At 42.0% G+C, this 139,211-nt stretch overlaps 17 protein-coding genes, 1 non-coding gene and 1 pseudogene across 32 annotated transcripts in view; 12 read left to right on the plus strand and 7 right to left on the minus strand.

The window, feature by feature from the left end:
- The window catches only part of LOC102721009 (C2 and GRAM domain-containing protein At1g03370-like), a 6,639-nt gene extending 2,565 nt beyond the window's left edge, over positions 1–4,074 (plus strand). The window contains exons 2-9 of one of the 3 annotated variants that reach the window (XM_015840653.2): positions 1–176; positions 542–724; positions 885–1,168; positions 1,254–1,370; positions 1,748–2,004; positions 2,415–2,595; positions 2,710–2,982; positions 3,408–3,921. The exon at positions 1–176 is cut by the window's left edge and continues 1,201 nt beyond it. In XM_015840653.2, the coding sequence (XP_015696139.1) occupies positions 1–176; positions 542–724; positions 885–1,168; positions 1,254–1,370; positions 1,748–2,004; positions 2,415–2,595; positions 2,710–2,982; positions 3,408–3,602 (1,666 nt within the window). In that variant the 3' untranslated portion in view covers positions 3,603–3,921. Of the gene's footprint in view, positions 177–541; positions 725–884; positions 1,169–1,253; positions 1,371–1,747; positions 2,005–2,414; positions 2,596–2,670; positions 2,983–3,407 lie in introns of those variants that run through there. The other 2 variants (XM_006659467.1, XM_015840654.2) reach the window with 2 other exon arrangements.
- Positions 4,075–6,056: 1,982 nt separating this feature from the next.
- Positions 6,057–7,673, minus strand: LOC102709107 (probable E3 ubiquitin-protein ligase XERICO). The gene has a single exon (XM_040526905.1). The coding sequence runs from the start codon at positions 7,472–7,474 to the stop codon at positions 6,980–6,982; it is 495 nt and encodes a 164-aa protein (XP_040382839.1). The 5' UTR covers positions 7,475–7,673; the 3' UTR covers positions 6,057–6,979.
- Positions 7,674–24,159: 16,486 nt separating this feature from the next.
- On the plus strand, positions 24,160–27,640 carry LOC102709395 (LRR receptor-like serine/threonine-protein kinase RGI3). The gene is made up of 2 exons (XM_040527176.1): positions 24,160–27,051; positions 27,159–27,640. The coding sequence occupies exons 1-2, from the start codon at positions 24,219–24,221 to the stop codon at positions 27,638–27,640; spliced, it is 3,315 nt and encodes a 1,104-aa protein (XP_040383110.1). The 5' UTR covers positions 24,160–24,218.
- Positions 27,641–28,681: 1,041 nt separating this feature from the next.
- Positions 28,682–33,138, plus strand: LOC102709674 (elongator complex protein 2). 2 transcript variants are annotated; one of them, XM_006660183.3, is made up of 10 exons: positions 28,682–28,992; positions 29,108–29,195; positions 29,602–29,687; positions 29,875–30,028; positions 30,239–30,399; positions 30,480–31,145; positions 31,251–31,569; positions 31,712–31,929; positions 32,074–32,251; positions 32,393–33,138. In XM_006660183.3, the coding sequence occupies exons 1-10, from the start codon at positions 28,810–28,812 to the stop codon at positions 32,890–32,892; spliced, it is 2,553 nt and encodes an 850-aa protein (XP_006660246.1). In that variant the 5' UTR covers positions 28,682–28,809; the 3' UTR covers positions 32,893–33,138. The 2 variants fall into 2 exon arrangements, with proteins under 2 accessions (XP_006660246.1, XP_040382608.1); XM_040526674.1 differs by having other exon boundaries at positions 28,742–28,992; positions 29,105–29,195.
- Positions 33,139–33,204: 66 nt separating this feature from the next.
- LOC102721296 (NDR1/HIN1-like protein 6) lies at positions 33,205–34,858 on the minus strand. The gene has a single exon (XM_040526679.1). The coding sequence runs from the start codon at positions 34,322–34,324 to the stop codon at positions 33,635–33,637; it is 690 nt and encodes a 229-aa protein (XP_040382613.1). The 5' UTR covers positions 34,325–34,858; the 3' UTR covers positions 33,205–33,634.
- A 79-nt stretch (positions 34,859–34,937) lies between these two features.
- Positions 34,938–39,000, minus strand: LOC102721572 (agamous-like MADS-box protein AGL104). 4 transcript variants are annotated; one of them, XM_040526676.1, is made up of 11 exons: positions 38,696–39,000; positions 38,516–38,569; positions 38,368–38,386; positions 38,227–38,288; positions 38,072–38,099; positions 37,921–37,982; positions 36,741–36,840; positions 36,534–36,590; positions 36,317–36,459; positions 36,034–36,268; positions 34,938–35,928 (listed from the first exon to the last, which is right to left on the minus strand). In XM_040526676.1, exons 1-11 carry the CDS (start codon positions 38,878–38,880, stop codon positions 35,761–35,763), a joined length of 1,113 nt encoding a protein of 370 aa, XP_040382610.1. In that variant the 5' UTR covers positions 38,881–39,000; the 3' UTR covers positions 34,938–35,760. The 4 variants fall into 4 exon arrangements, with proteins under 4 accessions (XP_040382610.1, XP_040382611.1, XP_040382609.1 ...); XM_040526677.1 differs by having other exon boundaries at positions 36,034–36,247; positions 38,215–38,288; XM_040526675.1 differs by having other exon boundaries at positions 38,215–38,288.
- A 7,585-nt stretch (positions 39,001–46,585) lies between these two features.
- LOC102721856 lies at positions 46,586–49,342 on the minus strand (annotated as a pseudogene).
- A 10,320-nt stretch (positions 49,343–59,662) lies between these two features.
- LOC102722138 (BTB/POZ domain-containing protein At1g55760) lies at positions 59,663–63,635 on the plus strand. The gene is made up of 4 exons (XM_006659470.3): positions 59,663–60,339; positions 61,220–61,377; positions 61,812–61,927; positions 62,816–63,635. The coding sequence occupies exons 1-4, from the start codon at positions 60,224–60,226 to the stop codon at positions 63,416–63,418; spliced, it is 993 nt and encodes a 330-aa protein (XP_006659533.1). The 5' UTR covers positions 59,663–60,223; the 3' UTR covers positions 63,419–63,635.
- Positions 63,636–63,888: 253 nt separating this feature from the next.
- On the plus strand, positions 63,889–63,962 carry TRNAI-AAU. Its single transcript has one exon. It is a non-coding gene; the product is annotated as a tRNA-Ile (tRNA).
- A 5,721-nt stretch (positions 63,963–69,683) lies between these two features.
- On the plus strand, positions 69,684–73,861 carry LOC102722414 (probable galactinol--sucrose galactosyltransferase 1). Its single transcript, XM_006659471.1, has 13 exons — positions 69,684–70,043; positions 70,391–70,638; positions 70,729–70,819; positions 71,012–71,060; positions 71,159–71,250; positions 71,334–71,441; positions 71,536–71,670; positions 71,776–72,186; positions 72,279–72,420; positions 72,509–72,576; positions 72,684–72,818; positions 72,919–73,136; positions 73,253–73,861. Exons 1-13 carry the CDS (start codon positions 69,853–69,855, stop codon positions 73,621–73,623), a joined length of 2,259 nt encoding a protein of 752 aa, XP_006659534.1. The 5' UTR covers positions 69,684–69,852; the 3' UTR covers positions 73,624–73,861.
- Positions 73,862–74,468: 607 nt separating this feature from the next.
- Positions 74,469–79,771, plus strand: LOC102722695 (cytochrome c oxidase assembly protein COX15). 2 transcript variants are annotated; one of them, XR_005812380.1, is made up of 8 exons: positions 74,469–74,797; positions 75,258–75,574; positions 76,272–76,497; positions 76,581–76,826; positions 76,913–77,023; positions 77,351–77,482; positions 77,600–78,375; positions 79,248–79,771. XR_005812380.1 is itself a non-coding variant. In XM_040527222.1 (7 exons), the coding sequence occupies exons 1-7, from the start codon at positions 74,555–74,557 to the stop codon at positions 77,768–77,770; spliced, it is 1,446 nt and encodes a 481-aa protein (XP_040383156.1). In that variant the 5' UTR covers positions 74,469–74,554; the 3' UTR covers positions 77,771–78,414. The 2 variants fall into 2 exon arrangements, 1 of the variants encoding a protein (XP_040383156.1); XM_040527222.1 differs by lacking the exon at positions 79,248–79,771 and having other exon boundaries at positions 77,600–78,414.
- A 2,734-nt stretch (positions 79,772–82,505) lies between these two features.
- On the plus strand, positions 82,506–83,620 carry LOC121055199. The gene has a single exon (XM_040527131.1). The coding sequence runs from the start codon at positions 82,816–82,818 to the stop codon at positions 83,263–83,265; it is 450 nt and encodes a 149-aa protein (XP_040383065.1). The 5' UTR covers positions 82,506–82,815; the 3' UTR covers positions 83,266–83,620.
- Positions 83,621–87,337: 3,717 nt separating this feature from the next.
- On the plus strand, positions 87,338–88,309 carry LOC102722976 (nuclear transcription factor Y subunit C-6). Its single transcript, XM_006659473.3, has one exon. The coding sequence runs from the start codon at positions 87,443–87,445 to the stop codon at positions 88,043–88,045; it is 603 nt and encodes a 200-aa protein (XP_006659536.2). The 5' UTR covers positions 87,338–87,442; the 3' UTR covers positions 88,046–88,309.
- A 1,493-nt stretch (positions 88,310–89,802) lies between these two features.
- Positions 89,803–92,008, minus strand: LOC121055226. The gene is made up of 2 exons (XM_040527216.1): positions 90,939–92,008; positions 89,803–90,316 (listed from the first exon to the last, which is right to left on the minus strand). The coding sequence occupies exon 1, from the start codon at positions 91,670–91,672 to the stop codon at positions 90,965–90,967; it is 708 nt and encodes a 235-aa protein (XP_040383150.1). The 5' UTR covers positions 91,673–92,008; the 3' UTR covers positions 89,803–90,316; positions 90,939–90,964.
- A 1,505-nt stretch (positions 92,009–93,513) lies between these two features.
- On the plus strand, positions 93,514–95,163 carry LOC102709955 (BURP domain-containing protein 13-like). 3 transcript variants are annotated; one of them, XM_040527213.1, is made up of 3 exons: positions 93,514–93,673; positions 93,758–93,863; positions 93,937–95,163. In XM_040527213.1, exons 1-3 carry the CDS (start codon positions 93,620–93,622, stop codon positions 94,995–94,997), a joined length of 1,221 nt encoding a protein of 406 aa, XP_040383147.1. In that variant the 5' UTR covers positions 93,514–93,619; the 3' UTR covers positions 94,998–95,163. The 3 variants fall into 3 exon arrangements, with proteins under 3 accessions (XP_040383147.1, XP_040383149.1, XP_040383148.1); XM_040527215.1 differs by having other exon boundaries at positions 93,958–95,163; XM_040527214.1 differs by having other exon boundaries at positions 93,761–93,863.
- Positions 95,164–95,585: 422 nt separating this feature from the next.
- Positions 95,586–99,047, minus strand: LOC102699424 (transmembrane 9 superfamily member 12-like). The gene is made up of 2 exons (XM_006659474.3): positions 98,947–99,047; positions 95,586–98,103 (listed from the first exon to the last, which is right to left on the minus strand). The coding sequence occupies exon 2, from the start codon at positions 98,056–98,058 to the stop codon at positions 96,073–96,075; it is 1,986 nt and encodes a 661-aa protein (XP_006659537.1). The 5' UTR covers positions 98,059–98,103; positions 98,947–99,047; the 3' UTR covers positions 95,586–96,072.
- Positions 99,048–116,911: 17,864 nt separating this feature from the next.
- On the plus strand, positions 116,912–122,442 carry LOC102699706 (phosphatidylinositol/phosphatidylcholine transfer protein SFH6). 5 transcript variants are annotated; one of them, XM_040526895.1, is made up of 15 exons: positions 116,912–117,080; positions 117,364–117,630; positions 117,724–117,994; positions 118,077–118,176; positions 118,277–118,543; positions 118,642–118,719; positions 118,802–118,903; positions 118,987–119,036; positions 119,143–119,242; positions 119,350–119,448; positions 119,548–119,664; positions 119,826–119,985; positions 121,123–121,487; positions 121,783–121,860; positions 121,942–122,442. In XM_040526895.1, the coding sequence occupies exons 2-15, from the start codon at positions 117,624–117,626 to the stop codon at positions 121,960–121,962; spliced, it is 1,815 nt and encodes a 604-aa protein (XP_040382829.1). In that variant the 5' UTR covers positions 116,912–117,080; positions 117,364–117,623; the 3' UTR covers positions 121,963–122,442. The 5 variants fall into 5 exon arrangements, with proteins under 5 accessions (XP_040382829.1, XP_040382828.1, XP_006659539.1 ...); XM_040526894.1 differs by having other exon boundaries at positions 117,376–117,630; XM_006659476.3 differs by having other exon boundaries at positions 117,490–117,630.
- Positions 122,443–130,132: 7,690 nt separating this feature from the next.
- LOC102710234 (uncharacterized WD repeat-containing protein C2A9.03) lies at positions 130,133–132,978 on the plus strand. Of its 2 annotated transcripts, none has more exons than XM_006660185.2 (10): positions 130,133–130,221; positions 130,303–130,537; positions 130,891–131,061; positions 131,146–131,232; positions 131,321–131,455; positions 131,568–131,678; positions 131,774–131,865; positions 131,957–132,062; positions 132,252–132,338; positions 132,431–132,978. In XM_006660185.2, exons 2-10 carry the CDS (start codon positions 130,427–130,429, stop codon positions 132,842–132,844), a joined length of 1,314 nt encoding a protein of 437 aa, XP_006660248.1. In that variant the 5' UTR covers positions 130,133–130,221; positions 130,303–130,426; the 3' UTR covers positions 132,845–132,978. The 2 variants fall into 2 exon arrangements, with proteins under 2 accessions (XP_006660248.1, XP_040382831.1); XM_040526897.1 differs by having other exon boundaries at positions 131,577–131,678.
- A 2,917-nt stretch (positions 132,979–135,895) lies between these two features.
- LOC102710522 (WPP domain-interacting protein 2) lies at positions 135,896–138,377 on the minus strand. Its single transcript, XM_040526959.1, has 2 exons — positions 137,303–138,377; positions 135,896–136,619 (listed from the first exon to the last, which is right to left on the minus strand). Exons 1-2 carry the CDS (start codon positions 138,255–138,257, stop codon positions 136,084–136,086), a joined length of 1,491 nt encoding a protein of 496 aa, XP_040382893.1. The 5' UTR covers positions 138,258–138,377; the 3' UTR covers positions 135,896–136,083.
- Positions 138,378–139,211: the final 834 nt, after the last annotated feature.

Genomic DNA, 139,211 nt, shown 5'->3' on the forward strand with positions numbered 1-139,211 from the left:
ATACATTACTGTGCATGTTCAACTAAGAAGTTCTGGTTCACATAAGGGGCTCGAGTTTCCTGGATTAGATCTGCCAGATTCTCTCAGTGAAATTGTCATGGGTGGACTTTTGTTTCTTCAATTACAACACATATTCAAAAAAATCTCGTGCTTTATTCAGGCAAGAGAACAAAAAGGTACATTTTCCCTCTCATCTTCAGTTTCATCATATTTCATCTCTAAAGTGTTGTAATTAAACAAATCTCTCTGGAAATGCAAGATTTCATGATTAAAGCCCATGCCTATACTTTTCATACTGAATTTCAGATGCAATTGATGTTTAGCACTAAATTTGTAAAAAGAAAAATAATGAATAAACTCCACTTCCCTGGCATCAACAAGTGATGCTTTTATTCTTTCTTCCTTCTGACACGTGAAGCTTCGGTCCTGACAGTATTTTATTTTCTTCAGAAACATATGACCGGAAACCATAATAATGTGATTTGAATTTCTTGATATAGTGCTTGGCCTTATTGAATCTTATACTCACAAATGTGTGCAGTTGGTGATCATGGTGTCAAGGCACAAGGTGATGGATGGTTGTTAACTGTTGCCTTAATTGAGGGAACCAAACTGGCTCCAGTCGACGCTACTGGTTTTTCTGATCCTTATGTGGTGTTTACTTGCAACGGTAAAACTAAAACAAGTTCAATCAAGTTCCAAACACTGGAACCTCAGTGGAATGGTATGTGTACGACATTACAGTTTCAGTTTGTTTTTTCCCATTTTTTATGTTTCTTTATTGAACTACGTGTTACCAAATAAAATGACTGGGTTTCCCTCGTTTTATTATAGAACAGAGGGCCATGTCACACACAGCTAAAATTTATCCCTATATCTTGCAGACATCTTTGAATTTGATGCCATGGATGATCCACCATCAGTGATGAATGTTCATGTATATGATTTTGATGGACCGTTTGATGAAGTTACCTCACTTGGACATGCTGAAATTAACTTTGTCAAATCAAACTTGTCAGAGCTAGCTGATGTATGGATTCCTCTTCAAGGTAACTTGGCTCAGTCCTGGCAATCAAAGTTGCACCTAAGAATTTTTTTGAGCAACTCAAAAGGAACAAGTATGGTTACCGAGTATCTGAGCAAAATGGAGAAAGAAGTTGGTAAGAAGGTGAGCTAACTTCCATCCTATTTCTAAGGAAGTATACTGGTACAGTGCAAATTTCCTATAGTCTGATTCAGTTAACTTCTGGCAGATGACATTGCGGTCTCCTCGAACTAATACTGCATTCCAGGAGCTCTTCTCTCTTCCAGCAGAAGAATTTCTCATTAGCAGTTTTACCTGCTGCTTGAAGCGAAAATTGCACACGCAGGTACTTCTCAAATTGCATATTACATGTATGATCGCTGTTATTTCACACTCCTTACTCTTTAGGAATGAATGGTAAATCTGGTACCAGTAATTTGGGACTTTGGGTGGATAACTTTTATCTTCTGTGAACATCTGCATTGAAATATAAGCTAAATTGAGGATTCTTTTGTGCAACTACTGCATATGTGATTCCAAATAGTAAATGAACAGTAGATGAAGCCAGCATCTCTTCTCTAATTTAGATAATCAGGTTCCAGTACCAAGTCAGTGCCATTGCCATATAGGAGTGGTATCAGTTAGATTTGTTTGTGATCAAATTCTTAGATAGATTCCTGTGCTCTCTTATGAAGGATTCATTTTTTGTGCTTCTGATTTCAGGGCCACCTGTTCTTATCTCCAAGAACAATTGGATTTTATTCAAGCATGTTTGGCCGTAAAACAAAGTTTTTCTTTCTATGGGAAGATATTGAACAGATACATGCAGTACCACAATCAATATCATCATGGAGTCCATCCCTTGTAATAACTCTTCACAAAGGTAGAGGCATGGATGCAAAGCACGGTGCAAAGAGCATGGACAATGGAAAGCTAAAGTTTTGTCTGCAGTCTTTTGCATCATTTAATGTGGCCAATAGGTAAGTGTCTATTTTCTTCGAGAGCAATTTTATCATCCTTGAGGAGGTACCAAAAGATACGACTGTTTTCTATGTAAAATTTGATACTATTCTTAGGTACTAGAAGATACTAAATTTTACATAGAAAAAAGTGGTACCTCATGTTATCTCCTCAAGGATGGAAAAAAAAAAACTCTTTCTTTAAATATCATGGAGTACTAAATATTTCCTTTAGCAAACTTAAAACAAACCCGCCTAAAGAGTTTTTCTGTTAAAACTGCATGTATAAACAATCAAATCATCTGCATTGATCCATATAGTACCTTGAAATCTCCTTTGAATGGAACAACCTTGAAATCTCCTTTGAATGGAACATGTGGCTCTTGACAGTTTACACTAGTCATACTAGATAATTATTTGGTTCTTTACAGGACAATCATGGCCTTATGGAAAGCAAGATCTTTGAGTACTGAGTACAAAATGCAGATTGCTGAAGAACAATCCCGAGGTAATGATACTCTTCAAAGTGAGGACAGTGGAATATTTGTTGGTGTCGAGGATGCAAAGAGCCTTCAGATGAATGAGGTTTTCTCCTCATCGATTTCTGCCAATGTAAGTTACTTAACTATTACAGGCCATGACGATTTGAGATTACACATATAATTTTGCCAGCTATTTATAATGCAGTTTCATTAGAAGATCTGAACTGACATAGATTCTTGCCAGATGGCCTCGCTAATGGAAGTGTTTGGAGGTGGTTCTTTCGAGATGAAAGTCATGAATAAAGTTGGATGCCTAAATTATTCTGCCACACAGTGGGAATCAGATAAACCTGATGAATATCAAAGGCAAATTCATTACAAATTTAGCAAGAAGTTGTCTCCCATTGGAGGCGAAGTGACTGGAACCCAGCAGAAATGTCCTATGCCCAACAAGGCAGGGTGGATTATTGAAGAGGTGATGGAACTGCAAGGAATCCTTTTTGGTGATTTTTTCACGGTATGTACATATACTTGAGACTTCTCTTAGTGTTTCCCTACTCAGCTTGAATGTTTTTTTATTTTTATGGTTTGACTTTGCTGAAGCTAACCCCTCCACCATTGCTCCTCTGGTGCTTCAGAGGTTAGCTGTTGTCGACTTGTCACCAGGGAAATTTAGTTGACCCTGACTGAGCAAAATAGTCCACTGTGCACGGTTATACTAATTGGCAGGTTGACTAAGACTAGCACAATCTTACAAAAAAGTTCCGTTGAAAAATAAAAACTGATCCTATTATTTACTTTCACGATTTTTGTTTACACCAATTGAAAAGGTATTTGTTGAATAGATGATTTTTTGTGATTCAACTAGTCATCGTGCTTACTTTCTGCATTGAACCAGAACAAACACTGTAAATGATCTGTTCACCTGACTTGTGCATGCAGATTCATATACGGTATCAGATCGAAGATCTTGCACCTAAGCAGAGGGCGTGTAGTGTTCAAGTCTTTCTTGGGATTGAATGGTCGAAGACCACTAGGCACCGAAAGAGAATCGAGAAGAGTGTTCTTTCCGGTTCATCAACTCGCTTGAAGGAGATGTTCGTGCTAGCATCAAAGCAGCTACCACACGCCAGATAAGAATTCTCACCTGTTTCAGTCCTGTGGATAATACTGAACGACTGAACATTTGTTGGACACCCTGTGTATACATTGTTTGATTGAAGATAGACAAGATTCATTTGTTGGACAAATTTAGACTTCAGAGTTAGTTTTGTAGATTCTTCAATAGCTTAGGCATTGTGATGGATTTTTTGCTTTAGATCACAATGCCAACTCAGAGTTTGTTGTCATAGATCATATACAGCTGCAGTTTGCGTGGACATTTAGATACCACACTAAGTCTACAAGCCTAATTGCATGGACATGACGTGATGAGCTATAATCTGGCTGGACCCTGCAGTTTTTCTATGTATTTTACACCTTTTCCATTGATGTATATAGGATAATAGTGTTTTGTCATTTGTTTCTTTTGTACCATTGAGCTGTACAAAAGCAGAAATAAGTGGTGATGCAATAAAGTTGTGAAATACACAAAAAGGAGATATCTCCAACCGCATTTGCTTGTGTTCATCTGTCATAGATCTTGTCTGTTCTCCTCTTCAGTATGGCCTTTATAAAAAAAACATCAGGATGGCGAAGGCTCAGATATTTTCTCAAGCCAAAACAATGAGTCGAACAGGCCTCCTGTTTTTAATCTGAAAAGGACCAGCACTATTCTTATCCAATCTGAGGCCCTGTTTAGTTCCTAAAAATTTCGGTGCTCATCCGTCACATCGAAGAACATATGTATAGATCATTAAATATAGTTAAAAATAACTAATTATCTTAGTTTGGAAGGAATTTACGAGATGAACCTTTTGAGCCTAATTAGTCAATGATGGATTAATTAGGCTTAAGAAATTGGTCATGTGGTTTCCCGACACCCTATGTAATTAGTTTTTTAATTAGTCGTTAAAATATCTTTCAATGTTCCATCAAAATCTGATGTGACACCCAATCTAAACTTTTCACGAACTAAACAAATCCTGAGCAAAGCAAAACTGGACTCAAGTCTCCAACAGCATTTTTCAGTCAAGATTCAAACGGTGCTGACGCGACATTGCAACCTGTGATCTCCAAGAATCCGGCTGCATCAGATATTTTATGAAGATAATGGGAATATCTGGCTTATCCTAAGAGAAGTTGAAACTTGAAACTACTGGAGCAGCCTCAAGTACTCAACGTGAAAAGAGTAAAACAGGAAGGGTTGCAGATCAGATAGCGGCTGAAAGAAGCATCTACCGCAGTAATTTCTGGGTTCGAATTTTTCACTACCTATTACTCCTATAAATGTTTTGCAGGCTATTTATATGTGTTTGTCCATTACAATTTAATTTGTGAGCATCAACATTCAGGTCGATTCTACCCTAAACAGCAATTACCAATCAGATTGGCTGCCGGCTGATTTAGGATCCATTCAAAACACACCTGATTTAAAATCCAAATAAAATACCCATCTGATTACTCCACCAGGTAAGCACCGTAAGAGCGAGTTTTATAATAGAGATAAATAGCATCTCTAATTTTATTAATATAAATAACTCATTAATTAAGAGGTGATATATATCACTCTATAGTACATTAATTTCAACCGTTAATTGGCTATTTACTTTTTCTATCTTTTCTTTTTCTTTTAGAGATTGTGTTGACCCTACCCCTTGCATGAGAGCAGGGGTGGACCTAACCCAAAAATCGAGCGAAAGCACCTTATTAGAATGGTTAATATACTAAATTTTTTTACTTAATTATACATTACTCATACACTAGTATTAAAGTGGGGTCATAAGACCCCACTCTCGGCCCTGCACGAGAGGCAGCTCATTTTGGGCCTTTTCGTTTTACACGAATTTTATAGGAATTTCAGAGGAAACAGTTCAATTTCTCTAATTTTCCTATAAAAATCTTTTAAAACGAAGAGGCCCTTCCTCTTTTCTCCTTGTTCCCCCACTTTACCATTTAATCTTTAGTATCTTAGGGTCTGCGTTAAGAAACTTATACTTGCTCTAATATAATCAACTAAATTCTTGGCCCTATTATAGGTCTATTTGAGACACATTTACTATTTGTGTTTGCTCAAAAAAAAAACAGTAGTATTTGTGAACTACAGGTCAATTGGTTAGGTTTACTGTGGTTAGATAAAAGTTCTAGATTTAATGTGAGTCCTATACTTTATACGGATACTTATATTTATATTTATAAGTAATTATTTTTTAAATGCTAGGCAACATATCCGTTGAAAACGATATGTTCATTGTGAATTTATCGATATCAAGATATGCCAACCCTTTTTTCAAATATGCTCAGAGCTGTAGGGAGTGCAACTACATTTGTACTACTTTTACACCTCAGAAGCATTCAAAATTTTAGAATAGGACTCTTATACTTCTATTTCACAATTATTTATATGGTCATGGTGAAAAATGAAACTAGACGCGGCTTTACTCAAAGAAGCAGCCCACGACGGCAGTAGTAGTAGTGCTAGTGCTCAAGTCTTTCCTGCCTTTGTGTGTGTCGTGCTGCCACTGGACCGGCCGGCCTCACCTGGGCCATCCGGCCAGCCACTCCAGCCGAAGATGAGATGAACACACAACCAGCCGAGCCCTGATCGTCCCATCCAACCATGGCGATCGACAGGCAGACACACGCATTTGCAACGAGCCACGCACGGAGTTAATGGCGAGGTTGGCCGCCGCTCCCACCACCTCCACCACCCCGGCGATGCGGACAACGCCGTGTGGGCGCCCACCGGTGACAAGCACGTCGCCGTCGCCGTCGTCCCCCCATGTGACTCGCCACGTAAAACAACAAACAACGGAGCCGCTTCCTCCTCACAAAAGTTCTCTTTTTATTTTGGCTCATGAGGCTCTCTAGAGATACCCTCCCCCAAAATATCGTCCATCCCTTCACGCCACTAGAACATTCCTCCCTCTTCCTCTTCTTCAGAAATTCAATAAACAAAATTGTGCTGTTTTTGTGTATTACTTGTTATTGTTTCATGTTTTTTTTGTTTGTATTTGTTTTGGTGTAAGAAGGTATTTAAAGAGGAAGAAAAGGCAAAAGGAGAGGAGCTTTTTTTGGGCAATGATTTTTCTTTTTTTTTTTCGTTCTCATAATCATCTCTTCTTCGCTTTCCAAAAGCCTGTACACAGAAGTGCTACACCTCCATCGATCGGAGCACTCTGCAAATATTTACACGGTACAACAACACGAGAAAGAAGGAAAAAAAAAAGGCCACTCGGAAATGGTAAAAACATGAGAAAGATGTGAAAAAAAATTAGGAAATGAAGGGAAAAAAAGAGCACTAAATGGAGCTAGCACTAGAGCTAAATGAGCCTCTCTTAATTTCCTACGCGCACACGGCAAGGCCACCCCAAGCTGGCCCAGTGGCGGAAGCGGTGAAGAGAAGGGAGATCTCTCTAAATCCGGGCGAAATGGAGGGTGGCCGGAGACGGCGACGGCGAGGGTGCTTCGTTGGCGGCGGGGAGGAGGCGGTGGCGGCAGAGCGGGCAGGTGGCGTGGTCGTAGTCGAGCCACTTCTCGAGGCAGGCGCGGTGGAAGAGGTGGCCGCAGGGGAGGCGGTTCACCACCGACTCCGGCTCGAACCGCGCCAGGCAGACGCGGCAGTCGGGCGCCGACCCAGCCCGCCGCCGCCCGAACCTCGCTGGCCTGAACCTGCTCCGGAACCTGTCCGCCAGGCTCGGGCCCCCCGCCGCCGCCGCGGCCGCGGCGGCCGCGGCCGCGATCGCCGCGAGCTGGTCGTCGCCGTCCTCCCACGCCGGCGGCACGGGGAGGCCGAGGAACACCAGCGCGGCCCGCACCATGTCGGCCAGGATGGCGATCGACACCGCCGTGTTGTACAGCAGGTACGCCACGAGGCTGTCCTTGGGCGCCGGCATGCTCGAGATGCCCATCTCGGCGGCGGCACAGACCCCCTCCTCTTCGCCGATCCGATCCGATCCGTGGGGGGGAATGGTTAGATCGATCGATTGGAGCGCGAAATTGCGGAACCGCGACGAGGGTTTCAGATTTGGGGGGTGGCTGCCGCCGCGGAGGACTGGATTGTAATTTCTGGTTTTTACGGGGGGCGAAGCGGAGTGGTGGAGACGGAGATGGTAGTGGACACAGTGGGAGGAGTCGAGGTATTTATAGACGCTTCTAGAGTTTGGGCGCGGGTGGTCTCCTCCCGCTCTATCACTACGGTTAGAGAAAACCTGAAAGGCCACGGTTTTTTTATTTGTTACTGCGGGCAGTGACACGTTGTACTGCGTCCGCAGATGGCGTTTTTTACTGCAAAGATTTTTTTTTCCACCTTTGCAGTGAGCTGGCGAAAGCGTGGAATTCTATCAAATTTTGTAAGAGCAGGTGAGCGTAAGTCAGTTATAAATATATTTTAAAGAGATAAGATAGAAGAGAGAAAAGAGGTGGACTACTAATTTATAACCAGCTGCACACAGACTTCAAGACAAAGTGTGTATATGATATATGAGACCATGTACTAATGTTTTGTAGATAAATATTGTATAAATTGACCATTAGATTGACTATAGATAAATTGGATCAAGTAGTTGGCTATAATATTGAACTTGCTCTAACCAGCGGGTATATGGAGTACAAGTAAGGTTAAAAATAAATGGTTCGGAATTTTTTTTTTTTGGCTCTTGACTTGTTTTGGAAATAGAATAGCATATGCGTATGACATTTTTATGACATTTGAAATTTTTATATGCTCCACAAATAGCATATGCATTGACGAAACGATATGATTTATAGGTGTATTTATCTGTAAACTGATTCATTGACAAATGATAGCCTTTAATTGTTCAAACTGGGGTAGTAGTTAGTAGTAACCGACACGCATATTTTTCGGTGATTTATTTCTTTGTACTACTACCTTCCAGTTTTTGGTGCAGGATTTATTGTATTGCTCCTATGCAAGTTGGTGTACGGGTTGTCTAACTGTTGTTTGGGGTTGAAATGGTCTACGACCTACACTGAATTTACTGGTAATACTGGATAAGTCCTATTTAGTTTCTAAAAACTTTTTCAAAAAACTTTCCATCAAATCTTTGGACACCTAAATAGAATATCAAATATACAGAAACACGAGGAAAATTATGAGACAAATATTTCAGAGTGTGCTTCTAGGTGTTGCCACGCAGACCATTAACTGTATTACGACGGCTCAAATGGGCGTCCCTTATTTGATCGGTGTACAACTTACAGTTCACATCATGTTACCACCAAAAATCAGACCACTTTTCACAAAATCTGAACTTTTATGAACCAGTTTGGTAATACAAGCCTATCTTTTTTTAAGTTTTTAAAAAATAAAGTAAATTTTAGATTGTGTGATAAGATTTGTCTAGATTTTTATCAGGTTTTGCTGGTTTATAAATAGTTTTTGCGAAATCCGAAGACACCGCATTTTGGTGGTTTTTAATGTGTTATTAGGATTGTAAACCCTGCTCGCATCAGCTTATAAATAAGCAGGTATCATAGATTAAGGAAAATTGAGATTGATTTCAGTTATATTGTTTATTAAATGGTTAAACGGGGATTTCCAAATGTAATCGACCATATGGAGAGAGTTCATGTCGCACGTTGCTCGCATGGTACTATGCAACAATATTACAGTGACGGTCCATTCTCTGCAACGTTATGATCCAAATTGATCAAATGTATTCTTATTTGTACATACTTATGAAGGTATGAGAATTGAGAAAGTATCTCCATGTGAAACAGGGGTGTTGAAACATAAGTCAACATCATATTTTTCGTTTTTCTTATATTTATAAGCTAAAATTTTAATTTTTAACCTTCAATTTATAGTGATTTTATAGATTTTTTACTAAAGTTTCAGTCTTGGGTTTTAGATTGCTAAGAATACATATATAAAAGTTTCTTATAAGTTTTTTTTAAATATGACATTTGTCTTTTTTCATAAAAAATCAAACCACCACCCAAAGTAACTTTCCACTTTTTTTAAAAAAAGGTAAAAACCACCTCAGTAAAATACAATTATTTGTGCATTTTTTAAAATATACCTACACAAATGGGTGGCTAGATGTATTTGAAAAACTTAAAAGAATACTTATATTTGAATAAATGGAATCATCCTAGCCTTGCTTCAAGTCTTCCAAGTTCCAACGCACTCTTTCTGTCCCTAAATAATCGATACCGTTGATTTTTTATACATGTTTTACTATTCGTCGTATTCAGATTCTTTTGTAAAATATGTAAAGTTATATATATGCATAAAAGCATATTTAACAATAAATAAAATGATATAAAAATAATTAATAATTATGTAATTTTTTAATACTAGCGAATGCCCCATGCATTGCTATGGGTGAAATAAAATATGTTAGCATCACTTGTTTGCTTATTCGGAAAAATAATAGATATTCACTTGTTTAAATCAAATATTGGGATGTTTTATAATATCAGCATGTATCAGGGATCAATTTGTAAATTCTGTTAAATCTTTAGTGTGCTGCCAGATTCACTGTTATCATCACTAGTAAAAATAAGATAAATAGTCATGCGTGTATAAAAAGTTAATGACGTCAAATATTTGAAGAATGGGGAGCATGAATCAAAAACATACACGAGCAGTGAAATTCAGTTTCCAGATACGAATCATAGCAATTATTGTGACCCTCAGCTGAAGAGGTACGGTGCATGTCCCAAACAATTTTCCAGAGAAACGACCGAGTACCCGGGCATGGCCGTCACGCTGGATCATGACAATGGAAGCTTCTCCTGCTGCCTAGCACGCACGCACGCACGCACGCACGCACGCGCACACCAACCAACCAACCAACCAGGCGTACGTTTTTCCACTCGGGTAGTGTATTTGTTGTGTTGATGAGACGCGGACGGCGGACGGCGATTGATGGTTACATGTTGCGCACGGCGACCGTCAATGGATCGGAGGGCGCGCGGTGGCCTTGTCACGCGACGACGCACGTACGCGACCAGCCGTGCGCCCGCGCGCGCGGCGGGGGCCGGATGCTCGCCACGTCGCGCGCCGTGCCGCATGTCCCTTGTGCCGGGATTGCGCCACCTGTCCGCTCCTCTCGACCAGAGGCTCGTTCAAACCCCGAGTCCTGGTTGAACATGACGACTGGAAAAGGAGGAAGAAAATAACAGCATTTGTTGTTGTGGGCTTGATGTGATATGGAGCCGTAGAGATTAAAAAAAAATCTGTGCAACGCGGCGTCCCAATCGATTTTCTTTCTAACGTTGACATGTATAACTGTGTTTTCTTTTAATTTTTATATTACTAACATTAGAATTACTGGTTAAAAATCTATTTTAGAAGATAAAATGATAAATGTATATATAGATTTTTTTATAAGAGAATCGTTTAACAGTTTATAAAGTGTGCAATCAGAAATCGAGAAAAAAAATGCAATGTTAGTTTAGGCTTAATTTAAAAAAAAATATTTAGGTGATCGAGTATGCGATACGTGCGGGGCATCTCCGGTTAAGTTGCGCCGAGGAAGGTTATCTAACAACCAATCAAGGTGGGCAAGGTTTGCATGTGGACATAGGGATTGGAAATTGCCACTTGACGATTTAAATTCCGTGAAACTTTGCTTGGCGACGAGGGGGACGGCCGTTCTTGCGGTTGAAACCTCCGACACTGCGAATATGTTCGCATGATTTGGATGTACAAACCTGATAAATTAAGATTGGTGCTTGTGCTCGGCGTTAAGCAGATAATAATTAAAACATGAACTAGCCGGATCTGGTGTTGTTGTTGTATAGTCACATGCAAAGGGAGCGCAAAGTATTCCCTAAGCGACTCTAAGGAAAAGAGAGCTCGCGTAAATTTAGTAATTGCTTTCAAATGTAGGGATTTCAGGTCAGTTGGTGCATGGAATTTCTTTTAGACAACGAAAATCCATCTTTGTTTCAACGGAAGCAACACCAGGGAATTGTTTGGTTTATTCAAGAAAAAGTTAAACTACATATTAAAAATAAAAAAATAATGTATAAATAAAAAGCGGAACTATGGGCTGAACAAAAGGACACGTGATTTTTCCACCTCTAGTGATTAGGCCAAATTTCATGCACACATCTCATAACTTAGCACTAGCCAGGGCCATGTTCGTTTCTAGGGGAGAGTAACTTACCTGGCATAAAAAACGTAGTTATAAATTAGTACATGATTAGTTGATTATTAAAAAATATAAAATATAAAATATGATTTTTTTAAAACAACTTTTATATAGAAATTTTTTATAAAAAATACGTCGTTTAACAATTTGAGAAACGTATGCGCGGAAAACAAGTCGTAAGTTAACTTACCGGGCAATGAACGTGACCCTAGTAGAGTATCATAGTGTGAACGTTTAGAGGGACTCCTTTGATATTATTTTAGCATAATAATAATAATAATAATAATAATAATAATAATAATAATAATAATAATAATAATAATAACAATAACAATAAGAGGGTGTAAAAAAATGAATATCATAATACATGATTGGTATATATTCTTAAAGTTCCAAACGGTTGGGCAAGCAAATCCAGCTCAGTGCGATAAATCATAAATGGCCGCCGCGGCTGATTATTTATTCCTTAAGCGGGATTTTGTTCAGAGATTTGCTGGTATGGGCACATGTGGAGGCGCTAATCGATAATGCATGGGCGGAGGGTCAATTCATTGTATCAAAATTAGGTGCCCCTAGTGGACGTTATATTATCCTTGTTCTATGCTAATTTATTTGTGTTTTCTTATGAAAGACGCCAAATAAAATAACGTGCTTCGTCCAGAACAACATAGGATAATCTACTAATCATTACATAAAGCGCATCATTTATCCACCTCCACGAGATATTTTGTTAGGTTGATCAAGTTTTTTAGCGGTAGTTCTATACTTCTATATCCGTTTCCACTCTACTGATTGGTATCTTGGTCTGCAACATATCAATATACGCGCCTGCTACTCTAGGGTACACCGGTGCTGTTGGTAAAAAGAAAAACTTCGGCTGTGTTATTCCGACGATGAAAGATGAAAAATCATCTGATTTTTATAGCTATTTAATAATATTGACGATGAAATTAACTGATATAAAGTTAAAAATATTCTCTAAAAAGATAAGATGACGTATATGAAAACTTTTCGCCAAAAACACATCATTTATTACTTCAGAAAGGGTGCAGTCAAGAGCCGAGGAATAGCCTGCTAGAAGAACGTGACCTTTATAGTACTATTCTTGTCCCAAAATAATTTTATTTTTAGCACCTACCATTTTTCTCAAAATAAATTTAACCTCCTATTCTTACATTTATCCGTAAATCAATAAGTGTTATTTCTTTGAACTCCCTTACCAACCCAGAGTAAGTTTAATAAATGTCTAATCCCTCCATTTTATATCGTATGATTTTTTAGCTATGGTTCTATTCATCTATTAATCCACACATATATAGATTTATCATAATCCATATAAATTAAGATAATATTGAAAATTCTTACACCGTAAAATGAAAGCAGTATAAGTTTACTCTAGAGCTAATATATAGAATATATTAGCAGCATTAGCTATAAGTTTAGCTCCACTGTTATTTCTTCACCTATGCATTTAGTGCATATATCTTGGAGTACGGGTAGAATTAGCTTTTTCTTGAAAGCGAATGTTCCTTATGTTTTATTTTTCCTCTAACTTTTTTAAATATATTTATAGTTGACTTATTTTTCCTCTAGCTTTTTTAAATATATTTATAATTGACTTATAGTGTATTATTATACTCGCTTTCCTCTATGTCTTGTTTCCAACTTGACATGATTACATATTCACATTGTACCACTTGTTGATAACTAAATCAGGTCGTGCAAATTCTATAGCGTATACGCCTCTGTTCCAAATACGAGTATTTTTGGGATTTTAACATTATATTAAAATATAAGCATTTTAGCATGATTAATAGTACAACCTGTTTCATTAATTACTTCTTATTTGAGAATTTTCTCATTTCATTAATTACTTCTCATTTAAATGTTTTTCATTTAATCCTCAACTCTCCTCGTACTCTTATTTATTTATTATATATTAAGGGATATCAGGATCTTTTCTTCTTACCATTAACCTTTACAAAACAACGTACAAAAAGATTGTAATTTTTTTTGTTAGATGAAAGATTGTTTTATAATATAAATAATAGAATTAACTGCTATAAAGTTAAAAATATATTTTTTAAAATATAAGATAATCCATTTCAATATAAATATTAGTAAACATGTGCGTACAATTCGAGCAACGTAGGCAAAAAGTACTCAGCCAAATATTTATACTTTGGATGAATCTGATACAGGGGAACTCGGCCAACAACGTGCGTACGGCCTCACGGCGCCCGACGGTGCACGGGTGCATGCACCGATCGATCGGGTGGGCCGACGGCACCCGGACAACTCGGCGGCAAACCACCAAACCGGCCGTGTGCGCGCGCTACGGCGCACGCGGTGTTGCTTGCGACGGTGCGGTGCGGGAGCCCACGCGGGTGGCCGATGGATGGGACGGGGGCGAGGTGGCGCTGGCGCCTCACGAGCTTGGCTCGGTGCGCGGCCCGCGTCGGCAACCGGGCGGGCGGGCGGGGGGCCAATGCGGCGCCCAGCGCGCGCGACACTTGGGAGCCGTGACACGCTACACGTACGGACGTACCCCCCATCCCGCGGGTGCTTTCGTCGCAACCACGCTTCCACCCTTTCTTTTTGGTCGCTCGCAGACGTACGCTTCCGCGGGGGCCTGGGGGGTGGTGGCCTGGTGGGAGTGGGAGTGGGACACGTACGGGTGGAGTCAAGACTCCGTTGCGGATGTGCGCTCGCGTGGTGGCGTGTTTTTTCCGCGTTGGTGGCGCTCAGGAACCTGGTGACTCGTGTGTACGCGAACTGCAAAAGCCAGCAACCCTGTCGTGCGTGGGTTGTGTTGGAATAAACTGGTTGGTTCGACAAGGTGAAACTCGTGGTAAGATCAACCCTTTAGGTCTTTATGGGAGGCCTTTATCACCGACGATGTTTGCATCTGCATGTAGGTTGTTACGGCCCACGGGCAAAGCGTGCATCCATCGCTGCATCAGATAAGCATAAAGCATTTCAACACGAGGACATTCCAGCAACGCCCCACACATATACACTCATCATACACCACAACGACGATAAGGCGTGGGCACGGAAACATGGGATCCCCAAATTCTTAGAAGGAGCTAGAAACCATAGAACTTTCGTGCGACCGTCTGAGAGCTGCAGAATGAGCCAAGACGAGGGGAAGCGCCGCATTTTTTCACTTATATTTATGATTTAAAGTTAAATTTAAATTGTAAATTTAGATTCAAAGTTGATTTTTGATTTTTTTAAAGGTGATTTTATTTTTAACTTTTTTAATTACCAATAATACATATAAAAACACATATGTAAAAGTAAAAATCTATAAATTATTGTTTATTTGAAAATATGTTATGTAGTTTTTTTCTTAAAAAAACTAAAAGATGACCCTCCATGAGAGCCATGCATTCCAGAGCGCGCGGCAGACCGGCCAACCGAGAAACAGACGCTGTGCAAGTAGTGCCTACTCGTGCTCCACAAGTGCACCCCGTCGACCTCTCGAGCATACGGACGAAAGTCACGTGAAGCCGGCGTGGGCGCGGGCGTGCGTGACGGCGATACCGCCAGGCGCCTACAGCGATATGCGCGTCGTGTACCACACTACAGTATACTACATGCTACTAATACTAGCACATAGGTGGATCCCGCTGCGCTCGCTCCCGCGACGGCGCGGCTGTCTCAAATTTGCGTGCGATGAGCGGCGGGCGGGCGGGAGGGACGTCGGCCGCGTCCCGGCGGGCGGATCAGACGGCGGGTGGACTGCAGGGCGCAGGTAGCTTGCGGATAGTGCGAGCGACGAGCTGTCCCGGCCGGCGCGTGCGGGCGCGGCGGGGGGGTGCCACGGCGCGCCGCGTGGCGAGGTACGTGTGGGCTGCCGGGCGCGTAGATGGCTGCGGGCGCCTCTGGGGCGGACAGCTCGGCGTCATCCCGTGCCCGGTGTCACCGATGGCACTGTAGCGCGAGGAACCAGAAGGACAAACACGTGGAATGGTGGGGGCACGGCGCTCTGTATTATTTTTGGGGACAGTCTAGGCTTCAGAACGAAAGGATGTTTCTTCCGGTCTGTAGGCTGTAGCCAAAGTGGCACACTGCACGCGAATACGGCAATACGCGATCGCTAAACAAAGCCTTTAAATCTGTAATACATAAGTTACCGTAAAAAATGCCCACCCTCGTTGAGTGGATTTTTTTTTTTGTCATTAAAGCCTGACGGAGCCACGGAAGAAAAATTTTGCCAAAGCTTGAAGGGAAACAAACAGACAAATAATTTCCCCCGAATATTGATGGATGAAGCAAAGGAATTGGATCAAAGAAAAACTTCCTATAACGGTCATTTAGTTCGCAGGATTAATCATAGGAATTTCATATGATAAGAAAGTTTCCTCCATATTTTAGGCTCTCTTTGATTTCGTAGGAATTTTTCCTACAAAACCTTTTGAATCAAAGGAATAAACCTTATAAAATCCTATGAAATTCCCATAAAATGTCTCTTCCCATATAAGTTGCGGAGAAAATTTAACAAGAGGCAGAACCTCATAGAAAAAATCTATATGAGTCTTTATTTCTTCTCAAATTCATGTATTGTTCCTGTGATTCAATCAAACGGTTATTCCTACGTTTTTCCTGTGCTTAGCAATCCTCTGTTTTATACTTACATTTCTATCAGAATTTTATATTTTTTTATTTCTTCGTTTTTTTCATTTCTGTGATTCAAAGGGTCTTAGAGGATTTGTAGCATGATATCTAGACATTTCTCTCTTTTCTTCTTTCACAAATCACATCACATGGTCTTAATCTTCCATTTTTAATCCATTCACCTATTATTTAAGGCAATTTCTATGGTTTTTATTATGATTTTTATTTCTTGTAAAATTCAACCAGTAACAACCATATTTTACTTAATTTTTACATACTTGTCTCCACTGGCCACAACCATCTTCTATTTTATTGTACATATATTTTCTCATCTCAACTTGATACCCATGTCCAAGCCTAATATTCCTTATATTTTTCGAATTGAGTGGGCTAACATACTCCCTTTATTTTATAATACAAGTTATTTTAGATTTTGTCCTAGGTCAATGGTTGGAAAACGTTTATGAAAAACACTTACATTCATAATAACAAATTAGTTATATTAAATACAACATTCTATATATGTTATAATATATATTTTCAGTTGAATGTTACTATATTTCTTATGTAAACTTGATCATATTTAAAGATGTTCAACTTACGATAAACCCAGAATGACTTACTAAATGGAGGGAGTATAATTCTAGCCATGTTGTACCATTTTAGACATGTTTTCATTTAATGTCTGCACACGTTCATGTACCAAACATGCATTTTTTTAAAGTTATATACTCTAAAATATAACTATTTTCTGATCCGAACACAATATTCAAGATAATATTTTATAAAAATATGTTATTTTGAATAAAATAGTTGCATATTAAAATAAATTTGTTCATGATAAATCTAGTTAGATCAAACGTATGAAAAAAATTCCACCGTCATCACAAATTAATTTTCAACAAAAGCATGAAAAACATCTTTCCAACAAAATTGTAACACAAAGATCATTTTCACTGGTTCTAACAAAATTTTGTTCACTCAAAGAGTATTTAAAATAAATTTATTGTGAATTTTTGAAGATTACATATTTTTTTAGTTGGGAGGCATATGAGTCATTTACGGAAAAGAAAAACTAAAATTTGACTAACAGTGAACAAACGGTACGGTGATCGAAATGACATAAAAGAGTGGAAAATTTAAACCAATGGTATAAAAGAGAAGCCAATTTCGAATAGCATATAAGATAAACTGACCAATTTCAAACAAGGAATTCTATATAGTAGATTACACTCACCTTACAACTCTATATACAACTAGAAGGACAGCACTGTATAACTGTATTCCGGATCCTTCGATACCTTCCCTATTACTCATATAGGCCCACCTTCTTTGTTCGAAAAACACGTGATACTGGATACACACTTTGCAACAGTACATCACAGCAACCCAACAGTACTACCGGTGGGTTGGGTTCTTCCGTCCAACTTATTTTTAATTTTTTCTTAGCTTTACGTGTACGTTTTATGAAATGCTAAACAATATGTCTTTTCTAGAAATAACATAAAAATTTATCATCTTATATTTCTTAAATAAATTTTTAACTTTACAGTAGTTATCCCATTTTTGTACGATAAAATAGCTATAAAAAACCAGAAAATCTTTCGTTTTTCATCTAGAAAGAACACAGCCTATTTGCTTCACATTATCACATATTAAGAATAACAGTACTATTTGCTTCGAAAAAGTTTTTCATTATTTGGAAATTCCAGTTCCAAAACAAAGAGTTCTTTTTTAGTGGATGATACTGTATCTAGCTCCTTTTGGAGCATCTGCCAAGAGGAAGAGTGGAAGGCTGTCTAGGACGCTGTACGCCTCATGCTTGCAGTAATAAACTGCAAAGGAAAACCGGCAAATTGCTCTCCCAGCCGGCGAGCCTTCCACGAAGAAAGCCTGCTTGCTTCCACACGCCCGAGCCCACTTCCGCGTCCGGTTCCAGCAACCCAGTGGACCTGCTATTTTATGCCTCGAGGTTAATTGCAAAATTCGTCGCCAACCAGCCTAGAAGTTTTTTTTTTCATTCGGGTCGTTTCCAAGGCCCAAATTCACATGATCCGATTCGAATATTTACAAAAACAAAAGGTATAAGTTTATTTGAGGCCCTTTAACTTAATAGCGAGTTCGATTTTCGTTCCTGAACCGCAATACCTCAACTGTCAAAACCGGTGTAAAATAAGTCACAAGGTGGCTTGGAGATGTAACTATACTTCAAGTTCATTCGTATACTGAGAAAATTTGGCCAAGTATTTTGACAGGCCTTCACACAACTAATTTGTATTACGTGCATTTGCATATTGTGCATTCAGTCGGCTCATGTAAACCTAAGGAATTGATTATAGATTAACAAGAGTAAATTTCACAAAAAATAGTTTGACTAAATTATCCCAAAAATACAGATTTAATGATGCGTATAACAAAACTACATATTTAATAACAAACTTATCACGGAATTACATATCTAAGGCATAATATCATAAAAATACATATTATAGTTTTGCGGTAGTTTAGTTGAACAATATGTAGTTTTTCATTTAACTCAGGCTCATGTAAACCTAAGGAATTGGTTACAGATTCAATAGTAGGCAAGAAATTGATTATCAGTTTTCTGCACCTCGCTCACTGTCCAGATTTTGCCGGCCAATTCTGCAGTTCTGCACCGTACCGTTGTGTGATGAGCACCGGGCTGCAGGCCTTTTCAGGTAACCGTGGGAGTTCCCAGGAGCAGAGGTCAGAACGGCGTGCATCATCCTGCATTTCTGAAGCAGTTCACCATTTCAAGAATTACTGATCAGTATTAGCCAGTGGTTGCTCAGAGCCTGGGACCTCATCTGCTCATGCGTTTCTTCTAAAGGCAAGAGAAGGGGGATTCTCTGAAATTTGTGTTTGTTTTTGCTAAGCATAATTTGATGATGTTCTATTCAAGCCTGAAGACCTGTCTTGCTCTGAAGAATTGGTATCTTCAGGTTTCAGAGTAAGGAATGGGAACTTATCTTTGAAAAACAACAAAAAGCTTTTGCATTATTTGTGAAGAATCTAATAATTATGGAAAGAGCATACCTAAAAGTTAATGACACATCATACAAGAACAAGTTTTGCACGGGTGCTGGCCGGCCGGCATGCAAATCAAAACACGCCTGCAGAAAATGAATTTTTATGCAGATGCAACTGCAGGCGCGGCAACTATATATCCTTCGATTTATGGATGATAGATGACAAAACCCAAAATTTTCATTATTGCAGGAACACCCATGGCCGATGACTCAATTATAGAGTTGGTAATCTAATCAACCAACTCATCATGCAAGCATGCACGCCTAGTCAAAGCACTATGCAATCTTGTTTCTTGTCAAATAGCTGCGAAATCTTTCACTCACACAGTTGTATTGGCCAGTTGTTCGTTTCAGTGGACCTTCCAAAAATCCTTTTGCCTAAACTAATAAAAGCAATAGAGAATGGCCGTGCACAACCTATACTTTATTGCAGACTAATTAGTCTTTATAACCCACTCACTGTATACAAAATAACAAAAATTACCAGAAGCATAAAGATGAAGACAGTGATGTGGGTGCTAAAGACAACAAAATCCTGAAATTAGGGGGGGGGGGGGTGACAATAATATCTCCAACCACTAGGTCTTGTGCATAGGGGACACTGAAGTGACCCCATGCATCAGCTTGAACACATCACACTGTATTCTAAGTTTCTAACACATTTCATGCTTATCTTAACAATCACAATGAGCGAGTTTTCAATGCACAAATGGAAAGGGCAGGCAGAAGATTTGGATGTGACCCTTCTTGTGCTTTGAAGAGCACGACAATATATAGTCATTTTTGCCAAGTTTTGTAGGGAAAGAAACATGGAGTGGTGCCGGGTGAACTAACTGCCATGGACCCATGGTGCTAGTCACATCTTGCTGATGAACAGATGTTCCAGCGCACTGCTGATGATCAGCAATCAGCTATGGGGATAAGAGACCAAGGTCTTTTTGGATTGGCAGAAAGGGGCCAAAATTGTGTGCCCGTGCCATTCTACTGTGCTGCTCTATTTGTTTGGCTTATGTCTGAACAGAGATTTATGCACTTGCATTATGAGAATGAACAAATAAACTAATTAGTTAGGGTAATGAAGTGAGTATGATGGCCTCCTAATCCTCTTTGCGGCTACTCAATGACATTACACGTGGAGAAACTCAAAGGAGTTGCTAAGATTCGTTAGGATGCCATTTGATCCTAAAACTTTGGCTTTCACATATATCTTGTGGCCCAGTATGATCTCCTGCTATGTCACGCTGTGGAGCTCCCCAAGTCTCCAAAAGCACAAAGCTGCATCACAATTTCATTAATTTGAGCTTAATCGGATCATATCCTGATCAAAAATTGTAAGGCTGCAAATCATGGCAAGCTATCATCGGATAGACTCTGAATCTGTGAAGCAGACAGATGCCCCCAAACTCAGTAATTTGGGTTCAGTAGTGGTCAGGCTAGAAGCTTGGATGTGTACCTCTACTAGTACTTTAGGCATTGCACTTTGGAAGCAAGAACTGACTAATATGTGACCTTTACCTTTCTGCAGCTATCTTTAGCTGTTGCATTTTTGCTGTCGATAGAATGTTCCTGATCTTTACAGAGGTCACTGTAGGTAAATGCTATGCTCATGCATTTTAGAACATTTACATTTTGACGTTGTAGCTACTCCAGCTAGGTAGCAGAATTTTTTAAAGGCTAACTCTAGAATGTTAGGTATAGCATCTTGCAAGCTAGAAGTGTGTGTGTCCATTTGCAGCAATAGCTTACTGTTTCATTTCTTAGATGGTGAATGTTTCTATCTGAAAGTCACTGATCTTGGTGATGTGTGATGCCTGCAAGTGTTAATTATTTTACTACTACCATTTAACAGCGCTGTTACTCTGAACATATATATGGGAGACAGCACGTTGCAAGAAGTGTCTAATGGCTGGGAAGATAAAAACTTTTATCCTCTGTGCACCCGTATTTAACTACTCCCGGCAGCTTCTTAGCAGCAGAATGTTCTGAACTGACAGAAGTCACATTGGGTAAATGTAATACAGCAACAATCATAACGAGCTTTTGACAATGTACTCTGCAGGAATTCTTGGGTTGGATCTATCCAAGTACGTGAGGTTCAGACCATGTTCTGTAAAATTTTTAAGTGCAAAAGGATCAGATCTTGGCTGCAACCTGCAACTAGGCCTGAAAAATGCTCTTGGTGTCAGAGAACCAACGGAAGAATGAGATGTAAAAGAACATGCATTACAGCTAGAACAAGGTACAGGTTTCATCTTAATTAAACCCCCCGATAAGTCCCCTTAAAACTTAACCATGTGGCTCCATGTTGTCTTCAGAGTGCAGACTTCAGACCACCATTCACCACAGCTTTCTTGATGGGATCTAAATCTATAACCCTCTCTATATTCCAATGATGCTTCCATCCCCATTACACAAGCATTGTTAACCATGTGTGACACCTAACATGTCTCCTAACCCGTCTGTCACTGCCCATGTGGTTGCATTTTTAACCTAAAGTGATGTGTTCATGTTCTTGTGGTGTCATTTACTTGCTGTATGACACGGCTGCATAAATGTTATAGCTAACACAGGTCTAGTCTGAGATCAATTCGTGCAACTTGGAACAACAGTAGGGTGGTTCTTGAGGACTGAGGAGGATGCTAGCTCTTAAACAACCTATGGATAGATTTAGCTAGCACAGCGCATTAGTACTGATGTTATCTTAACATGTTATCCCTAATAGTCCCTTCTACTCAAAGACATGTACATGTTCTTGCCAAAAAGTGTTAATTTTTCACTAGCATCTATTCTTTTCAGTTACTTTCCAGCGATTTGCCACCCTTTCGCATGGGGTAAGTAGGCAGTATTTTTTCATGGCTAATAATACACTAACCTTCACTCCTTTACTGCCATGTGCACCCTAAGATTCCTGGCTTATTCTACCTCACTTGCTAGTTTCTTATGATGCATATCATAAGTTCACAGGCAGTAATAAGAGTTTTGCCGGCTCTTGTATTTCATTGCTATATCTTTATGGTTTCTTCACAAAGTTTGGCATGTGATGTGAACATGCTCTTCGAACTTACCAAAAACTGTACCATATGGAAGCTGCAGACAGAGTAATCTGAAATCTGTCAATACTGGTTAATTCACTGATTGCTTCTACAGGTGTATTTCCCCAGTAGAGTCTTCTTTTCTAATGTGCTGATTAGTGTTGACAACGTGACCCACCTTGCAATTGTTTAGTTCTAATCTAATGTGAATTACTGTGGAGGAAGTTAGTGCTGTGTATGTTCAGTGCTTCAGGCTACAGCACCTAGACCTGCCTAAAAGTTTGTTTCTCTGTCCATGTGCAACAGCACAATATCTTGTCGGATAGATGGTGTACTCAGTAATACGCTAAATAGCAGGGAAATGTTTAATGCTTTTGCTATATGGATTGCTGCACTATATACAGCACAGAGAGAAACATGACAACAGGGCTAGTGTATGCGCAGTTATCTGTGGCAGTCTGCTACTGTAAATTTTGCAGATCTGGGAAAGGTGAAGAGGAATGCAGTGTAAATAAAAAGAAGGTATTCTAAAGGATATCTTTAGCAATCATCAGTCCCAACAAGGTTGGATTACCAAGAGTACAGAGCATGTTTCACCTGCATCACTGCTGTATAATGTTAGTAAATTGTTAAATTTTCCAGAAGGTCAGACTTCTGATTTCTGAATCTTCATGCCAAGATGTAAAACCGGTAACAGAACAAAAACACAGTTAAGGAGTGCAATTTCCCAAATAGTACTCGATGGTCAATGCACTCGAGGGTAGGTTTCACAAAGCTTAGTTAGAGCAAGTTCAATAATATAGCCAAGTACTAGTTCCAAATCATCTATAGTTATAGTTAATTCATACGATAGGTACCTATAAAGCATTAATACATGATCTCACGTATCATACACACACTGCGTACTGGAGCCTATGCTGCAACTGACTGCAAATTAATAGCTCAATATTCTTCTCTCTTATCTCTTTAAAATATGTTTATAGCTGGCTTATAGCATGCTATTGTGCCTGCTCTTAAGCTACAAGTTTCACATGGTTGCTAAATTACCATTTGGTAAGCATTCTAATTACACTGATGGAGTAAAACAAGTTTGGAGCATTTGTTTTTAGCATGAAGGCCTGAACCTCTACAGAGCACCAGAAACATTTCAGAAGGTAATACTCAGAGGAGAGAGCATGTCAAAGCAATACAGTAAACAAACACCAGCAGCAGACGCTGTTAACTTCTGACCGTCCTGAATCAAAGCAGTACAAAAGAACAATCTTTCACAGGCACTAGAATACTGTACTTAACAATGTATAGAAGTTGGATTACCGAGAGAATTACATGTTTTTGCCCAGAACCCAAGAGAGGAGATGTTTTTGACAGCAGAAACCAATTAACAATTCAGGGTGACCTATAGCAATAATCAGTACATCAACTAGGGATAAACATATCCAAATGATGACATCAACAGGGCTCCATGCCATCTTCCTCCCATCTTCTCCTAGCTTATAAAATTGCACATATTCCTTTCTGATCCATAACTTCAAGAACCGAAATTTTTTTTCTGCACAATCCAAACCACTCACTTGCTCACACTTAAACTGTCAAACACTACTACTAAAACACCTCACCAAATCAAATCTGTTGTTTATTGCAAAAGAATATCCTACAAAAGCTAATTAGGCTATTGCTAATTGTTAATTAGGATGCTAATTTGGATCCAGATCTCTCAGGCCTTTGAGATATAAACAAATTGTGGGGTTTCCCTCCTCTGCAATCCCAAGGACGGGAGGAGGCAGCGCCACCACACCAAACCAAGTCCTCACCTCTCTCTCTACGATGCCTCCGCGCTTACGTGCCACGGCGGCGAGGCTTCTCGTGCTCCTCGCGTGCGCGTGCGCGGTGTTCGTCCCGCCGTGCCGCTGTGCCAGCGACCAGGGCGAGGCGCTGCTGCGATGGAAGGCGTCGCTGACGAACGGGACGCGCGGCGGCGGGGGTGGCGGAGCGTTGGACTCGTGGAGGGCGTCGGACGCGAGCCCGTGCCGGTGGCTCGGCGTGTCGTGCGACGCGCGCGGGGACGTCGTGGCGGTGAGCATCAAGTCGGTCGACCTTGGCGGCGCGCTTCCGGCGGTGAGCTTGCTGCCGCTGGCCAGGTCGCTGAAGACGCTGGTGCTCTCCGGCACCAACCTCACCGGCGTGATCCCGAAGGAGCTCGGCGACCTCGCCGAGTTGAACACACTTGACCTCACCAAGAACCAGCTCTCCGGCGCGATCCCGGAAGAGCTGTGTCGGCTGAGGAAGCTCCAGTCGCTGGCGCTCAACAGCAACTCGCTGCGGGGCGCCATCCCCGACGGCATTGGCAACCTCACCAGCTTGACGTCCCTGACGCTCTACGACAACGAGCTGAGCGGCACCATCCCGGCGAGCATCGGCAACCTGAAGAAGCTGCAGGTGCTCCGCGCCGGCGGGAACCAGGCGCTGAAGGGCCCGCTGCCGCCGGAGATCGGCGGTTGCAGCGACCTCACAATGCTCGGCCTCGCCGAGACCGGCCTCTCCGGCAGCCTCCCGGAGACGATCGGCAACCTCAAGAAGATTCAGACCATCGCCATCTACACCGCGATGCTCACCGGCTCGATCCCGGAGAGCATCGGCAACTGCACCGAGCTCACCAGCCTGTACCTGTACCAGAACACCCTCTCCGGCGGTATCCCGCCGCAGCTCGGCCAGCTGCGCAAGCTGCAGACTGTGCTCCTATGGCAGAACCAGCTCGTCGGCACGATCCCGCCGGAGATCGGCAACTGCAAGGAGCTCGTGCTCATCGACCTGTCGCTGAACGAGCTCACCGGCCCCATCCCGAGAAGCTTCGGCAGCTTGCCGAACCTGCAGCAGCTGCAGCTCAGCACCAACAAGCTCACCGGCGTCATCCCGCCGGAGCTCTCGAACTGCACATCGCTGACCGACATCGAAGTGGACAACAACCAGCTCACCGGCGTGATCGGCATCGACTTCCTGAGGCTGCGCAACCTGACGCTGTTCTATGCGTGGCAGAACCAGCTCACCGGCGGCGTGCCGGCGAGCCTTGCACAGTGCGAGAGCTTGCAGTCGCTGGACCTCTCGTACAACAACCTCACCGGCCCCGTCCCGAGGGAGCTGTTCGCGCTGCAGAACCTCACCAAGATTCTCCTGCTCAGCAACGATCTCTCCGGTTTCATCCCGCCGGAGATTGGGAACTGCACCAATCTCTACCGGCTCCGGCTGAACGAAAACCGGCTGTCGGGCACGATCCCGGCGGAGATCGGCAACCTGAAGAACCTCAATTTCCTTGACCTCGGCAACAACCGCCTCACCGGCCCGGTGCCGGTGGCGCTGTCCGGCTGCGACAACCTCGAGTTCATGGACCTGCACTCCAATGTTCTCACCGGCACATTGCCGGAAAAGCTGCCGCGCAGTCTCCAGTTCGTTGACATCTCCGACAACCGGATCACCGGCGTGTTGGGCGCCGGCATTGGGTCGTTGCCGGAGCTGACGAAGCTGAACCTCGGGAAGAACCGGATCTCCGGTGGCATACCACCGGAGCTCGGTTCTTGCGAGAAGCTCCAGCTGCTGGACCTCGGTGACAACGCGCTTGCCGGTGGCATCCCGCCGGAGCTCGGGAAGCTCCCTTCCTTGGAGATTTCGCTTAACCTCAGCTGCAACCGCCTCTCCGGCGAGATCCCGTCGCAATTTGGCGGCCTTGATAAGCTCGGTTGCCTCGACGTATCGTACAATCAGCTCTCCGGCAGCCTTGAGCCATTGGCAAGGCTGGAGAACCTCGTCACGCTCAACATCTCCTACAACGACTTCTCCGGCGAGCTTCCCGACACGCCTTTCTTCCAGAAGCTCCCCATCAACGACATCGCCGGCAACCACCTGCTTGTCGTCGGCTCCGGTGGCGACGAGGCCTCCCGGAGAGCGGCCATCTCGTCTCTGAAGCTAGCCATGACGGTCCTCGCCGTAGTGAGCGCGCTCCTCCTCCTATCAGCGACCTACGTGCTCGCCCGCTCTCGCCGCAACAGCAACGGCTCCATCCACGGCGCCGACGAGAGGTGGGAGGTGACCCTGTACCAAAAGCTCGACTTCTCCGTCGACGAGGTGGTGCGGTCCCTGACGTCGGCGAACGTGATCGGGACTGGAAGCTCCGGCGTGGTGTACCGCGTGGGGCTCCCGAACGGCGACTCCCTCGCCGTGAAGAAGATGTGGTCCTCCGACGAGGCCGGCGCGTTCCGCAACGAGATCACGGCGCTGGGCTCGATCCGCCACCGCAACATCGTCCGCCTCCTCGGGTGGGGCGCGAACCGGAGCACCAAGCTGCTCTTCTACACCTACCTCCCCAACGGCAGCCTCAGCGGGTTCCTCCACCGCGGCGGCGTCAAGGGCGCCGCCGAGTGGGCTCCCCGCTACGACATCGCCCTCGGCGTCGCCCACGCCGTCGCCTACCTCCACCACGACTGCCTCCCCGCCATCCTGCATGGCGACATCAAGGCTATGAACGTCCTCCTCGGCCCGCGCAACGAGCCGTACCTCGCCGACTTCGGCCTCGCCCGCGTCCTCTCCGGCGCCGTCGGCTCCGGCTCCGCCAAGCTCGACTCCTCCAAGCCACGCATCGCCGGCTCCTACGGCTACATCGCACCAGGTGCAAACTGCCGCTCAATTTCGAAAATTTTATATCTTTCCATCACATTTCAACAAAAAAATGAAATTTTTTGACTGAGATTTGAATTCATTCTTTGTACGTGACAGAGTACGCGTCCATGCAAAGGATCACGGAGAAGAGCGACGTGTACAGCTTCGGCGTGGTGGCGCTGGAGATCCTGACGGGGAGGCACCCGCTGGACCCGACGCTGCCAGGCGGGACCCACCTGGTGCAGTGGGTGCGCGAGCACCTGCAGGCGAAGCGCGCCGCGGCGGAGCTCCTCGACCCGCGGCTGCGCGGGAAGCCCGAGGCGCAGGTGCAGGAGATGCTGCAGGTGTTCTCCGTCGCCGTGCTCTGCATCGCCCACCGCGCCGACGACCGCCCGGCGATGAAGGACGTGGTGGCGCTGCTGAAGGAGATCCGGCGGCCGGCCGAGGGCGCCGGCGGCGAGGGGAAGGAGCAGACGTGTGGTGGTACGGCGGCGGCTCCGCCTCCTCCGGCGGCTGAGCAACGGTCGCCGGCGAGGAGCGCGCTGCCCAATGGCGGGTCTTTTAGCTGCTCGTTTGCCATGTCGGATTACTCGAGTTGAACTGCTTGTTGTAGAGACCTGTAGCGTTAGATAGTAAGTAGTGATTTCTTGAATTATTTTGAGGTTACAATGTTGTATTTTAGATGAATTTGTACTTGTAAATTAATGTAATCTGATTTTTGAAAAGAGAGAGGAGAGCACCGTATTTACCAGAGTATATGTACTCTGTTCTTATGCAATCAGAATGCTTGGTATATGCTGAAAATTTCACAGTTCGGCTATTTTTGTAATCTCATTTTAAAATTGAACCATCCTAAAAACTACCCATTTCACAGCGAGCTTTTAACCCATTTCAGCCTTGTTCGGTTATAGGGAGATTGGACGGGATTGGAGTACAACCCCCATGGATTTCTCCCCCACAGAATAAATCCTGGCCCATAGAAAAATCGCTGTTCGGTTAAGTCTAGTCGGATTTCTAGCCCGGTCCATCTGGGAGTTTTTCATTGTCTTGGCCAATGAATTAATCGTCTTCACCGATGGTGTGGAAAAAAATCTCGTCATCTTGTATTATAATGTGTAAAATCCCAACCTGCTACTTTTCTATAAATCCATGTCAAAACGAGCAGATGTTTTTATGGAGGGAAATATGAGAAAGTTGGAGATTCAAACCCCACAGAGATTGGGTGACACGGGAGGAGTTCACCCAATCCCCATTGGAATAGATTCCTCTTGGGGATTAAATCCCAACTAACCGAACAATGCCTTCTAAATATAGTTTTCATAACAGTTTAGTTTTGAATTAACTTTATGAAAACGGGTAACAGCGAAACTTTCATCAGTAAGTTGGTTAAATTGCCAAATTACTGGAAATTCAGGGTTGATTTGGATATTCAGTAGGCCGAGGTGATTTTGAATTTTTTGAGTTGAGACGGTGCGTTGGATTGGGATCCGGTGGCTGATATTCTCTGCGTGCGCTGCCTGCTGGAATCCCGGCCCACCAACGAGCAATGGGCCGGAATCCAATCCCGGCCTGCCAAACAAGGCCTCCGTGTGTTGCCGCCGCCGCCTTTCCCCCTCTCCTCTCCTCTCCGCCGAGCCGCCACCGCTTCTCCCAGCGCGCCGCAGCCGCCGTTCCTCGCCGCCGGCGATCCCCGCAAGGCCGCAACCTCCCCGCCTCCCATCGCGTAGTCCTCTCCCTCGAGCGGCCTCGCCACCGTGTTGGACTCGCGATGTCGCCAACGGAAGCAGGAGAGCTCGCCGGGGGCAGCGGCGCGGGCGGAGGGGTGGGGGTGGGGGTGGAGAGGGTCTTCGTAGGCGCTGGATGCAACCGCGTGGTGAACAACGTCTCCTGGGGGGCCTGCGGGCTCGTTGCCTTCGGCGCGCAGAACGCCGTCGCTCTCTTTTCCCCTTCGGTCCGATGCCATCTCGTTTTCTTCGTTTGCTTCTCTCTCTTCTTTGTATTCTTAGTAGTTAGAACCCACACACACATTATCTGTTGATTTAAACAATTTGGTTATGCGCCAGCAGAGAGGCGAGATTGTCTCCACGCTTCCGGGGCACAAGGCTACGGTGAACTGCACTCTTTGGCTGCCAACTAAGAAGGATGTGCACCAAGGTACGTTCTTTGTAGTTCTGTTCTTATATTGATTGTCTTCACATCTGTACATTAGAGAATTTTTCAGTCCGAACGTTGGATAATATGGCTGAAATAACACTTCTTCACATCTGGATTTTACAGTAGTTTCAGTTCAAGCTTTGTATAATATGGCCGAAATAACTCCTTTAGATATCACCTTGTTATTGTACCTCGATCCATTTTGCCAAAAAAAAATAATAATTTGCATTTCACCGTTGCGTTAGTGTAATTCGGAAATGAATGTGAGGAACTGGGAACTGGTTTTGTTCAATATTTGTAGGTGCTAACTTAGGTACTGTAGATTACTTTAGATTTTAGGTCAAAGGGGAAAAATGTTCTGATTCTGATAGATAAGTTGTTGGCTGTTGATCTTTGTGGTTTGTAGTCCGCTGCGCGGAGAGGCACTATCTATTATCAGGAAGTGCTGATGGCATTATCATGTCATGGAAGATTGATTCTGGAAAAGGAGAGGTCAATTTCTCGTGTTTCACCTTATCGTCTTTGTATAGATTGTTCTGTATCTCAATCTGTGGCTTTCACTGCAGTATACTATGACTAGAATTTGTTGCAATTGTATTTGCTGGGAAATGTTTCTATGTTGTCTTGAGGACTCAAGTTGTTAAAAACAGTTGTTTTTCTTTTTCTGTCTGCATTGCAGTGGACTCATGCGTTGCAACTGCCTGTGATGCACAAGAAAGGGGTCACCTGTCTTGCTGGAAGGATGGTGTCAGATACTGTTTCGATTTTTGCCTCCACCTCCTCAGATGGAACTGTGGTCATTTGGAAAATGGAAGATGAACCAGCAACTGTTGGTAAGATAAACAGACATAGATGGTAATAAATTGTAGTTAGGGCCTAACCTTCTTGTATCTGGAAGAAAGCCATATTGGTTTTAGCCAGTATCTAAAATAAGGTCTATTAGTTAGTCAAATTATAGTTCTAATAACTGTTTGATTTTGATCTTAAAGTTTAAGGATATGCGAGCTGCTGCCCTACTGAAGTAATGTGCTCCATATATGCAGGCAGCTGCAAAGTGTCTTGTTTGCATTCTATATCCATTGGTCCAAAGCCAATGGTTTCACTTTCATTAGCAGTATTGCCTGGGCAGGGAGGCCATCTCATTTTGGCAATGGGAGGTTTAGATCACAAGGTCCACATTTATTGTGGGGATCAGTCAGGCAAGGTTTGTATCTGATGCTTTTCATACTCGTTTTGCTATCCCTTCTCGCATTTCTTGTCTCAAGTAGGCATCTTGGCATGCAGTTCACCAAAGCCTGTGATCTTAAAGGTCATTCTGATTGGATTAGAAGTTTGGACTTCTCTTTACCTGTGATGACGGGCAGTGAGGAGCACAGCCTTTTTCTTGTTAGCTCATCTCAGGACAGAACCATTAGGATCTGGAAAATGAATTCAGATGCTGTTTCTTCTGGTCACACGACATCCAGAAAGGAAGATATTGGGATTGCCTCCTATATTGAAGGTCCTTTGTTTGTGTCCGGTAATACACATTACCAGGTATCATTGGAGTCCCTTCTTGTTGGTCATGAGGACTGGGTGTATTCTGTAGAATGGCAGCCTCCTACACTAACTGGTGATGAAGCTCATCAACCAATGAGCATATTGTCTGCATCCATGGACAAGATGATGATGATATGGAAGCCAGAGAAAAATACTGGTCTTTGGATAAATTCAGTGACTGTTGGTGAGTTAACTCACTCAGCACTTGGATTCTATGGTGGCCATTGGGAGCCTGATGGAAAATCCATTCTTGCACATGGATATGGTGGATCCTTTCATATGTGGAGAGATGTAGGACTGGGTTCTGAAAACTGGCAGCCTCAGATAGTCCCATCTGGCCATTTTGCACCTGTATCTGACTTAACATGGTCAAGATCTGGTGAATATCTGTTATCAGTGAGCCATGATCAGGCAAGTTCTTATACCAATTTTAATCCTAACTAATAGATTGTACTATTTTAGTTGTCATTCTCCTCCACTTACTAATCCTCTTTTGCATCAACATTTAATATGCAGACAACACGCATATTTGCTCCTTGGAGAAGCCAAGTTAGCCCAGGGGATGTGGCTTGTTGGCGTGAAATTGCTCGCCCTCAAATTCATGGGCACGATATTAACTGTGTGGCATTGATTCAGGGTAGTGGGAACCACCGGTTCGTTAGCGGTGCTGATGAAAAGGTCTCTAGAGTCTTTGAAGCTCCTTTATCATTTTTGAAGACTCTACAACATGCAACTTTGTTGAAATCCGATAAATCTGAGGATTTTGACGATGTGCAAGTCCTTGGAGCAAATATGTCTGCTCTTGGACTTTCACAGAAACCTATATATACACATGGTCAGCATTCATCATGCCTGTTTCACGAGTATACCACATTGGGCAATTATCCTTTGTTTGGCACTTGTATTAGTACATAATTTAACTTTTCTGAGTTCTTTCATTTAAATGGTACTTATTTCTGTTGATGGTTGTATTTTAGGAGCAAGGGAAACTCCAAACAGTATTTCTAATGATGGGCCAGATTCCATAGAGACCATTCCTGATGCAGTGCCAACTGTGTTCACTGAGCCTCCTGTAGAGGATCAACTAGCCTGGAATACTCTATGGCCTGAAACTCACAAACTTTATGGCCATGGCAATGAACTCTTCTCTATCTGCTGTGATCATGGAGGAAAGCTCATTGCATCATCTTGCAAGGTATTAGATGGAGCATGTTTATCTCTGGGCATCTATGAAATATTTAATCACAACATCTTGTATAGTACAGTGACATGACTTGATGCACTTTATGCTTATAGTTTGGCTTGATGGGTCTGATGTAGTGATGTGACTTTGTTGCAGGCTCAATCAGCACCAGTTGCTGAGATCTGGCTGTGGGAGGTTGGAACATGGAAAGCTGTTCGCCGCTTGCAGTCTCATAACCTGACAGTTACACAGATGGAGTTTTCTCGTGACAATGCTTTTCTTTTGAGTGTATCAAGGGATCGTCATTTGTCTGTTTTCTCAATCAGGAAGACAGGTAAGGACTTCTTCCTATGATCTAGTAGTTTCTACAAATTTGTTGCCTTCAATTATGGTGCTATAATTCAGTTTTTTTCTTTAACTGCTGACATTTGTCTGTTGTGTGATTATTGATATCATTCCACCGGTGTAATTCTAGATGATGGAGCAGAGCATCATCTTATTGCAAAACTTGAAGCACACAAAAGAATTATATGGGCATGCTCATGGAACCCCTTCAGCCACGAATTTGCAACTGGATCAAGGGACAAGACTGTCAAGATTTGGCGTGTTGAAGATTCATCTTCTGTCAATCTGCTCACAACATTGCCTCAGTTCCATGACAGTGTCACAGCATTGGCCTGGACGGGCCGTGATCGTGCTCGTAATGCTGGTCTTCTTGCTGTCGGCATGGACAATGGAATGATTGAGCTCTGGAACATCTCAGGAGGAAGAGCCTCCACAGACAACAGTGGTTCAGGTTCATCTCCGCTCAGCTTTGCATGCATGCTCCGTTTTGATCCTATGCTGTGTCATGTGTCAACTGTGCACCGTTTACGGTGGCAGAAATCTGACTCGTCCGATGAGAAATCAGTACTACAGTTAGCTTCTTGTGGAGCTGATCACTGCGTAAGGGTGTTTGAGGTCCATGACTTTTAGATAGTTATATGATAGTGTAGCACTCAGATCATGAGCTGCATCTAGTTATTGGCAGAACATAGGCTTAGACATCTGGATTTCATTGCCAAACTGTTGTGTTTGGCAGTTTTTGTGTTGCCAGTGTGTTCCCAGATATGTTGTAGTACCAAAATAGTCTTTTTACACGAAAATTGTGCTATTAAAAAGCATTTTTGTGTTAATGTGCAACCGTGACATTAGTTTACTTAAAGACATGGAACATTGGTTCACTGATAAATGATGAAGTGTGATAGATTACTTAAAAGGCATCAAACATTGGTTGACTGATGAAATGATGGGAGTTATTTTGCCTTCGACTACCGTTTGGTTAAGCTTGGTCTAGCACTGATGCATCCTCGAATGTCATTTCAATCTGTAGCAAACGAACAACTACTGATAGAATCAAGAATTTCCTGTGTTCCAACACACAAGCAATGTTTTCCATACTTCCATTCCATGTAGAGTATACTATGTTCAGGTTGCCACAACCTCTGCTGCTGTGCTGCCTGAAGCTTCCTTGCTCCAGAGGAGAAACTGAGCAAACAAGAAAGAGGAAGCAGCAGCCAGCCCCAGAATCCAAATCCACATCAGTATGATTTGCCTTGTCTTGCCCAATTTCATGATGAAAACACTCTAGAGTTTGTTTTCACACAAGAAAACAACAACAAAAAAAGAGAGAAAAAGGAGGAGAGGAAGAAATCTGAATCCCTAAATCAGTGTCAGTCTATCTTGTGCTGCACCTCCTGGCAACAAGAACACCACAGGGAGGAGCAGTGAGCTCCAGGTCACAGAGTGCAGACATCCAGTAGCTGTAGTGCCAGAACCAGAGCTTGGCCTGCACCTTGAAAGTGCTCCTGATGGTGTACACCACCCTGTTGCTCCTCATCTGGTTCACCATCTCCACGGCCAGCTCCGGCGGCAGCACCACCTGGCTGGACACCATGTGGACGTTGATGATCTGCGACTGCCCCCGCCGCTGCGCGAACGGCGGCAGCGCCTGCGCCGCCATCCGCCTGCCGCCGAAGAAGAGCTCCACGGCGGCCGACCGGAACACCACGTCCATCTTCTGGTTCGGGTTGGAGACGTTGGCGACGAGCGTCATGTCGCCGTTGACGTAGGCCGGCGAGCCGACGTACACGGCGTTGAGGGTGGCGTTCGCGGCGTCGAACGACGGCGCCCTGGGCTTCACCGCCAGGAACACGACGAGGATCACCGCGCCGGCGATGATCAGGAGGAGGCTGAAGGCGAAGCAGACGATCGCGGCGCACCACATGGCCGGCGATGTCCTCTGCCTCGGCTGCAGGATCAGCTTCGGCTCCGGCGGCGGCGGCGGTGGCGGCAGTGGCAGCTGCTTCATGTGCAGCATCTTGGTCAGGATGGTTCTTGGAGACTGGAAATGATAAGGAGTCGCCATTAATCTTGCGCTAGCTAGCAGCAAGATCCACCAAGAAGACGATCTAGAGACGAAGCTAGAAGAGCTCAGCTCATCAGCTCACACCAAGAGTGCAATAATGGCCTACTAGTAAAGCAAAAGCTAGAGCAACAAGACGCAAGAACATGAACAATGGAATGGGAATGGAGTGATGGAATTAAAAGGAGGCTAGGTAAGCTAATGGGGATCCAAATTAAAGAGAGGGATAGAAAAAGAGAAGCTTTTGGAAAATGGGGAGCCAAAATGGGGCCACTTGCCTTGTGTTTCGCCATTGAAAATTCGGAGCTGCTTCGAGTAAAGATGTGAAGTAGTGGGGTACTCTGGCTGCTGGCTGCCGGCAATTGATGGAGCCTGCTTTACCTCACAAAAGCATATTTCTTGAGCTGGGCAAATACAAAGCTTTAGTTATTTGTCGCTCTCAGCAAAACAATCGCTTCGATGCTGCCTGTTCCAACAGCGTTACAGGCTTACAGCTATTTGCAATGTGCTCTTCTTTTCTTTCCAAAGAAAAAGAAGTGTTCATCCACTGTATGCATCAAGTAAGTATGATTTCTGTCAGGTATATAATTTACCGCAGGATGCAACTAATGGCATGTGTCACAGTCAATACAGATATCTGTAATCTTGTTCCATAAAGCTGAATGACAAGTTTGACATATGAGAAATGTGCAAGTTGCAAGATATCAGCATATGAGAAGCATGCTCTGTTGAACACACAGGAGAGAGAGAGAGAGAGAGGAAGAAAACTAGCACAAGTTGCTTAACCTCGAAAAAGGCAAAAGGCAGCACTAGTCATGCTCTACCTCGTCTTTGTTCCAAAACGAAGACAAGGGATGGGGTTAATTCATGGCTAAGGAACCTAAATATGACAGAATCGCCTGGATAGATATTACTAGTAGTGACTGTAATAAGAACATTCCAGCAGTCCAGCTGCTGACTCCTGGCTTTTTAGTGGTTAGTGCCCTTCTTTGTCAGAGGTTCAGAAAGATGATTCTGCACTGCACATCTTTGCATGGTACAGTATCTTCCTTTGCGTCAGATTGCACATTTGCACTCTCTTCACCACTCTTCAGGTGTTCTCCAGACTCAGCTGGCCTTGGTTGACTCTTGACTGCTGATGAATGAATCAGACTGCATGGCAATATATTTAAGTATCCAATCATCTTATACGGTTATTCTTGTTTGCATTTGCCATCTTGATCTGAACTTTTATGAGCAGACGATTGATTAACTCAGTTCTGTAGTTTACACATGCGTGTGCGTCACCATGTGACTGCCTTTCTAGCTTGCAAGCGCAGCTCGGAGCTGCGAGATTATTCAGTTCTCTAGTGATTCGATCATGTGATGTAGTATTTGTACAGTGGATGGATGGATTAATAAGGTTAGAGTTTATAGGTTAGGTGAGCTCGATGATCAGGTCAGGCGATGTTCGCCGGCGGCGCGTTGCTGTCGTATGCCATGACCGGCGTGCCGGCCGTCTCGTCGCTGGGCACGTAGGAGCAGCTCGCCGACGCCTCCACCGGCTCCTGCTGCGCCACCATGCCCTGCTCCATCGACAGGTACTGGTCCTCCGGCCCCAGGCAATGCTGCAGCAATGAACACGCACGTACGTGAGCTCGTCGCCGCCGCCGCCGCCGCCGACCATGGCAAAGACGGCCGTGGACGGACAGTCGGAGATATAATATGCTCACCGGCATGAGGGGGAACGGCGTGGTGGGGATGAGCGTGGAGAGCAGCTCGGTGCAGGTGTACGCCTGCCTCCACGCGTCGGCGGCGGCGTGGTCATCTCCCGCGACGTCTTCGACGCACGCCGCCGCCGCCGCCGCCGCGGCGCCGCCGGCCGCGCAGGGGTCACCGCCGTGCAGCCCGGCCACCTGCGAGTTGGCGTCGTACACGTCGTGGTCCCTGAAAAAAAAAAGTCGCAACCTTATTTGTAACAGATGGACGGCTGAGATGCGCAGCTGGTGACCCTACCTGAGGTAGATCAACGGGTCAGATGCACCGAAAATCGAATGGCCAGGATCTGCCCCTCCGTCCGGGCCCCACATGGCAGCGTCACCACCGAATGTGGCCAATCCGTCCGCTTGGTTCACGTACATCTGATTCCCATCTGCACCCTGCAATTAACATGCAAAATTTGCCATAATTTTGTCAGTAATTCGTTTCAGTTCAGAGAAAAAAAAAACCCTACCTGCATCGTAGCTGCCGTTGGATCGAACGGCGCCATGTGATTGCTCAACAAGTTGTTCTGCAAGATCATTTTTTTTGGGGGACAAGGTTTGTTCAGAATTCTGACCGAATGGATAGTACAAGATTTGTTCTTGTCTGAATCTCTACAGTTTTGTTCAGAATTCTGCAGTTTTGAGAAACTTTATCTCGTTTCATCGTTGGGGTGTACCTTCCTTTCCATGACGCGGCTCAGCAATTCCATGATGAACTTCTCGGAGCCGTCGATCTCGCTCGTGGAGCTGAACGCCGCAGGATCTGGCTCGAACATCCTGCAAGAACACGAACCGAAAGTATCATGGCATAAAGATTATTCAGGGATTATCGCTAGGGATGGCAATGGGTTGGGTCGGTACGGATAGAGCAAGTTCGTGCCCGACCCGGTACCCGCTTCTACCCGCTCGATAGATATCTAATAGGATTGCCAGATAGAAATTCATGTCCATGTCCATCGAGCACTCGGTGGGTATCTAATGGGTTTTATATGATTAATATCTTAATAGAAAGAAAGATAATTAAATAAAAAGTAACAAAATCAATAAATTATAAAATTATCAGAAGAGCAATGTAATTATGCAAATTATAAACAAGCTAGCATAACTTCATCGAAATTCAAGATTTTAATAGGTTAAAAATAAGTATGAGATAGATCAAAATCAACCTCTATATTAATTTCGGGTTGGGTATGGGTTATCCATGGATAAAAATATAAAACCCAGCTACTATCCATTAGATTTTCGGGTTATTGGTGAGCATACCCACGGTCAAAAAATTAACCTCATGCCCATACCTATCGCTTAGGTTACTCACGAATACCCGAACCCGTGAGTAAAATTGTGATCCCTGATTATTATAGATTTGCAGTGATGTTTCTGCCTGTCAGTTTTAACTTGGACAATGTAATCATATTTGTTAATATATTTGGAGATGAATTTTTATCAATCGATTTGATATTCACTCATTTTTTGCACCTCACCTAAATATTTATTAAAAAAAATTAAAAATGAGTGTATTAATTAATCTGAGATATATCACTCCATAAATATACAAGTTTAAATTTAACTTTTACACGTTGTAACAAAAATAACAAATTAAACTAAAACTAGTATACACACGTTCAAAGTTAAAACTACTATTTTTTGTTAAAACTTATAGAAGTCAAATTTTAATTTACATATTTGTGAAGTGATATATTTTATATTATTAACTTTTGTTAAAACTTATAGATAGATATTTTATAGATAGATATCTTATTAACCTTTTTAAGAAAAAATGATAACTATTTAGATGAGAAATACAAAAATGATTGGATATCCAACTGAATGATGAAAATATTGTTCCCATATATATACCTGAGGCGTTCCTCGGTGATTTGCAGCTGTTGCTGGGAAGAATATATCTCTTGCTGAATCTCCTGAAGTGCATAGAAGAAACAAATTGCATTGTCAATACCGAGGATTTAACAGTATAAACTCTGCTTTGAAATCTGAACTAGTTCTTCACCTCTATTTTCTCGTTCAGCGCCCCTGGGCTGAAATTTTCAAGCAAGAAAGATAGTAAAAGAGATGAAACTTAATAAAAATATTTTTTACACGAAATAGATTCTATGAAAAAAAAAAAGCATCAGGGATACATGTAATATGTACGTGCATGCATACTTCGCTAGCTGTGTCGCCATGTCGCTTTCTCGCTTGAGCCGCTGGAGCATGCTGACGAGATACTGCATCGAACCACCATCATCACTTTGATTACGCGATGGCTTACTCCCTCTCGAAAAAGAAGAGATGATGTTAATTTACCTCCCGATTCTGGATGGATCTGCAATGATCAACCGATGCAAGCAAACAAAAAACACAGGTCACATGTCTGATAATTTGTTCATCGATTTGTTCAGAAGAAGGCAGGAGTAGAGAGTGTATATATGGATGGTTGCATTCTGACACTCACTCTCCCCTGTCGTGCTCCGAGAGGTTCATGTACCGGAGAATCACGTCCTCCACCCTGAACACAGCAGCAGAGCCAAAAAGATGAGCTATGGCATGGTCATCCATGGAGCTGAGCCTGAACGTCATCGACGGTGAACCATGCAAGAAAGAAGAGGACGATCGAGCGAGATATGCAGGGTACCCGCGGCGGCCGGAGAAGTGGCTGAGGCGGCCGGAGGGGGAGAACATGAGGAGGGCGATGTCGATGTCGCAGAGCACGGACAGTTCGTACGCCTTCTTGATCAGCCCGTTCCGGCGCTTGGAGAAGGTCACCTGCCTGTTCGTCGTGTTCTCGATCCTCTTGATCGGCAGCTTCACCCGCCCCATTTCCTCCTCCTCCTCCTCGTCGTTGCACACGCAAGCGCGAGCACGCAGCTACCACCGAGCTCGCCGTCGCCGGCGACGGTCGAATCGCTACGCTCAGCTAGCTCACGGACCAAAGATCTTCAAGAGGGAGAGAATCGCGAGCGCGATCGAGGCGAGGCACGGCACGCGGCGCGGCGCGCGTCAGGCGGGCGGGGGCGTTCGGAGCGGGTGGACGGGAGCGCGCGGCGGAGCGAGGAAGACGGCGAGGGGTGGCTGGCCCGCCTACGTGTCGCCCATGCGGCGGCGCAGCTCGCGCGCTCGCTGCGGTATAAATTTGAGTGGCGCGCGCGCTTCACTCGCTCGCTCGCTTGATCCGCGTCTCGGAGCGAAGCTGTTCGTGTTTTGGCTTAGCTGAGGTAATGTGCTGCTGCTATCTAGCTTTCCATGCAAGTTTTTCTCTTTCCAGCTAGATTTTGATTTTATGCCCACTGATTGCAGCAATAATTTCCCACTGATTGCAGTAATAATTTCTGATTTCTTTTGGTTGTTCAGTGAAGTAATGTCACATGCATGATCTTTGTTGATTGCAAGGTTTGAATGTGTATAGATTACGGCCATTCACCACCCATGATCCCAAATCAATCCCCGGGAATTCCATATTGATGGGTTACCATTTCCACATTTCGCCCTTGACGGACGCAACTTTAAAATAAAGATGGGATGGAGATATATAATAGATAAATACAACTAAATACGACACAAATCGTATCATATTTATATTGTAATTGTATAATAAAAACAAAACACAATCAATAAATTGAGTCAAAAATACATCCGAGATAATAAATTTCATTTGAAAACGAAGCGATAATCTTTACGCAATATGTAATTCATTAGACATAAAAAGATAATTATAAATCTATCATATTTTTTCTAAGAAAATCGTCAATTTATGAAACATGAGTCTTTAAAAAAATAGATTAGCACGTGAGACGACATATACCACTAATAAATCACTAAGCATGCCCAGATATCGTGGGAGAAGCATGTCTATGTCGTCTAGGAGGTTTGAACATATCTATTCTCTGATCACGTATAACTTGAGCATCTTCTTATCTTTATTAAAATCAAGTCCTTAAAAAACTCTCTTTTCTCGATATAGGACAACACGAAATCGATTCATTCATTGTTGATTTATTATTGGATAATATTTTTAAAATAGTATATTTATAAAATTTCTTTTAAAAAAGATTTAGAATGTGAAAAATTCACAGGAGGGTATTTGCGTATTCATACTTGTAAGCGCTCTACGACGACATGAACAATGCTCTGACGTGGCGAGTGGTCACAAGCTCACAACCCACCACGTCAGAGCGTCAGTGGCAGGCAGCCGTAGACCATACCCTTGAGGAGGCACACACATCCTGTAGAGGGCAGCCTTGTCAGGTTTGTCAGGAGGTGGCTTGGGCAATGGCTGGGGTGACGTGTTGGGCGAGTTTGCCGCCCCACGTCTGCCAAATCCAAAGAGGTGGAGGGGTAGCAGTCGAGAGAAGTACCAGTACTGGCTTGATCCACCGCCACAAGGCTGCTATCGTAGGGCTCTGTCTGTCGCCGCCTGCGCCCCATCCGTCCCCGCACTCCATGTGTCGCCGCCCCATCCGCCGCCACCGCACCCTATCCACCGCCACCCGCGTTGGATTCACCTTCACCAAGGAGAGAAGGACGCCGGAGGAGGGAGAGGGAGATGGGGAGGCTAGAGGAGGAGAAGGGTGCGGAGCCGCTGCCTCTAGGTAGAGGAGGACGCTGGAGGTGGGAGAGGGGCATGAGGTCACTGTCGGTGGGTAGGTGCCAGGCAGTCGTTGACCATGCGCTTGCGAAGGCACACACGTCTTGCAGAGGGCATGGAGGGCCTCGTTAGGCTTGTCAGGGAGGTGGCTTGGGCGAGGGCTAGGGCTAGGGCGACGAGTTAGGCGAGTTCGTCGCCCCGCATCCGCCAAATCCAAAGAGGTGGAGGGGTGGCGGTCAAGAGAAGTACTAGTACGGGCTCTATTTGTCGTCGTGCTCCATACGCCGCCACCTCATCCGCCACCTCCCGCGCTGGATTTGTCGCCACCAAGGAGAGAGAGATGTCGGAGAGGGGAGAGGGAGATATCCCGCCGGAGGGGGAGAAGGGCGCGGAGCTACCGCCTCCAAGTAGAGGAGGACGCCGAAGGGGGAGAGGGGCATGGGGTCGCCACCAGTAGCTAGGTGGGCATTGAGGACGTCTCGGATATAAATGTAATACTTTTTTATTTTGTAGGTGTTTAAGTGAATAAATATGTACATATATTTTAAATAAGATGAAACAAAGAGTATATGAAAATAGATGGATTGAAATGCAAAATTTCAGTATGTCCTACCATAGTAGGTCCAGGGCCGTCCAGGAGGGTGTGTGAGATGTTCGATCGCACAGGCCCCCAAACCACCTGAATTTTTTTTAAATTTTTTTAAGAAATAATTTTATTACTAAATCTCTAAGAAAAATATTTTACCGTATGAACCTTTTGGCCACGCCACCAACATTGGCCGAAAACAAGAACTCGCGAAAAATATGTCTTTTCTTTTGTTTATAAAACAAGAACTCAGCAGTGCTTTTATTTCCTCAATTTTTTCAATTCCTCGTCAGTCATAATGTAGTCTAGAAACATGAAGTATGATTCGGGTGCTAAAAAACATAAGATGCAAAGGCCATATGTATCAACTCAATCTTAATTATGTGGATATAATTGAAGATTTCATTTGATGGATCGATGGTACTTTTTAGTAGAAGATAAAATCAGTAGTACCATTTTTTTCTTGTAGCATTAATATTTGTATAAAATAACATATTAAAGTTATATAGTTAATTGAAAGTATGCTTGTTATATGAAATTTCTAAAATTTAGGGCCAATTAGTATTTCGCACATGGGTCCCAAATTTTTGGAGACGGCCCTAAGTAGGTCCCACCATAGATGACCCGCGTTGTAGTAGAGTGGTTTGTTACTAGCTAGCACCCAGGCTCACTTCTATCGAGTAGCTTTCATTATGCGTGCCCTAATCTACCCTGGATGACTAACAAAAGATCTTACGATTTGCTGCTAGTCTGATCTGATCTGCGATTTGGCAGCAGGCTAGCTAGCAGCTATACAGCTAACACATATGCATTGCATTGCATGCATGGTCCTAACACCGGCCGGGCATGCAGCTAGGTCACTGAGCTGTAATCCTGTGCACAGAGACGATCGTCCGCTACCTACACACACAACTGACAACGCTCACCACAAAACCAGACCTGGATCCTACCCAACCCAATCGCGCTAGCGTCCGTGCCCAGCTCGCGGCTAGCTTGTGACCCTGTCTACGACGAACACCGCCACTGCTGCTGCTGTTGGAGCTACGTAGTAGACATCACATACAAGTGGAGCCAGCCGGCCCGGTTAGCAGCTAGCGAGCAATGGCCAGCAGCAATCTGCATCCATCCATGTCGATCGTCTGCTCGCCGCAGTCGCGGAGACGGCCAAGGGTGCCAACCTTGACGCTCCTGACCGCTAGCTACTGCCAACCACGGCCCTACCGCCACTGCTGCTAGCTGTGCTGTGCTGTGCTGTAGCTAGCGTACAGTGGCCTCTCCCGGGCTCCTGTACGCTGTGGCTGCTCTTGTGTGCAGAAACGCAATGCATATCTATCTCAGCTAGCTCCTCGATCACACGTTTTTATATGCCTCTCTAGCTCCAACCCACACAGACACATTGGCATGCACTCGGGGTGTTTTCTAGCCTAGGAGATGCTGTGTCATTCAGCTCTTCAGAAGTGTGAGCCTGCTCTCTGCTCTGAATCTCTGGTGGCGCTGGAGCAACAAAGGTTTCAGCCTTTCAGGTGTAAAATGTATTTTCCCTCCTTAAATCGATTTATGTTCCATGTTTTTAGCTGATTAAGCTCCGTTTTCACTGTATTGTGGCATACATGAATACATGATGGAGGGTGCAAGCAAATGGATAGGAGGAAATGCGATTTAACTGCCTGGCTCCCTGAATGCCATCTGAGAAGCATGTCGCTGTGGCCGGCTGCCTCCTGGTTGGCATTGAGGGAGTCATGCAGGTTTGCTCACCTCCATCAACGACGACGACGAATAGCATGGCCTCCTTAGATATGGTACACATGTATGTCAAATGATGTTTATATCAGAATCAGATCTTGCACTTTCTTCATCAAACATCATTGCTCATGCACCCAAAATCCATCTCGCAAGTAATTTCTGTATCAAGCATATCATTGTTCAAGCACCGAAGCGCCCGTAACGTTCATGCAAACATACATCGAACAGATGACATTTGCATTTGCATTCATTCAGTCCGGCCATATAATAATGTACGGGCAATGTCTAGATGGGGGATTTTACGAGGTACAAGGAGGTATAGGGAGGTGGGGCGACGTGAGCCATTGATCCGCGAGTGCAAGGTACGAAAAGAAAAAATTGTAATAGATGACATTATTGTAAATACGATAGTATTAGAAAGGTAAAAGTGTCTTCGATACATATGAAAAGGTATGGAGAGATATTACCTTGTTACGTTGTATTATTTTAGAGAGTTATTTTTAGTTCATAGGTACGGTTTACATGCTCTTTGTTCTCATATGATTAAGTAGAGAGGTGAAGAGAATCGAGGGCCGACACAAGCGTGTGGCCAAAGTTAGGGGCACCAGTGGAGGTCGGGCTCTTGTTGATGTCAAAAATATGATCTGACGTGTCACATACGAAGGCCTGAGAGTCAATCTTAGTAGACAGTTTCAATGCAGGACCTAAATTCTTAGAATGATGCGTGAGCATGCCAGTCAGTTTGATCCTGCAACTGACAAAATGAACAGTAAAACAAGCCGATAGGTGACTACATATCTAGCTGATCGAATGTTGATGCTGCAACGGTTAGCCGATATGATGAACGATCGGCTGTAAAAAAGCATGGATCGGCTAGAAACACCAATAGAAATAGACTTGAAATAAGTATTAGACCAACGTAATCCGTCAAGTTACTTATTAATCTTAGTCGATAGGACAAGCCCCTATAACCAGATCGAACTAGACGTACAGAGATTGGACTTAACCAAGACAGTATGCAGTCGAGCATGATATGATTATATGAAACATGAAGATCGATAAGGCTAATAAATGAATCGACGAATTACTTGGAATAAACAATGAATCATATGTTACGATCGGCTAAACCTAATTTGCATATGATTCTCGTAAGCCGATGCAACATAAATAACTACTGATCTAACTAAATCAAATCGATTGGTACAGAAATAATGCAGTAAAGCGATCGGCTACTCTATTGATGTAAATATGATAAGCATGTAGATCGACGAAAATCATCGGCTATAGACGGCAGACAAACAACGATCTATAAAATACCTAGCCCAGATTACTAAGAATAATCATAGAAGATCGGACCCAACCGAGACAGTTCAAGATTAAACCTAGCAATGTTAGGATATATACTAAACAGATCTAAATTGCTATCAAGCCAATGAGCCGATGACTGATAACTTATCGGCTGGTACTCCAATAAAACAATGAACAAAATACATCGATCTGATATAAAGCATCTGACAAACGCAATCTACTAGATCGGACCGAACCGAGACAATACTAGATTGAATATGTCAAACGGCAAATATCAAACCCATGTAGATTGCTCAAAGTGGTCGACCAGATCAACTTAAAACACAAAAGTGATCTAAGTTGAAACTGATACGATAGCTAGAAATCATACAACTAGATTAGAAGATCAGACCGAACCGAGACAGTTCTAATCTAGCCGAATGATTACCGTAGCTCGGCGGAACGTTAGACTTACCCCTCCGCTAGAGATCGAAGCGATGCAGCCCCGCGTCAGGTGCCAAGTTCCGCCGGAGTTGAAACCTCGGAAGAGGGTGGCGATGCGCCGAAAGTAGTTGATCTAATTATGATGGAGATAGTTTACAATAACCCCGGGCATATATATTTATACCCTTGGGTGGATGCTAATCCGTGTCGGACACGACTCCTAATAGATAAAAAGAAATAACAAACTCTATTTCTAACACGACACAATTTCTAATAGATAAAAGAAAATAAACAAGTCTCAATCAGACTCCAATCTCTTAGAGATAAAATCCTAACTAACTCTAACTACTAGATAAAATTACGCTGCCAAGCCTTGGTCTTCACGATTCCTTGTTGAATTCGAACTCTTTCGGATAAAATTTCTATCGGCGATTGCACCTTTCCTTATCCAAATCCAATACAAATTTTTTTAAAATTTTGGTGTTAACAACCCTACATATTTTTCTTATAAAAATATAATTAATTGATATATTTCTATTTTATGCTTGAAAATCATAACTAAAACATCATAGTTCATCAAATAATGGATCACCAAATTGCTGTGTAAATCAATGACTAACTGAAAAGAATTATTAGCATCACACAATTATGATCTGTACCTTGTACATCGGGCTGAAGTTTGGAAACCGACGAAAACAGAACAACCGAAGATTGGAAACCGAATAGTATAGAACATAATTTCTGTCCCCATCACGTAATTCGTATTTTATGTTACCTTCCGAAACTACTGGTCCGATACTTTGTACCTTTCGAGACCTCCATAATTTATTGGATATAATTGCCCTCGTGATCAATTACCTATTTACCCTTAGTAAATACGACAAAATGTCTCTTTATAGATATATAGTTAGGCTGCGTTTGCCTTATGCAGTATTGGGGTAAGTTATCCGACGTGAAAAATGTACTAATAGATTAGTACATGATTAATTAATTATTAAATAAAAAATTAAAAAAAGATTAATATGATATTTTAAAGGAATTTTCTTAGAGAAAATTTTCACAAAAAACAAATCGTTTAGTAGTTTGTGAAGCGTGCGCACGAAAAAATAATCAACAAAAACAAAATGCATTAGATCGGGATGATTAGATGACCTCGTAAGGTTGTTAACCACTAGCTAACCATCAACGACAGTAAGAGCATCCCCAACAGCTCTTTTATCCTATCCTCTATCCTAAAAATAGAATATGAAGTGTAAAAGTAGAGCTCCAATAGAACATTTATCACATCCTTTATTTTTAGATGTCATCTATATCAGGAGAGATAAACTCTATATTTAGATGTTCTCTCTAAATCCTCCAAAGAGATATGAAGGATGTCATATATGGATGATCTACTAGAGTACAACGAGATATGAAGGATGAAACCATTTTAGATGATCATCCAAAGAAAGATATGGATGACCAAATTTAGATGAGTTGTTAGGGATGCTCTAAGCACTTGTGATGTTGTTAACCACCACTTGTTAACAACGGCGGTAGTAAGCAAATGTCACATTGAGGCGATATGTGGCTCAAACTTAAGCATACATGATATATGACGTATGACGTACACTTGAAACATTCATTTCACAAGTGATAAGATTAAAAACAAGGATAAATCAAATAAGTGAACTATTTGATAGGAACGCCGTTTCACTAACCAAAATGTAATATACGACAAAGAATCAATATTATATTAGTTGAATAACACGAGTATTCTATAAATACTGATAAACTCTATAAACTCTATATTTGCAGCTAGCGTGCCTTCTAGCAAAAACTTGAATCATAACAAAGAAAAATTTTGCCTAAAAGTGCTAATTGTGTATAGCTTCTGAACTTCAGTAGAGACTAATTCTTGTGGAGATGCCCCTCTGACAAATGGGGCAAACCTTTAGATCCTTCCCGTAGTCGAAGCACATATGCATTCCAAGGATTCATCAGTTTAGTATTTACATGATGTCCACATCCAAATGCAACTCTTTTTCAAGTCAACACAAACAAAATTACATCAGCAAGTAATATTTATATGTATTTTTAAGTCTTTTTCATACCTGATGGCTACATCCAAAAGCAAGGTTCTTTGCTTGAAACTAGCAGATTGGACAAGTCTATAGAACACAAGTTCGGCATGGGGTGAAAGCCGACGAACATGACAACGTTTATGCTTATATCATGCATACAATTTATCATCTATTTTGAAGAAAGTACCTGATCACCTATGTCACTATCCTGTGAATGTGCTACAGTCTTCTTATGTGGCGACCCATAGCTAGTAGATTGTGTTTGCTCTTTACTGATGATCACCCATAGTACTGTTGTAAATCACTCATAGGTGGAGGTAATACTATTCGATGTGGAAATCCTTGACGTTTTCTGCACCCAAAACAAAAGGTTGAGGTCATTGCTGCAAAATAATAGAGTTCTGGATTTTCATAAGTGACATGAGTTCGATTAAACAACGAAATACCCAAGCAGCTGGAGGTTTATTGCTGGCTTGAACTGTTCAGGAATCTCTATCAATGCTGAAAGTGCAAATTTTGTCTCCTTTTTGCTAGCAGTAACAAGTCTTGACATGATGTCTGTGAAGTTCACGAACTGCATTGCACTATCATATTAGTATTTGTCATGCTTAAGCTAAATATGGACTATTATTTTACTAGGGGTTGACAAGATAGCATACTTGGACGTTGTTGAATGCACGAGAAGGTATGTTGTCATCAAACTGCCTCATCATATCCCATGGCCCATCGCTAACTCCAACAAACATAATTGACAAAGCGTATTCACTGCAAAAATGGCATGCTTGAGTTGAAATGTATGACCTCAACGTCACAATATATTATTTACTATCATAATAACAACCCTAATCACGGAAATGCTAAGCATATGATTACCTGTCTTTCACAATGGCATCTATAGTCTCCCTTTCCTGAGTGCTTAGCTGCACATTACCAATGTCAACACTGCGTGTAACATGTGCAAAGTAATAAAAAACATCAAGAGTAGTACAATTGTAAATTCATTAGACCAGAAATCAAATATCATAATATTCATGTGCTGACGGAATTAGATACTCATTTCAGATCAAACCTGTCCATCTAGATTATAAGCAGGACATGATATTGCCCACAGCTCCTATACACAGTTCTAATAGTTGTCTCAATCATCGGTGCAAATGAAGTGGGACCTGTCAAGAAAAATCAAAATGTATCAGTAAAATGAATATTAATGTCTTCTATTTATAACCAAAGCAAAAGATGAACCAACCTGCCAAACGTAGTTGCGTAACAATTTCTCTGTATGGATTAAGTGCTTGTTCGAAACCATCACATGGTATGTTGTCAGGATAGAAGTTAAATACATTCTGATCATGAGTAGTTGCTGTAGCACAAACCTAGTGTTACAAATTTACATATATTTTTTATGTACAAAAAAATCAAGTTGAGAAATTATTAAACTAATCATCACCAAATCCATAGCATGGTATCAGGTTGTCCTCATCAAATCGTGCAAGAGTTCGCCCTATGATACATATGGCTTGCTCATAGGGGTTTGCAATATGCCCTAGAGCATGCATGCTCTGGTTGTTGAAGGAAACTTTGCCTGCATATAATTAGTACTTATCAACTCTTTTCTAAGAAGAAAAGAGAAACCAAAAGATGAGTTTATCATAGTTCAGAAAATAGTGCACTTAGACAAACCTGTCCATTCATTAGATTTCGTGAAATCAATCCTAACAATCAGATTTGAGGACTCAAGAACAGCATGTGTGAGAGCATCAGTTACCTAGATTAAAGGAAACGATATGCTATCATACTTCAGTTTTAACTGAAATTATGTATCGAAGTAACAAAAAAGGTGTCTTATGTCATATCCTGAAGGGGAATAGAAAATCCTATCAAAAAAAGGTACATAATTCTTTCTTTAGACCAATAATAATTAATTTCCCTACTTTACATAAACAAAACCATGGGTACTTGTAACTTAATTCCTAAGATACCAAAAACCATGCATTTACTTGAAGAATAAGAAAAAAAAATACAAAACTCTATACATTTAAGGCACCTTCTTTGCAGGACATGAACAATCTATTCTCACAACATATAAACATCAACATAAACAAACTAAATGGTACCAACAACATATAAACATCAGCATAGACAAAAACTAGGCAATCAAAAGGTGATTGCAGGTGTACCCACCAACCGATCCCTACAAACATGTGTGAAAGCACTTAATTCTTGAATCACAATAAACACATGGAGAAATCCACTTCCATTAAAGTACAGACAATACTATCAGTGACTAAATCACACATCATAAACATCACAGAACTATTCAGAGAACACTAGACCAAACCAGCAATGTTTCACACATATCACTATACCCGGAAAGCAAGAACATATGCATGCATCAGGAGGAGGTGACCGAGTTATTAATCTCATCTGCTCTAGTGTATGGTAATCGTCACCGAACCTGGCAAAACGATCGTTCCCTCTCGGTCTCGACGTGACATTGTTGATGCTGCTGCTGTAGCTGCAATAGTGCGGATGCTGCCCCGACGGATTTTGCTGCTTGGAGCCGAACGCCCCCATGGCCTCTTCCTAATCAATCTCATTCCCCTTTCTCCACTCGCTGGACAAAAATCATAACAGAGAAATTATCAATCTCGTGATTCCATTATAACCCCAAAAGAAAATCTTTGGAGGCTATATAACAAGAAAAAAACAAGAGAATGGTTTAACCGAATCACACACCAGAATCGGAAAACCCACGCAGAACAAATAAGAAGTAACTTATTACCATAAAAAAAACAAGAACAACCAAAAGAATAAAGATAAATAAACGCGAAATGAAAGAATCCCGGGATTCGGGCGACCTACATTGCGCAAAATCCTTCGTGGAACTTGCAATCCGTTGGCGTGGACGAAATCGATGGGCGAACTGAATTGAGCGACCGAACTGAACATAGACAGACTCGTAAGGATGAGATAAATATATATAGGAGTTCGTTCTTTTTCGAGCTAACTATCGATGGACTCGATTTGGGCCGCAGGAAATTACTAGGCTGGGCCGAGTTGTCAGGGACTCATTTTTTATTATGAGAAAAAAAAAGGAAATGTGCGTGGAGCGATCCTTATCTTTGTGGATGTGCTAGTATCATGCTTTACTACATGCCGTAGAAAGCATACAAGTCTAGAACGCAATTTTTTTCCATCGGTTTCAGATTTAGAAATTTTTTATGCCATACTCGTGTATCTTTGTTTTAAAATGTAATTATTTTTAGATTGTTTGTAAATATTAATATTGAGAATAAAAGGCGTTCATCTTTATGAATGAGGAAATATTGAGATGATAATGTAGGTTGAGGTAAAATAAGGAAAAAAATCAAATAAAAAATAAATGATGTGACAAGTAATATATAAATGACTATATTTTGATATAAGATTAAAATATTAAAAATGTTTATATTTTTACACAAGTAGACATGATTTTCGAACACAACTAGTTTCTCAGAAAGAAAAGTACGTGCTTTTGCCGTTTTATATACACTATTAATGTGTCCCCGTTAATGCTACGGTGTCATAATATGTTCAACAATACATTATAAAATTATAGCGTCTAAGTTATCATTTTTAAAGATAAAGTGCTCAATTATGAAATATAATTTAGCATGAGTAACTCGCAAAACAGTACGTGAGTGATTATTAGCAAGAGTAACATAAAGAACTATCCAGTTGTGATATGAAAAATATGATAGCTATAATCTTATTTTCTACTAAATAATATATGTTATGAGAAGTCAGAATTATTTATAGTCTAATATAATTATCGGATTTATAACAAATGTCACTCACTTATTTATAATGTACTATAATCATTAGATTTATAACAAATGTAACAAAAGTGACCACAAGTTTTACATAACTCCACCTTTTATAAATATCAAGTAAATTTAATGTTTAAAATAATATTAAATATTAAATTCACATAACTCACAGGCTTTTCTAACATCAACTTCTAATTTGAGTTCAATCATGCATTAATTAGGCTGAATGATACTCACCATACGATTGTTCATGACACATTGTAATCTCTTTTGTACTTTCTTCTTTTTAATGAAAATATACCGTGGGGGCCTCCCTCATTGTCTTTTATCCAAAAAAAAAAGAAATCCAAGCCAAAAAAAGTAACCAAGTACAAGTTGAGAAAGAATCGATGAAATAATATTTTAAATTTGAAGTTGACTTTTACTATATTTTGAATCAAACGCAATACCTTGGCTGTGTTATACATAGGTGCGCTCAATTTTTTTAGAACAAATCAAATAAACTACATATATCATTTACTAATATATTCCTGAACAACCCCTGCCAGCACAATTCTTTTAGGCTCTTCCATACTCAACTTTAAATAAAGAAAGTGTGCGCAAATTTTAAATTTTACAAAGAAAGTGGCATCCTTGTGATGATCGCATTTGCAGGTCTTTCTAAACATCATGTGCTCTATTTTCTAATTTGTCAAGAAAAAGGGTTTAATCTTTATACCTTTGGTAGTACAAAAGTATTGATGTCAACTTGCATTTGATTTGGCGCTACAACCGAGTATTTTATTATTGACCCCAAAATAGATGGCTACATGAAAGAATCCATTGCTTTAGTAGGCAAAAAAAAAAGAAACAACTAAATTTGATGGTTTGATGTGGTAAACTAATTTACCTACTTTTAGCAACAGATCCTACTAAATCAAATCATTCTTATAATAAAAGCATATCCATGGCGCGTATGCATGGAGGAGATCGATGAAGCCATCGAGCATGGGGCAATGCATCATTTGCCTGTTGATTGATCTCACTTAGAGAGAAAGGAAAGGAGCAATCTCTCTGCTTCGGCGATTCAAGCGTGAATTGTAGAGGACTGTAGGGGTTGACATCCATCTATTGCGTGAGGACGTTGTGGATGAAAAGCGGGCGCTATTAGGAGAGATGTATCTGAGCCGTTCGTTCGGTGCAGATGATTCTATCTGTTGGATTTGTCTCATGAGTCATGAGTCTTTTGTGTTGGTGCACTATAGAATAGATAGATACGTGCTTTGCTAGTGGTACTATTAGTAGTTACAAAATTTGGTAGTGATCCACCGAGGGCACTTTCTTTGAAGACTACCGTATACAATGTCGCAACTCGTTAAAATGGTCTGCCTACCTAGCTCTTCAAAAGCAATTTGTAAAATTTCGTCTGAAAATTCAAAACCTTCTGGAAACAGCAAAATCTTTAGCTGAGAGATTCCAAAATTCCATGACAATCTGACCTTCTTCAAAATTTTGCTCAAAACTTTTCACATCCGTGAGGCCCATTTATCATTAGGCCTAAACGTAGTTGGGCCGATAATAGATGGGCCGGAATGTGACTGCAACCTCCGTGCGGCCTATAAATGTTGGGCTGAAACTTCCACCTCTGTGGGGCCATACTAATTGGGCACCTCGAGTTTTTCTTTTTCACACGGAGACCTCGTCGGCGGCCGAGGTCTCGCCGGAGCTCTCACCGCCGTGACCGCACCGCGAAGCCCCGCCGGCCTCCCTCGGCTTCGCGGCTGTGGGCTGAGGGGGAGGGGGATCGAGAAGAGGGAGAAGTGGCCGGCGTGCTGCTCCGGTCGGCGACGAATGTGTTGTTGGTCCAAAATATAGGTGCATACGCGTGTCATTTTCCCACAGAAAGAGAAGACAAAAATTGTACTCCATAGGTCAAGAATGACTCATCGGTTGACAGAGGTAATACGAGGTATCGTGTATTTGTGTATCGATGGGTATGGGCTGCTAGGACACGCTAGCTATTCTAACATCATAGTCACGATCAATGCTTTGTGATGAATAATTAGCTTGTAAATTGATAGAATTTGGTTTGAAAACGATTGTGGTGTTGGTGTGAGTGTGTGTGACTAATGTGGGTCAGGTTGCGATATCTGTATTCGAATACGGTTGGTTTGTCTCTATGTGTGCAGGAGACTTGAGGTCAACTGAGGTCTGGATGGCGAGGACCATGACTAGGTTCAGGGAGGAACTGAGGTTTGGATGGTCAGGATGCCATGTGACATGGTTGGACTAGAGTCGTGATTCTTGGAGGTCAATATCAGTCAACAGCGGTGTGATCGTGACTAAGCTTAGGGAGGAGCTGAGGTCCGGACGATCGAGGATACCGGGTGACGATGTTGAATACGAGGTGACACATGTTGGAGGAACACCGTGTGGGAAAGGAATCGTAACGGGCTTCACATGTTGTATGTGTAAGCGCCGAAAAATCACGAAGTAAATCGGATCAAAATTGGAGGAGAAAAAGAAAAGGCGATTTGCTACCGTAGTACTTCGGACACTGTAGCAGCATCGGATACTGTAGCGTCACGCGACCGTAGCACTCGGATTACTGTAGCGTCATGACACTGTAGCTCTCGCGGTTACTGTAGTGCTTGCGCATGATTTTGGAGCTTGGACTATGGATCCTATTCTTATTTAGAGATAGACTTTTCGATATAAATAGAGACCGAGGGGTATGCTCTCGGTGTGTTTTTTGTGAGATTTAGAATTAGAAAATTTGAGTTGAATAGTTGTTGATTCTAGATCAACAATTTTGAGAGGAGCGTTGTTGGTGCACTTTGTAAATTCTAGTTGATGCAATAAAGTCAAGTTCATTCGATCTACGTCTTCGGTTTTCATCTACTAGTGATTTTCCGGATTCTAACAATTTGATCGGCGTCACCGGAGCGGCGTGATCAAGGTAGCGGTGGCACTGGAGCGAGGCGATCAAGATATTCTTCGACAGAGGTAATCTTTTATTCCACGAAAGACTTTTGGGTTTTGGTTTTGTGTACCATTCACCCCCCTCTGGTAGGTCTGTTTAACTCTGATTCGATCCTATAGCTATATGCCATAGTTTTGTTCTGCAATATCGCAAGAATTCAACATTTTTAAAACAATTTGGGAAAAAATAGAAAAAAAATATCACACGTTTTTCATACCACAACCACGGTTATCGGTATCATGTAAACCACCGCTATTATCGTTATTGTCAAAATCACCACGATACTCGTTCAATATCGTATGATTATCACTTAGTATCGCACGTTTGACCATCTAAACCACAACGTTTTCTCATAAAAAGTTTGAATTTAAATTCATAAGGTTTCTTCGCGATTATCGCAATTATTGGCAATAATTGTGTTCTCTGCCGGTGCATGGTTTCAAAGGAGAAAACGATAAGTGAACCCACAGTGTGGGCACACCTATTACAGAGAGTGATGTCCATATCCACCGTTTGTGGGCGTTGCGTACCAACAAGCACGCTGGCTTAACTGCCAATGAAGCAATGATCAAAAGGTGCTCAATACAAAGACACAATCAGAATCAAACATTTGTTAAAACTATTGCTACTAGAAGTTTCCATTGGTTCAAATAATTGCAAATGAAAGCAAAAAAAGAAAACCAAATCTCGGAGAGACTAGATTGAGAATAAAATCAAATAAGCCTAAAGGAGAAAGGATAATACCTTGCACTGTCTATTGGTGGTGGTCACCAACAACAAGGTTAGTGGCGGATGGTGGTGGACGAAGGTAGAGGAGGAAGCAAGGGGTGACTAGAGCTAGGCAAGGACTATAGGTAGGGAAGGAGGATGTCAACCAGAGGCGAGGATGGGAATGGGTGCAATCAAATGTTATGGAAGAAGGTTGGCATTGGCTGGACACGAAGGTGAGGAGGAAGGAGGCGTCAGTTGGGTGTGATGTGCTTATGTGCTTGCTACCCTACTCCTGTCCCTCTTGCTCACCCGCTTGTGTGCTACGGTGACGGTTGTACGTAAAGGAGGATGGTAGAGAAATTGAGCAATACTAGATGGCAAGAGAAAATTGCTTATACATGTGTGGAATTAATACATGACCCATATTTCATTTACACTTGATGGGTAAATGGGCGAAACAGGCATAGGCAGCATCTATCCATGCATGTGTTCGTTTTGCCAATGGATACAACTTTTAACCCAATAAAAAAAACCATGGATATAAAATAAGAAATAAATATAACTCTAATAGGGGTTTTATCAACGGGTAAACACACAAATAGGCACAACTATCATCCTACAGCAACATGCAAGAGGTCACATTTAAGCACAAGTTCTTCTATCAAACAGAGGAATTTAAAATATTTTTATAGAAATCAAACCAAATCTCATAAAATTTCTACGTTTCAAAGGAGTTCTATATGTTCCGATACAAAATCCCAGCGTTGCGACGTGAAACTCTGAATGATTGCAGATACAAATATGCATACACTTATTTTTGTTGTGCAATCACGTCTGCATCGATCGCCGGATATTAATCAGTGCTGCATTGACAACACGATGAATGCTCCCAAAATGCAGGTAAACTTGGTCGAGCCCACACCATTAGCACCACACACATGTCAGTGCTGCGTCTGTTACCTAGAAGCCACGAGTGCGAGGACAGATACAAGCTAGTACTGCTACTTAATTATCTGCAAGATGCTGATCTAACCTCTGATGTTTTTTGATTGTGGCACAAACCAATTCTTGTAGCATGCTGTGGTGCTGGTCAGTAGGGACAGAGCATCTCGTAGGCTTGTCTTTTTTTTCTTTTATTTGTGCTTATGTATGTCAAAATTTGAATTTTCAACTTATTTTAGGATTTTTCATCGTAACTTATTTTTTAATTTGCTTTTACAACACATGTAGTTATTTATAAATTATTTTTTTAAAATATATCGTTTTGTCTCTTCACTCGAAAAGCGTCACAACGACCACCTTTGTTCAGCCAAGCAGATGTAATGACTCTATCTCCCCATTATTAACGGAAATATCCTGGGAGGGTAGTACTGTAGTAGTAGTTTGAGCAGTGAAAATGCTTGTTAATTTCGTTCGATAAATTGGATTGATTCTTCCACTCGTAGCATAATACTCCATGCGTTCCAAAATACAAGACATAACCATCTTATATACAAAGACCAAGAAATATTTAATCGTATATTTAATTTGTATAAACCAACTATGTATTTTTGCTTTAGTTTATTATTTTACTAATACATATAGTAATATAATTAATATACGTCTTATATTTTAAAATATAAGAGTAAAGTGGTTGTGTATTATATTTTGTAACGGCTCCCGTACGTAGCATCGTTGTTGATGTCGACCAAAGAAAGACAATCGGGTAGATAAATTGAAGCTCCGTAATTAACCAGGATAGGCTACGTGTGCAGGAGCAATTATGCATAACTGCCCCATGTCATTTTCCAAGGTGTTGAGCTGTAAACTTGCAGCCTTATGCCGTGTTCTTATCCCTCTGTAACTAACCCAGATCCACTAATTTTGTGCGCGTATGCTTCCCAAACTACTAAACGGTGTGTTTTTTATGAAAATTATTTATAAGAAAATTATTTAAAAAATTATATTAACATATTTTTAATTTTTTTAATAATTAAATAATTAATTAATCAGTCCTTCAGTGTCCTACCGCATGAGCGCCAATCTTGACAAAAGAAACATGTCAAAGGAAGCTAATTTTGCACTTGTGAACCACAGTGTCCAAGTGATGATGCCTACTGTTCTAACATCATGCACCGCTATTTTTGTCCTTTGCTTATTTGCTTATGTTTATAAGTTAAAATTAAAATTTTTAACTTTAAATTTAAAGTTGATTTTAAAGTTTTTTCATCGTAGTTTATTTTTCAGTCTTGGCTTTTAGATCATTATGAATGTGTATATCAATGTTCCATTTGTATTTTTTTTACAAATATGTCCTGTTTGGTTTTTTTCTTGAAAAAGCCAAAAGATTACCCATGAACTGCACGTGAATATGATAAGCTGAACATCAGTGAGGTTCAATTCAGACAATTTGACAAAACTGCTCACCCAAGACAGTGATTAGAGTGAGTGAGCATGCTCCAGATTAATTAACAAAGTCCTTCTTGATTCACCTGGAAAAACTAATCCCTTTGTTCTATATTGTGAGTTGTTTTAGTTTTATTTAAAATTAAACTTTTCTACGGTGTAATCGATATTGTAGAAAAATATACAAATATGTATAATAACAAATAAAGACACTGTTAAGCTAGTATGTTTTAGGGTGGATTTACTAAAATCTAATTCGATAATTTAGATACTAGTATATTTTTATAAACTAAGTTTAACGTAGAACAAACTAAAATGACTTATGACATGTAATGGAGGGAGTAAAAACTGCTACTTCCTCCTTAAAAAGTCATATTTTTAGTTTTTTCTTGTTTATCCCATAAAGACTTCGTTTTTAAAGTAACTATTCTATTCAAGTTTGATAAAGCAGAGAATAAATACATTATGGTTTGAAAATTGAAGGACAGTGTACTCTTTTGTATAGATACATTGTATGAAGATTCCATTGCCCACCTTTTTGCTTATTTCACGAATAAGCAGAACAACATATTTACAAATAAAAAATAATTTATGAATATAATTTTTATATACGTGTTCTTAGTGATAACAAAGTCAAGATTAAAAAATAAATTACGATGAAAAACCTTAAAATCAACTCCTAATTTAATATTAAAAAAATAAATTTAGCCTATAAACAATAGCATAAATGAAAAGACTAGCGTGAACTGAGTATATATCAGAATGAAAATAAGTAGTATATGATCGTGACCACAGCAGGCACGGGGAACATATTGCAAGTCAAAAACTGGAGGTTGGCCCATTGGTCACTGCCATGGCAAATTGGTTGCACCTTCTGACCCGTATCTATTACTGCATCCACTCACCAACTTGCCATCTTTTTAATCATCTCGTATTACGTACGCATCAGCAATCAGCAGAAATGACACAAACATAACTGGCCAAATTGCAGAGAAATTAACACACGTCGGTTCCATGCTTTAATTAATTTGCTTTGGACACTTCTTCCATTCCGTCCCAAGGCTGTTGGCTTGCTAGCTAGCTTAATTAATTAGGTGCAGCATATCTAGAATTGGGTAGACATGTAACAACGCTTTGCTGATTAGGGTATGTAATGCAATAAAGCATCAGGTTATTGTGTCTTGATTGGCATTTTTATGAGAACAATATAGGTTTTCATGATGTTGATTAAGGGTATGATAGGATGTATTCATCCTTTTCTAAAAAAAAAAATGGTGGTCAAAACACATCAGGGTTTGCAAATTGCAATTTGATTGTGAGGTAAATGCGAGTCCTAGTGATGGATTACGAATTTCACCAATGTTGAGCGAAGTTCAATGAGTTCCATTCGAAATCGATAGAAACCGTGTGGCTTAAGCTTAGATGATTGGTGTTCTCCTATTTATTTAAAAGAGCAAACACAGGTCATCAAATGGCCAAAAAATTTATACTACATATTTGATGATTGTCACTAAGAGTCTGTTATTTTCTCCACTTTCTCACTTTCTGCTACTTCATATTTGATATGCAGATTTTCTAAATGGCTAAGCAATGTATTTTTTAAGAAAAGTTACTTTAAAATTTATACTAATTCATTTTATATTTTTTAGCTAATACTTAATTAATATGCAGTGATCCATTATTCTGTTTTCCATGCAAAAGGAGAGATTATCAACACTCTTAGCCTAGGTAGCTATGTCTTGTGCCCTACGCATAGGTCCGTAGTTCTCTAGAAATTAAAAAAATAGTTAACTTAGTCCTACTCTTAGATGACAACAACCTACGAAAATTATTTCCTAAACTCGTTACTTTCTCTGTCTCAAAAAATATATTATTTAAAACATGCCTCGTATATATCTATACAAAGCCTATAATGTTCTTTATATTTTCAAACTCCAGTATATTTGTCTCATACTCTACCGAAACTCTCAGCTCAAAAAATACGGCAAATATACTGAGTTAATGATGACGTTTTTTTTATATGGATGCAGTACATTTGAACTTAAAAAGTCTGTTCCGGATGATTTTCATTCAAAAACCGACCAAATCTCACTGCACAACACAGCCTTCCACATCGGCGCAGCCAGAAAGAATCAAAGATTCCTGAGAGAGTGGGGCCCCTGAGGTTGCTTCTCACCTTGGGGTGGTGTTGTCCAGAGAGAGAGAGAATCCAGGGGCCAAGAAGGCGGTGGGGCCCACATGGAATCACGGAGATACTTTCCTTGTCCACTCGGGATCTCCAAAGAACAGATTGCAACAGCAGCAGCTCACCATCTTGCCGTTCCTGCCTCATCCTGCTTCACACTCCTCCAGGTTTTTAACTCACGTCCGCTGTTTGAGGTAACGGAGAAGATGACATCAAGAAAATGACTAATGCATAATCTGAACGAAAACTAAATTAATTTAAGCAAATTTGGTCATGATCATGTGACAGTGGCCTGATAACCTCTGCAAGCTTGGATTCTTTGCAGTGATGCCTAATACTAACTTGCTTAGCCTGCATGCCATCCAAAGCATATCTCTCTGCACAAATTTTCCAAGCGAAAAAAAAAACGTTAAATTTTGCCCCCATGATTCCTTTTATTTTTCGCGCCGTGATTCTTTGCCTACGAGCCGGCAGTACGTATCTTAGCAACAATAATTAGGTTCCTGATTCTTTTCCCCCACTTGTGTTAATCCCACTTGTTGTTAGGAATTTAGCAGGTGATGGTGACCAAAAAAAAAAATCAGGGGGATGGGAGAGAGAGAAGATGAGAAGCAAAGTGGCCAATTGGTTGCGATTTTGTAGTCAAAAGAGAACACCGGTGACCACAAAAGCCAAATCTTTGCTAGTGAGTAGCGACCAGAATAAAAGGCAGCAAAATTTCAGTGCACAAATCTTGGGTCCATGGACAAGGACAGTAGATAGATACCTCAGAGTTCAGATACATACTCACATACATGCATATGCACGCATCAAATTCGGAATCATTGATCGGTTAATCTTCCAATAACCTCAAGAACTTGAGGAACAAACCTTGCAATGGTGAATTGATCTTTCTGAAATCCGAAACTGAAATTTTTTTGCTGTAAGATGAGGTGGTGTGTGGAGTGGAGTGGAAGCGACAGTCACGAAGGGAGAAAAAAAAATAATACGTATTGGTTAATGGAGGCCCTCGCCATCGTCGTCTTCCACTCGCGTAGAAGTAAGTCTCCCTCCTCCACTCCGCCGTAGCGTCCGTCCACCATTGCGTGCCCGATTAATCCTCTCGTCATCCCCCCAGCACCACCATATAGCCGCCACCGCACCCGGTTCTTGGTGCACAATTCCGTCGTGTCCTCCCAAGTTGGCGATCTTGGGTCGGGTGGGTCTCTTGTCTTCTTGTTTCTTGGAGATCCGTGTAGTCGTCGCCGTCGTGGGGGAGGGGGAGAGACGGCGACGGTACATGAGGAGGGGGTGTGGTGGCGGTGAGGGAGGGAGGAAACCTGGGGAGGGGGGAAGGGGAGGCGCTGGGGTTGCTGGGGTGCGTCAATGAGGTGGTGGCGGCGGTGGCGTCGTCGTGGGGGCCGATGAGCGACGGGGCGCGGGTGGAGGCGGCGCCGCGGCTCGCGCAATGGCGCGTCGACGTGCTCCCTTGCTACACCTACCGCAAGTCCGAGCCCTTCCGCATCGGCCTCTGGAACTGGTTCACCTCTCTTCTCTGCCCTCCTCCTACTCTGATTGTTGTGTGTGTGCAAAAGTTTGAGATTTTAGCCGAGTTCAGTTGCTTGTCGAACTGCTCACTGATTCGTTGCGGTTTGTTTCAGATGAATCTTGCACGAAGTTTGATCGTTTTGTGTGGTAGTTTGGGTGAATCTTGTGTAGTGGTTTCACATGGAATTATTTTTTGGTGTTGATGTGCATAGTGACTGAACTGTGCTTGTTCCGTTTTTCAGTGCGGATGGGGGTGCAGAAGTAGGCTGTCTCTTTTTTTTTTCCTCCATTTTTTGTTTGATTTAGTGTATAGTTCTTTGGGAAGGAATGATCTATTCGTTTTCGGGGCGAGGTGACCTGAAATATAATCAGATTACGATCGTTTTGATTGAAGCAGCGTGAAGCTTTGATTCTTATATATCAGATGAACTTGAATGAATTTCGGTGCAGCTGTTTTCAGCTTGCTACCTTGTGTATTCATTAATTTCGGATTATCTGCTTAAAGTTTTTATATTTCTACTCACGACACTTTTGAAATTCCTTTCAATCGGATTCGGATATTATTCCTCACCAAACTATATTTAGTCGGGATACTTTCTTAACCATATTCAGGGTCTAAGGGAAAAGCAAAGGCTTTGCTTGGAATAAAAGATATTTCAGACAAAAGTGGTCGCTTTATTCAACCTTCACTATTATCAGTTTATTTTCTACTATTGCCAAGAGAATTATATTAAGTTGTAGTACTTAATTCATATCCCCACTTATAGACGATTATAACTATAAATTAGAACTTCATTTCATTAATAGATGGGAATTATGATGGGCTGATATCATGTCATGGTCTAACTTATGGCTTATGATTCTGCAATAAGGTACCTATCTGTGGAGAGAAACAACAAGCAAACTTGTGTTAAGGTCTTTGCGGAGTTATCGAACTCTGCCAAGAACTCAACCCCAGCACCTATTGCTTCCTTCGTCGCAAAACTTCTCATATCTTTTCCTCCAAATCAGAAGACCATAATTCATCCAGGTAACCTTGCCCTACTAACAGAGCTCCCCTACCTCTCCCTGTATTTGCAAGGCATTTCATATGGACGTATACGGGACATGAAGATTCTTTTTTATCTCAATATATAAGTGACCTATTGAAAAGAAAGTGTGCCATGCAGCATACATTACAGAAAATCATGTCATTGAACATTATAAATAAAAGCAATTTTACAGTCCTTGAGTAGATACTGAGAGGTACTAAAATTTTACACCAAAATTTTGGTACCTCCTAATATCTTCTCAAGGATCGTAAAATTGCTCTATAAATAACTAGCACAGTGGCACTCGGCAGGTTTCAAATTGAAGGGGCATTTGTTTTTATTTCAGTTTTCAAGCTGACTTCTGCACGCAATAGTGTAGAGTGACACCATCCATCTGTTAACTACAACTAATAAATGATTTCCATTTTTGTAGGAATTTTTGATAAGCCGCTGAAACACGACGGTTTTGTGTGGGCAATTGATAGTACTGTTACAGGAAGATTTGTGATTGAGATAGAGTTTCTTGACCTGAAAATTGCAGACCCATCTGTAAGCACCGTGTCACTGTCTTCTTCTCATTTGTCAATGTTTGGTACAACAATTAGGATACGTGGAGTGACATCTTTGACTCACCTGAAATCCTGTTTGATCAATAGCTGCTCAGTGTTGAAAATTAAAGGCCCTGATAAATGATGCTCCCTCTTTTTTTTATTTGACACCGTTGGTTTTTCAATCAATGGACTATTCGTCTTATTTAAAAAATTTATGTAAATATGCAAAATTGTAAGTCATGTTTAAATTGTCTTTAGTAATAAACTAAAACAGAATAGAATAATTATGTAATTTTTTTGAAAAAGACGAATGGTCAAATAAAGACTCAAAAGTCAATGGTGTTAAATAAAATAAAGTGGAGGGAGTATCAATCAACATTTCATCTAGATATGCTGGTTCACCAGGTAAACATAACCTAGAAAATATAAAATAGAAACATGTAGCAGACCGATCTGGTGCCACTTGTCAATAATGTCTAGACCAAATTCAGCATATCCAATGCAATATCAGAATAGTGTCTTTCTTTCATATAACTAAAATTCGAGAATGTTGTAAATGAACATTGAATATAAACTTAGTAGTGATATCATCAACTGACCACACCCTGCCAGATGGAAAATCAACATTCTCCACACTTTCTAGGAGAGCAAAGCCAAACTTTTGATTCATTGACTGGTACACTTCAATTGAGGCCATACAAGAAATAATCCAGGGTATTGAGCAATATATACCTTTTGTGCTTTTACATAACTTTCAATTATTGGAATAATTTGATTGACAATCAACATAAAAAGCTCTAATGTTCAATTCTAGTGCTAGCAACTTGTAGCAACCTTTACCTCTGAGAAGTACAATTCCCTTGCTGACTATAACTCTGGATTCCAGGGTGGTGAACCAGCCTCAATTTGGGCCTCCCGCCAAATCAAGCAATCTTCAGACAATACTGCACTCTCATCCCTGGCAAGAATGCTGCAAGAAAGCATCCTCACCGACATCACTATCAACGCGACCGACGGCAGCATTATGGCCCACCGCGCAATCCTGGCCAGCCGTTCCCCTGTCTTCAGGAGCATGTTCTCACACGACCTCAAGGAGAAAGAGCTCTCGACGGTCGACATCTCGGACATGTCCCTTGAAGCATGCCAGGCTTTCCTCAACTACATATACGGCGATCTGCGCAGCGAAGAGTTCCTCACCCACAGGTTAGCCCTTCTCAGAGCTGCTGATAAGTACGACATCTGCGATCTTAAGGAGGCATGCCATGAGAGCTTGTTGGAGGACATCGACACCAAGAATGTGCTGGAGAGGCTTCAGATGGCGCACCTGTATCAACTGCCGAAGCTCAAGGACGGCTGCTTGAGGTTCCTTGTGGATTTCAGGAAGGTATATGAAATGCAGGATGATTTCAAGGTGTTCCTCCAGACTGCAGACAGGGATATCATAGCTGAAATCTTCCAAGGTGTTCTTGCAACATGGAGTGGACGATAGGCATGCGTATAACAGTATATCTGGGTTGGTTCAGAAGCATTCTTTCCACAGAATTCTTGCTGCTAAAGATGTAAATATATAGTGCTGCATTCTACATGCCATCAATTGGCTTTAAATTTAATGTATATATGCCTTGATTGGATTTGTACATATCATATATGTAAAATCTAATTCTTGTATCCGACACTTCTTCTGGTCTGGAAAAATACTTCAGTTTCCATTTTGTAATGCATCCATCGATAACACTTGGAGAATGCTGCTTTTTTTTTTCAGAACCGCCTTACGCAAAATAACAGCGATTATGTGAGGGAAAGTGAGCAGAAAGTTTTTCTACACTACCATGTGCAAAATAACAGCAACTATGTGAGACCAGCAGTACCGACAGTACGGCGAAGTAGTGTAAAGGTAAAATTTTATTGACCAAGCTATATTTAAAAATGGTTATTAATTCAACAAACTATGTTTAAAATGGCCTATTAGCTCAGTTGGTTAGAGCGTCGTGCTAATAACGCGAAGGTCGCAGGTTCGAGACCTGCATGGGCCACTATTTTTGATTTTTGGCATGGGCCGCTATTTTTGATTTTTGGGGTTTTGGTTTTCTTGCAAATTACAATGGAAATCTTTGTTTTTTGGGTTTTGTTTTCTTACAAATTACCGTGGATTTTTTTTATTTTTTGGATTTTGTTTTCTTACAAGTTACAATGGAAATTTTTATTATTTTTTTGGTTTTGTTTTCTTACAAATTACAAATGAAATTTTTTATTTTTGGGGGGTTTTGATTTTCTTACAAATTACAATGGAAATCTTTATTTTTTGGGTTTTGTTTTCTTACAAATTACAAATGAAATTTTTTTTGGGGGTTTTGATTTTCTTACAAATTACAATGGAAATCTTTATTTTTTGGGTTTTGTTTTCTTACAAATTACAATGGAAATCGACCTACATGGGCTGCGTATTCTACAATGGTCTTTGTTTTAAGTTATAATAATATATGAGGTCTCGATTTGCTTTTTTGTTTCCTTAAAAAATTACAATGGACCTTAATCGGACGCATGGGGCACATTTTTATGTAATAATTAATAACCCATTAATTAAATATGTAGTAATAAATTATATGTAAACCGATTACCCTGTGTGAAACACATGGAATTGATGTATCAACACATAAAAATTATACTATTTCTTTTTTTAAAATTACACTCACTTCAAAATGATCACAGGTAAAATTAGTTCATATGCAAGTTATTAGTAAACTCAGTAGTATTTCTAGAGCAACTAGAGTAGATCTTTAGATGTATGTTCAAGATTATTTGGTGATGTGCAACCTGTTAGTAGGGTGGGCAGAAAAAAGTGAAACTGAAAAACCGAACTAACCATAACTGAATTATTCTGTCACCAATTGGGTACCTCAAAATGATCACAGGTAAAATTAGTTCATATGCAAGTTATTAGTAAACTCAGCAGTATTTCTAGAGCAACTAGAGTAGATCTGTAGATGTATGTTCAAGATTATTTGGTGATGTGCAAACTGTTAGTAGGGTGGGCAGAAAAAAGTGAAGCTGAAAAACCGAACTAACCATAACTGAATTATTCTGTCACCAATTGGTAACCGGAATAATTTCAGTTAATTCAGTTATAGTTGTCAACCGATAAAACCAAAAAAAAAAACAAAGTAGTATGACAAAGCCCATCAAATTATTAAACTATTAGAAAAAGACATAAAAGAGGGGAGATGTTATCATTTTTTTTTCAAATTATGTCATTTTTGTTGCAACCTCATTCTGTCAAATTTCTATCATAAATGAATCGAATTGCTCGGTCCTGGCTTTTTCCAAACTAATTTTGGTTCTTTCTGATAACCGAATTTGTCCTATAACCAAAGTAACCTAACCAAAATAACCGAACTAAGTTAATGCCTACCACTTTATGGTAGCTTAGATGGGCATCACCTATGGGCTTCGTACATGGGCTTAGCTTGGGAGTTGTAACATACTGTCACTGTTACTCTGAGCCTGTTTGGGAGCTCTAGATTCTGAGAAACAGCTGTTTGGTAGCCAGCTTCTGAGAATCTGGAAAAGCTCATAAACCCAGCTTCTCCAGATTTTAAATTCTTAGTTTATTTTTCAGAATTTGTAACTGCAGATTATCAGAAGCTGTGAACCGTTTGGGGCAGCTTCTGGTAGAAACAGCCTTTGGAAAAAGCTGCAGCTGGGAGAAGCTCCCCCAAACAGGCCCTTAGGTTGGGTTCGTTTACCCGGCAAGTAGTCCATATTTTCTCGTTTTTTGTGTGGACGTTTTTCAAACTGTTAAACTGTATGTTTTTTGTGAAAAATTTATATAGAGAAATTGCTTTAAAAATCTAGAATAATCCATTTTTCTTTGTTTATAATTAATAATGAATTAATCACGTACTAATCTATTACCTTGTTTTCCGTATCGGTTAACATCGACACCACTGAAAGCAGCCTTAGTAGGATAATGAGGTGGTTGAGATAACTAAGATTAAATGATTAAAATAATATTTTGATTTTTGTAAAAGTTATTGAAGACATAAATGACTGAATTAATTATTATAAAGTGAAAATCTTGTTCTAGAAAGGTTCAATGAGAAATAACATGCATGTACGTGTTGTTGTGAGGGGAGAAAGAAAAAACAACAAAGTACGATCGCATGATGTAAATGGCATAGTTTTGAATATCTCTCGATGTTTTGATACCGGTAAGTTATCCTCGTTTTACCGCGAGATATTGAGTTATAATATACTCCGTATTGTTGATTATTTTATAGGTCTATAGGAATGCGTCTTATAAATAAATCGAACATAAAACATAAGTTATTTAGTATTTGGCTTGTTTGTCTCGTAAACACGATGCATTGCGTGTGTGGAAGCAGTTTTCTCTTTTTCATTTTTCTCGGGGTGAGTAAGCGATTGGTTCTTTTGGATTTCTCATTAGCAGAGTGTAATATGTTTAAAAAAAGAGTGATGAACGACTCCGCTATTTAATTAGTAGAGATAAAGATATCGTCCGTGGCCCACAGCATCGTTGAAGATATTAGATATCCCCCTCAATGATGAGAGAGTCGGGAAAAAAAAAAACTACACCTTCAACAGATCGACGGCCGACGTGACCTGCTTGGTAGCTGGCTCGCGGCGGCGGCGTTCTCCGCCGGAAATAATTCATATGGCCTCAGGCAACAAGTGAATGCATGGGCGGCGGCGGCGGCCTTCTCGTCGTCTCTCTCCCCGCGCCTTTTCCTCTCCATCCATGTCGCTCTCATGCAAATCACGCCCATGAGCGAAAGACGAGCCGACGGGTCGTTTGATCCGATCCAATCCATGCGTCGCTAGTTCAGTGACGGACGATCCAGAATTGCGTCAAAGCCAGCGTGCGGACAGCGCGCAAGAGGTTGCAAATTGCAATCTATCATCCTACGTATGATTCCAGAAAAAAGTTTCTCTCGATCTCCTACGCTGTTCAATCGATCGGTAGGATATATTCAGTGAAACCCAAAACTTTATACGAATGTGAGTGTCTCCGATGTAGAGACCGGTGATGTGTAAACATCTCTTCATTATCCAGAAATCATCGGATTTTCTTTTGTTTTTCGATTATACGGCAGATGGGCTCGCGCACACACCCGGCGACAGCTCCAGAAATTCTTTTGTTGGATGGTACTACTCCACTTGCCGCATTTTTATAATGCCTTGAACTCAGCATTTTTATATGAAATTTGTTAAGATATGACAAAAATTTAAACTATGCTTCGGGCCACATTTTATTTTGCAAGCTTCACTTTGATCAACCCTTAAATATATCTTTCATTTTAAACCGATAAAATTTATCATGGTTAGGGTTTTGATCACCTAGATGATTTTAAGTATACATTAACAAGCTTGAACACATCGGTTCTGATATATTGACGAAATTCCATCTATGCATAGTCCATATATTGTCCGAGAGGGAGACTAATTATAGCTAGAAAAGTTGTTTGGAGTGGTCCAAAATAAAACTTGGGTAATACAATATATTCCAAAGTGTAATTTATTCACAAAGCAATAATCTCTCGTAGCAGTACAAATACACTAAAACCAACGCTTTGAATCTAAAAAATAAAAAAAAATGGAGACCACCCCGAGAACTGCAGCTGCACATACCACTACACGCTCAACATCTTACGCACATACACGCAAATTAATCTCCTGACCTGACACACGCTTGATGAGTTGGAGACTAGTACCAGCTCAACCCTGGCATCAACAAATTTGTATTAAAAGCTTACTCACCTACGCACAGCATTTATACACACTCAATTTTAAACTTTGGTGGATCATAACACTACTAACACACCATCGATGATTTCCTATATATCATCAGAATTCTCACGTATATGGATGACCATGACATGACGTGCATATGGAGTGAAAACCAAAAAAAAACTACTTCCTCCGTTTCATAATGTAAGATGTTTGACTTTTTTACTCAAAATATTTGACCATTTATCTTTTTTAAAAAAATTACGGAAATATTATTTATTTTGCTTGTGACTCACTTTATTATTAAAAGAATTTTAAGCACGACTTGTCATTTTTTATATTTGTACTAAATTTTTAAATAAGACGAAAGGTCAAACGTTACGACAGAAAAGTTAAATATCTTACATTATGAAACAGAGGTAATACTCATCATTTCTAGTTCGGCTAGGACCAAAGCATGTCAAATGATTGCACAGATATAGCACTGTTTATCAGGGTCGGATGATCCCAACAAAATTCCTAAAATCTCTACTAAAACATAATTTTAATGATGACTCCCATGATATTTTTGACTGACTTCATCTATACTCAGCGGTGTGCAGAAGTGGAGACATATCGAAGCTCCTTACGTGACATGTCCATATAAGGGCCATAGGTGGGCCCTATCGAACCAGACATGTTCAATAAGTCTTGTTTGATTGAGATCTTATCAAATATCTATATTTTGATAAGGTAGCATCTATGCGATTTTACCCCTAACTTTATAACTCTTTTATTAACATATTTATTATTTTAAAGAAATCGTGATCTTGTTCTATTGCCTTCCTGGAACTAAAGTGAAACAGCAACATATACCTGCCCAGCAGAATATATACCCGCGGTCCCGAGAGTTCCACCGACATGTGGGCCCGCACACGGACGGTCGACACTGCACCTTCTGTATGAAGCATTCGTGTTTGTCCGGGTATAAAATTCAATCACAAACACAAAGCGATGCTTAGCAGGTGGGCCCTACCACTCAGCCGCCTTTATAATCGTTTCCTAATCCCAAGTTCCTTCCGTCTAAGAATCACGCGTGGACACCTCGAGCTGACGTGGAGGGCTTCAGCGTCATCCGAGTCAGAGTCTACGTGGAGTTTTGAATTTGAACGCGTGCAAGCGGTAGGAAATAGAGTTGTACTAGCTCGTGTAGTAACTTTTAGAGAAAGCTAAAGCATATTAGTACTACGCTATGGCTGTGTGTTTTAGGAGGAAAAATAAAATATCAATGATTGTCTAATTTTTTTATTTATTTAATCATATAAACGATAAAATTAACAACAATAAAATTAAAATATATTTAAAAAATATAAGATGATAAACTTTTAAGCAATTTTACGGTTCTTGAGAAGGTACCATAGGTACCAAAATTAGTACTCGTGGTACTTAGGTACTAGGATGTACCAAATTTACACTAAAATTTTGATACATCTCAATACATATTTAAGAACTGTAAAATTACTCTAAGAACTTTAAAAAAACATGTTGTGTTTTGTAGATATACGTAGTACTTAGTTGTACTTAACCTGCTACAAACGTAGTCAAATTAAAACTCGTACAGTCATATCTAAATCCTAAAAGCTTTTTTACCCTCGTTGAAAAAATACCTTAAAATAGCACATTTTTTAGTTGAGCTACATTATAGCTTGAGGTAACAAAAATTTATACTATTTTAAGTTACTTTTCAAGGATGATAAAAAAACCCAAATCCTAAACCTCTTATCGTAGCTAACTTCCAAATCCGCATGAGACAACCGCTGCTCTGCACCGGGACCATTTTCTCGATCGGGTGATTTCAGCTGAATTTACAGTTCCAAATTTTGATCCAATAGCTGTCGGCTCGCCGAGAGAAGAATTTAATTTGAATTCTAACAGAGTTTGCATCTTTTATTTGTGTCCAAGTTGAGTTGCAAACTCCTAATCTTGAAGAGGATGGAAAAAAAAAAACACCCCGAATTTGTTTTTTCGCTAAAAGACGAGGGGCTAATCGCAAAATTCGTCGCTCTGAACGCTATATAAAGGCAGGGAGAAGCAGCGGTGTCCGACGAGCGCGACGCAACTCATCGCCGGCGGTGACCGAGTAAGTAATCCGGCATCCGGTTGAGCCGGCGAGCCCTAGCTAGGAGGAGGAGGAGGAAGATGACGGTGGGAGCAGGGGTCGCGGTGCAGGACGGCAGCCTGGTGGCGCTGGGTGCCACGGTCCTGACGGAGGTGCACGACAATGTCCTCGTGACGCCGGCCGCCGGCGCCGGCATGACGAGCGGCGCGTTCGTCGGAGTCCGGTCGGCCCCCGCCGGCAGCCGCAGCGTCTTCCCCGTCGGGAAGCTCAGGTGTGTAGACAAGCACGTGCGCTTATTGGTCGCGTCAGACTGTCCGGCGCCATTAATCTTCCTACAGAGAAAACTGAGATAACATTAATGGTTTCATGGAAGCTCACTGTGTAGTTCTCGTACATAGAAGAAATTTTCAGCATTCTTGTACGAAGGAATTATGGAGTCAAATTTCAATATTGTCTTCTCAAGAAGAGATTTTTGGGACTGAATCTTTTGGTTAAATTAATCTAATTTTGTTTCTGTTCTGTTCTTGTCTTGTTGATCCTCCCTTAGCACAGCAATCTCTCCCCAAATAGGGATTAGGAAGGGTGTAAACTGACAGTATGCTGGTGATGATGATGCAGAGACCTGAGGTTCATGTGCACGTTCCGGTTCAAGATGTGGTGGATGACGCAGAGGATGGGGACGTCAGGCCGCGACGTCCCCTTCGAGACGCAGTTCCTCATCGTCGAGGCCGCCGCCGCCGACGGGTCACACCTCGCCGGCGACGGCGCCGCCGTGTACACCGTGTTCCTCCCGATCTTGGAGGGATCGTTCCGAGCCGTGCTTCAGGGGAACTCTGATGATGAGCTTGAGATTTGCCTGGAGAGTGGTAATTAAAAATCTCTCCTTTGACCTAGTACAGTGGCTCGATGGGATTAGTGTTCTAAAGTTTTTTTTTTTTCTCCGCCTCAAAATTCAGGTGACCCGGATGTGGAATCATTTGAAGGAACGCATCTAGTTTTCGTCGGTGCCGGATCGGATCCATTCGAAGTCATCACGGATTCTGTCAAGTATGTGGACGTTTCTTGTAACGAATCATGTTGTTTTAGGTGGTTGCTAACTTGCATTGCGTGTTGTAATACTGGTTTCCTTTGCAGTTTCCTCCTTTTCTGATCCAATTTGGCAGTTTCATTTTTTTTTCTCTCTGAAATTAATTGCTTGTTCAATGAGATCACTCGAGTGATGAGTCAACTTGTTTGCAGAGCCGTTGAGAGGCACTTGCAGACGTTCTCTCACAGGGAAAAGAAGAAGGTAATTAGAGGTTTCTTGCAGACATATTGGCACATGGGTTCTGCGATTACTCTGCATCGTTAGTGTAATCAGGCTGTCTAACTGTCAGCTTTCTGCAGATGCCAGATATGCTAAACTGGTTTGGCTGGTGCACATGGGATGCGTTTTATACTGATGTTACTTCAGATGGAGTGAAGGAAGGATTACAGAGGTGTTTACCAGTCTTATTTCATCCAATTATTATGCTTACCACATGATAGTTTACACTGAACTCGAGCATATTCTTTTTCTCAGTCTAGGAAAAGGTGGAACTGCCCCTAAATTTGTGATAATTGATGATGGATGGCAATCAGTTAGTATGGATCCTGCAGGAATTGCATCACTGGCTGATAATTCAGCCAAGTAAGCAGATCAACTTTGCATGCTAATTCGAATTCTGATCTTTTCAGGCCTGAAAAAAAAAAGGGCAACTGATCTTTGCCTATTCTGTCTGTAGCTTTGCAAACAGGCTGACTCATATAAAGGAGAACCACAAGTTTCAGCTAAACGGGAGGAAGGATCACAGGGAAGAGAATCCAGCAAATGGCCTTGCACACATTGTCAGTGAAATTAAGGGCAAACATGAACTGAAGTATGATGTTCTCTTCTAGCAGCTTGCTGTTTTTATTCAGTTTATGGCTATCAATCTTTTCCAAATCCATCTTTCTGACAACAAATCTGTGCCAAAAAAATTCAGATATGTTTATATGTGGCACGCAATTACCGGATACTGGGGTGGAGTAAGGCCCGGGGTTGATGGGATGGAGCACTACGAGTCGAAGATGCAGTACCCGGTGTCATCACCGGGAGTTCAGAAGAACGAACCCTGTGACGCTCTGAACAGCATCACGGCCAATGGCCTTGGCCTTGTGAACCCTGACAAAGTGTTCAGTTTCTACAACGAGCTACATGCATACCTTGCGTCAGCTGGGATCGATGGAGTGAAAGTAGATGTTCAGAACATTCTTGAGACACTTGGTGCTGGCCATGGTGGAAGAGTGCTTCTGGCCAGGAAGTATCACCAGGCTCTAGAAGCTTCCATTGCCCGGAATTTCCGCAACAACGGCATCATATGCTGCATGAGCCACAACACGGACAACCTGTACAGGTGAGGATGTTCTGGTCTTAGAAAGTTCAATTTGATGCAGTGGAACATGAAATTGGGGTTGGCTGTTTACATGTTTCTGGCTGGTGATGCAGTTCTAAAAGGAGTGCAGTTGTGAGAGCTTCTGATGATTTCTGGCCTAGAGACCCTGCCTCCCATACTATACACATTGCATCTGTTGCATACAATACAGTCTTTCTTGGAGAATTCATGCAACCAGACTGGGACATGTTCCATGTGAGGACTGGACCATCACTGCATTCCTTTGCTCCCATGGATTCTCTTATGTCTGAGCTTGCTAATCTGCATTTCTTTTGGTTGACAGAGCGTTCACCCAATGGCTGAATACCATGCCGCTGCAAGAGCAGTCGGTGGCTGTGCCATATATGTCAGGTATAAGCAGAATGCATTTTGCAGCATGAATTAATCTCTCTGCTTTACATCACAATTAGTTCTTGATGCTAAGTTAGATGTTCATATGTGAATATGCTATGTTGCAGTGACAAGCCTGGGAACCATGACTTCAATTTGCTGAAGAAGCTTGTTCTTCCTGACGGATCGATCCTGAGAGCCAAACTTCCTGGCAGACCGACCAGAGACTGCCTGTTCTCAGACCCTGCAAGGGATGGCAAGAGGTTAGCAAGCAGCAATCCTCTAAATGGTTTTTCTTTCATCAGTTCTTGGCTTGATTTTTACTGTTAACACGACACTTTGCCGTTTCATGATTTTCTGCAGTATCCTGAAGATATGGAATCTGAACGAGCATTCCGGTGTGATCGGTGCCTTCAATTGCCAGGGCGCAGGCTGGTGCCAGGTAGGGAAGAAGAACCTCGTCCATGACGAGCAGCCGGCCACTGTCACCGGCGCCATTAGTGCGCATGATGTGCATCACCTCGCAAACGTCGCTGCTGATGGCTGGAACGGCGACGTGATCGTGTACTCACACGTCGGAGGTAAAATCATCACTCTCAATGACACTGACAAAGCGTCAGCAAAATGACATTCTTGGTGATCTTCAGAGTTTAGGAAAGATAATAATGTGAAATCATCTGAACTTTTTTTTGTTCAGGAGAAGTGACTTGCCTGCCCAAGAACGCATCTTTGCCGGTGACACTGAAGACGCGGGAGTACGAGGTCTTCACCGTCGTTCCTCTCAAGCAGCTCGCCAATGGCGTCTCCTTCGCGCCGGTCGGCCTGATCAGGATGTTCAACTCCGGCGGGGCGGTGACAGGCGTGAGGCACGTCGGGGACGCCGGCGTTGAGCTCAGGCTCCGTGGCTCCGGGACGACCGGGGCCTACTCCTCGGCGAGGCCGGCGAGGGTGGCGATCAACTCAGAGGCGGCTGAGTTCTCCTACGACGATGGCTGTGGCTTGGTCACGTTCGAGCTCGCCGTGCCGGAGCAGGAGCTCTACTCCTGGACCGTGTCAATCGAGTACTGAAATCTGAATGCTGACACATGACATTGATTGTTGATGATTCTGAATTAATGGTTTTTTTCTAGACGAATATGGGGTGGATGAGATTTCTGAAATTGCTCAGGATGTTACCAAAACCCGGATTGGGCAGTTTCACCATGGCGTTGAGCAATATGAGATGGATGTTTGCAAACATCTTTTGCTGTAGATGTTGCGGCTAATTCTAAACTCATGTCACTTGGAACATAAGATGCAAAAACCCTAATGAGAGAATATTTTTATGTCATATTTTGCGAGATGTTTTGACCATATCTATATTCATCCATGGATTAACAAAATAGCATCAAGTGGGGGTGAGTCTTGAACCGAGGCTAACTCGTGGTGCTAGCCGTTAAGAACATAGATCATTCCTCTCAATGAATATGTTTTATATACATGATATTTAAATTTATTAGCATATATGTAAATATAGAGAGGATTGAAACATCTTAAAATATAAAAAAAGAGAGCTTATAGTATTAGCATTCGTTGATTCTTATGGTTCTATTTTGCACAACTTGTTAGAGGATTGAGGAAAAAGAAAGGCAAAAGCAATGTCAAGTGATATTTAGACTGTGCTACTCTGTCACACTTCAAGAAAAGCGATTTTTTTTAAAAAAAAAGAATGGCAAAATTTGGACCCATTTAGCCCACTATATTACAAGCCCACTCGGCCCAAACTAACTGGATCTGACAGCCAGCACGCATCGCGAGGTAGTTTAGGGAAGCGTTTTCCGGTGGGACCACCGGATTCAGCCCAAAACCGCGTGTCAGCGCCTGCGGTTATCAGCGACCACGCCGCCCATGGCGTCGACGTGAACAACGCCTAAACCCCACAATTTTTTTTTTCCAAATTCTAAACCTCCGCGTCGCCTCCTTCACGCGCGAGCTGTGTAGCCTTCTCCGGCGCGGCGCCATGATGGGGAGCAGGGTGGCGGCGGCGCTGCTCCGCCGGGGGAGGGACCGGGCGTCCGCGCTGATGGCCGCTCGCGTCCCGAGGGGCGCCCCTCCTCCGGCTCCGCCTGCTCCTAGGGTTGGATCCGGCCCCCGCGGCGGCGGCGGCGGTGGCGGCCTGCTCGCCCCGCCGAGGTCGACGGGATCCGTCTTCTCGGCTTCGCGCCTCGCCTCCTTCCACGCCTTCCGCTCGATCGGCTCCAAGGTGCGTGCGCACGAGCGTCGCTGTGCTCCCCCCCCACTCCTCACCCCTTGCTGTTGTCCCGTCCCCGTTGATGCCGGATTTTTTTGGATAATGGATCGTGGTGGAACAATCTGTGGGTGTGACAGTGGGATGCGACCATTTCTGAGTGGAATGGAGTGGTGGGAGGAGTATTACGAATCTGTAGCGAACATTAGTGTCGATTTGAGCGTGGAATTTTGGTATCGGGGCTAAACACGAGCATTTTGGGGCAGGGAGTCTACATACTTGATGAACTGGGTGTGTTAAAACTTGGCCATGCCTGCAAATTCATTTTAAACTTCGACTATGATATGTTGTGCACCGTGCACCACATTTGTCAGTCCTATTCAATCCATTTCTTGAACTTTTTAAGTGATACAAAATGCTAGTTGTGTTGAAATTGTGTCACAGAATTTACAGTGAATCATATGCTTCATTTCAGACCTTGATGAGCCAATGCACACGGAAAATGTCTACTACTGTGGCAGCACTAAATTCAGGTGTGGCCACTGCAGCGGCAAATTCAGGATTGAAGTTGCTTGTTACCAAAGGGCCCCAAGCACAAAAGGCGGTCGGGATATGGCTCTTTGGATGTGCTGCCTGGGTATTCTGCTTGGTCATACTTGGAGGAGTCACACGACTTACACGTTCAGGATTGTCAATGACTGACTGGAAATTTACCGGGGGCTTGCCTCCAATGTCAGATGAAGAGTGGAAGCTGGAATTTGAGAAATACAAATTGTCACCTGAGTACAAGAGGTAAGAATGAAACTGCTGCAGTCTGCTACTGCCAAAAGGACACTGGTGAAACTACGGGTTGAACAGTTCCACCTAATTGTATAGCATGTCCAATTTTGTGTATCCCCTGTTATGATCCTAAATTCAATATAAATGTAAATTTCACAATTTTAGTGCTGCTGAACTTGTGCTGAACAGATATTTAGGATGTTATAGATGTTTCAGTTGCTTGTGGATTAGAAATAGGTCAATGGTCTAATCTTTCTAGATATGCTTATCTAGGATTTTTAATGAATTTCCACAGGTAATATCTCCATCACCTGTACTAAATGGTTTATTTCTAGTATTTCCTCAATGGCCATTAGAATATACCAGTCTCCCAGGGAGAATATTTTGAACGCTATAGTATGGACATTAATAGCTTGTAAACAAGTGTTTAGAAGGTTTCACTGGGGTTGGGGCTGGGACCTTCGATCCAATTATGTTTTAGAGGAACTCATATAATTTTACTGTTATATGTAAACAATTTGAATTGATATGGATCTGATAGTCCTGTATCACAGTCCACAGAAATATTCACCATTAGGGACTTTTGTTCTAATTAGTGTGACTTGCTGAGATCTTTTTTTTTATCCAATATGTACAACTATTCCATTGAGATACTGTTTTGGAGATTATTTTTTATTAATGCAATAGCAGCATTCATGAATATTTCTAGGGTGAACAAAGGCATGAGCCTTGAAGATTTCAGATTTATATACTGGATGGAGTATGGACACAGAATGTGGGGAAGAGCCCTGGGCTTTCTATTTTCTGTTCCTTTTGCATATTTCATTGCAAAAGGGTATGTTACCCGCCAACTTGGACTCAGGCTATCGGCTCTTTTCGCACTTGGTGCAGGTCAAGGACTAATTGGCTGGTGGATGGTGAAAAGTGGTCTTGAGGTACTTATAGTTTATGCAACGTCCTTCTTGTTGAGCTAATAGATTTTGCTGCATGTGGGTTCATCGTGTTTCTTTCATTGCAGGAACCAGCATCTGAGTATGTTCAACCAAGAGTTAGCCCATATAGGCTGGCAACCCATTTAACCTCTGCATTTGTTATATACTATGGCATCTTGTGGACTGCTCTGTCAGTGGTGATGCCAGAACCTCCAGCTGGATCAATGAACTGGGTAAATTCTGCAGCCAAGATTAAAAAGTTGGCGATTCCTGTCAGTGCTGTGGTGGGCATTACTGCCATATCTGGAGCATTTGTTGCTGGCAATGATGCAGTATGCCAATTTTCTCACTCTTAACTTAAAACTTATGTGTACACCTTAGTATTTCTCCTATATGTCTAATTATTTGCTGTTAACAGGGGCATGCATACAATACATTTCCCAAGATGGGTGACACATGGATACCAGAAGATGTGTTTACTATGGAGCCTTTCATACGTGACATTTTTGAGAATACGTCCACTGTGCAGGTAATGCTTCATCTCACAATAAAGAGTTTAGTGCTCTGAAATATTGTGATGTCTTGGAGTCTATGCTTTTAGGGCTTTCAGATTTATTCTCTCATTTTTTTGTATACCTGTAATGCATTCTTTCTACTATTCTAGGGAAATGAACCGGCTTACTGGCTATAAACAAAATGTGTTCTTTTTCATAGCATGCAATCATCAACATTGCAGTTCAGTCCTGTAGTGACCAATTTATTATTATTTCTTCATCAACGCTGAGCACAGACTACATTTCTATAATTCTGGCATAGCACAATGTCTTGTGTTAACATGGAGCTTACATTGTTGTAGCTTAATCACCGAATTCTTGCAACAACCACCTTATTGTCTGTGGGTGGCTTATGGTTGGCTGCAAGGAAATTGGACATGCATCCAGCAGTCAAGTCTCTGATTGGAAGCACGCTTGGAATGGCTGCCCTTCAGGTAAAAAATTATAAAAAACGTGTCCTTCAATTTTATTTGTTGTTAATATATCAACTATTATTGTAGTTCTTTCACTTAAAATGGCCTAAAGTAATAATTCTACCTTTTCTTAACCAGGTTACATTGGGAATATCTACACTTTTGATGTATGTTCCCACCTCCTTGGGTTCAGCTCACCAAGCTGGGGCATTGACACTATTGTCACTGATGATCCTTCTCACTCACACGTTAAGAAGACCGTCACCAGCTCTTCTGAAGTCACTTGCATCAGCAGTAAAATCAACCTAACTCCGTGTCATGAAATTTTTCACCCGGCACAATAGATTGTTTGATATTTCCCCTCTTATGCTGATGGACTTTCCTTCCCTTTCTTTGCACTACATAATCACTGAACTCATTTGACCCAAGAGCATTCAATTCTTGAATAAGGGGTTCTTATCTTTCTAGTGCCACATATTACGTACCTTTTCAAAGTCTGGACAGGCTGCAATTTGCATTTTTGACATGCCGTGGGCAAGTGGTATTTGTGCTCTGTTTCGATAATGTCTAGGGAAACAACTGTATTTTGTACCAGTACCTAACACAGGCTACATTTGTATCAACTGTGTAAATGTGAGCGCATCATGCTTTTGATACCATACCCAGTAAAATCTTAACGCAGTAAATTGCATGAATACATTTGTATCAACTGTGTAAATGTGGCCAAGTGCTTGTCTTAGCTTTGCTTTGTATTTTTTGTGGTAGTAGCAGTGTTTTGATCTTCTCTCTCAAAGTATAGCAGGACAAAATTGGAGGATGTAAGCAGCAAACCAGATGATGTAGTGAGCATGTTGGAGGATGATTTGGGATGGAAGCTTCTTTGGATCACGTTTCGCATTTGGCCATTTGGGAATGTATGTACTCACCCCCTCCGGTTTTAATTAATAGATGAAGCCAGTTTTAATTGAGGATGCTGTTGATTTTGGTGAATGTTTGATCATTCATTTTATTTAAAAAATTTATAAAATATAAGTTAGGCTTGAAACGCATTTAAAATTAATCAAATTAAAAAATAAATAATAATTATGCAAGTTTTTTTCATTTTAAAATGAATGGTTAAACATAATTTATTAAAAAAATCGAAAGGAGTAGTTGACTATGTTAAAACGCCAAGATCACATAATGTCCTTCCGTGTTGTTTATCTATCTACCTAGAAAAATACTACTTTCTATGTCTTTTTTTAATGTGATGTCGTTCACTTTTCGATCAATGTTTTATCATTTACCTTATTTTACATACATATATATAATTATTATGCTATAATTTGATATAATTTGATTTATTACTACAGAAACATGAATTATAATTTTAATTATATGTCTCCACAAACTTTTTAAATAAAATAAACAATTAAATTAAACTTAGATTCAACTACACTAAATAAAAAAACAGAGAGAGTATATTAAATATTTCCATGTAGAAGAATATCCACACGACAAACCCAACCATCCATCTATGGAAATATATGATAGCTCTGCAATTGCAATCTTATCTTTTATCATTTTTGTTTATACCTATGAGTCAAAATTTGAATTTTCAAATTAAATTAGAGTAGATTTTAGAGTTATTTCATTGTATTTTACTTTTTAGCCTTGGTTCTTAGGTCGTTGAGAACATGTATATAAAAGTTATACTCATATATTGTTTTTATTTATAATTATGTTGACTGTATTTCTAAATAAGTCAAACCATCACTGTTTGAACGATATGCCGGTTTTGTGGCAGTTTTAACCCAAAGCTGGAAGTAACCAGTAGCGCATGATGCATGTGATGAACAGCATGCAACAAACAGTCAACCCAACCATGTATTAGTGTATGACCCGGAGTCCGGAGAGACCAGGAATACTGTCACGAGCCACGCGGTGCGCACCCTTTGCGTGCCTCGTCTCGGCGTTGCCAAATTCCAGGTCATCATGCAATCCTGAGCTGTGTTCATCGCTCATCGATTCGTTTTTTTCAGATTTAGATTAGGAGCTATTTCTAGCTGGATAGATTAAGTTGTGGTGAGATGTGTCAGCAACATGCATGGGTTTGGATAAGAAAAGACGAAATCAGTCGATATAAGAGTCTGAGTTTTAACTTCTAAGAAGTAATCGTGAGGATCATTGGATGAGAGATTACTTCTATTTATTGTGGAAGATTAAGTAACTTTCCTTTATTTTTTGTAAGTTTTATCTCACATCCGATTAGGACTAGGTTTTCTTTTATCTTTAGAAAATATGTCACATCCAATAGCAATTAGATTTAGAGTCCGATCAAAACTTATGTATTTCCTTCTATCTTTTAGGAAAAATGTATCATGTTCAATATAGATTGTTAGTCACTCGTGGGTATAAATATATACGCTCGGTGTCCTACAAAATCTTTTACATCATACTCTCTCCATGAAACTGATCTAAATTCATATGGATGTTAATCTAGACATATATATACATTTATCTATTGATGAATTTAGTCAAGGCTAGAAAGTCTTACATTATAAAACTGAGGTAGCACATATCAATAAAAATTCTGTGCATCACCACCCCTTATCGAGGTTTCATCCCCGACACAACTTGGCACCTGAATCTCTTCCGATGGAGGGGTAAGTCATACGTTTCGAGGGCCATGATAGTTGTATCGGCTAGATCAAAACCGTCTTAGTTTAATCCGATCTTCTGATCTGTTTGTACGGTTGCTAGTTATCATATCACTTTCAACTTAAGGTTGATCTAATCGATCACTTTGGGTTATTTATGTTGATTTGATATTTGAGTTTGACATCTTCAATCTAATACTATCTCAGTTTAATTTGATCTATTAGATTATGTTTATCAAATAGTTTATATCAGGTCGATACATCTTGTTCATTGTTTTATCAGAGTTTCAGCTGATAAGTTATCAGTCATGACCCATCGGTCCAATCTATTATTTTACTAGGTGAAATCACATCATGTCTTTGATGTTTTTATAACTTTGGTGTTAAATAAGGTTTAACTTTAATAGACTTTGAGAAAAAACATTGTGCACAATAATAAAATCTTTTTAGATTCCATCTTTAGTACATACTTTGCACATCTTAATTAGTTGTAGTAATTACCTTTTAAAAAATACTCTTTTGTATTATCTTGTTTTATTAACTTTGACTCAATGTTTCTCTTTCTCTTCTACCTGTCTATCATCAACATTTCTAATTTTAATGTATCTCAATTTTAGCTTTGGTTATTAGCAATGATATCAACATTTTTAACATTTGTATTTAATAATCATCCACCTTTTTGAAATCTATATATAATATAATTGCATTAAAGTACTTGCAACTTTTTTATATTTTAAAGAATTATTTATGAAATCCGTTATTGTTTATTTTATTTTGACTCATCGTTGCTTTATGCATGATGACATTTAAAAAACTAATTCAGAATAACAACAATTTAAGATATCAACATTATATAATACCGATATCTTAAGTTAGGACAAAAACTATTTAAAACCTTAATATACATAAATTTTCCTGATGGTATTTATGGCAATAAATGATACTTATTTTACATTTGTTTGATACATTTTTAACTTTAAGTACTAAAGTTGATATAATTCTGATCTAACACTCATCTACTTTACCCATAAAGAAAAAGACATCCACAACAATATTGTTTCAAATCAACATACAACTTCTAGCAACCAAAATTTAATTTTTGAAGGTAATTTTAAGTATTTTTATCATAGTTTATTGTTCAAATTGGCTTTTAAACCACAAATAACATGTATATAACAGTTTTACACTTAATTTACTTTTTCTCACTGTTATATCCTTAAGTTAAGTTACAAACAAAATGAGGATAGCTGAGAAAACATTTTCTTGATTACTACAAAATTTGAAGAATGTGTCACACGGTGATAGGAAAATAGGGAAATAGAGAGAGATAAAAAATATGTTATGTTAAGATTGAGTGAGTGAATACACATCTTGGCTTCTCATGTGTATCTATATAAAAATATACATATGTGGGGAGATTTCTCTTTTACCCTTTGTTATATAGCCTATCTAGTGGTATTTAAGTAAATTATAGGAAATATTCTTGGGTATGTTCTTTTATGTAAATTCCTTAGTGGTTTTCTTTGTTTCCGACACCCTAAGGATAATGATGAATATACTCTAAACTCTAATAATATATAGTGTACTACAAATGATTGGATAAATTGAGGACAATTTTTCAATTTGATGAACCCGTAAAACCCAAGATTTAGTCAAAGACGACCAATGACCAACAAATTAACTTAAAGAATCACAATAAAAACCACCCCTTCTTCAAACTACCAATTTTATTTTTAAACAATCACAATAATTCAAACCATCTAAGGCCCCTTTGGTTCAAAGGAAATTCATAGGAATTTTAGTGGATTTCATTTCTATAGGAATTTTTCTACAAACCCCTTTGAATCAAAGGAATGAACCCTATGAAATCCTATGAAATTTCTATGGAATGTCTCTTCCCATATAAGTTTTGAAGGAAATTTAACAAGAGGTACAACCCCATGGAAAAATTCGTGTGTTTTTTTATGGTCCAATTAAACGGTCATTCCTATGTTTTTCCTATATTTTGCAATTCTCTATTTTACACCTATACATTTATGTCAGAATCCTATGTTTTTCCTATTTAAGGACCCTAAAACTTATTGGATTAGGATATGTCAATGCATTTATCGATTTATCAATATTTTTAATGAAAACGGTCTGTGTCTTAAGCCTATCAAGCCTCTGGGCGTCGTGTACCAAAAACTCTTCTTTCTAATATATTGACGTGTAAATATTTTGCGCGTTCGAGAAAAAAGTTTTAATAAAAACAGGAGATGGCTAGAGCGGTTTTATTCAAGATCATGAGCCCTGGTTATATTTATTATAATGTATATGGTCACATACATGGTCATTAGATCGGATAGATCCAGGTTTATTTAGGTCGATCGGAGACCGTGTAAGACGCTCACCCTCTCCTCCCAGCCACCCCAGCTGCACTGTGCGCCTGAGCTTATATATATCCCACCGTCGTACCCATCTCTTGGACACATCCATCAACCCACCGCCACTCGCCCAACCACCACCACCGCCTTCTCCTTCCTCTCTCTCGCTCCGATCAGGTGATCGACCTCGAGCTGCTGCATGCATGGTCATGGAGCCATGGCGCCGCCGCCGTGATGACGACCAGATGGCATCTTGATATATACATGCATGTATATATAAAGGAGGGCGTGGTTCTTGGAGGCTGAAATCGATCGTTCGTGCATGTGCTGTTGATTACTAGCGCCGCGGTGCATGGATCGGCGGCAGGGCAGAAAGCGCGGACGGGAGGAGGAGGAGGCGGCGCCGGCGCCGGGGAAGAGGGTGTTGGCGGTGGAGGCGGCGGCGGGGCCGGCGGCGTTCGATGAGGTGACGTCGGCGGGGGTGGAGTGTGGTGGGGAGGAGGAGGAGGGGGCGTCGTGGCAGCGGCCGCCGGGGGTGTTCGAGTTCCCGTGGCAGAAGTGCCGCGGCGGGCTGGGCGTCGCCGGCGGCGGGGCGGCGTCGGAGCTCCGGGACGTGTTCTTCCGGTCGCTGGTGGACGGCCGCGCGGCGGCGATCGGCGTCCCCGGCGACCGCCTCTTCCCGCCGCCGAGCAAGCGGGCGCTGTTCGACGACGTGGACGCGTGGCTCGCCGCCGCCGGCGAGGGCGAGGTGGACCCCGTCTGGCGCTCCGTGCTGGAGGGAGCCGCCAGGCCCGCCGCATGACGCCAACGTGTCGAGCCGGGAGGTGCCGCGGGCCCACCTGGCAGCCAGCAGTGCTGTGCTGACGTGGCAGACTGGAGAGGATAGAGCTCCCTGATAGGAAGTGAACGATGGTCCATTTGATGAGATCATCTTTTTTTTTTTCCCTTCTCCTCGTCTTTTTGAACGCCTTTTTAGTTTTCGAAAATTTATAGTTTTGTAGGTTTGGGGTTTTACAACCCCTGTAATGAAAAGAACTGAAACCATATATGTGATGATCGATGGATGGTTAATTAGAGAGTAAAAACTGAATCCTTGTTTGGAAGATGTAAATATATTTGTTTTAAAAAGGACAAATTTAGCCTGAAACAACCTTCAAATTCACCAACCAATCTGAATCCTTGTTTGGCTCAATTTGACAAATGGCCGCCCAATCCAAAAACGGATTGACGTTCTCATGATTTTGAGCTAACTGAATCATTTCCGTTTTTAACTGAAACCAACCGGAAACCTGGAGATTTTACGTTAACTAAACCAACTGGAAGTATGCATGCATGGATATTGGAAACTGCATTGCGGAGCGTAAATAAACCAGGTGATGGAAACATATATATATGCATGGAGATTTGCAGAAACCGCAGAAGGCGTCGTCGCGATGCCCAAATCCACGGCCTTTTCCGTGGCAAACTCTTCCTGCAACTCTGCAAGGATGCAGGCGGTTCCGAGAGGATCCTGAGGCAAAAGATAGCCGGTGTGGCGGTGTCGACCAATAAAACATCAGTCCTTCTGTACCAAATTATACTAACTACGTAAGAAATACTATAATTATTGATTAGATAAAGAAGATCAAATAGGTGACATCTATACGACCCAATTGTATTAACTACGTACGAAATACTGTAATTATTGATTAGACAAAAAAGATCAAATAGGTGACACTGTAGCCGTCGGATGGTTGAGTAGTACTTAAGTTGGATGGTTGAGTCATACGTATATCAATTTTCATAAAACATTAGGTCAATCACAATTTGTTGCCACAGTGTTTAATTAAATGGTTGGTCCAAGTGACATCATACTTTATTTTTTCTTGGAACTAACCATCATCATCATATACTCAAATTATTGTCAAATCTTACCGCACATCTAGCCAAGGACAAGTTTGCTTCGCAACCATAACTTAAGCAAGTTACAGTTTAAACTTTGATATATGATTATAACAACTTTAAGCTACAATGTTATAGGTATTACAACAAATAGAAGTATAGCACAAAATATATGACTATATGAGTATATCATAATTTATGAAAGGAATTACGAGTATCACGATAAAGCTGTGAGATAATCAAGAGGGAAACATCGAGATTTGTTTACCAAATTTCAGCCCCCTTATAAAGAAGTTCATTTGTCTCTGTTGAAGACCTCACAAAACGCCGATCTCTTTCAGCCCTTTACCTCGTGAGGTTGTAAAAATGCACTTTTTAGATCTACTTTTGATTTATTCCCTTCAATGACGAAATCAAACTCAACACAAACTTTTCGCATCACATCACAATCCTTAATTGATCATTAGTAAGCCCTAGCCGTCTAGGATACCTCAATCTCTAAAGTAACAAATGCATATAAAGCTTGCTTGACGATAAACTCTAGTGCTCAAGATCAAAGATTCGTGTGTATACTAGAAATACAAGTCAAATCTACTGCCACAAAAATCAAATAGCATAGATCAAATGGAATTTGAGGGGAAGAAACATAGCTCAAGATTCAAATGAAGGGCTAACCCTAGAAAGGGTTTAGGTTGGGGTTTAATAGGAAAACAATGAATCTGCCCCATTGGTGGGTAAAAACTCATCCCAAGTCAGATATTCCGATTAGTTCAAATGTACTATGACAGTTGAAATTAAAATCTTGGTCTCAAATAAACATGTTGAATATTTATAACTATCATTGGAAACACTAATATTAAATTTCAAGCCAAATAGACAACCGAGTTACTTGGATTTAGTACATTCCGATTGATTGAATATTCTTATCAACCATCAGATATTCCGATCAACAATTTTAGTTCAAAGAAGAGAAATTACTTTCTTGAAAAAAATGGACATTTCGATGGGTCTTATATTACGACATAGCTTAGAAAAAATGTCATATTTTATTTACTCTAAGTCCAATTTCGATGATCTTGGATTGTATAAAAACATGTTTCAATGGCTATCAAACCATGAAGATAGACACCGAGCATACCACATACCTAATATTATATGGAAGACAATTACCAATTATGGATACGAGTACGGGTAAGATAGAAGAAACTTCGGACAATGAATGTTACTAAGTAATCTGATCTAGGTACGAATAGGACTATCCTGCCCGTTCAAGATGGAGAAGGTACTATCTCATAAGATAAACTAAATGGATACGCCACACGTTATGGCAAGAGAATTGTGTGATAATATAGTAAATATAAGTTCTAAAAAAAATTCTTACCTAGTATACGCTTTTTTATATGTTTATATATTTTTGTGCCTTTATCCATTATCCATATGTTATAAATGGTTGAGTTATATCTGTGCCTTTTGAAGGGAAGAGTTATAATTTACACTCTTGATGAAATTATCCAAATGCTAAAAATAATTGAGGTGATGTGAAGAGATGCAATTTACACTCTTGATGTATCATCCTAAGTCTAAAAAAAATTGAGATGACGTGGCTTAATTTACATCCTTGATGTATCATCCTAAGGCTAAAAACAATTGAGATGATATGACTTAATTTACACCCTTGATGTACCATCCAAAGACTAAAAATAATTGAGGTGATGTGGTTTCATGAAAGAAGAGAGGATAGCATTAATTTTGTAGAAAGTAGGGATACAAGGTCTCCCAGGAGAGTACGAAATTGAATAAATAACTCAAGACTTAGACACCACAAGGCACATCAAGCAAACTCATCAGGGAGATGTAGCCATAGCCGTCGAGTACAGTCACTGACTATAGCTTCTGACTTTTTAGCGAGATTAGCTGGTAGGCTAGGTAGAAACACCTTATACATTGTATTAGTGTGATTGTCTATAGTCCATATAAATTGGATTATGGCTATTACCATTCCGAGGGTCTGAACCAATATAAATCTCTATGTTTCAAGTTCTTTCTTGTTGTATCTTTATAACTACCCTCTGCATCGTACAACCCTACGTCCCCTGAATACCATAGTTAGGATCTCACTACTTAACAATAGTCCAAAACCTCTCAAATATAGAAAAAATATCTCAAAGAAATTGGATGTATGTTATGATATGGAAACGAATCAAAGTTAGTTTTTCCATAGGTTTCTCAAAATCAACCAGGTATAAATCATTTTGACCACCGAGACATTACTAAGCAAACAATGTGGCATCTTTCTCAATACTACAATAATCCTATATTTAATCCGGTCTTTACTAAAAATAACAAGGCGATAAAACACTAATGAAGTGATGTAAATAGGTTAAAAATAAAATTGTATATAGTTTGAACTAATGTTTTAAATAATTAAATAGAATTATGAAAGAACATATCTTGGCCAATTGCTACTCTGGCCCCAAGGCGTCGCATGGGCTAGAGCTAAAATGCAAACCGAAATGCACTAGAGCATTTTTTTTAAACGAGAATGCACTGAATAAATGCAGGTGGCTCATCAATCAGTAAGGGGCAACTTGGTCATCTCACCAAGAAAAAACAAGTTATGAAATGAGCATTTTAGTTTGCTGTACTATTTGATAATGGTATTTAACAAATCCTAAACCAGAAATGACATTTAAGTGAATATTTGTTCTAAAGACTACGTAATAGCACTTGTCTCGGATTAGTAATCCATCGTATTGGTCGGTTCTTACTGACATGAGAGTGTCAATTGGTTCCATAGTAAAACTGAAGTCTTTTAAGCTTAATAAAAATCTTGATATTTATTAAACAGTTGTTAATAAATGCATACATTTTGAAAACGAGAGCGTATTTATTTATACTGGACACTCCACCGTATTTGCAGTGCGCGAAGTGGTTAACCTCACTGCCGCCTCATTAATCCCGCAATTAATCCAGAAAGCAACGCTAATTAATCCCCCACGCGAACAGAAGCCTCCTCCCCCTTTCTCCCTCCGCATCGGCAGCAACCGAGGAGAGACCACTTCCCCCATTCCCCTTCCTCCTCCCCGGAAACCCTAGCAATGGAGCCCAAATCCACCACCCCTCCCCCGCCGCCCCCGCCGCCCGTGCTGGGCGCGCCCGTGCCTTACCCGCCGGCGGGGGCCTACGCCCCGGCCGTCGGGCCCTACGCCCACGCGCCGGCGCTCTACGCCCCGCCTCCCCCGGCCGCCGCCGCCACCGCGGCCTCGCAGCAGGCCGCCGCGGCGCAGCTGCAGAACTTCTGGGCGGACCAGTACCGCGAGATCGAGCACACCACCGACTTCAAGAACCACAACCTGCCCCTCGCCCGCATCAAGAAGATCATGAAGGCCGACGAGGACGTCCGCATGATCGCCGCCGAGGCGCCCGTCGTCTTCGCGCGCGCCTGCGAGATGTTCATCCTCGAGCTCACCCACCGCGGGTGGGCGCACGCCGAGGAGAACAAGCGCCGCACGCTCCAGAAGTCCGACATCGCCGCCGCCATCGCCCGCACCGAGGTCTTCGATTTCCTCGTCGACATCGTGCCGCGCGACGAGGCCAAGGACGCCGAGGCCGCCGCCGCCGTCGCCGCGGGGATCCCCCACCCGGCCGCCGGCTTGCCCGCCACCGACCCCATGGCATACTACTATGTCCAACCGCAGTAACATTCCCTACCGTAAAGCTTCAGATTTAGCGATTTTATTTAAGTCAAAGTGCTTATGCTGTTGTCGTAGTGTTATTATGCTTGCTTGCTTGTTGCTGCAAAATAACTAGAAGATGGGATGATCATTGTGAAGGGCATCCTCGCGGTGTATAAACTGTCCAATTTTAGGATTGGGGGAGCTTGTTGCGATTGAGGAAGCCTTTATGGTGGTAATTATGTATGTCTAACTTATATCACAATGAATTATTGCCGGTGTATTCTCTCAGTTGTTTTCAACATAAGTTGCTGAGAAATGATTTGTTATATATTCCTTTTCTCTATATTTGATTGTGTCATGTTATATTTTAGACATTTAGGATGGAAGTTAAACTATACAAATTGGATTGGGCAAACTTGTTTCGATTGAGGAAGCATATATGGTAGTAATTATGCAGGTCTAACTTAATGTCACAAATGAATTATTACCCGTGTTCTCTCTTAGGTCTTGGTCAACATCAGTTGCCGAGAAATGATATGTTCTTTATCTATATCTGGTTACTCCAGAATGTATTTTAGATATTTAGGATGGTGATACGATAGTGCAAGTTTGAAGTTGCTCAAAAGAGATATTTGCATTGTTTTGAACTCCTTTTTTTTTTTTGCTTTCGCTACAGTGCCCTACTCTTTGACTATTTGGTGGTTTACAATGATCAATGGGCATACCCATTTCCTCCTTTAACTAAGTATTCGATAATCGATATGTGGATATCTTTATTTACCTAATACCTACATTTTGTTATTTCTGATATTATAGACTTGTATGCAAAAAGGTGCATACCTACTGACATGTTGATTTAACAAATCTATATAATGTTATGCTTTTATTCGTCAACTTGCTGATTCTTCAGGACTCAGGACATTTGAATGAATAGGTGGATTATTTTCCATCTTTTGAACAGTGTCCCTAAATTATCGTGATAGTTATCTCCCAACTTAGGAATAGAGTTCCACAAGACTCCAAGCTATGCTTATGCGTGCCCAGCACTACCCATCGAAATCCAGTGGCAGTACATTGGACTTGGTAAACTGGAGTGGCCAATTCAGTAGCTGATTTTTTTATATTCGGTAGAGCCACAAAACTTGTTGCTTTGTGAGCATGATTGCCACTAGCACTCCACTGACAAGACCTCTTTTAACAGTACACCTGAAAACACCCCAATTCTCAGTAGATGTTCATGATTGAGGATTGAGGCACTAGTAATCATGGTTGAGGATTGGCAAGGCACTAGTAAGAGACAGGAAGCTGCCAAGCAGGTGCTTATCGTTCCATCATACTGATGTATCTGCTCGGTTGTTTGCCTTGTGTAGTAGTACTACCGCTAGAGTACATCAACCGACATCTTTTTTCAATGAAGTTTATTTTCCAGGCTTTTAGATAGCTAAGAATACGTATATAAATTTTTATTTATAAATTATTTTTTGTTTGCAAATATGTCGTTCTAAATACCCCCAAATTGCTTTTTATTGGTTCCATAGTATGGGGTGTGTCAAATTTCATACTTTGGCTATGTTCTTTTGATTGATGAAAGATTATTTGATTTTTTTTAGCTATTTGAATTAACTACTGCAAAATTTAAATTCTACTTTGCAAAGCTGAGATGATGAACGTTTATGTAGAATCTTTTTTATAAAAAAAATACATCATTTAGTAGAAAGTGCGTGCACAAAAGCAGATTAATAATCTAGCTAAAAAAGCAGTCCTGAAAACAACAGGATTGCTGACTTGAAATCACAGCTCACTGGAGGATGATGTCAATGGCAGGTAGGATGTCAACTCATGGCTGATCCGGAAATAAAAGGCAAGAATCACGTCCGGTTCTACCTGATGTCTAATGGAAATATTGCTTACATGTACAGATAACCGTTGTGCGATTGATCTGGATCCATCACACTCAATGTGCAACATAGGAGAATTTTTGCAAGGAAAGTTCAATGACTGAAAAGGTATCGTTTCTTGGCTGAAATGCATGAAACTTGCAGTGTATCACATTGTCAAAATTGACTGGAAAGCAAACAAACACGGTATTTGAGTTTCAGGAACTAAATCAATACAAAGAATACGCCCTTTGAACATCTAAAGGGCAGAGAGAAAACGTTGTTAGTTCTGTCGTAAGCATTGGAGCACAAGCAGTGGTCAGTCTGTCCTATGCAAGCGTGCAACGACAAACATTTGCATATTGCAATCCCCTTCCAAATCCTCCATATCAACTCAAGAAATTGGTAAAGCTGCATCCTGCAAGTAAAAGAACAGAATCTCATTGAATCTGCAGTTCAGAATCAATTTTCACTACCAAGATAGTAAATTTACACAACCACAGTTTCAGCACACCGGTTATAAGTTTACTTTCTGGTAGTAGCACCAGATTCTAATTTTACTCCTGACAGATAAAACAGTTACGGCGTATCTATAAACGAAAAATAATTTATTAATAAAATTTTATATATGGGTTCTTAGCAATCTAAAAACAATAGCTGAGAAATAAACTATGATGAAAAAAACTCTAAAATATATTTTAGCTTTAAGGTTAAAAATTTAAATTTTAGCTAGTAAACGAAATGATATGCTGAAATTAGGCCGTATTCAGCAACACTAGTTAGTTAACTAAGCCTCCTCATTTTTTGTGTGTCCGTCTTCCGAACTACTAAACGGTATACTTTTTACAAAAAATTTCTATAGGAAAGTTATTTTAAAAAATCATATTAATTATTTTATATTTTTAATAATTAACTAATTATGTACTAATCTATTACTAAGTTTTCCGTGTCAAAGACATAAGTCAAGCCGAATGTGGCCTTAGTCATGTAATTTATCTGAAGATTTGCAATAGAAAACCACAAGAATGTGAGCGGGTTACCTTAAGGCTTAAGGATCGGTTCCGTCCTATGCGCACAAGATGAACTTGCCGGAGCACATGGTGGCGGCGGCGACGGCGAGCAGGCAGGCGGCGACGACGTTCTGGTAGCACCACCGGAGCGGGCGCCACGCACCGGCTCCCTCGACGCTGGCGCACTTGGCCCTCGTCACCCCGTACTGCGGCTCCTTGGACAGGTCGAACGCCGCGCCCTTCATGCGGAGCTCCTGCACGCACCGCGCCAGCGCGCGCGCGTCGCCGCGCTCCCGCCGCAGCCGCCGCGACGCGCGCCAGTAGGCGCAGACCCGGAGCTGCACAGCCGCCGCGAGCGCGAGGGAGGCGGCCAGCGACAGGGACGACGGCACCCACCACCTCCTGCAGGAACCGCGCTCCGCGGGCGGCGAGGCGGCGGGCGCGGGCGCGGACACGGAGGCGGCGAAGAGGAGCGCGAGGGAGAGGCCGTGGAAGGCGAGGAAGGCGGCGCAGAGGAAGAACGCGTCCCGGCGCGCCGCGTCCATGAGCGCCTCGAGCGCGCAGGCGCGGCGGCCGAGGCGGGACTCCTCCCGCTGCCACAGCTTGAGCAGCAGCAGGTGCCCCGCGCTGCCGGCGATCTCCCCGAGCGGATGGCTCCCAGGCTCCGCCACCCCCGCGCCGCTCCCGCCGTCGGGACCGGCCCCGTCGCCGCTGACCGGGATCTCGACGACGTGGACGTCGTTCTTGATCGGCTGCTCCTCCATCAGAAGCTCCCCTTTCAGGCGGTCCAAGAAACGATCTGATCTCTCTGCAAGGAAAGAGACGATTTTCTTTGGAAAGTTTCGAGTCGATGTGAGATCGGAAGCCGCAGAAGCGAAGATGGAAGGGGAGAAGAGCGGAGGCGCGATGACTTGTGGCGGCGGGGCGGCCGCGCGTGGCTTAAGGGAAGGTTGGGTCCAACGGTCGAGTGCTTTAGGAAGGAGGACGACGCAGGCAACGGTCGGATTTTGGACCGCTATGGTAATTTCGTAGACTGCAGGGGGTTTTCTGCGTATTGCTCATCGATGGCTATGGCGGGCGCTGCTCGTGATGACGCTCAACTCAACCATGTAAATCCGGGGGAAGGGCGACGGAGTCATCGGTTCGCGGATTGGGATTAGATAGGGTTTCCCATCGGATCAGATAAAAGGGCAGCAGCAACAAGATAGCTAAGCCCACGGCTCAAACAACCGACCACCCACCAGCCTGCCGGGGAGGATGAATCGATCCATGGAGAGGGGAGGCAACGCCGGTGATTGGCGGCGGTCGGAGTCGTAGGAGAAGGAAGAGAAGTCACAGGTTTCCTTGTTCGCTTGATCCAAACAACACGGAGAACTCACAGGTTAGTTGTTCCTCGATCCAATCAACACAGAGCATAATCAGTATAGTAGAGGAGAACAATTGTGAGGAAGGGGACTAATCACAGCCTCGTTCCCTCGTCCAATCAGCACCTAGGATGGAGAAATTTAACTTTTTTTTGTCATTTTTACGAGGATTTAAAACAGATTTATGTGCACACGTTGGGTGGGTCTTTCTGAGTCTATAACATATGACATGTGGGTCCGATGTTAAATCTATTATAAACATTCGTAAGAGTGGCAAAAAATTAAATACCCTATTTTAAAATTTATAAGATAATTTTATATAATTTTTAGAGGGCTATGGATCTAGATCTAGGACTTAAGCCATAGCTGCCGTAGGTTTGTATCGCCTTTGCACCGAAACGGAGTTTGTGCGAAGTTTTCTATTACTACCTACTGTTGTGAACATGTTTTAATTTTTAATATGACGTTGTTGAAATAATTACATGGACTTATCTTTTTCACTTCTGTTTAGGGTTATAAATCAAAATTTTCAATTTTCAATCTTAAATTTAAAGTTAATTTAAGGGTTTTTTACTGAATTTTATTTTTCAACCTTTACTTTTATATCACTAAGAATATATATATATATATATATTATTTATAAATTATAAATTATTTTTGTTTGCAAGTATACCGTTTGTCTTTTTCTATAGAAAAAACCCAAAAAATCACCCCACAATGTTTTATATATAAGAATCAAACAGAATTACTACAATGCTTGAAGAACATGCTATTCCCTCCATATTTTAATATATGATATTGTTGACTTTTGATATATGTTTAACCATCGTCTTATTCAAAAAATTATGAAAGTATGCCAAAAAAATTAAAATATATTTAATATAAATCGAAATCACAATAAAAATAATTATGTAAGTATTTTAATAAGACAAATGATTAACGTGTAAAAAATTAACAGCATTATAACATACAGAGGGAATAACAATGACATCACTGCAAACAAAATTGTCTACGTTCGGATGGATCAAGGCAGCGTCACGAAAAATTCTCCCATGCAACCCGCGCCCTGCCCCGGCCCGTCGTGCTGCCAACAGCGCGGCACCGGCGTATGTCACACCCAAGATTTGATTCCCCTCGCGCGCGCGACGTCGAAGCCACCATTCTTTTTTTCTGTTTCCTATCGCCATCGCCGTTGATCGATCCGAGCTCAAAGCCAAACGCCTATAAGTAGGGCCGGCGGCCACGCCTCGCACACCTTAATCCGGTAGACTACACGGCGGCGGCGTCGCCGGAGAGATATTGTCCGCCGGCTGCTTCGATTCTGTCTCTTTCTCTCGAACGCTTTCCATGGCGCGCTTCCTCCTCGCTCTCGTCGTCGTCGTCTTCGTCGCGGTGCTTGCGGTACTGTGCACTGAACACTCCACTGACCCATGCAATTAACGTTCGCCTGCATCGATCTCTTGATCACTCGTTGACAATGATCAGCAGCGACAGCGAGGCGACGCGGCGCCGTCGACGACCGAGGTGTTCTGGCGCGCCGTGCTGCCGGACTCCCCGCTGCCGGACGCCTTCCTCCGCCTCCTCCGCCCTGGTCGGTATTCTCCATCCGTCGCCGTTGCTCTCCTCAAGCTTTGGTCTTTGCACATGCATAAACGTTGTTGCAGGTATCGACTTCGTCGGCAAAGTGGACTCCGGTGGCGAGGCGCGGGTCAGGTACCCCTACGATTACAGTGACTACAAGGGATCTTCTCCGACGACGGCGAGTGGTTTGGACGGCGGTGACTCGAGCAACCGCGTGGCCACCACCCGCGTCGGGGAGCCAGGGCCTTTCGGCTACGACTACAGTGGACAGGGCGAAGGCACCGGCGCCCCAGCGGGAGAGCCGGTTCTTGCCAGGGACGGGGACTTCGACTACGACGAGTACGTCGACGCGAGGAAGCTCCGCGGCGCCGCCGGCGCCGTCGGAGAGACGGATGACCCTTTCGAGTACGACTATAAGGAGACGAGCAGCGGCAGTGGCGCCACGGTGGAGTCCACGACGCCGGCGTCCACGACGGTGTTCTTCCACGAGGAGGCGGTGCGCGTCGGCGAGAGGCTCCCGTTCTACTTCCCGGAGGCGGTGACGTCGGCGCTCGGGCTCCTGCCTCGGCGCGCCGCGGACTCCATCCCGTTCACCACGGCGGCGCTGCCGGGCGTCCTCGCGCTGTTCGGCGTCGCGCCGGACTCCGCCAGGGCGGCCGGCATGAGGGAGACGCTCCGCATGTGCGAGTGGCCGACGCTCGCGGGGGAGTCCAAGTTCTGCGCGACGTCGCTGGAGGCCCTGGTGGAGGGCGCCATGGCGGCGCTCGGGACGCGCGACGTCGCCGCCCTGACGTCGACGCTGCCCCGCGGCGGCTCGCCGCCGCAGGCGTACACCGTCCGCGCCGTGCTGCCCGTCGAGGGCTCCGCCTTCGTGGCGTGCCACGACCAGGAGTACCCGTACACCGTCTACCGGTGCCACACCACCGGCCCGGCCAGGGCGTACATGGTGGAGATGGAGGGCTCTCGCGGCGGCGGCGCGGTGGTGACCGTGGTGACCGTGTGCCACACCGACACGTCGCGGTGGAATCCGGAGCACGTGTCGTTCAAGCTCCTCGGCACCAAGCCCGGCGGCTCGCCGGTTTGCCACCTCATGCCGTACGGGCACATCGTCTGGGCCAAGAACGTGAAGAGCTCGACGGCGTAGGGCTCCAACTCCGGCGCCGGAATTGTGATCTATGCGACGTTATGTACGATGCATCTATATTCGTGTGTTCATGCCACCTGTCACCCGATCTACTGTTTCACCTCTAAAGCGACTATTACCAGAGCATCTCTAATAAAAATAACAGCTGGTGTTGTCCTTGTATACACATTGTTTTGTTTTGTTGAAATTAAGCATATAAAAAATAGCATATTAATGATTAAAATATAGTGGGTGAATAGTTAAATTGATTTTCTCCTATATTTCAGTCTATTCATTTTAGTTCATCAAGTTTTATATACATATTATTGTCGATAAAAAGCAAAGGTTAAAATAAACTATGATTAAAAAACCCGAAATCAAATTTTGGCTTACAACGTACAATAATAGATGAAACGATGGGACCTACACCATCACATGAACAAAACTGTTAAAAAATGCTGGCTTGTTTACATGATCACATACATGCCCTATAGGACAAGAATATTGCTTTCATTGTTCCAGTGTAACAAAGTGATAAGAATAGTATGTGTGTTCATCTCTCTTACCGGAAGAATTTGGTGAAAAAAAAAACTCACGACAGAAAAGGAAATGTAGAGCCGTAGACAAATTTATTTTAAAAGAAATGACAAGAAAACAGGTACTTGCAGTGGTAGTACAATAAAATTTTGACAAGGAAACAAGTATTTGGAACCGTATAGTGAATTTCGTCAAGAGCAGACAACAGCTATGTAATCTTCAGTTCACACATCAGAATTTTATCCAGAACGACAGGTGGATACATTTTCACGTCGATAAGATATAATTTTATCTGACAAGCACGGAATCAACAGCCTTGCTCCTAAACCCTTACAAAGCTGGTTGCATATATCTACATTAGTTCTAGCAGTTAAAACTCAGCAGTTGGAGTAGAGATAAGAAAAAAGCTACATCCGCTAGGTGGAGAATGCATTTCATCTTAAAGCATCTGCAGTTGATCAAAATCACCCCCAAACAATAAACAGTGCATCTCATAGTGAAGCTCACACCCACACAAAGGCGATACAAATCAAAGGCCATGGAATACAGTGATCTTCACTCAATCAATCTTCACGGATGAGAAGAGGTAGTGCACAAAGGAGAATGATGTCAAAAATCCAATGGTTCCAGTGGCCAGCATGATTGCAAACGCCATGAGAAATGAGTAACCAATGTAAAGTATGGCAGAGACAGGCCCGCTCAGGCTTCTGAGGTCAAAGACCAAGTAGTTGATGGAGTAGAGGAACACATAAATCGAAACAGATCCGGAGGCAAAGAAAGCTCTCCACCACCACCTCCAGTCCTCCACACAGAGGTTCATGTATGTTAGGACTACAGAGACCTCAGCGCAGACAACGACGAGCAGCACCAGGACAATCAGCAGAAAGCCAAACACATAGTAGAACCTTCCAAGCCAAATGCTTGACAGAATGAAGAAGAGCTCAATAAACAGGGTTCCGAATGGCAGCGTTCCTGCACCAAGGACAAGAAGCCATGACGGGTATTTCTGTGCAGGGATTTCTCTCGGGATCTGATTGGTACGCACAGGAAACTCTATCTGTGCTGCTCTTGCACCAACAAAGCCACCAACAAGAGTTAACGGCACAGATATGCAGAACCAAAGAGCTAGAAGGGCAAAAAATAGAGAGATAGGTAAAGCTCCAGTGCTCTTGCTTCCCCATAAGACAAAGTTTAAGACAGTAAGGACCACGAACATGACACCAGGGAAAAAGCAGGCAGTTAACCAGGAAACTGATCTCCACCCTTCAGATATGCCCTTAATAGTTTTCCACAGCCGCGCACTGACGTACCCAGCCGCAATACCAAGGAAAAGATAGAGAATGATCATCCCGGTGAGAAGCATTCCTCTTGATGCTGGAGACATGAACCCAAGTGTGGCAAAAACAATTGTTACTATTGACATGCCCAAAATCTGAACACCATCACCAATCATGACACACAGCAGCTTAGGGCAAGTCGGCTCTCTGAATACATCTCCCACAACAAGCTTCCACCCAGATAGCTCCTCATTCATCTGTGCCTGAGCTTCCTTGTCGAGCTCTTCATACCTCATCAAGTCCCTCCTGACAGTTCTCAAGAATATAACAAAGACAATTCCAGCCAAGAACAGGATCACCATTAGGGAGTTCATAATGGAGAACCAGTGGACTTTAGCACCTGCCTCCATCTTCAAATAAGCATCCCACCTAGATGGCCACCTAATGTCACTCTTCACAAACTCAACATCATAAGTGAAAGTGATCCTCTCCTGTTGCCTGATCACCTGAGACTTCTGAAGTTCCATTGGGCAGTTCACAGGTTCAATGATGTCATACATGTTACGCTTGGAGAAAGCCTCAGCATCACGCTTCACACTGCAAGGCACAACTTCAAAACCAACAATCTGATACCCAGACATCCCTTTCTTGTCAAATTCAGATATGACACCAGATCCTTCTTCCCCCGTGCCAATGATCTCCACATTCTTGCCCTCATACTCATGGACCAACACCTTAAACTTTAAATGGTTGATGATGTAATCTTCTGAGATTCCAGCTGGAGTGTAACCGACAGGAAACCCAGTCCACTGTACAGTAACACCATTCTGCTCAGTAAAACGCATGACAGGCAAATTGTCCAGCATCATGTTAACCTGGTAGAGGTCACGTGTGCGCTGCTTGAGGAGCTTTGTGTCATTCTCATTTAGCCCTTTTGTCGTGCAGAGGTAGAGGGACTCATTAACATTCACACGGAACTTGTAAGGCGAGTTGTCTATCTGATCACCCATGAGAAGTTCACCAAGGTTCTCAGCGCTCTTCTTGATGCCGCCTTGGGGCCGGCAGTATGGCAAGCTGTAGTAGCTGAATGGCATCTCTGTCTCAATGGATGTGAGAGAGTTCACCTTGGCCCATATTTCCTCACCTTGGGAGTATGTGTGCATGTAGCTGCCAGGCAAGTAGAATGCATTGCCTCGTGACACAGTCAGCAACAGAAGAGCCCACAATAATGGAACCGGAGAACAAGATCTACACAGAGCCCCAGCCATCTGAAGCAGAAATTCTTCAATAGCCTAGAACATGTGTGAGCTAACCTGTAACCAAGCCATTTTCTCGATCACAAAACTTCATAATTCATTAGGAATAACCAGAAATTAGTCGTGATCATGACAGGATTAGTTTGTTAGCCCAAAAAACACCTGAAAGTTCTAACAATTACATATTGCAGAAACCTACTCCCTCCATCCCAATGAAAATCAACTTCTAGGTTTGAATCTGGACAGACACTATGTCCATATTCAAACCCGGAAATTCGGTTTGTTTTTTTTTTCCTCTGGGACAGAGGGAGTAATAATTTGCTAGCGGATCTTGAGAAATCTCCATTCTACAATAATATAGAACTTGGATATTTCACAGCTGGTAGCAGACAACAATTCTCCTTCAAGAAGAGATAAGGGTTGCATAAACATACTGCTTTACCAAACAATCACAGCAATTCGCCAATCCCCAACCACAATAAAGCCGGAAATTCTCCAATAACCAAAAGACACATGCATTTATCGGGAGCAAGACATTGCAAAAGTTGCTGCAAAAACCTATAGTGCATCCAAACAAATCGTACACAACATCTTCGTTCTTCCTGAACACCCAGAAATCTAGAACTGGGAGTGTTCCACACACCATGAAACACTCTACTCTTCACAGATAACAGCCAAGCAACTGCGACCTAGAAGAAGGAAATTCCCGGATCTACAGGCGAAGCGGGCAAAGAGCTCGGAGATCTAGCGCAAGCGAACACAGTGTAGGTTAGGTTTGCGAGTTGCGACCCCCGCCCTTGTGCTCTGGCAGCTCAGCACAGAAGCAGCGGAAACGGATCAAAAAAAAACATCCGGAAGGTTCCAGAAGCAGGGGAGCGAGGGCGGAGGAAGGCACCGTACCTGGCCTGGCAGCCTCCCCCTCCGCCGGCGCCGCCGGTGGATGGATCGGGAGAGAGAGGGTAGCAAGGCGTGCGAGGGGAAAGAGACGCACGGCGAGGGTGCGTGGTGGGAGGAAGGAAAGGGATTTCGCGATATTTCGGTGGCGCAACCGCATCAAAATCGTTCCCCCCACCTCGTTGGGGCTGGCTGGTGCTGGTCTTGTTGGGCTCGATGCGGCTTACAGACTTTGGGCCGTGTCAGGATTTCCCTCAGTGGGCCGGAGCCAGGCCAGCATGTTCGGTTGGATTAGGTAGCGTTTGTCCATAAAGCCCAGAAAGGAGTTTGTAGGCTTGGAGCTTCGTGTGGGCCTACAGAAACAACGGCCCACTTGGAATGTTTCAAATCACTGAAAAAGTTAGTTACTGGGTGCAACTGTGCAAGCGCACCACGCATGCTGAAGCCATTAGGCCAATCTCAATGGGAGTTTGGTGGACAATAAATAGAGTGTTATGTAAACATTTTTGATGATGTGGCAATGTATTAATGAAGAGAAAGATGAAATACGTTTTATGGGGATGAAACCTTCTGTGCGCTGTTATCTAGACAGCCTGTATCTTGCATGTAATCTAGGAAATAACAATAGATGAAACTATGCATTGAGAGAAGGGTGTTTTATTCTAGTTTCAAACTTTTAGATAATATGTCATTATAGATAATTATGTCCATGAAACTTACATTGAGGATGTAAACAGTTGCGGCCGCGTGAGGCCACCGGCCGGCGAGGCGACCGGACCCGCGTGACGAATTTATAGCCGCCGCGGCGGCGACGTGGTGCGCAGGCAGCCGGCAGGGGAGGTGCAGTAGCGAGTAGAAATTTATAGCTTTCGTCGCGTCGCGTCGCAACGAATAGTGCGGTGCACGGGATCCCACGCACCCGTCGTCGTCACTCCTTTCCCTGCATGGGAGCGTCCGTGGAATGGCATCGTGCATGCATGGAGATGGGAGCGACCGTCCCCTACCTGCACGTAGTAAATGCTGCTTTTTTACATTCTCCTTTATTCACCCATTCATTCGGCCCATCCCGTCTCTCTTTCTTCTTTTAACTCCGTCGGATGAATTGAATTAACCCCCAACAAGCAATACCAGCTTGCGAGATTCTCAGAGGTTCAGAGGAATGAAATGAAGTGCTAGCAAGCGGAAGGAATTTACTCCCACATGCAGAGTACACTGCACACAGAGATCTCCCTGCACCATCTTTTTGCATTGCATTACACCTCTCCAGCTCTCCTCGTGGCGTAGCTGCCAAAGGTTCGTACGGCATCAACACTGAGAGCGCTATGCATCAACAGTCCATCACACAGCTATTATTAATCCTAGTGGTGACGAGTAGTACGTAGTAAAGACGAGACGCTCCCGAGGGCGCACGGAAACGGCCAAGGGAGTCCGCGCGGAATCTGTGACCGGGCGCGCTAAGCTTGGCTGCTTGACGCCAGCACGCGCGCTGTTTGTTGCCCATCGTCGCCGCGGCTCCCTGCCGCGCGCCTGTCGCGACGCCCGCCGCGGCCGCGAGTACAGCGCTGCTGCACATGCACGTCTCGGCTCACCGCTCACACCGCCGCTGCTGCTGCTGCTTGCTGCGTCTCTCGCAGCGCAGGGGCGGCACCGGATGCGCTAGCTAGAGCTGGTAGAGCCGGTGAAAATTCACAGGGAGGAGAGTATGTAGAGTAGACGAGACGAGGCGAGTACGCTGCGGCGCCTGTGCCCTTTCTGCTTGTTTTCTACAGGGACAGGGGGCAGCAACAAGGTGACGGGACGGTTCGCTTTTTGGCGCCGTTCTATCTGGGAATCACCTATCGTCTCTCTCTCTATCTCTTTTTTGCACGACGTGGGAGTACTGTGTCCAGGCGGACGGAACAAGCAAGCGGCGTTGTGACTAGATGGCCACCCAGCAACTTTCATCCTTGTCCACGCCTCCACGGTACAGTTCCACAGGAGTAGGGGTAAATACTACAGACTACTGTACTTGCGTCTTTTACTGACGTTGTTACAGGCATGACATGTGGGGTTGCACGCACACGCTGACAAAATTTCTTGGTCTTGTCGCGTACTCCATCCGTCAAAAAAAATCAATTCTTCAATTTTCGTGTCATCATCCGTCTTATTTAAAAAAATTTTAAAAAATTAGAAAAAAATTAGTCACACGTAAAATACTATTCATGATTTATCATCTAATAAAAAAATATTAATCGTAAAAAAAATTTGAATAAGACGAAGAGTCAAAAATTATACTCCCTCTGTCCAAAAAACCAATTCTCCGGTTTCCGTGTCCAAAGTTTGATCATCCGCTTTATTTAAAAAAATTTAGAAAATTAAAAAAAATTAGTCACACGTAAAATACTATTTATGATTTATCATATAATAAAAACAAAAATATCAATCGTAAAATTTTTTAATAAGACGAATAGTCAAAAATTATAGTTAAAAAATAAAAAATTAGTTTATTTTGAAATGGAAGAAGTAGGTAAAAGGTAAATAAATAGTTTATTTTGGGACGGAGGAAGTAAGTAGAGTAGAAAACGGTCTGTAGGCGTACCACTGGTCCAGGTGCCGCTCCTCACCATTACCGTAGTATTGCTGCATTTCTCTTCATTTCTCTCCAAAGTTCGAACTAAACTCAAAAGTTTCCCCAACCAAAATTTTGTGGCAAACAAAACAAGCACAGAAGAGCCAGAAGGCCAGAAACTTTCATTCATGCTGATCCCGGTGCCGCGCATCGCATCACATGCCGATGCCACGTTTTGCCGACCACACACCGCATCACTGTGCATCAGTGCATCACCACCCCACACCTCGTCCTCCCGCTCCGGCTCACATTAATGGCGCCGTGCCGCCGTCGCCCCCACGGTACAGGATCCCGCTACAGCCCCCGTTGCCGCGCCGACCTGCGTCTCAGACGGATCTCAGTCTCACTCTCACAGCCCCACGGGCCACGGCTGCTGCAATCGCAATTGCAACACTGCGAATGCAAACTAGTACTATACGCGACATGGATCTGTATCGGTCTGCAGTGCGTGGCCGGTAGTCCATTATGATCTCACCTGCATTGTTAGTTCCTATTGTTCCCACCGAGCCACATGCCAGATACAGTACTCCGGGTGTACTGTACTTAGGCCCATTTGGTCGTCGATCCATCGTCCACCATGGCACAAATTCATTCATGCAGCGTATGTGTATCCAGGTTAAACACCCAGGCCCAATTACGAGACCATCATGCTCCTGTACTAGTGCCACCGGAGTATTCGTCCATTGCGCAGAATCCACTTACGAGGTAATCATGGCGCTGCGATGGCATTGGCACGGCGGTGGCCGTGAGCTCGCTGGGCGGGCGCGTGGGGGCAAGGCTGGTAGGCAGGCAGGCGCGGCTTTCTTGGGCGTAGGTTTACCGGCTTTGGTGGTGGGTCGGCTCGGTTTACGGTGGCGCGGTAGCCGCCATGTGGGGGCCCGGCAAAAGGGCATCACGAGGCGGCGCTGCGGTGAGCCGGTCGATCGGTCAGACCGCGGTGCTGCTGCTGCTGCATCGAGATGCGCGTCCTGATCGATTGCCCAACCGGGGGTGCTCCTCGCCGTCCGTGAGCTCTTCCGCTGCTGCTGCGGTGGTCTGGAGTCTGGACTCTGGACAGGGAGCCGAAAGGAAACTACTGTAGCAAGTAGTCGCCTGTGTAGCCTTGTTGGAGACAGGAACGTAGCGTTGGAACGCTAGCCGGACCTGCACGAAGGAGAAGGAGAAGAGAGCGAGCTGTGCTGTGCGAGGCTGAGCCTTCTGTACACACGTATGGGATCGACGTAGTACAACGACGCATCGAGCGCCCTGATCCCAGCACGCACGTACTAGTACGACAAACACGCCAGTGCTGCAGTGCACGTACTGTGCACGCCGCGACGGCGACGGGCTGGTCGATCGCCTTTCCCGTGCACGGATTCGCGCCGCCCTCGCGCTCGTCCGCGCGGCGCGCGCCCGTGATCCGCCGCTGCAAGTGCGAAAGGCATGCAGCCGCTAAACGCGTGCGCCTATTGTGTGTTCGTTTTTACTTTTTGCCGGCGAGATCAACGCCCTCAATCCGAACGCGTGCGCGCCCGGTAGCGTTTGGGCGTTTTTCTAGGCCGGGTTTGCCCTGCGGGGTGGGTGGTGGGCAGCAGCGGTTTCTTGGTGCTACGTGCTTGTCGTTTAAAGGGCGCCTGCTTGCATCGGTGGCCGTCGTCGATCGTGTCGTCGCAGATGAAAAAGTTTGGTTTGCTCGGAGTACTTTGGTGTTGAAAGGCATATTTGCCCACCTTTCGTTCGGTGAGTACACGGAACAGGTGATGGAATGGAACGCCATCTAATCAATCTGCATGTCATTTATGTGTGTTAACGATTGTCTCCGTGGGTTGCTGGTGGGGAGCATGGATCAGGTAAACCATGTGTCCATGTCTACCTTGGAGACCTGGACTCGTACGTTGTGGGTGGGTGTAGTGCCGGTATTCTCGTGATCTCATCACAGCCATCCATCGCTAAATGAATTGTCTACATTTTTAGCACAGACAAATCCGGCCAATTTACAGAAAAAAAACGGTTCACATTCTACCTGTACGTCGATTTTTTTAATAAAAAAAATTCTTTGACCATCATATTACACTCGTCACTGCATACTTAAATTGTTATTTTCTGTCAAGTTATTACGTCCCGACTATGATATTCTAAGGAGTATGGTCCTCTGACGTAGAAGGTAACCATAAAAATACAGCTAGAAAGAAACAGCGTATATAGGAATTTATTCTAGATTAGACCCCTGAGAGGGTAATATCCCGAATTTAATTTATATAGACTATAGATGATGAAAATCACACCAAGTACGTTGGACGATGAACATCTACCTAGCCTAACAACTAATTTCATCGTGAAGACAAAAGTTGTAGTGGACGGCTACGTCTATATCTCTTAGTTACTTCAATTGATGTGATTTGTGTTGTCTATATTTTGATTCAACGTGTTTCCTTCGTAGGATGTCTTGTATTTATATTGTCGGCAACTTTTCCCCAAATAGAACTTGGGAAATTTATCATATGTAGGTAGGATACCCCTTTTAATACCCTGATCCGACTGCGTAGATCTTTTTTAACTGGACTATCTTCCATCATGGCCCGGATACATATGCATAATCGGCAGTTGCTTATCTCTATGATCATAGGGTATACTATATCTGATACTCTTCACAATGTTGTTAATTATTGACCAACCGCGAACATTGTTTTTGTAGGCATGTTATCAATTTATATAAAAATTTTATTCATAAATTATTTTTTTTACAAATATGTCGAAAAAAAGCAAAACAATCGCCCTTCCTCCATCCAAAAACAAGTGACTATTTTTAACCAATTCCAAACAAATTAGTACTACTCAATTAAAACAACCTCCATTTATTTTCCTTTTTGGTGATGAAAAAACATGTAATAATAGTGCACACATGCCCCTATTTCTTCTTGTTTATTTACTTCTATGTTAAAGCAGTCATATATTTTGGAATACAAATTTTTATCTAAATAGTCACTTATAGTACCAGGGATAAAAGATTTTGTAGACTGAAAAAAAACCACACGTCATTACATCAATTTGGCACCGGCATCATCATTACACGGAAACTTCTCACAGCACGGCAGATCACATGAAATCCGAGAATCTCTCAATTGGGACGGAGCCGCGAATTGAACCCCACATCGATCCATAATTACGCGCGGTTAGATCTCGTTCCTTGGGATAATCTTGTATATATGCGTGTGGATTGTCTCTTGTACGTCTCCCCTCTCGTGCTGGGCGCGCATGCTGCCTACCCTGATGGTCCCCTTCCTCTCAGCCTCACACACTCTTCCCTGCCCTGCAGACTACTGTAGCGCGGTGTAGTAGAGGAGCTGAGACAAAATGGACCGAGACAAGTACTTGCAGCCAGGTTGGGTGAAAGTGAGCTGGGAGCAAAAGGGCCAAGTATAATACGCCCAAGAGGAAAAGAGGATAATATTCCAAGCTTTGGTTCTATGTATAGTAGGGGTAGCTTAATTACTGGTGGTTCATTCTTTGTGCTGGGTTCTAGACAAGCATGATTTTTTTTCCATTATAGGTAAGTAGTAGGGTTGGATTCTTTAGATAAACATGAGCATCATGTAAAAAATTGGTGTAGATGGTTTTTACGGATACTAGCTAAATATCCGTGCTTTTCTATGTAGAAATATGAATTATACGCATGTTAGAATTATTCAGAATTTATATTTTGGAGATGAAAAATATAACCAACATATATAGAACTATTTTAAAATATTTTATATACATAAAAAATAGTTGATGATATAAAATATAATATAGTTGATGGATGGTAGTGTCACCATCGTGAGTAGTATAAAAAACAGTATTTTATTGACAAAATATTTAATTAGTCTTTAAAGTTTATCAGATTCCTTATCTGTCCTCTCACATACACTTTGTTCTCTTGTCTGATCATTTATTTACCCTTTCCGTTAGTCATTCATTAACATAAAGTTTAGATTCATCAGAGATATTTAGCTGTCAATGCATAATAATTTAGTGTAAAAGTAAATTAAGGGCTCCTTTTCACCACCTGCTAAAGGTGTGGGTTGATAGAAACCTAACGGAAATGAAAATTAAAGAAAATTGTTGAGATCAAGGAACATTAGAGGGAGAGTCAACTTTTTCCTGGCAATTTAAGGGTAATATTTTTTTATATTCTATCTAAAAGGTCAAAAAAGCAAGTGCCCTCGGCAGTCGAATGTGGCCAGTCGGGTTGTTGCCAGGTTTTATAAATGATCTGGTTTTTGTGGGTGAATATTTGATTAATATGGTGAAGAACGATAGCTGAAAATTATACTTGGTTTAGGATAGTATAGCTCACACTACTACATACATTTTTACTAAACTCTCATAAAACTATATGTTACTGTACCATATCATAAATATATAGATTTAGTATCGGACTTATCATAAAACCATAAAACTATAAATATATATGCAATGAAAGAATGAAACACGGGTGAAAACGGTCACATTAGGTATCATTTCTATAGAAATGACGCTCGATTGGTGTTTACACAAAATTCGCCCCAACTCACAAAGGCCTAAGAAATATGATTTGTTATAACGCTGTTAACGACATATTTTGGCAAATCAGCGTTATTGATTGAAACATGGTTAAAAACCGAATCGGACAAGGAAGCTTGAATCGACTGAAAATAGGAAGCTGGATGCAAAAGGGTTGCAGCCGATAGAGTTCGAATCGGACAAGAATGAGAGTTCGATTGGGTCTGAAAATTAGAGATAGATTCGGTATTTAACCGTGAGTCCGTGTAAATTAGTTAGGATTTATCTTAAAGTTTGTTTAGGGTTCTATTATTTAATTAGAGTCCGAATAATGTAAACTTAGTTATTAGCGGATTCTTATCCGGTTAGTTATTTCCCGGGGCTATAAATATAGGTGCCCGGGGTCTTTGTAAGATATCTCTCGATCAATTTAACTTGGCGCATCGCCTCAAATCTTCGACTTGCTTCAGCTTTCGGCGCGGGGTTTGTCAGCTTCGCAATGTAAGTTCTAGCTCGTCAAAACCCGTCGATCAATTAAGGCATAACTGTCTCGTATGTATCCGATCTTCTGTTTAGTTGATCGGCGGGCTGAGTTCTATCATTGTTTTAATATGTTTTGGTTTGACGTAATGGTAGTTCTCAATCAAGTTCTCGTAAGTTCTTCTGCCTAATCTGTTCGCGTGAGTCTTGCTGGTCTAATTCTATCTCGGTTTGGTTCGATCAATTAGGTTTGCTTGGTTCATGTTATCAAATTAGATTGAGGGTTTGCGAGGGCCTACTGCTGGAGTTCTAGCCAGCGTTATCTTGAGTAATTCCTTGATTGGTTTATTAATCTTACTGGTCTTCACGTTTCTGTGGTTATATCACGTCGGGTAGCATACTGTCTCGGTTAGGTCTGATCTATGTATTTGGTGCGATCTGTCTATAGAGATTTGTCCGATCGGTTGAGTTTAATAGATTAGTTGGTGAAATTACGCTGCTTTGCTATCTTATTATTCATGTGCTATAATATTTATCTGATGTCATGTGTGGTTATGCTTAGATCTGTACTATCTCAATTAGGTTCGATCTTCTAGATCTGGTATGGGCATATGTCGTTGGTTGATATTATTTTATGCGAGTAATTAGTGTAGCATTCCAGTTTACTATATGAATTCCATGTTTAGTCTTACATCGGCTGACAAGCGGATGATAAATGTTGGAGCAGTCCGATCGGCCGATTAATCTTAAGACTGTCTCGGTTGAGTCCGATCTTTTAAGATTGACTCGCTAGTTGGCTTATCTAGTATTTATCCTGCTTGTGACTTAGCCGATTAGGCATATTTATAATTAATATCATAAAATTCATGTAAAGCCGATCATCTAGTCTATCTGCTAGGGTCCTGGGACGGTATTGGTTGTCCAGCCGATAGCGATTTCAGGGTTAACTGTTTTCCATGATTACAGGATTAAATTGATTGGCACGCCCAGTATTTCTAAGAATTAGGTCCTGCACTGGAATGATCTAAGATTGATTCCTAGGCCTACGTGTGTGACCGTTGATTGTTATTTTCAGCGTCAACAAATGCATATCCTTAGTTTCGAGATTCAAAACGTGACAGTTAGTTTGATACTCCAACTAACCGGACAAATGGATAGAATAGATTATGTTAACTAACCGATCGGCCAATGCAAGTTTTCTGGGACCAGACGAATGTAATAGGGCTTTGATGGACAGCTGAACAATCAATTAAATTTCAAATAATTATAAATGAAAATTTCCAATTCACCAATAGATTTACAATATAATTAAAAATTAAAATTCATGCATGTTCCATAATATGATATAATTAATAGAAGGCTTATGGTGTCTATTATGCAAATATTATTGCTAGAGTCATAAACGATACAACCAAATATTATCCATGATCCATGAGAAGGTCCATGAGAAGGTCCATGCACACAGGTGATCTCCTAAAATGTTTAAAGACTATAGAAAATAGGAAATAAGTATTATGGGAAAAATTATGATACAATCTCCTTAAACATTTATTCGTTTATCCCTATTTAGTTGGTTCTTGTTTTTTTAGAAAAATTTAATACCATGCCCCCGTAGAGACACCGGTTACCACTGTAACGGGTTACAGACAGCCAAAATTTGTATCCTTAAAGGAGAAGAAGAAATATCTAACTTTACTTATTTACATTTACATAAGGTATCTCAGAGTCCATAATAGATCGGATACAATCTTAGAGAAACTTGTCTTCCATCTTCTTATGAAAACCTCATCAGAATAGGCTAAGCTTTCCGTTGGCTTTTATCGGCTTCGTTGGATAGGTTGTCCCTTATTTTCATGCTTTGACTGAATATATTTTTGACCAACGCCAGGTCACAATTTGCATTAACCACTGGGTTAGTCGGGAATCAGCCATGCCTACCAATTTAACTATTTAGTGGAGAGTGCAATACGGTTTTAGTATCTTTTCTTAAAAAAATAATTCTATGTGGCTAGAGAGGAAAACGGTAACAAAAAAAAAACAATGCCTGGTCAATCAGGAATTTATATTACCGATTCCATCCCTAACTGAATGCTTTAAACTATATACTTTATTAAAACTCTAGAGCAGCAATTGCCTGGGATCTATACTCTAAAATATGTATCTTTGTAATTTCACAATATTATTTTGTAGTTTTACAATAGTTTAAGTGTTAAAGATGTAAATTTGTGATAAATACATCTTAAATCTACAACTACTATAGAATGATCAAATTATAGGTAGTTTTGTAAAATTTACCCTTATCAAATTGTGGTTGAATTGACGTAAATACCTCATGGGCGGCGGGACATGGGAATCGAATTCTGATTTATGGCGGAGAGGTGAGGTGACAGCGTGACATGTTTGCTACCAAGAGCTATGCATACAGTGGGTGTGTGGCTGAATTATTTGATTGGATGGCGGTGCACTTCAGTTTCTTGGCATGCATCAAAAAGAGAGAGAAGAACAGAGGTGTCGATCGAAAATTTGCCATTGCCTACGTGTATGTGCTTTCTTTCGGTCTTTCTTGAAGACTAAACCAACACAATAATATGCAAAATGACGACGGTGCTGGCAAAATGCCAATCCAAAGTCATCTTTCAGGCTTCCATCCAACAGAATATATGCAAACAATCTTCCATGATCACATCATGTCTAGGCACGACAATTCTAGGTCATCAAGACACTTTTACCTAAAATGCTCAGCACACTGACGCAACAACAATAATTTAAGTACTTCTCACGTAGTAGTAGCTAGACGAACCACACCATTCTTTTGTTTTTTTTCTCCTGCATAAAAACAAGAAACCCCTAGGCTAAAAAAAACTACCGAATCCTGACCAAACAGTGCGCACAAAATGGACATTTTGTTCCGTGGCACGGCGTTAAAAACACACAAAGGACCCTGCCATCAGCTAGGAAATGGTGTTTGGCTTTGGCCATGCATGATTTAGTTTTTGTTCTCAAGCTGCGTCAAGAGAGTAATAAACATATATAAAAAAATAGTACTTCTTAGTTCGGCTCTACCTTATCTAGTCCATTTTTCTCGTTTTCTATGTATATGCTTACCGAACTATTAAAAGGTATATTTTTTTATAAAATTTTTTTATGATAAAGTTGCTTAAAAAACATATTAATCTATTTTATGTTTTAATAATTAATAAATTATATACTAATATATTAATATATTCTCTGCATCAGATAACTAACTCATTGTAACTCAGCGCCGAAAGCAGCCTTATTCGGACACGTACAGGAGCGTGCTATCCATCGTTCGTTGCCCGAGACGCACGGCAACGTCGCGACGACGACGACGACGTCCCCGGCGAGGTTCGCTGAGTGTGCTCGTCGCGGGATTGATGGACTCGATCGATCGATCGATCTTTTCTCTGGGCGCCGGCCTCTTGATGGCAGACGGGTATTACAGTTGGGGGTCATCATTCTAAAGCGGCATGGCTTCGATGGAGGGTGTTTTGGATGGATCGGAAACATGTCAGTGATGGATGACTCGTGGCCGTTTGGATCTAGGCGCTTTATTAAGTCTCTTTTCACATCGGGTGTTTGACGTTAATTAAGAGTATTAAATATAGACATATAACAAAATTAATTGCATAAATAAATGTTATTTAATTAGACAAATTTTTAAGTCTAATTAAGTCACGATTAGCAAATATTTACTGTAGCATCGCATTCATTAATCATGGACTAATTAGGCTCAATAGATTCGTCTCGCAAAATAGTCTAGAGTATAAAGTGGATTTTATTAATAGTCTATATTTAATACTTCTAATTAGTGTCCAAATATTTGATGCGACAGGGATTTAGAAAAGTCCCTATGAATCCAAACAGTGTCTTATATGCCTGGTTTATTTAAGTGGAGGGTGTTTTGGATGCTAGGCATGTGGTAAAATTTAACTGGAACGACGTCATGGATGGATAGGCCTAATGCATGGAGATCTTGTTGGCCTAATGCATGGAGACCTAACAAGATAGTAGTACAAAATTGATAAAACACAGAGAATGGAACAAGATAACATTTTATCTTAGAATATAGCTACATGGTATTTAAAGTTTATTTAAGATTAACTTGTCATATTTTATTAATAAATTTACTTCCGATCATACTTAAACATGTGTTATCCTTTTGGACAATAGAAATTTATCATTGTTGCAGTTTAAACCAATCGAAACAACTTAGATGGAGAATTTATTTGGCTAAGCAACATGAGATACACATAAATTAGACGAGAGAGATTCTCAAAAAATTTCTAGAGATCGAACCACACGTTATCTTTACCCCTACCATCAATTTGCACCAAGGGTCTGTTCTTTCCGATGTATAATTAGATGACTAACCATGCATGAAACAAGAGATATGATTAATGTATTATTAGTTGAGTATTACTTGTTGAAAACTTAAAGAATGAATTTATTTGATTTTCTAAAACAACTTATGTACATGAAGTTTTAATCTGAAACACCGTTCAGTTTAAACATGTTCAAGTTAGGCCTAGCTAGGCGGGCTAACCCGACCCGAAAAGCCGGACTCAAGCTCGCCCAACCATGCACAGTACCAGGGCCGAACCTAGGCATCGGCATAGGGCCGGGCTAAGGTCTTGTGGTTGAATCTTTTCTAGACCTACCCCAAAGCACAAGTTGATCCGAGGTTTGAACATGCCCACTTTAGTTGTTTAGAAAACACAATAACACAAAACAGTTTATAGCCAATCCCATAAAAAAAAGAGCGCGCCCTAAATCCTTTCTTCAAATGAAGAACAAAAACCTGCATGGTTCGGACCATATATAATTCATCCACTTTGTTCCTAAGTTTTGTTTTAAATCACCCTAATGGTTAAAGCAAGTTACTCGTCCACCAAACCAGACAATCCATTTTAGAATGAGATTAGTTACTTATTAAATATTATAAACATTAAAGTGATTTGATTGGTTTAATAAAAAAACTTCTATATAAAAATATTTTTAAAAAATATTATTTAATCGTTCGATAAATATGCTCATGCAAAATAAAGACAACGAGAAGTTGGTCCAAACGGTGCCTTAGGAAGGTCTCGTGTATTTCCATTACCTTAAAGAAAATAAGAAATACACTAGTTTAGCTTGACATATTGAGCTGCGATATTATCATCTTCGGAGCAAGATATCTTTGAGCATCTGTGCTGAATCGGTATGGGAACAGTGAATTCCTAACCGGGGAGAGAGGAGGTGTGTTAGGCGTACCGGGAGACAGTACGGTTGGTGGTGCTCTCCCATTGCACATGCGGATTTCCGTCCATTTTGCCCGTGAAAAGCACCGTGAGGCGCTCTGCAGCCAAGGTAACATGCGAGTTGCTCGAATAGTCAAGCTCACTCCCTGAAATGAAGGCACGCATGTTCCATCTCCAACCAAAAGAATGCCTAATCCCCGTCCCAGACAACAAATTCTCAATGCATGCAGCCCATGCACTTGAACAGCACTACTCTCTCCTGTAGTATCTCCCTGGAGCAGTATAGTATAAAAAAGCGTATCTACATGCATCACCGTCGATGAAAAGGAAATACATGACCATGAATCCATGATGGTCTACGAGACCATACCATGTGTGGTCAATCTCAGGGTCACATAGAACAAGACGAGGATGCAGACATGGGAAGTAAGTAATTCAGTTCCATAATAATCTTATTTTTCGTTTTTTCGTGTCTAAAGTTTGACTATTTGTCTTATTTAAAATTTTTTGTGATTAATATTTTTATTATTACTAGATGATAAAATATGAATAGTACTTTATACGTGATTAATTTTTTTAAGTTTTTTCACAAATTTTTCAAATAAAACGAATGGTCAAACGTTGGACACGGAAAAACGAAAAATAAAGTTATTACGGGACGCATATAAAAAAGTTGGGAGGAGGAGGAGGTGAGAAAGGGTGGCGAGCGTTGGCGTTGCTGCCGATCTGTCCGAACGCGAGCTTCTCTTTGGCTCGCCCAATGCCGAGGCGACAGCAGCCGGGGTCGGGCAAGGCGAACCGCGGACGTGACCGGCGGCGACGGGCAAGGCGCAAAAACGCCCAAATTTCAGCGTGGCTACCCGCTGTGTTTCTGCTGCTCCTGACGCCGATCGAGACGCGTGCCTGCGCTAACTGCGTCGCACGCATTGGCCGGCGACGGCAACGAGAGCCCGTGCGGTCCACGGGAAAACAGCCGCGCGCGCGAGCGACGCGAGCACGGGCTCTAGATGGGCGCGCCGTTGCTTCAAAGCAGCCAAAAGAAAAAAAAAAATTCAGGAGAGAGAGAGAGAGTTGCTGCACGGTGCACGCATCTAAAAGCCGTACCGTCCCGAGGCGAGACCGCAACGCGACAAGACCGCATCACATCCGTCGGCCTCGTAGTCGTAGCACACCTACGCCCCCTACCCGAGTCCTCCCTCCTCGGAATCTTTGATTAAAGAGGAGGAGACGGGCCCCACGGCAAATCTAATCGCTGTCTAGTGGCTGTAATCTTTGAGTAATCCCCAACACGAACAACCTCTAATCTCGAGTAGTACTACGTGGTCGTACACTTGTGCTAGCTGGTGATTGGTCTCCACATGTTTGGTCTACAGATACTACACAAGCAGAATGTATAGTACTACGAGATTACTTTTGTGCCACTAGATTCCGGTCATGCCTTTGTGCCACTCCTGTTGGGGAGTACTGTACCAATTCTGATCACGATACGAGATTAATTTTTCAGCTTATAAGAGTATTAGTACCATCTAGGGCCTGTTTAGTTTTATTTTATTTTTTTAAAAAATATTATATCGAATGTTTGAACACATAGCTTTAAACAAAGATAAAAAATTAATTGCACGGTTAGAAAAAAATCGTTAGATAAATCTTTTGAGTCTAATTAGTTCATGATTAGTCACATGTACTATAGTAACCTACATCTACTAATGATGGATTAATTACGCTCAAAAGATCCGTCTTGCGGTTTCCAGACGAACCGTGAAATTCGTTTTTTTCATTCATCTCCAAAATCGTATTTCAACATCCGATTAAACGTCTAATGTAACACCAAAAATTTTCTTTTTCCCAACTACACACCCCCTTGATATCATTTTTTTTTTGTGTCAACCGACGCATTTGGCTGCCGAGTCAGGGTGCACGGCACGGCGGCACGCACCAACACCTCCTCAGCCCGCTGGTGCGGCGGCGTCGCTTCGCACCGGCGCCTCCTCCCGCCGCGCTCGTGAGTGCTGCTGGTCCAGCTGCAGGCAGCGGCAGCGCGCGCAGGCGCAGTGACACGCCCCGCGCGCCTGCCTTGGCTGGCGACGTCGCAGCAGCAGCTGCTGCGGACTGCGAGCCGCTCGTCCTCTTTGACGACCAAATAATGCTGTCGCTTTTGCTTTCTTCCTCCTCCTCCCGCGCGCGCGCCTGCGCTTTGCCACCCCCACTACCGCCCCCCCGCCGCGCTATCGGCGCCGGCTGGTTGGGCAGCTCGTTGCCTCTTCGGTAGCCGGCCGGCCGGCCGGTCGGTCGCGTACGTGCGCGCCCGCACACACGCACCGCACTGGCGTCCGTGTATCCTCGGCTCCCATCGTTTTTTTCGAAGAAAAAGAGAAAACAAGTTTTTATAAATAAAAAATAATTTATAGTTATTTTTTATATACATGTCCATAACGTCATAAAATTAAAAGTTGTAAAACAAATCATAATAAAAAACCATAAAATCATGTTAAAAATTAAATTTTAAAATCTAAATTTTAGCATATAAACAGCTACAACTGTGAAACGATAGGAACCCTCGTTTTTAGGCAATGGATTTACATCGTCGGTTAATGTTACAGTAGTGACATTCTAATCATATACACATGATTTTATGAAAGGATGAGACTCACGTATCAGTCATCATAACAGCGTCATGTTAGTAATTCTCAAATAAAAAGGAAAAACAGTAGGGAGCTACAGCGCAGCGTGTGCGTACACTCAGAATCACAGCGCTGGCTAGTGTGTTGGACGCAGACACGGTGCTGCGACCTGTGCGTGCCGTACCGGGCGGTGAAACCGGTCGCTGTTACGTGACCTAACAAGTGTTTTGTTTGTGGTGTGGCTCACCGCCTCGCAGGGAGCGGCCCCTCACCTACTTCTGCCCCGCCCAACTTTGTTGCAACTATTTAATTATCCTTTTGATCTAAACAAGCACAGATCAAGTTAGGTTTGTCTTTCTGGTTTTAATTATCCAGAGTGATATATCATCTAAAAAGATTAAAACTAGGATAAAACACCCCTATCTGATCGATGTATAGTTTTATCTATTGTTATTTTCTAGGTTACATGCAAGACATAAGTTGTTTAGGTAACTGTACATACATGTTTTCATCTCCATAAAACTCATTTCATCTCTCTCTTTATTAATACGCTGTCACATTATTAAAAATATCTACATGATATCATATTTATTGCCTATAAAACTCTCACGATACTGGCTTAAGAAGAAGTTGTTTTATTTTTTCAGTTTGGTTTTTTGGGATAAGAACAGGGCTCACGCTCAAACGGCAGAGATTTGGATCGATCGCTGCTGCATTCTGGAAAGTGGTAGCACTCATCAAGATTCGAGACGGCCATTTGTTGATGAAGGCCACGATTGGTTGTTTCCCGTTATGTCGGAGCAGGTAGGCCATTCTGATCAGCTTTGTTGCATGGCACATCGAAGTGATGACCTAATCTTCCGCCAAATCGGAATGTTGGAGGGAACAACATTCTCGTGATAAAATTCTGTTCCGGTAAAGCTAAAGAAAAGGTCGCTCCTTTGGACTAGACTTCAATCTTAAGGAAATGTTTTAGATCCACGCTCTATCATCGGTCTCATCTCAGCGATTAAAAAATAATTTATAAATAAATTTCAACCATCTAAAAATAAAGACTAAAAAATAAATACGACAAAAAATCCCTAAAACCAACTTTAAATTTTCGATTACAAGCATTAACACAAACAAAGCGATCAAATGTATATATTCAAGCTTAACCTATATGTAACAAATACAAACAGATTTTAGGGCAGCATGCTTATCATTTCAGTTAAGAAAATATAAGTAACAACAAATAGGGTTGAAGTAATGTTTTCCTATAATACTATAAACAATGCTAGTCTCACCGCCACGACCATCAACTCCTTGCTTTTTATACATACTCTATTTTCAAAAGAAAAAATAATGGTGGATTCCATATATTAATCGTTCTCATTAACTCAACTTATTATGAGAAGAAAAAAACCGTGAGACTAATACTCTTATATATCAATAACAAATGCATGTAACAATTAAAATATGACACATATAAAAAATAATGTTAATATCATGTTATGATGTTTTTTTAAAAATTAAATCCAATTGTAACACATGGGCAATGTGCTAGTCATCTTAAATTAAAAAGTCAGATACCTTTTGGCTCCTAACTTTTAAATATATCAAATGACACCGTGACCCTTTTACGGTAGTTTTGATCAATATGATAATGTTATTTCGCTAATATGATCTTCAATTAAGTGAGTTTCATGGTTATGAACCTGATTAACAGATATTTGTATCGACAAAACATGTATAATATGAGTATAAACTAAGAAAAAAAAACTCCATCTCAAACAAAACAACCATTATGAAAAATGTTGTTGGGTGTTAATTATCCGGTTTAAAATGTGACTGAAAATAACCAGTCGCGGTTAGGGTGAAAAATTGACTGTGACGTGTAAGAAAAATGCTCACTTCACATGAGAGCACAAGATATTTTGGCTCATTGCGTTGTCAGACGTTAGATTTTTTAGTATGAATATATTTTAACAATGTTCTGCTCAATGAATATATGGATCTAATAACTTTATTATTTATTTTGAACTATCGACCAAATTAACATGTCTCTGTGACCAAACAAAGCATGCTAATTTCTTGTTATAAACTGACCTTTGTACATAATAATATTTAAGAAGGTGGTTGATTAAAAATGGTAGTAGGAGGTTACAGAATTGAAATAAAACCATCCAAAGTTTTCCAGGTCATTCAACGCCTTAATTAGACACCCTTAATGCTCCAAGTATGTTTTTAGACTTTTGCATGGCTCTTAAACAGCATTAATGGAAGGGGATATCAAAACGGCCGTGAGGAAAAATCCTGGTCCACCTCATCCACCCGAAAGCAACGTGCCACATTTCTAGGCAGAAAGGGCATTTTTTTTAGCTCCATTTCATGCATCTCCGGTGGGACAATAGCTCGTACGTATACCCGTAGATGTATACGGTTTTGATGTACTGTACACGTCACAATTGAATAAAAATACGGTTAAAGTTTAGGCAAGCAATACTAGTACCACCAACCCCTCCAGCTGCGCACCAGAAGGAGCAAACAGAGAGAGGCAGGCAGCTGCAGAGGAGTGGGGGGAGAAGAGAGAGAGAGAGAGAAGGGCAGGGCAGTGGCAGAGGAAGGGAAAGAAAGCTCCAATCTCGCCTCTGCTCCTGCCTCCAGGAATCTTGATGCTTGCACATAAATGTAAGTTCCATGCTTCTGTTGCTAGAAAATTTTAGGCTTGCTTCGGTTCAGGCGTTTTTGTTCGGTTTGTTGGATCTGCCTTGGCGAAGCGAAGCGCTTGTGGTTAAGGTAGGTGAATCGTTCGGAGCTTTGGCCGTGTTCTTGTTCTTTGTTTCGGTGGTAGGATTCGAGCTGCTGCCATGTCAGGTTCGATCGTTTCTTTTTTACCTGGTAGTTATTAGGATGGAGTAAATGAGATGCTTCATGCTGGTTCTCTGTGTGGAATTTATTGCGACGCTTTTAGTATCCAATGCAGGTTCTTGCTCTGGCTCTGGAAGCTGGATTTTTTTTTGTTTGGCTCCGAGATTTGGTCCTCTGCTCCGCTTGTTCCTGCTCAGATCTGTGGCGCGGCGTTTTCTCCTTCCTGCAGCTACAAACGCGCGGTTTTCGTGTAACGAACTAATCTGCTGGAGGTTTCTCCCGTAGAGGCGATTCGAGAATCAAGATTGGGCATTTGGCACGCGTGCTCCGAGCTATTCCAAGAACACGAGTTCGGTGGAGAAGATGTCAGGTGAGAACGAATTCTTGGCCGCGATGTTTGCGTATCATTTCTTGGCGATGTCTTCGTCTTTGATGGTATGTGGAGGCGTCCCGCTCCGTGCAGTGAGCCATGCGGAGGACATCGAGATATCGCTGTGCGACGGCAACTCCGAGGACGAGCGGCGGCGGCGGAAGATCGGGTCTTTGCGCCGGAAGGCCATCCACGCGATCAAGAAGCGCGGCCGGCGCCGCGTCGACTGCCGCTTCCCGCCCGCCATCTCCATCGAGGACGTCCGCGACGCCGAGGAGGAGCGCGCCGTCGCCGCCTTCCACGACCGCCTCGCCGCGCATGGCCTCCTCTCCGACAAGCACGACGACTACCACATGATGCTAAGGTCTGTTTTTCATGTGTTTGATCTTGGACTGCGTTTTGGAATGCCGGGATCTAGAGCTTATTCGTGTGTATGTGTGATACAGGTTCTTGAAGGCCAGGAAGTTTGATATGGACAAGGCAATGCAGATGTGGGCAGAGATGTTGAAATGGAGGAAAGAGTTTGGAGCTGACACAATCCTTGAGGTAAGAACACTGACCTTCAAACCCTTGTTGATTAGTACTACAGTTTTTGTCTGATTCGTCCTAGGAGAATGGCTGATACGATATGAGTTTGTGTGGTCAGGATTTTGATTTTCATGAACTGGATGAAGTCCTCTGCTACTACCCTCAGGGCTACCACGGTGTAGACCGGGAGGGCCGCCCAGTGTACATCGAGAGGCTTGGGAAGGTCGACCCGAACAAGCTCATGCAGATCACCTCGGTGGACCGCTACATCAAGTACCATGTTCAGGAGTTTGAGAGGGCCTTCAGGGAGAGGTTTCCTGCCTGCACATTGGCAGCCAAGAGGCACATTGATTCCACCACCACCATCTTGGATGTTCAAGGGGTGGTACGTGAACGTATCTTATTGTACCGTGCCTGCAGATCTTGTGTCGCTTGTGTGTTTTTGGTTGATTGTTGTTTCTTTAACTTGTTTGTTCCATGCAGGGGTTCAAGAATTTCTCCAAGACTGCAAGGGAGCTTGTGCACCGAATGCAGAAGATAGACAGTGACTATTACCCTGAGGTAATTTCTAATTCCGTCGTGTAATGGGTTCGTTGCTGCTGGTATTTGATCTTAAGAAATCCATTTGAATTTATAAACGCAGACACTACATCAAATGTTTGTTGTGAATGCGGGCAGTGGGTTTAAGTTGATCTGGAATAGCGTGAAGGGCTTTCTGGACCCAAAAACTTCATCCAAGATTCACGTAAGCTCCATGAATATTTGAGTATTATCAAAATGCATCTGCAGACCAAAAATAAGCGTTTCTTTTGTCTGCTTTAATGTTAGGTTCTTGGTTCAAACTATCAGAGTAGACTTCTTGAAGTAATTGATTCCAGGTTGGTCTTAGTTCGCGATGAGGGACTTTGTCTGAATTCTTGCACATTTCACATAGGTTTTTATGTGTAGACTCTACAACATTTGACAGCAGTTGTATTTTCTCAGCGAGTTACCAGAGTTCCTTGGTGGTTCTTGCACATGTAGTGACAAGGGTGGTTGTCTTGGGTCGAACAAAGGTCCATGGAATGATCCTTTCATTTTGAAGGTACCTTTTTGTACTGTATTTATTTGGCATGCAATTCAACTAAATGTTGTTAATATTTTTATACCTTGTTGCAAAATATATCACTTATGCTTATGCTCCATTTATAGCTGATACACAATTTGGAGGCTGGTTGTATCAGAGAAACCAAGCCAGTTTCGGATGGTGAAGAAAGAAGCAGCTCCTCTCTTCATTTGGAGCAGTTGAAGGCAAGATTCTGAAAACGATATCCAGTGATGCAATACAACCTGCTTATTCTTTTTCTTATCTTCTTCTAAACCTCACAAATTCACATCTGTGCTTTCCAGTGGCAGGGCTTGATTAGTGACATATCAAATGCTGAGTCAGGGTCTGACGTTGATGATTTTGGTTCTTTCTTCCAGAAAAGCGCTGACTATGGTTGCCTCACTCCAGTCCATGAGGAAGTAAGTCCAATACACATACTGTTCCATTCTAAGCCTAACTTTAGTGCCTTCTTGGCTCTATTTATTTTTTTCCTTGTGAAACTATACTTCGTATTGGACAATCTTTTCCCTTGTGTTTCGATGGTACCTTTGATGGGTGATTTTTTTCGTCTTTGCCATAGGTAAAGGGCACAGACACTTCAACCTACTATAGCTGTGATGACCAGAATCTTCGGGATATAACTCCTGAATCCTGTAGAAGAGTGCAAACTGCTGGAATGGTGCAAAAACAACTAGCTGATAACAGGCAGCCTTCCACAAATCAGAACCCACATGACTCAGGTATCTCCTATTACCTGAATTTTGTTTATTGGTTTAGGAGTAAAATTTGCATATTCAGTTCACTCTAGCGTAGAACCGTAAAAATTGTCTTGTTGGCTGAAAAGAACTAAAATTTGCACTTCTGGTAGCTGACAGTAATGCTAGATGCCAAGAAGGATGACCTTGGCATAAGCCAATTTAATCTGATAGTAAGGAATGAAGTATTGAAGTACCATGCATGTCGTGTTTCTGACAGCACCAGAACCTGTGTTGTGTCCTCACAGAGGACCCATTCATTTAATTTTCGGTATTAATATTCAGACTTGTGTTCTTGCATTGTCATGTGATTCCAAAAGTTGAAAACACAACATAGAACTTGCTTTATCAAAGAGTGGATATCGGAAACATCTATTTTATATATATATATATATATATATATATATATATATATATATATCAAGTAATAGGAAAGAAGCCAACACATTCAATCTCATCTGCTAGAAAATGGTACATTAATCGAAAAGGAAAAGAATAGAATCTGATTAGAAATACAATTTCAGAACTAAAATAAAGAAAACTAAAAAAGATTCCATTTCTAAATATAGTTTAGAAAAATCCAAATTTCGGGTTAGAAAATTAAAAGTAATTAATATTGAGTGAAGAGTCCATCTATAAATATAGTTTGGACACATCTAATGTTTGACATATAAATACAATTTAAAAGTATCTAAAATTTGAATTGAAAATAAATATTACGCAGAAAAGAGTTTATGTACAAGTCTAAATACAAAAAATAAAGAAAAGTAAAATGAGGTTGCATGTAGAAACACAATTTAGAAAAAAAAAGCTGAATTCGAATTAAAAATTAAAAATAATCAATATCAAGATGATAAGGGCTCATTTATAGATACAATTTATACGATGCTAGCCACGATTTATGTGGGCCACCATGCTAGTTACTTCTGTTTATGCTACTACACTACTTCCAATTCTAGTAGTAGTCTTTACATATATTTCTGCATGAGCATCTTTGCTCAGTTTATTGGTGTTCAGACAATAGACTCAAAATTTTGAGCATTGCTCCAGTTTACTGTGATTGGATTAGCAATCTGCTGCTGATGATTATGGTGAATCTTATTTTTGTTCTGTTAATGGCAGGAAATAATGTTTTTAACTTTGGTGGTGCAATTGCCCTAACGGGTTTGGAAAATTTTATTAAAGCTGTCGTCACAACATTCATCAAGCTACTCTCCTTCTTCTGCATCTTCATCTCCAGACCAGTGAGGAGGCTTGAGAATGTCCATTCTTCAGCTATTCCTGTCCGAGCTGAAGAATGTCCACAGCCTCGTTCCATACGTGATGATGACATGACCGCATGCTTGCAACGTCTTGACAATCTCGAGTCTTTGTGTAGCCATTTAGCCAGCAGGCCACCAGAGATTCCCAAGGAGAAAGAGCACATGTTATTGAACTCTTTCGAGCGGATCAAATGCATTGAGGCTGACCTGGAGAGGACCAAAAGAGTAAGCTCTTTGTACTCTACCTGTAGTACATAGATAAGATTGACTATGATAATTTGTAAGTTCTACTTTTCTGTAAATAACTTGACTGAGAAACAAACAGTGATTTACCATCCATTTTCTCAACTCTCTCCATGTCAAGCTTTTATTACCAACTCCATTAAATTGCCATTGAAACTATGATGGAGCTCCCAATACTTGACACATAAATGACTGCATTCTAGTCCATTTGCTTCCTTTTCTGAAATGACACTTCATGGCTGCATCCTGTCCTAAAACCTTACTTATTCCATGACAGGCGCTGCACGCAACGGTGGTGAAGCAGAAATCGTTGGTGGAGACTCTGGAAGCTGTACAGGAGTCATCGAGGGTTAGGGTATGTCGACTGCGACCTGCTGACTAAATCATCTACTACGTTTCAGCCTGACATGGTTAGCTGAACTTTCTTCTTTTGCAGAAGAGATTGTTTTGTTCATAGGATACGAACACATGTCGACATTAACCGTGAAGCTGCCAGTGCCATTTTTGACCCTTCCTCGACTTCAGCTGAGTCTGGGGAAAACTGAAAGAGAAGAGAAGATAGCATTTGCTGCTAGGCTGCTAGCTGCTTCCTTTCAGCATCTCACCGTCTTTTTTGTAGCGTGTCTGTAATCTAAAAAGAAAGCCGGCCCTTTCTTGTGCCTGGTGAATGTTATGCCGTGCCAAGTGCTATGTTTTTTTTTTGTTTTGGCCAGCAAGTGATCCTCCCTCTCACGGTCTTGTGCATTCAGGGGCAAGAAAAGATGGCCGAACTGCATGTCGATGAACCTGTGATAGTTTTTTACTGCTGACCCACCAATTCGGCTGACAGACAGTGCACAGTGGTGTAGCTTACTGCTGGAACTGAAATGTCCATGTAAATGCTGCTACATTGCTAGTACCTTCTATGAATGATCCGGTGACAGATTATGATCACAAATGCAAATGTAACGTGTTTTTTTTTTTTTTTTTGATTTCGCTTCCCTTCTCCTTGTTTGCAACCAAGACGCGCAGCGCGGCGCGGTTCTCCCTCGCACCGACGGCGAGCGGAGAAAGGGGCAGCTGCTGTTGCTGCGTGGCGTCGGCGTCGGCAGCGGGGGACAGCGCGTGATTTGCAGAGGGGCTCAACGGTAGTAGTGGTAGGTAGTAGTACCAGTGTCGGGTGGAGCTGTGGGGGTTGCGAACTCGCAACCCGCGGAAGGCGAATCCTGAGGTGGGGCTGGGCTGGGCCACCACCGTGCGAATACGCACGCAGAATACGCCGTGGGCTAGGCCTGTGCTGCATTTGTCACGAGTGTCTGGGCTCACGGAGCGTGGGAAAAAGTCCATTAGACATTTGGACCGGCCCAATACTATGACGGACCCATTGAGCCGAGTTTAATCGATATCCCTCGACTATAAAAATATATCACCACCCTCAATGTCAGAATCGGCATGTTTTTGCCTTCTACAATGGTTTAGACTATGGTTTATCCTACGTGACATTCCCAAAACATAATAGTCACGAAAAGACAAACCCACGTGTCATCTTCTCGCTCACCCCCCATATTCCCTCCATTATCTCACGCTCGTCCCATCTGACGGTGGTTGATGCATGCGCTTCGGGATTGGGTGCCAAGATAGAAGCGAGAGGTCAATACCCTGTCAACCTTGGCTCAATCTCTGGCCTCTAGATCTATAGAGTGAGGTTGACACTGTGTAGAGGAGAAGTCTGATATTATGCACACGTCTCATAGCCCTTGGGCTCGTCCGTTTGCTCACGAAAATGGATGCAAGGCAGCCGACAAGCTTCGTTGATTGTCGTTAAATCACTTCCCTTGTCATTTTGAAGAGGCCGTCCATGAGATGTGGATAGAGGCGTTTCCGTCGGCGGCACAAAGGTCAATGAGATCCTTAAGTGACAAATGTCACAGATCAAGGCTGTCCTAGAAGAAGCGAAGCTTGATATGCTTGGTAGATCGACGGTGATGATGGCAGTTGCCTCCGCTAGGGTGGGAGAATGGATGTAGTATGAGGTTAGGCGATATCTGGCGTGGAAGAGCACATGATGTTATACATTATGCTGCTAATAAAGAACTTTGCCTCCCAAGCCTCAGTGTCACTTACCCAAACAATTAACCAATTCAAGCTCAGGCTTCTTCTATGCCACTACTGACCCAAGCAATCAAGCGATGAGACATCGACATGAACTCTTCCGTTTGGTAGATGACAAGCGTGGAGCCAAGGAGTTGAAAGAAAAGGATCGGTGATGTCACGACTAGTTCGCTGCTAATGTTGCGAGCTACGAGGTGGAGGATCATGGCAAAGGAGATAAAAATAAAAGTTACTACATCCGTTTATACATTTATGTATTTCTACGTTGCATAAAACTACTAAAATGAGATCAAAAGATCTCCTTTTAGCCGTTGTCATTTTTTAAATTTTGAATTAATTAGATTCCATTTGTAATCACCTAAATGACTATAGACTCGTAGAATGATTGGAATAATGGAAATCAGTGCTCAAACATTTATGTTGTGGTATAAAATTTGAATCACAACAATATTTATATTTTAGAATGAGTGGAGTACTTATTATTGAGGGACAGATGATCTCTTTATTTTTACCTGGTTGCCTATAGCTAGGATAAAGATTAAATCAATGTGGCATTTAAGTGTCACCTAGGACACATGATGTAAAATAAACCGACTTTACAGATGGGTGAGACAGTAAGTGGTTTTGTAAGAGAAGATGAGTGAGACTCGTGGAATGATTGTCTGGCTTTTTTATGCAAATAGAAAATAATTTAGAAATAAAACTTATATATACATATTCTATCGATTAAAAAACAAGACTAGAAAAATAAAATTTGATAAAAGACCAAAAATCAACTTATATATTAAAAATTAAAAATTTAAATTTTTGCTTATAAAATAGGGTGTACTGACCTGAGGGAGGCAACATAGCCTTCTCCTGGCGCAGGGCTGCAGGGCTACCACGGCGTTGACGCTGATGACTGCAGCGGTCCAGGTGCAGCCTTCGTCTGTCGATCGAGGCTTAACTGCTAAGCAAAAAATGTCTCAACCTTTAACATTCCACTTAATTAACAAGTTTGTCTCGGTGTCCATTTTCTTTGGAACATTCCAGCTTCCCAGCGCTTCCAGAACAAAGCCCTTCGTCTTCTTCCGCGGGGCCTCAAAATCAGAACGCGCCAAGGAAAATTCACCCGCTCGGTCACTCTCTGTCTCTTTTCTCTTCGACCCGATAGTGAAACTCAGTTTATTTCCCAAAAATTTTCACCCAAAAACATTACATTGAATTTTTAGACACATAAATAAAGTATTAAATATAGATGAAACGAAAAAATAATTGCATAATTATGGGAGAAATCGCGAGACGAATCTTTTGAGCCTAATTAGTCCATGATTAGTCATAAGTGCCATAGTAACCACCTGCGCTAATGATAGCTTAATTAGGCTCAAAAGATTCGTCTCGCGGCTTGTAGACGAGCCGTGAAATTTGTTTTTTCATTCGTGTCCAAAAACCCCTTTCTGACATCCAGTCAAACGTCTGACGTGACACCCAAAAATTTTCATTTCCCCAACAAAATACAACGGAGCATTCAACTTCAGAGTGCGTCCTTTTTCCGTATGCGCTCTAAAACTGAAACTAAGAGTATCCCACCAGCCTATCTAAATTTGATCATCTATATCTTCATTTGGATGCTTATCTAAAACAGTTCATCCTTCATCTCTTTTTATACTATCCATACATGACATCCTCTGTCTCTCTCTAGAGGAGGAAGAGAACATCTAAATATGATTTTTCTCTCCCCTGATATGTATGACATCTAAAAATAAAAGATGTGATGGATGCCCTGCTGGAGCTTAACTTTTAAGCTCCCTTCTCTATTTTTAGAATAAGTATGAGATTGTTGATCTACCGAGTATGCTCTAATCGAGCTGTAAAATTGCAACCTTAAGTGCTTATACTCACGCCGGTTTCTAACATTTGACCACTTATCTTATTTAAAATTTTAATATAAATATATAAAAATATAAATTATGCTTAAATCATTTTATGACAATACAAATCATCGTAGGATAAATACTACCCATAAGGATGTCTTTGGTAAGGATTAAAGTTGAGAAAAAAATTATAATTCTCTTAATCAATGAGAATTATATTAAGTTGATAGGTTAGATTGGGAAAATAAGAAGGATTTTAAATAGTAACAAACAATGACGAATAATACTATAAATACTAATATTGTGAGATAAAATTTAAATTCTATAAATACTTATATTTTTGAATGGCGATGTAACGTACTTGTACAAATAGACAACGACCCTGACCCTGTTCGGCAGTTATTTGGTTAGCTGGCACGAAAAATATAGTAATAAATTAGTTATGGTTAATTAATTATTAACTATAAAAAATTTTAAAAAATGAATTAACCTAAATTTTTAAAGAAACTTTTAGATATATATTTTAAATTATTTAGTAATTTAGAAAGCATGCGCATAGGAAAAAATAATATGGGTTAGTAATATGCATCGCTGCGGCTGGCCTGCTGAACTGGCATCACCTGACTGATCTGCTTTAGTTCACTGAAACCCTCACCGGATCAGCGTAGTAGTGTGTGCTACATTAGACTCGGCAAATGTAATGATTAGAACATCACGGTTACTAGTGTGTGATAACCAGAGAAAAACGTAGTGATACAGGGTACCACAAATTTCAACAACGAAGTCACTATCTGGGTATCTGTCTCCCTAATTTCCTCATCTAGTCAAGAAGACAGCAGTTTGTGGAGTTGTTTAAGCAGAAACCTTTTGCTGTCTAAATTGATGTCCTCTCTGCTAAGCATACACCAATTGATGCTGGCTCCTGTAGTTTCTCACTTCTGTTCTGCTTATAAGCCAACAAATAAATTTTAAGATTTAATTCTAGAGTTAGTTTGGTGGTTTTTCGTCATAAGTTTCTTTTACAATATTTTCTTTTTCTCCGGTTATCACAATATGATAATATATATAAAAGTTTTATTTAGAAATTATTTTTTTGGTTGCTAATAAGTTGTTTTGTTTTTTGTTGCAATGAGTGAAACAATGGGAGTCACTGTCTCCTCGATACTAAGCACTAACGGTTAGATTAAGCGATTTATGCTTTATTTTAGGGCTTGTTATCATAGTTTATTTTCTAATATTTTTTAAATTGGTATTATATATATATATATATATATAGCTGCAGCAGGATTTCAAGACGCAGTGTGTGTATGATACGTGAGACCATATATTAATATTTTGTAGGTAACTATTGTATAAATTGACTATTAGATTGACTGTAAATGAATTAGAGTTGATAGATGGCTACTATTGAACTTGCTCTAACCAAACCGTTTTGCTTATCTTTGATCAGGTTGCACGTGTCTGGTTAACTCTGTGGTCAGCTAGCAATTGCATGTCAGTCGTCTAGCATTAATTGCAGGGATTATCTCTTTTATGCATTCTTTCCAGCTGATGGTTGCATAACCTCTCAACAGATGCCGTGTTTTAAACGTGTCGCTGATGTTTCAAAATGGTAAACGCCTCGAATCGTCAGCCTGTTATTTCGCACTTAATCAAAATTGTAATTTTAAAACTTAACTCTATAGTTAATTTTAGGAGGTTTTATACTTAAATCATAGTGAGAAACATCGATATACACAGGATTTATCTCTAGATTAACGTTTAATTGTTTCATTGATATACACAGGATCTGTCTCTCATCCACTCAGAGCGTGTTGCAATCTCGAACAAAATGTTGCCTTAGCTTCTTGATCACTTCGGCTTCTGGAACGTCACTTGTTTTCTTCACGCTGCAGAGAATTTAAGCAGTGATGGCAGCAGGGTAGTACAGCGACAGATTAGTGCGTAGTATAAGAAAAGTCTCAACGTTGCCTGAATTTTCTTCCGTCCCAATATAAATATATTTCTAACACGGTAAACACAAGTTAGTTGCAAGAGAAATGACTTAAATACTTCTTACTCCCTCTGTTTTACGATGTAAAACTTTTTAGTCTTGTCTAAATTCATATGAATGCTAATAAATCTAGACATATATATAAATTATATAGATTGATGAATTCAAGCCATGCTCGAAAGTCTGAAACGGAGATAGTATTAAATAAAGAAATTGTAGGAAGAGGTAGATAGAGGCAAAATGAATATATATTTAAATATGAAATGATTGATGGAAAAACTAGTACTCTACAAATATATTTTTTGTGAGACAGAATTCTAGAAATACAATTTACATGTGAAAGAGGTAGTAACTTTCAGCAAATCAATGTCCCAGCTAGGCAGCCATATGCCCCATACGTGTGTTTATTTTCCGTGAAAATGAACTGTTGTCTGAACCACTTGGCATAAACTATGCTCATTACAAAAGAGATTATCGCACGAGAAAAAAAAAACCCATGCGATAGAGAAGTAGAAGTTTAGTGCATCTTGTTCTTAGAAAAACAATAAACACAACAGACAGTCAATACATAACGAAAAAAGGCAGAACTTTTCCATCTTTCTAAAAAAGATAAAGAGAGAAACGACATATTAGTTAGTCATCATATGATCCATGGAAGAAGAAGAAAACACCAGACGATCTTATCATATTGATCTTACTTTTTCTTCATGAGCATCAGATGATAGCAACATCTCTCTGTCTCTGTCTCTGTCTCTCTCTCTAAAAATAAATTATATCAACTGAAACCGCTGGCAAATGGTCCTTAGAATTTGTAGCGAGAGAGAACTGCAGAAGAAAGGGAAACGGGTTACGGCGAAATTCAGGGGGCTGGCGCTGCATTTTGCCGCAAAATCCTGCGGCTTGCCGCATAAATGCAAACCACGGAACGCAACCTGCCGGCTGCAGATAGTCGGATTGGATCATTGCAGGATGGATTGGATGGATGGATGGATGGATAAGCATCCCTTGCATCTGGGTCAAACACTCAAGCGGCCCTGTTCTAGGAACCTTGTACAATTCTCAAATTGTAAATGGGTCCTCCATTTCATATCTGCTTTCTACTAAAAGCAAGAGACTTTTTCTTTGCTAAATAAGGTTCTTATTAGGCCACGTTCGGTATGGTAGGAATAAGTTAACTTATTTCTGACACGGAAAACGTAGTAATAGATTAGTACATGATTAATTAATTATTAATTATAAACAAATATAAAATAGATTAATATGATTTTTTAAAATAATTTTTCTATAAAATTTTTTTGTAAAAAATACACCATTTAACAGTTCGGAAAACGTGTGTGTAGAAAACGAGAAAAGATAAGTTAACGTCGAACGCAGCCCAAGGTCTTCTTTAGAGGATTTTTAGAGGGGTTAAAATAAAGGAAAAAGTACAGGTTAACCCCTCAAATATTATGACAGTGACAAAAAGATATGACATGTGAACTAGCATTGACACGTTGGTGCCACGTGTGTAATTCTATGGTAAAATCACTTCAGTAAGTGTTGAGGGGGTATTTTGTCTGGATTGAAAATGCTGACGGTGCCAAATATATGCTTTGTAGTTTGAGGGTATAATTTGTACCGGTTCAATAGTTGAGAAAGTAATTTGTGCCTTTATATCGTGAAATTTTTGTGGAATAGTTGTCTTAAATTGCATAAAAAATATAGGAGTAAATTTGGTAACTTTATATACCAACAAATTCCTCTAAAAGGGGGCCTAAAAAGATCGTTGGATAGCATCTTCGGATATCAAGTTAGGTTTTCATTTTTTTTCTAAACAAGAGCCCTTCGCTTGTACAACGGCCGAGTTTAGCTCCTGAGCTAATCGGATGACTGCTCAGGCTCTAATATTGACATTTTCACTGTGGAACACTTTGACAGCTGTTGTCAATGTTGAAAAAAGTAACCAGGCAGTAAAGGAAAATGTCAACGTTGACATTTCCCATTGTTGTCAATGTTGTCATTGGTTCCTTAGTCCATTTGTAATAATATACTATCCTCACCTCCGATTATGTTTACGTTTATAAGCTAAAATTTAAATTTTTAATCTTAAATTTAATTTTATGTTTTTCATTGTAGTTTACTTTTAGCCTTTACTTCTAGATAGCTAAGAACACATGTATACAAATATAAATTTATTGTTTTACTTTTTTTTAGAAAAAGCTAAACGATCACCACCTATATATCTATTAGGGTATGCTTGCTAAATTCATTCTACTAACCGTGAATTGCAACAAGATAGAGAACACTAGCAATCAATATTTCATTCAACAAATACTACAAGAATGCAAAAGAAACACAGTACTATGGCTCATCAAGAGAGTGCATTACCTTGGCTTGGTTCTTTCTAGCTCTAGATAAAAGTTATAAAATTATCTATTTTTTGATAATTATTTAATATTTATAAATAATGAAATCTTATAAAGTTAAAAAATATTTAAAAAATATAAGATAATGAAATTATATATAAAATCTTTTTAAAAAATGTGCGCCCAAAAGACACGGAAAAAAGTGAGAATAATCTGAAAAAATAACACAAGCTTACAAGGGCTAATGTGCAAAAGTCGCTATTCCGTACTCCTCTTGAGCTTGGCTCCTTGCTTCTAGAGCCACCTGTTAAAGAGGCCGCCGTGCTTGCTTCGTTTCCAGATTCCTCTAGCTCACAGAAACCTCACAACCCTAGTTTGGCGAGAACACAGGCCGGCCCTGACCTCGGGACGCCATCACGCTACGCGATACAAAGGTAAGAGGCTCTTGCAAGCAGAAATTTTGAAGCTTTGCCGCTAAATTTGGTTGAAGTTTGGCTCAAAATCCACCATTGCAGGCCCTGAGTCCCTCGGAAGGTTCAAGCGAGGCAAAGGAAAGAGGTTCTTGCGGCAGAAATTTTGTAGCTTTGCTGCCAAGTTTGGTCGAAGGTTGGCGCAAAATCCACCATTGCGGCGCAGGCCATGTCGCGGTCTGACGGCGAGCTCGCCGGAGTGTATCGCGCGGAGCAGGAAGACCGCCACGTTGACCTGATGGGGGATTCCGACTTCGACGACGACGAGTACAGCCAACCCGTAAGCTCTCCACAAATAGCTTGCCCATCTGACAGATTATCTAGAAAAAGCTTATGTTTTTTTTTCCTTTTCATTTTTTAACAAAAAGATTAGAAAAAGCTAGTACAGAGTCGTGCTTGTTAGTAAGTGATGTTAATTGGCTTTGTATGCGTTGTGTTTTGCTCAATTAGCGTGTGGCATGAGCATACCATGATATTACAATAGTAATGTGCAATCTTGAGTTAAGGAATGAATCCATGTCTAATTCAATGCAGGTTTTCTAATCAGTTTCTTGTGGGGCTACCCGCAACTAGTGCTGTTTTTAGATGATGGTCGTGCAACTTCTGAATCTGAATTTCTTTTGTTGTATGTAGATTAAGGAGGCAACAGAAGATACCTCGGCAGCGGATGTGAAAAACGGGAAGGACATACAAGGAATTCCATGGGATAAGTTGAGCATCACAAGGGATAGGTATAGGAAAACAAGGTTGGCGCAGTATGCAAACTTTGAGAATGTACCTAACTCCGGGAAAACTTCAGAGAAGGCATGTCATAGTTACAAGTTCAGATAAACCTCTGGGAGTTCTTGTGTTTAGTGTGGAAGTTTTGATTTGATGATCTTGATGCAGGTATGCACACCTGCAGATAAAGGGGCACTCTACTACGAGTTTCAGCACAACACAAGATCGTTGAAGCCAGTAATTCGTCATTTCCAGGTGAGATCTGTACCTTCTGGAGTCATAATTTTCAGTCCTTGCTCAATTCTAACTACATAATTAACACCATTCCGTTGCTATTTTGCAGTTGAGAAATTTAGTTTGGGCAACGACTAGACATGATGTGTATCTTCTATCACAACATTCTGTGCTTCATTGGTCACCATTCACCAGCGAGAAGCACAAAGTCATTGATCTTCAAGGACATATCACGCCATCTGAGGTCCCTATTTATCCTTCAATTGTTTGTTTGAGAGCACAAGCCTCATGAAGAGCTATTTCTATTTCTGTATTGCAAGCATGCATGTTCAAATTCCATATTTTATTGACTTCAGAAACACCAGGGGAATTTCTCCGAAGGATTTTACCAGGCTCAAGTTAGCACACTAGCAGTCAGAGGTAATTTGCTTGTTGCTGGTGGATTTCGGGGAGAACTAATTTGCAAGGTAATTTATCTTTCATAACCTCCTGTTCAATCCGACATCTACATGGAGTTACAGTGTAGCGTGGTGTAATGCGCAAACTTTGTTTGGGGATGCAGTTTTTGGATCGTGAAGGAGTAAGCTACTGTTGCAAGTCAACACATGATGAAAATGGCATCACTAATTCTCTGGAGATATTTGAGAAACCCAGGTACTATAAGAATGACATCATTTGAAAAACTACTATTTTGTTTACAATGAAGCGACAATATATGAATCATAATCTTACAATGAATATGCAGTGGTTCGGTGCACTTCTTGGCTTCAAACAATGATTGTGGGGTTCGAGACTTTGACATGGAAAAATTTCAAATTTGCAATAATTTCCGTTTTCCTTGGGCTGTTAATGTAAGCCTTCACTTCATTCATCAAACCGTTTATATTTATATCTATTTCTTGTGTTATTTAATTTGGATACTCCTCTAATCTCCACATTCAATCACTAATGAATTTTATAAAAGATTTCTGCATTCCATGTGGAAAAAGAAGCCTAATGTTCTATTGATCTAATCTCGCTCCTTGTTTTGTACCGTGCAGCACACATCATTGAGCCCTGATGGTAAGCTTGCTGCTATTGTTGGGGACAACTCAGAAGGACTTATAGTCGATACTAATTCCGGGAAAGTAAGCAGAAGCAATGCTAAGTGATTAACTTCAGGTACTGGCCTCACATTTTTCAGAAAAAAAAAAAACTTATGGCTGTTGATTTCTTGCAGACAATTCATGATCTCCGTGGTCATCTGGATTATTCATTTGCCTCGGCGTGGAACCCAGATGGACGGACACTTGCAACTGGTAACCAAGACAAGACATGCAGGATCTGGGATACCCGCAACCTCTCCGAGTCTGTTGCTGTTCTTGGTGGCAACATGGGAGCCATACGGTCGATCCGCTACACATCCGACGGGCAGTTCTTGGCAATGGCAGAACCGGCCGATTTCGTTCATATATTCGATGCCGGAAGCGGGTACCACAGGAAGCAGGAGGTGGATTTCTTTGGTGAGATTGCTGGCATTTCGTTCAGCCCTGACACTGAGGCTCTCCTCATCGGTGTTCATGACCGCACCTACAGCAGCCTCCTTCAGTACAGCCGGCGACGGTTCTACTCATACCTTGATTCAGCCATGTGAGATCTTGGTCACAAAAATTGTAGAAGGTAGAAGAGTAGGAAGAAAATATGTACATGTGTCAAATATCTGTAGCTGTTACTGTAAAGGAGCACTGAATTGTATCTGCAATGGCATGTTGCTTTTGCTGGACAAAACTGTAGCCTTCGGAGTGAGCCATGGATGAAGCTTGGAGCTTGGAAGATAGTATCTGGCATGGCGCTGTCACAGCAAACTGAACAAAGGCAGAAAATATCTTGCCCTGCTGCTGCTTTCTTCTTCTGCCGGTGGTCGGCCGCTGTCACTGTGAAGTGGGCTATTCGAGAGTTTCGATCGCTCACTCGTAGCGATGCGATGCTGGGCCAATGTGGCAGCGAGACAGGCCGAGCGCGAGCCCAACTGGAGCTCTCTACTCCCACCGAACGAAATGGGCCTCCCCCTCGGCCCATCTAATATTTGTTCCTCGCGTCCGTACGCACGCCGGCTGCGCCGCCACCTCCGTTCGGTCAAGGCAACTGTGCGATTGTTCGGTAGTCGGCATCACGGACAGGCAGCCCACCGGTGCCCATCAAGTATCTTATCACGGCATGGATGATTTATCACGTCGACTCTACAGTTTTGAAGAATTGTGGCCAGTTCGTCGGATACGATAAGAGTGACTGAGATAAGAGTGACTGAACTAAGGGTATGCGCTATGCAATCCACACGTAGAGGAGTCTTAGTTAAAAAAAATTGATGTTATGTGGGATAAAGCCACACATAAGATACTACGTTCACGGTGCATGTGCCTTTAGGTGAGACCCACGTAAAATTTTTTTATTTGCTCTCTCTCCTCTCTCCCTGTCTCCACCAATTTCTGGCTCTCTCTCCACCCCCCCTCTCTCTCGTTCGTCTCCCCTGCCCTAGTTCCCTGTCTTCTCGAGTACTGGCGACGGCATGAAGCCGGCGGTGGAGGGGATGGAGCCTCGGCCTCGTCCACCCGATCAGGGCGCTCGACTTCTATGACGAGCTTCACGCCTACCTGGCCTCCTATGGCATCGAGGGCGTCAAGGTCGACGTCCTGGCGAAGCTAGGAGGCGCCGACATCTCGACAGCGACAACTGCTTCCCCGCAAATCTTGGCGTCTCGGCGGATCTCGGCGGCGTAAAGGTCGGTGTCCTGGCGGATCTAGGGCGGCGGCTGCGCCCCAACGGAGCTCGGTGGCGGGGTGTCCCGGTGGCGGCGTCCCTCTCTCTCTTCCCGGCGACGGCGTCCCCTTCTCTCTTCCCGGTGGCATGTCGCGGTGGCGGACGCTTCCCCTCCCACAGAGCTCGGTGGATCTGGGGTGACGGTTGCGCCCCGGTGGAGCTCGGCGGTGGGGTGTCCCCATGGCGGCGTCCCTCTCTCTATTTCCGATGAGTCCCGACGAGTCTTCCCAGCGGCGTGTCCCGGTGTCCCTCTCTCTCTTCCCCAGCACGCGTGCGCTGCAAAAGTTATGAGAAAAGGTGTGTTTTTTGGCTGAGGAATACGTGCCCTGCAGAGGAAACGAGGAGCTTTGCAGGGGCATGGGGAGAGCTGAGCTGGAGGAGAATCTTGGAGTTGGCAGGATGAAGCCACGTGCCAGCTCACCGCACTATGCATGGCCTGAAGCCCTGTGAAATCTTGCTATTGCCATCAGAATCAGATGACTAGTTCGTCAGATATGTCACAACGAGCCCTTTTGGGGTTATGCAGCCGCCACTCCTATGAGTGGTTTTTCTACTGGCTCCACAGTCACTCTTCAATGCCTTTTCTATTTTAGCCCTTAGCTCTTTCCATACCAGTCCTAAAATAGTTTTATTAACCAAATCAATTCAACCTTTTGTATTTTAAACCCCGTCACGTAAATAGGACTCTGTATACATGCCTTTACAATTCAGCGGACCCACATGTTAGCCCCTCACCTCTTTTTTTTGTTACTCCTCTTCTGTCTCCCGAATCTTCTCCTCAAATATATCCCTATCATCTGTCACTGCTTCTTCCACAACAAATCGGGCAGCCTCCCTAGTGGATTGGGAAGCTCGGTGGTTGATCAAGGCGCTTAGTGGTGGATCAAATCATCGATGACAGATTGAGGCGACCGATGACGGGTTGAAGCAACAATGATGGATAGGGCATGCATTGTGGCGGATTGAAGCAACAATGACTATGGAGCCCAAGGCTCCGTCTTGCGGCAGAGGGGCCTGCCAGCCACACTAGTGCCTATGGTAGTCCATGATCGAAGCGACAAGCCTAATGCAGATCTTGGCCAGCGAGCATCCACCAATGACATGATGACAAGGTGAGTCATCGAAGTTGTTCTCTCCCTCTTCCTTGTAGGCGACATTGTCGTCCTCGGGGGCGGAAAGCTCGGTGACCTCGGTGACACCCTCGTCCACATGGAGCTCAATGGTGGCAGCTGCCTTATTCTTAGAGCCACTTCCTATGTTCGTCGGCGACACCTTCTCCTTCATGTAACAAGGCCACACTTACCCTCTACAGAGGCGTAAACGCCTCAATGAAGGCACAATCCATTTCAATCTTACGCAGTGGCTCTGACATGGTGGATTGTTACCATAGGCGATATCGGAGCATTATGTATGCGCCCAAGAGACCGGCAGCTCGCTGCAATACAGCTTGATCCCAATGCAATATATAGCTCCCAATGCAATATATAGCTGTTTTGGTGTCACATCTTGATCACCAGCCTATAGGAAATCTGGAATGTAACTTACTTATTCCCGAAATTATTAGAGTTACCAAAATGCTTACTCTATATTTTAATCCATATTTTAATAGATGACGCCGTTACTTTTGTCAAATGTTTGACTGTTCATCTTATTTAAAAAAAATTCAAAATGTAAAAATCGAGGTTATAGTTAAAATACATTTAGTAATAATTTCAATTATAATAAAATAAATCATAATTACATAAGCTTTCTGAATAAGATGATTGATCAAACATATAAAAAAGTTATTAGCGTCATCAATTAAAATAATCAATTAAAATAAGAAGGCAGTAATTTCCAAAATGACACCCGAATAAGTAATGACAAAGACAAAAACCAGTAATGACTCAGCAAGAGATCTAGTTGCTCTGTTCATGTTATAAAGATTCTCTGTTTTTTTCTTTCAAAACGGAGTTACAGAGAAAATTTATAAGCTTCATGCCCTAACAAATCACAAGAGAGCTATTACGTAAAAAATACAAGGGAAAGCTTTCTTGAGAAGCATGTCTAGACAGATATTTCTATGCTGTTCCAGGCTTAAGTAGGTACTAAATCCTCAGTTGGAGAAGGTATTAACGGCGCGAGCAAGGTTACTATAGCAGTAATTAGCAAAATAAACTGGATGAAACAAAAGAGTGAAACCCTACTTGCTCTAGACTGGAATCGTAGGACTTCTGAAATCGCAGATAGATCTTTGCATTCAGCTTTTAGCTTCTCAGCCATATCTTCTAACATCATTGCTCGGTTCTTAGTATGCTGCAGTTTAAGTTCAAGTTGCTTGTAATCCCCTGAAAGAGATTTCTGCGCATTATAGAGAGCAATTTGATCCTCGGCGAGGGGAGCCCAAGCTTGAGCAGCTCTTGTCAGGATGATGCTCTGAATCTCTGCTTCTGTCTTCTCCAGGAACAGCTGACCAAGGTAAGATGCTTCTTCCAGCCTGGGCTCGATAACCTTTACATCTTCACTTGTTTCCTTAAGAGATCCTTCGAGATGGACCGTGCCACTCCAATCGTCGTGGCAGCCATCAGAATCATCACTTGACTCTCTACTAATGTCTGCAAACTTTTGAATCTCTGCAACATGCATGGAGCAATGGTTATCACAAGAGCAATCATGAATGGGTGAAAGTTCGAAACAAGATATCACAAGGTACAGAATCATGTCATAACACCGCCTATGACGATTAAGATTCAATGAATCGCACATAATGGTAACCGACAAAGAAAACTTGATAGGCCTTTGCTTGGTAGATCAGACCATTTCTATGTGGTAATACTGAGCACTCAACTCAATTATCATTTGTCTGTTTCTCGAATTGCCCTGTGATTAGAGTCCATAACAAGTTGACAATACCAATTATGTGAGCAAGTAAGAGCAATAAACTATTCAACCATCAAATTGAGATATTAAGAACTTCAGCAATCAACTTCATGCTAATTTCGTAGGTTCCCTGAGTTGCATCACTGAATGAACTAGAATCATCACTTCATAAAATAATCAATCAGATATTTAGTTGCTTTGTTTGACTTAACTACCAGCATCATTTATCCAAATATTTTTATTATGATTGATTACCACAATGCAGCTATATAACCATCTCTCATTTGTTTCCACATAATCACGAAGTAACAACAATAACTGAGCCATGACATGACATGGCATGACATTGCTCCACAATGGGTCAATAACAATTGCTGAAACATAGTTTGACATAGCAAAGCACATGAGAGTAAACCGGGAGCGAAATCCACTATACCATTCTCAAGCGCTTCTTGCGTTCTCTGAAGCAACAAAATTGATTCCGCATACGGATCAGCACTCGATTGTATACTTGATCCACTGTAACCATTCTTCCCTACACTCCTCCTGGCATTATCAGCATCAGAATCAACACTCCCCTGTGCCAATCTCCCTATCACACTTCCATTCACCTTGCAAGGTGACCAACGGAGCTCATCGCTGGACTGCCCCACGTCGCTGTGATCACAATCATCGGCAAGAACCTTGCGGATTCCGTTGCCAGCAACGCCGGCACCCGATTGCCGGGAGTTCACGGCGTTGGAGCTGCGCAGGTCGGACTCCACGCTGGATCGAGATTTCTCCGCCTCGGCGGCGGCGTAGGGCCGCGTCTTGTCGGCTCGCGCCCAGGCGGCGCGGGGGTTCTTTCCGTGCAGGGAGGAGCGCGCCCTGTCGGCGGCGCGGTCGCACGCGGCGAAGGGCGAGAGGTCGTGGCGGCGCGGGGCGCCACTCGCGGCGGTGGAGGACTTGCCGCTGCTCCGGTCCTCGCTGTTGTCGGATTCGGCGCCGCCGCCCGCGCCGACGGAGAAGCCGGAGGAGGCGATGAGCAGGCCGAGACTCGGGTTCAGCCTCGCCGGAGGCGGAGGCGACGCCAGCGGGACGAAGCGGGACTCGACGGAGGCGGTGGAGCTCTCCTCCAACAACGCCACCTCGTGCTTCGCCCTCGGCGCGTCGGCGCGTAGGAGTATACGGCGCTTGTGCAGCTGCGCCGAGCCCTCGTCAGCCGCACCGCCGACGCCAACAGCGCCGGGGCAGGAGGACCCTTCCTTGCGCTGCTCCCGCGGGATACGGCGCCACCGACGGAGCCCACGGCCTTTGGTCTTGATCACAGGAGAGTTCCCGGGAGAAGCCCCGGCCTCCACCTCCGCCGCCGGTGATCCGACGGCTCCGTTCGCCGGCAAGTCGACAACCATGTCATCCGCGCCGCCGCTGGCATCAAAGAAGCGAACTCATCGCCCGTGACGCGGCCGGAGGCAGAAGTTTCTGGGATCGGAGACCATGGCCAGGCGGTTGGAATCGAGCAATGTGACAGGTAGGAGGGACGAGAAACTACGAGAGAAGAGAGGAAGGAAAAAAAGAAGGGATTTTCCCACCTTGAACCGCAGTCTTTTTCAGTTTTCCAACGAAATGGCATACTCAGAGGCCACGTGGCCCACGTCTCGGCGAACCTTTTTTTTTTTCTTTACAAATTGACCGCTAACTTTTTCGGGAAAAGCTATAGAATGGGTTCTGTTCGGCCGAAACAGTTAATAAACAATTAATTTAGCTGTGCTAACGGATGGACAATGAACCATCAATGCCACGTGCTCCATAGTGTTTCTGAGTTTTCACTAATCTGTCTCGTGCGCATGTGCGCACGGTGTCCGTACTGTAGTCTTCCTTAATTTTTTTTCTAAATTATAACTGGAATACTGTATTAGGATCCCGCTTCATTGGGATCCGACGACGGCACGGCAATGGCCATGGCGACGACGACAGCGGCGGCCAGAAGCAGCCAGTGGTGGTCGACGACGATGACGACAATCCCCTCGGACAACCCAACGATTCAACAGTTTTCGGGTTGTACTATGCGAATATTAGATGTTACCGTATTGGTATCACTTGATACGGGCGCGGTTGATACCTCGTCGGAATCATCGTATCAGATCTAGTATCGATGAGGTATCAAATATGATATCTTGTCGAAATCATCTTGTTTTCAGTATCAAATTTGATATCGATGAGGTATCGTGTTTGATATCTCATCTCATCCCACTCTAAAACAGGATCTGTGTTCTAGCACTCTCACTCTCCACATTGTAAGGGGTAATTTTACATTTTTATAATTTACCATAACGATTTAAACCGATTATAAATTTGTAATGGTT

This window comes from Oryza brachyantha, chromosome 8 (assembly GCF_000231095.2).
Source record: "Oryza brachyantha chromosome 8, ObraRS2, whole genome shotgun sequence".
Lineage (NCBI taxonomy): Eukaryota > Viridiplantae > Streptophyta > Magnoliopsida > Poales > Poaceae > Oryza > Oryza brachyantha.

Coding starts and splice junctions, on each gene's coding strand:
- LOC102709107 (XM_040526905.1), bottom strand. CDS start 7,474: ATGGGCATCTCGAGCATGCCGGCGCCCAAGGACAGCCTCGTGGCGTAC.
- LOC102709395 (XM_040527176.1), top strand. CDS start 24,219: ATGCCTCCGCGCTTACGTGCCACGGCGGCGAGGCTTCTCGTGCTCCTC. Junction 27,052..27,158: donor CTACGGCTACATCGCACCAG/GTGCAAACTGCC, acceptor TGTACGTGACAG/AGTACGCGTCCATGCAAAGG.
- LOC102722695 (XM_040527222.1), top strand. CDS start 74,555: ATGATGGGGAGCAGGGTGGCGGCGGCGCTGCTCCGCCGGGGGAGGGAC. Junction 77,024..77,350: donor AGAATACGTCCACTGTGCAG/GTAATGCTTCAT, acceptor ACATTGTTGTAG/CTTAATCACCGAATTCTTGC. Junction 77,483..77,599: donor TTGGAATGGCTGCCCTTCAG/GTAAAAAATTAT, acceptor TTTCTTAACCAG/GTTACATTGGGAATATCTAC.
- LOC102710234 (XM_006660185.2), top strand. CDS start 130,427: ATGTCGCGGTCTGACGGCGAGCTCGCCGGAGTGTATCGCGCGGAGCAG. Junction 131,062..131,145: donor CCGGGAAAACTTCAGAGAAG/GCATGTCATAGT, acceptor ATCTTGATGCAG/GTATGCACACCTGCAGATAA. Junction 131,456..131,567: donor GACATATCACGCCATCTGAG/GTCCCTATTTAT, acceptor TATTGACTTCAG/AAACACCAGGGGAATTTCTC.
- LOC102699706 (XM_040526895.1), top strand. Junction 117,995..118,076: donor GACTACCACATGATGCTAAG/GTCTGTTTTTCA, acceptor TGTGTGATACAG/GTTCTTGAAGGCCAGGAAGT. Junction 118,544..118,641: donor TCTTGGATGTTCAAGGGGTG/GTACGTGAACGT, acceptor TGTTCCATGCAG/GGGTTCAAGAATTTCTCCAA.
- LOC121055199 (XM_040527131.1), top strand. CDS start 82,816: ATGGATCGGCGGCAGGGCAGAAAGCGCGGACGGGAGGAGGAGGAGGCG.
- LOC102699424 (XM_006659474.3), bottom strand. CDS start 98,058: ATGGCTGGGGCTCTGTGTAGATCTTGTTCTCCGGTTCCATTATTGTGG.
- LOC102722414 (XM_006659471.1), top strand. CDS start 69,853: ATGACGGTGGGAGCAGGGGTCGCGGTGCAGGACGGCAGCCTGGTGGCG. Junction 71,251..71,333: donor GTGAAGGAAGGATTACAGAG/GTGTTTACCAGT, acceptor TCTTTTTCTCAG/TCTAGGAAAAGGTGGAACTG. Junction 71,671..71,775: donor AAGGGCAAACATGAACTGAA/GTATGATGTTCT, acceptor AAAAAAATTCAG/ATATGTTTATATGTGGCACG.
- LOC121055226 (XM_040527216.1), bottom strand. CDS start 91,672: ATGGAGGAGCAGCCGATCAAGAACGACGTCCACGTCGTCGAGATCCCG.
- LOC102709674 (XM_040526674.1), top strand. CDS start 28,810: ATGTCGCCAACGGAAGCAGGAGAGCTCGCCGGGGGCAGCGGCGCGGGC. Junction 30,029..30,238: donor AGATGAACCAGCAACTGTTG/GTAAGATAAACA, acceptor CCATATATGCAG/GCAGCTGCAAAGTGTCTTGT. Junction 31,570..31,711: donor GAAACCTATATATACACATG/GTCAGCATTCAT, acceptor GTTGTATTTTAG/GAGCAAGGGAAACTCCAAAC.
- LOC102721296 (XM_040526679.1), bottom strand. CDS start 34,324: ATGGCGACTCCTTATCATTTCCAGTCTCCAAGAACCATCCTGACCAAG.
- LOC102710522 (XM_040526959.1), bottom strand. CDS start 138,257: ATGGTTGTCGACTTGCCGGCGAACGGAGCCGTCGGATCACCGGCGGCG. Junction 136,620..137,302: donor GCAAGAAGCGCTTGAGAATG/GTATAGTGGATT, acceptor TGCATGTTGCAG/AGATTCAAAAGTTTGCAGAC.
- LOC102722138 (XM_006659470.3), top strand. CDS start 60,224: ATGAGCGACGGGGCGCGGGTGGAGGCGGCGCCGCGGCTCGCGCAATGG. Junction 60,340..61,219: donor CGCATCGGCCTCTGGAACTG/GTTCACCTCTCT, acceptor TTCTGCAATAAG/GTACCTATCTGTGGAGAGAA. Junction 61,378..61,811: donor GAAGACCATAATTCATCCAG/GTAACCTTGCCC, acceptor CCATTTTTGTAG/GAATTTTTGATAAGCCGCTG.
- LOC102722976 (XM_006659473.3), top strand. CDS start 87,443: ATGGAGCCCAAATCCACCACCCCTCCCCCGCCGCCCCCGCCGCCCGTG.
- LOC102721572 (XM_040526675.1), bottom strand. CDS start 38,880: ATGGGGCGGGTGAAGCTGCCGATCAAGAGGATCGAGAACACGACGAAC. Junction 36,841..37,920: donor ATCACCGAGGAACGCCTCAG/GTATATATATGG, acceptor GTGTTCTTGCAG/GATGTTCGAGCCAGATCCTG. Junction 36,591..36,740: donor GCCGCGTCATGGAAAGGAAG/GTACACCCCAAC, acceptor ATGATCTTGCAG/AACAACTTGTTGAGCAATCA.
- LOC102709955 (XM_040527213.1), top strand. CDS start 93,620: ATGGCGCGCTTCCTCCTCGCTCTCGTCGTCGTCGTCTTCGTCGCGGTG. Junction 93,674..93,757: donor TCTTCGTCGCGGTGCTTGCG/GTACTGTGCACT, acceptor GACAATGATCAG/CAGCGACAGCGAGGCGACGC. Junction 93,864..93,936: donor CCTCCGCCTCCTCCGCCCTG/GTCGGTATTCTC, acceptor ACGTTGTTGCAG/GTATCGACTTCGTCGGCAAA.